Below are 144,179 nucleotides of genomic sequence, written 5' to 3'. Positions count from 1 at the left end.
TATTCCAGCTATTAGGTGGAACTGTATAAGTAATCAAGTTTGGACCAGACAATCCACTGATCAGCAGCATGGGCATCGATCTATGAAACACTGGGCATAGATCTACACAAATGGCATATGATGGCACCCGATCTCCTCTTCAGACAACCTCTTCAAACCTCCTAAGTTTGAAGTACAAACTACTTTCAAAAGTAGACACCAGTGCATGTAAAAGTAATAAAAGATACAGCAAGCTGAATTAACAATAACAAGCCACACCACCTTTTTCTTTAAAAATAACCAGCTACTATGGCAATTTGTGTCTATAGGGCTACTTTCCTTAACCCAGGGCTCAAGATAAGGGCCGTACGTTCGGATAAAAAATCTGCACGATACGGTAGGAAAAAAATCAGAAACCGTAGCAGATACGCACCACAGCAATGGTGTACGGTCTTAGAATCATTCACGGACGTATTTGTCTGAAAACGTTTTGCTTTATTGTTTACTGACCGTCAACATTAGTCTTATTCCATATCACTTCTCTGAACAAAGCGGAGGTCTGTACATTATAGACTCTAGACCAGACAATCCAGTGATCAACAGAATGAGCATCGAAACATTCCTCAAGCTTTACATGACGATGGTCTGCAAATAGTTGAGTCTGGACGATACAACCCAGTGACTGACATCGTGAGCTTCGATCTACGGAACTGGGATACGATGACAGGTCATCTAGCGACATGCTTCTAGTCTTACACCGCTTTCAGCAATATTCCGGCAATATCATAGCGGGTAGTGTGTTATCTAATACCAGTACTTATACATATTCGTTTAAATCAGTGTTAACATCGACCAGGCAATTCTTTAGTCCAGTACTCACAAGGCTACTGACCTTGAGCACAAATTCAATGTTGATGCAATACAAAGAATTCATCCTAAGCATGTACATTTTCATTACATCATACCCTGAGTTGTAATTGATTTAATTATTTATTTATTAATGTTTCTTCCTATGCGTGAAGGCACAATATGTAAACATTCGTAAATCCTAAGTACTTTCACATTTGAATTGTTGTTTGAACTTATTAATGTTCGGATAATTATACAGAAATGACGATCCGTCATGTTTGCCAGCAAAGGCGACTATGCTTATCGTAAGAGGCGACTAACGGGGTCGGGTGGTTGACACATCTCATCGGTTCCCACTTGCGCAGATCGATGCTCATGTTGTTGATCACTTGATTGTCTGGTCCAGACTCGATTATTTACAGACCGCCTCCATATAGCTGGAATATTGCGGAGTGCGGCGTAAAACTAAACTCACTCAGTCATAAATGACAGAATATATTATTCTCCGATTACTACACAGCTCAAGTTTTAGATAGGGATTACTACGCGTCGACCTTCTCCACACGATCTCGTTAGTTGCCTCTTACTGCAAGCATGGGTTGCTGAAGGTCAATTCCAACCCGGATCTTCACGGGTCTGGGTTACATTTTGGGAAAATTATCAAAGGGATGAGTTGGCACATCCCGGACCATCCTGATTACACGAGTCACTTGCGTTAAAATGAATACCCTCTATAGTCGTGGCACCATACTTTCGGAAAGAAAACACTGAGTGAGAATGGTTTTACGTCGCTTTTACAAATAATGTACCAATATGACGACGGGGGACACCAGGAATGAGCTTCACATAGTGTATTAGTCTGTTTCACAATCCCCGCAACATTTTGCTTAAGCCATCTCTGCAATGCTTAAGCCTTAAACGAAGCAAGTCTATTTCCTCATGTTCTGAAAATCTGTCTTTTGGTCCCAAAGCTACATAACTTTTCGTCCGGTCAAACCATCTCTACAATGCGAAAGCCCTAAATGAAGCAAGTCAAGATTTTATCTGACTTCCTGGACTTTGGGTTCCTTTTCAACATGAAAGGGTTAGTTTGATACTGTCCAAATTATATATATTCGAGACTGAGCGTTAGTGGGGATAAGCATATGTTTCCCGGACGATAAGAAATTGTGCATAAAAATATATCACGATGTATTTGATCACTCACCCTCGAAATCCCGTGCAAGATTACAGATACTTGTCAAAAGTTGGTAACGCGACTTCCTGCACGTGTCATGTGGGTCATGGGTCTTCAACATACTGGAGAAGCGACACCGTACACGACAACGCGAGGCTGGTTGATGGGGCTACAGACGATAATCCCATCTTTGTTATATAGTAGGGGAATTCAGCCGGAAGTCGACCATTTTGTTTTTCTCATGAAGCATGTGGGTGACCAAGTTAAACATCTGGATGACCTTTATCCGAGTTAAAAATAGATCATTGACCTAACTCAGATGAACAAAGACCTATTGGCGTCATTCTATTTTTAGTCTTTGGCCATGGCAACAGTTTAATTTTCGACTACGACTCACGTTAATATTTTCAGATATGATTCAATTACATATCCTTGGATGATTCAGTGCATTGCAGTGGGTTAATTGTGGGATATCTGCACCAGAGGAGCAAGTCATTGAACAGACTTAAAACTTACCTCGTGATTCCGATATGCACCCAATTACACGAATATTGGCACTGTTTAAAATGGGTATAGGTCCATCCATAAGGTATGCTGTCCAAAGCACCCGGTTGAAATATAAGTAGATCCAACAGCATTCATTCCAGCAGATAATGATGTTTTCACGAGTTGTAACAAGCAACTAATTCATGTGGAAAATACAGAATTTGGAACGACTGTACTCCAACAATGAATGAGTCATTTGCCCACCCTTGGAGATATGTATTTCAAATCTTCAAACATATCCACCCAGAAAAGTCATGAAAATTAAATAAAAAAACTTCTAAACAAGGCATAACATTACAATGAACAAGTAATATCAACTATATGGTAATATTGACAGCATAGGTCGTCAAAAATGTTTCTAACAGCTTGGTGAATTGTTAATCATTGGAAGTGTTGTGAACAGTAATACTGCTGTAAATGTTTATTGCATAGCATTCTATTAAAGAACAATTGCAATATTCTGTAAACTACAAGTAAAAACGTAAAGGGTACAAAGATAGAGAAAATAGAGTTTGATGAATTGGTTGCATAAACTTTAATTGAGCTTGTTCAGTCAAGGGGTGGAAATCACCTACTGACAAACCGGACAGGCAAATTTGTGTACCCAGCTGTACCAATGTCCAGTTGACTTGCCAGTTTTCATTGTCTAGTTTATTTTTTCTAAAATCAACATGAAAATCGGACGGTAGAGTGGAAAAGAATATGAGGGAAAGTGATTTTACACGTGACACTGTACCAGAGTACACAGGCACTATATTTTCCAATCCAGCTGTCATACAAAGTATTAATTTTCCTATGGTCATTAATACGAAAATGAACTCTTATTAGACACTAATTGTTTAGACAAATGTATAAATTTGCTTCTTATGATATACAGAGAAAAGAGATTTCAAAATAAAACTCATCTTAGTCATTTTATGTTTTGTTGCAACAGTGGAACAGTTGGCAGTGTGCGAGAAAGAAAAAAATATGTCGCAGAGAAATTCCAGGACCCAGATGTGAGCAGGCAGCAAGGGGAGATTCCACTTTCATTCTTCCACAGTAGAATTTGTCTGACAAAGACGTTTTGAGGTCAAAATCCTTTGCTCAAAATCGAAACAAAAAGACTTCTATGGTCAGCTGCCCACAGGCTGCATAGCGCGTACAATGTTCTAGAAGAGTCCGTGAGCAGCTGCTTACAGTTCGGTACAAACAGACGTTTGAATACAGTGTTCGTTGGAACCGGCCCTTCGAACATGAACCCCGTATATATCTACACATGCACTGGTTTTAATCGAACTATCACACTGTTGTATTATCGATGTATGCATTTCATTGCATTTTACAAGAACGCATTTTCTCGATGCTAAATCACTCGCTGTCAGCTAACCTGGACAACTACATGTGGTTTCGTTATTTCAGTTGTGGTTATGAGACTCTACTCCGTTTAGGGTACCAGGTACATTTCTGTGTGGGGTGAAAGAGTTAAGTGCGCCACCCGCAACCCCAGTTTGAAATGTATTTCTATTAGGATTATTTTATGGAGTGGGGTTTACAGGTTGAACATCTTTCATATATTTATCGACAATACCTTCATTGATACATGTCTAACATCACGATAAGTCACTGCTGTCTTGCACAGTACATACCTACTTGCCTTGTGCCAAGATGTGGTGTAAGCGTGGTATCCCGATCTGCTGAAATCAAAATTACTTTCCTCTTGTAAAAAAACGGAATGTGGTGAACATTGCACAAACACATTCATTGTATCTATTCACACGGTAGCTTTTATCCATGACAAACGTCTGCATACTGGTCTCTCTAAGTAAAATGTATATAATCCTTTGTTATTTCCGAGCCTTCCACCTGACAAAGAGATACCGCCAACTTTCTCAGCCCCAGCCCACGTGGTTTTAAAGTGCCACCTATGCGGAGAAACCACAGTTGTGTCCCTTTCTGAAATCTGCAACCCACACCCAACCCCAAAACCGCACTGGACGGAGGCGTATCCGTTACAGTCAGATTGTAAAATGAGTCGTTTCGTGAAATCAGAGACCATGTCATATCTATAATATGGTCTCTGGTGAAATGACTAAGAACCATTTCGCAAACCGCTAACCGGGTTCAGCGATCACGTGAAAGATCAGAGGCATGGGAAACTACCCACTAGCAGAGACCACATATATCTATTATATGGTCTCTGCCACTAGTTATTGCGAGCATAGGATATTTGAATAGCACACATATCCATGCAACTAGTGCTAGAGTCAAGGCGCTGGTATTTGTTTCCCTTGATCTTTGGATGTCAATCATTCTCCACGTATTATCAATCTCAACTCCCTGGGCAGTACAGAACTTCTTCTGCCCCAAGGAGCACCGAGTATTATGCGCAGGTTTTGCTGTTTAAAGTGCTTTCGATTCTGTAGATAGACAGAAACTATGTTATTGCTTACGTATTGCCGGGTTAGATGGGAAAATGTTTAGCATATTAAAAGCAATGCATTCAAATGTAAAATCCTGTGTGCGATGTGGCTCTGGTGTAACGGATTATTTTGACTGTCCATTGGGACTACGGCAAGGATGCATTGTAAGTCCGATTTTGTTCTCGTTTTATATTAACGAATTTTATTACGATGTTATGCAAAATGGCAAAAATGGTGTGCAGTTGTTTCCAGATATCATAGAACTGTTTACGCTTCTATTTGCAGACGATGTTATCTTGATATCCGAAACTATTACTGGTTTGCAAAATCAACTAAATATTCTTGAAAGTTATTCTGCAAACTGGAAACTGTCTGTTAAGTTAGACAAAACTAACACAGTCATATTTAGAAGGGGTGGTGCTGTAGCATCCAAGGAGAAATGGTTTTTCCACGGAAACCCTGTTGCTGTTGTCAATCAATATAAATATCTGGGAATAATCTTTTCCACCTTTAGGCATATCAATCATGCCTATATTAAATGAATCGTCCAAAGCCAAATGGTGGTGACTTTTTAACACATTTTCTACATGACTCAATATGACATTGGCATGAAGGTCCTCTAATGGTCGCAGTGGGACCACAATGGGGTTTTGTAAATTTTGATGGTGAACCACGACCCGACCCAAATCACCATCTCCTAAATCTCCTCTGGCTTCTCCTAACACCTCCTCAAACATGTCATGCAACCGAAAATGAAGGTCGGCTAAATTTTGACCCCTCCATTCATCCTTAAATCTCACTTTACAGACTTTCTCTACTGCTGCATGTTTTGCAAATGTGCGCTCTTTATGTAAACTACACTCATAGGGACGACTCTCATCTTCACCTTGCCCGATCTGGTCAAACATGTTATGATCCGAATCAAAGTTTGAATAGTCGTCGTATTTGATCTGTAAATCATGAGTGAAAGGACTGTCCAGCCGAGGTTGCTTAGGGGCAGGGCCAGGAATAGGCGAGCTTGACCGTTTTCTAGTAGAGGGGGTAGTAAGAATATCTGCGACATCATCTGGCATACTGGGACATTCAGCTTCCAAATTTAAATTTCGACACGGTTCTTCAAACTGTAGTGTGAATAAACGTTGCTGGGAAAATGTTTTACGTTATAATAGTTTGCAAACTGAATTAGCTGGTCGACTGTTTGAATATGGGGGAGGCACTGGTCTAAGAGTTCTTGTTCCATTTTTTTTCTGTCAAAACAAAAACGTAACAATTACGGTATGATAATTAAAACACTGTGGTGGTAAAGTGAGACAAATACGTATATCTTCAGGGAGCCTGACCTCCAATAAGCGAGGAAACATGTGGTATAAACACGAATGTGTTTTCTGACAAACCATTTCCGGATGGAGGCGCATGTACAATATGAGCTTGCCAGCCAAAAGTCGGGTCATTCTAGTCACATCACAAGTATGTTTTTAAAATAAAATATTGTCTTATCATCAGGCATTTTGAAAAAAACATTAATATGTCAGTCATGTTTTGTTTTTGTTTTTTTTGGGGTGTGTGTGTGTGTGTTTAAAGTTAGACAGTTAACTGCAATATATTGATGAATTGTATAAATGCATATCATCCATGTTATGTGCGTGAGCCCTTCAAACAAAACTAAATCAATTCTCTCTGTCATATATAAAAATGAAAAGTTTATCCCTAAAATACAAAGACTATTTAATTTTCTTGATTCAAAACACTTAACCGCCATGGCACCGGATAACCTTCTTAAAATAACGGTTCAAACATATCACCATGAAAACATACACCATGCAGGCACACATGTGTGGCTATGAATAAATCTATCAAAGAACAAAGTTCACAGACATGTGAGGCAAGCATAATGGTTTAACCACACACTCAAAGACCCAAGTACCAGGAAACTGTTACAGGACGGCGCGGAATGTTAATAACCGTATGAACAAGTTTGCATTTTTGTCAACGATCTGAGGCAATCTGCTCCGGACGTTGGAACACCCCAAACCATGAGATGATGCAATCTATGTCCTGATACCAAGGGAAATGAAATGGGGTGACCATGTGCATTTATCATGCCCTAAAATGCCTAACTGCACTGACACAGAATTACTTTGGGGGCGGGGAATGGGATTGTAGCGTTCAAATCAAGGTTAATGTATGCACGTGCCATTACCGTTATATTGGCAGAGATGGCTTCGTTTAAAAATGAAGACTAACTACTCTGGAGCGGGAATTTGCAAGTATTCTTCTTTTACATGTGACAAAAAATATTTGCAAAATTTGCCAAATAAATTGAAAACCTTAATGAGAAAATTTGATATAATTCAAATTGTGTGTGCGTGCGTGCATGTGCAACACTAGACTTACTAAGTACACTGACCCAAAAAAGAAACGCATAGCTGAAATCTCATTTTTAAAGTAGATTTTTTCGGAAAATATGGAATGGAATGACAATTAATGTAAATATTAAGTGTTTTTATAGTCAATACAACCAAAACAGACAAACAAACACAACCTCTGGTGATTATTCGCCACACCACAGCACCTTGAAAACGCTTTGTATAATCTGCACGTGGGAAAATCTGAAAGCATTATGCACGTGCAAATGCAGGATCTCAATCTTGATTATGATGGCTATAAAAGGGGACAGGTCCTGTTGCGATTCATTCTTCGAATTTCTTTCTATGCGACGCGAAAAATGCCAAGGTTAAATGAAGAAAACAGAAATAGAGCCATTGGACGTCTGGAAGCTGGGGAAAGTCAGTCATCAGTTGCCAGACGTCTGAATGTGAGGCAGAGCACGATTTCCCGTCTCTGGCAACGATACACGCAACACAACTCGACCAGAGACCGTCCAAGGAGTGGGAGACCAAGGGTGACAACTCCAGCACAAGACCGCTACATCCGGGTGCTTCATCTGCGTAATCGGGCCGTCACTGCTACGTATACCGCTGATCACGTTCCTGGGCTGCGTAGAGTCTCTCCACAAACCATCAGGAATCGCCTAAGAGAGCATGGAATTCGACCTATGCGACCTCATGCAGGACCTGTTCTGCATCCCCATCACCGTCGTGCACGTCTTCAGTGGTGCAGGAACGTTCGGGCATGGAACCTCTTGAATTGGAGGAGGATCTGGTTCGGCGATGAGTCACGTTTTCTGCTGTACAGACATGATGGAAGGATGCGTGTTTACAGACGTCGAAATGAGAGATATGCTCGACAGTGCGTTCGTGAGGTCAACAGACACGGTGGTGGAGGTGTAATGATGTGGGGAGGCATATCTATGAACGGCAGGACACAGTTGGTGCATGTGCAAGGGAATCTCAATGCTGTACGCTACCGGGATGAAATTCTGAACCGTCATGTTGTTCCTACAATTGACGCTAGAAGGGAAATTTTCCAGCACGACAATGCAAGACCGCACACAGCACGCATTACCACGGATTTCCTTGCCAACAACAACATTACAGTTCTTCCATGGCCCTCAAAATCGCCGGATTTGAACCCAATTGATCATTTATGGGACCAATTGGGTAAACGGTTACGACGTCGACAGCCGCAGCCACAGACACGTCTACAGTTGATGAATGCGTTGCGAGATGAGTGGAGAAGAATCCCACAAAGGCGGATACGACGTCTTATACAGTCAATGCCCAGGCGATGCAGAGCAGTGATTGATGCCCGTGGTGGTCACACCAGATACTGACTTTCTCACTATGCCATGGAAAATAGAGACGCTTAATACCACTGTGAATGATTGTATATGTCTTGACACACATTTGTTAATACCCGTGTGAATTATCATTGCTCAAGTTCCATTACTTTTTGTGCAATTTAAGTTAATAAATCATCTCTCATAACATTGGATTTTCACCTATGCGTTTCTTTTTTGGGCCAGTGTATTATCGGTTAGAAACATCTTCATATGTGTAATGCAGGTTTAATCCTTATTTATAGGGAAAACTTGGAGTTTGATGTCATTGCAAACGTACAGACTTGTCTGTATACTCCATAATAGTGTTCGTCACTTACACGTGTAAAATAAAATGTTCTTTTCTTTCAGATGATGATCAACGCACAGTGTGTGAGTGTATGTGTGTGTGTGTGTGTGTGTGTGTGTGTGTGTGTTTTGTTTGTAAATAAAAATAAATAAAGATGAGTTTGTAAATAGATAAAAGAAAATGGTAGCAAAAAAAAATAATGTGTGTGTTTTATGTGATTCCTAAAGTTTAAAACAGCATCCAGAGGCATACATCGCATTAGCTTACCAACTGATCAATCCAACAAGAACCATGTGACAGGATTTTCTCCAAGAGGAAGAAGGTGGTGGATTTAAGAATGTTTCTTTTTTATCATAGTTTAGTTTGTAAACATGAGTGCATCATTCTATTCGAGGCATAAAACCGATTCACTAATATATATTTAAATGCGGTATTATGACGGGCCGCCATGACAAACAATTTGTGTAAACGCGAAAGCGTTAACGGATGGGTGCGAATTAACTGCTCGTGTTTAAACCAAACAAATGTGTTCTCTGTTTTAAAACTACGACGTCTGATGGCCAGATAAGTGCCTAGGCGCGATGATAAACAACCCGCCCTCTAAGCCATGACATATTTCCTGTACACGCGACACGTTCACGGGCGCGTGCGACGTGTTTAAACCAAGCATTTGACACATGTGTTTTCTGTATTTATAAACTGAGAGATTACTCTCTTGTGGCTGGTGATTCATCGTGCCTTAATGGGCGCCCGTCCGTTCAGGAATGTGAGCGATGGTTGTGTGTGTGTAGTGTACTTGTCAAAATCGGCATGTGCACATGTCTACGTGTAGCACAGAGTGTTGATGGATTCATCAACTATTTTTCTTATTGTTATGGAAAAAAACCCTCTATATATGACCTTTTTTTTCTTGCATGTGACAAGTGTTCTTTAACTGTACCATTGGTGAAATGATATATTATTAGCAGTAGACTGCGTTTTGTTGATGGTCTTGGTTGTGTTACGTGGGTATTGGCGTATCTCTCTGGCACTTGGTGTGTGAATTAGAAAGACATGCAAAAAAACATATAAGCATATAGACCTTTTTTTGTTGTTCAACTTAAACTGTTGAGCTCAAATGGTGGTCGTGACGTCAACTTTGAAGACGCAAGTCGGCAAGTGATGCAAGGTGTTTTCATTATGGGGTTTATATAGGTAAGACATGAAACCGGATAAAACTGGTTTGTAAACCAGTAAGTATTGATACTTGCTGACTGGTCCAAAAGAATGGGGTGATGCCATGGTGTGATGTGTCATGCCGGTTCCCACGGGGCCACCACCATGGTGTTCAGTGAAAATGAGGTCACGCAGGTGTTCGATGGCGTGATGCCGGTTTCCCACGGGTGCCCTGTCATCGGATGAGTCACCAACCACGTCGGACGTTCAGACTGCTGAGGTCACGCAGGTGTTCGTTGGTGTGATGTCGGTTCCCAAGGGTGCGCGGTCATTGAACCCCTAGTCGGCCCCAGATACGTCACCCCACAGTCATTCACCGCCCGAGTCCCTCCGAACCCGTTTCCCACGGGCCTCGATGAGTCAACACCGTGGTGTTCTCCAAGGCCATTGACGACATGAGGTCACGCAGGTGTTTTCTAGTCATTGACGACATGAGGTCACGCAGGTGTTTTCTAGCCATTGACGACATGAGGTCACGCAGGTGTTTTCTAGCCATTGACGACATGAGGTCACGCAGGTGTTTTCTAAGGTCATGGTGGGGGTCACATGTTTTTGCTATTTGAGACCCTATACAACATGCATCTACGGCAGTTTTATTAATTTTATTACATGCCGATGTGATAATGATGCAAATAGTACTAGGGTTAGGTGCATCAGTTGGGAACTTTGCTTGTCCGTGGTGCAAAACCACAAAGATGAGCGCTGGAGGACCGACAATACATGGAATCACTTTCATGTAGGCTCCACCAATGCACGACATTTGTCCGATGTAAGACCTTGTCTCCCTTGTCAATAACATTTGGTATCAAACATTTGCCTTTGCTGGACATTGAAATCGGCAGGTTTGTAATACATGAGCTACATATGCAACTTCGTATCACTGATGTCCTGAGCCCCATTTCACAAAACTCTCGTAAGCCTAAGATCTCGTAACTTTTTTTTGGGTAGCTTTCCTACTTTTTATGTTTCACTATAGGAAGTACGAATGGTACGAGAAAAGTTACGAGATGTTAGGCTTAAGACAGTTTTGCGAAACAGGGTCCAGACTAGCTATTCTCGAAATGTTCCGTATCGTAATCCCACGAATTTCGTACGCCCAGTCTAACACGTTATGTGCTACGATCAATGTGACGAATTCTTAGAGCTGCGGACGTCTCGAGAATAACTGACAAGGAAAGGAATTTAAGTCAAGCTCGCAATTCAGATCAGTCCTAGACAAATGGGAAATTCTGTGGAAAGTACACCAATAAAATCACCCAGGTTATTAATGCAAACGTAGCATATATTTCACTGGCTCCTGCAGAGATTATCACATAATTTTCACATACATATTTCATGCATTATAAACGTCTTCCTAATCTGTACAATCTCAGTAGCACAGTCCACCTCTTAGTTCATCCAAGTATCAGCTGCACTCTACCTTGTTAGTGATCCAGCCAGCTAGGTTCAAGCCCAACTTTCTATACATACAACATCAGCAGATTTGGTAAGTTATGTTTCATATCCCACAGTACCACTTTCCTGTCATGTGACCATAAAAGACACGTGTACCGGGACCCCATGCTTTTAGTGTCTAAGGAGCCTCTAAATTGACAAGAGCACTCCTCTGACTGTTAGATCTTAATGGTAAACACATATACGAGATGATCCACGACCTGACAAATGACCCCAATGTGCATACTTGGGAACGCCCCCACAGAACGATCCACTTGAAACAAGAGGGAGACAGGTTGTCTGATAAATATCGAGTTCATTTTCCCCAGACGTTTCACGCATGGATTGTTATAGCACACTCGGTTTGGGAACAGGTACAACCCTAACGAATTGAATCAACACAATATACTGAGCAAATATGTTTAGGACCACCTATCCATTTCACGAAGCAAATGACATTTTCCTGTCTTTTTTTTTTAAACAAAATTGTTGAATATCTAAAATGCTTGTCAATGCCCCAATCATCTATTTGTCTTCGTCTTAACTAAAGGTTAGCGTGGAATATCAGTATCTTATGCCTGAAATTGCAGTCTTACCATTCGAAGGAATATGCGGTGTTGATTTCATGTCACGGTTAGCATATATTGCACGTGCATAATCGTCAACCTACCTGTAGCAGCCAAGTGTACTCGCCCAATTCGTTGTACCACATCTCTTGTCACAAATGCGTTTAGTGCGCAGGATCATCTAATATGTGTCTAGCAGTAGTAATGTAGCAGACAGGATGAAATTCGTGACATTATATTGCTACTGTTACATGCGATGTTCCTAAGTGTTCAAATAATGTTCAAATGTTTTCAAAGTTGTTAAACATTATATCAGATGATATTATGTCAATGCATTATATTTTATACTAAATGTACATTACAAATCGTTTCGCTTTATTTTACTTTTCCAAATCTCGTTGTACAGACTGTACTTATCCTTTCTATCAACGATTGCTATGTCTAACGGTCAACGTAAAACGTGTATTGTCTATAGGTCAACGTACTCAACATGTGTATTCGTTGTTTTCCGTCAACGAATTAGGCCTATGGAGGCGAGTTACGGGAGCTTTGTTATTCTTGCGTCTTCACAGGTCCTTCCGGGGCGGTGGGGTAGCCTAGTGGTTAAGGCGTTCGCTCGACACGCCGAAGACCCTGGTTCGATTCCCCGCATAGGTACAATGTGTGAAGCCCATTTTCTGGTGTCCCCTGGTGTTATTGCTGAAATATTGCTAAAAGCGGTGTAAAACTTAACTCACTCACTCACAGGTCCTTCGGACATGTGCAGTTGCATGCTCGGTTCGAGGTTTGGAAAAAAACCTCAGTAATGGAATTCCGATCTGTACGAGTTTATCAGGTATAGGTAAGAAAAAAGCTTTAAATGAACTGCCCCAAAAGTCTGAAGATGTCTTCCCTACTGCTACTGTGGACAAAATCATCCTTGTTCCCGGACTCGGGAACCAGGATGTGGACACCATCACTTCAATTAGGACAAGTTTCAGGGAGGCGTTCCATGATCATGTCTGTGGTGTGGAAAGGGTAACTGGGGAAACCATTTTCAACAGAGCTAAGGCATTGGCTAAACTTGATTTTGCCTGTCGCGGAAAAGGAGATGGGATGTGGCAAAGCAAATGTAACACTTTACATTCATTGCCTCGTTTATTGCACACGTCATGTATGCCCAATTTGAACCTCTGCTTCATTTCAGTTGCCAGGTCATTGAAAAGATGAATGATGAAATCAAAACATTCAAGAGAGGAAATGCAGCAAATGGGTTACAGCAACTAACTCATGATATGACAACATACGGAAGGGATTCAACTCCATGCGATAGAAGGGTGGTGGGGTAGCCAGAGTACTCGAGTTGAGGGACTGCACTTAGAGACCAAGGGATACAAAACATCGAAACGAGATGCTTTGTTGGAAATGGTAAAGAATTTGTTATTGTCGCAAACTTTGTTCAACAGTTACCCACAGCATCATTTGAAGGAATCGTTGTTTTTTAGTTACATGGGGATTGCCTTACAGGTGCTTGTTACGATTTTTTAAATGAATGTCCTTGAAATAAATGCATATTTCTTCTTATGATTCACTAAGTTTATTAGCCTATTACCGCCATATGGCTGGAATATTGCTGAGTGTGGCGTGAAACTAAACTCACTCACTCACTAGTCTACTGACTGCAACTGAACGTTGAAAATGCACCCATAAAATATATCCTTACACTGATGTCAAACTAGCAAGAGTTACTTCCCTTGATCTTTGAAGACCAGCTATTTTCACGCGTTTTCAGAAATGTACGTACCTTGTCTGAAGATGTCCACAATTCTTGAGTATGTTTTCAATGACAAAATACAAAGTCGGTCAATGGGACACAATCGCCATCCCCAGCAAACACGCACGTACGCACATGGTAGCTGACGTTTACAAAAGTGCAATCCTTATACATTGTTTTTCACAGAACTAAAGTCTGGGTTTGCGGAAGGAGTCGACACTAGTGGTAATGAGTCAGTTGGGATCATCCACTTTGTACAGCATTTCAGTCATATTGCGGAGTGTTAGTTTCCCTTGGAAGGAAAGGCCGAAGTGATACAGTTCTTTAGTGAATGTCTAGAGCACCATCACGTCAATGGCAAACCTGGAAAAATGACCATAAACATCAAGAATTCAGATTATATATCGCTCTTTTATGTCTAAAGAACACCAACAATACACGTGAAACACACTGACATGTTTTGTGAACATGAAACTGATCAGGACAAAAACAGGATTCAAAACATTGAACAGTGAACGCTTAAACAGCTGGGGCACACAACCACTTATGCGTCCCCCTTGCAGTATACTCTACACATCACCTGTTTCAGGTGTTGCGGCAGACACCATATACCGGTATATGGTCTCTGGTTGCGGGTTTACTGTATATTTTGAAAACATATGGAGGGACACAACTTATTATCCGTCTCCCTCGTAGAAAACCTGAGTACATCACCTTTATCTGCTGGCATGACGCATGTTTTGAGGGTCTTCAATAATAACAAAACACTCCAAACAGAAACTAAAGTAACATGCCGAGTGAAAGAGCTTCTCACAGATGCCAAAGAGGTAGACACAAACCGCCCATCCGTCTCACTAGTACTACATACCGGACTCGGGAACCAGGATGTGGACACCATCACTTCAATTAGGACAAGTTTCAGGGAGGCGTTCCATGATCATGTCTGTGGTGTGGAAAGGGTAACTGGGGAAACCATTTTCAACAGAGCTAAGGCATTGGCTAAACTTGATTTTGCCTGTCGCGGAAAAGGAGATGGGATGTGGCAAAGCAAATGTAACACTTTACATTCATTGCCTCGTTTATTGCACACGTCATGTATGCCCAATTTGAACCTCTGCTTCATTTCAGTTGCCAGGTCATTGAAAAGATGAATGATGAAATCAAAACATTCAAGAGAGGAAATGCAGCAAATGGGTTACAGCAACTAACTCATGATATGACAACATACGGAAGGGATTCAACTCCATGCGATAGAAGGGTGGTGGGGTAGCCAGAGTACTCGAGTTGAGGGACTGCACTTAGAGACCAAGGGATACAAAACATCGAAACGAGATGCTTTGTTGGAAATGGTAAAGAATTTGTTATTGTCGCAAACTTTGTTCAACAGTTACCCACAGCATCATTTGAAGGAATCGTTGTTTTTTAGTTACATGGGGATTGCCTTACAGGTGCTTGTTACGATTTTTTAAATGAATGTCCTTGAAATAAATGCATATTTCTTCTTATGATTCACTAAGTTTATTAGCCTATTACCGCCATATGGCTGGAATATTGCTGAGTGTGGCGTGAAACTAAACTCACTCACTCACTAGTCTACTGACTGCAACTGAACGTTGAAAATGCACCCATAAAATATATCCTTACACTGATGTCAAACTAGCAAGAGTTACTTCCCTTGATCTTTGAAGACCAGCTATTTTCACGCGTTTTCAGAAATGTACGTACCTTGTCTGAAGATGTCCACAATTCTTGAGTATGTTTTCAATGACAAAATACAAAGTCGGTCAATGGGACACAATCGCCATCCCCAGCAAACACGCACGTACGCACATGGTAGCTGACGTTTACAAAAGTGCAATCCTTATACATTGTTTTTCACAGAACTAAAGTCTGGGTTTGCGGAAGGAGTCGACACTAGTGGTAATGAGTCAGTTGGGATCATCCACTTTGTACAGCATTTCAGTCATATTGCGGAGTGTTAGTTTCCCTTGGAAGGAAAGGCCGAAGTGATACAGTTCTTTAGTGAATGTCTAGAGCACCATCACGTCAATGGCAAACCTGGAAAAATGACCATAAACATCAAGAATTCAGATTATATATCGCTCTTTTATGTCTAAAGAACACCAACAATACACGTGAAACACACTGACATGTTTTGTGAACATGAAACTGATCAGGACAAAAACAGGATTCAAAACATTGAACAGTGAACGCTTAAACAGCTGGGGCACACAACCACTTATGCGTCCCCCTTGCAGTATACTCTACACATCACCTGTTTCAGGTGTTGCGGCAGACACCATATACCGGTATATGGTCTCTGGTTGCGGGTTTACTGTATATTTTGAAAACATATGGAGGGACACAACTTATTATCCGTCTCCCTCGTAGAAAACCTGAGTACATCACCTTTATCTGCTGGCATGACGCATGTTTTGAGGGTCTTCAATAATAACAAAACACTCCAAACAGAAACTAAAGTAACATGCCGAGTGAAAGAGCTTCTCACAGATGCCAAAGAGGTAGACACAAACCGCCCATCCGTCTCACTAGTACTACATACCGGACTCGGGAACCAGGATGTGGACACCATCACTTCAATTAGGACAAGTTTCAGGGAGGCGTTCCATGATCATGTCTGTGGTGTGGAAAGGGTAACTGGGGAAACCATTTTCAACAGAGCTAAGGCATTGGCTAAACTTGATTTTGCCTGTCGCGGAAAAGGAGATGGGATGTGGCAAAGCAAATGTAACACTTTACATTCATTGCCTCGTTTATTGCACACGTCATGTATGCCCAATTTGAACCTCTGCTTCATTTCAGTTGCCAGGTCATTGAAAAGATGAATGATGAAATCAAAACATTCAAGAGAGGAAATGCAGCAAATGGGTTACAGCAACTAACTCATGATATGACAACATACGGAAGGGATTCAACTCCATGCGATAGAAGGGTGGTGGGGTAGCCAGAGTACTCGAGTTGAGGGACTGCACTTAGAGACCAAGGGATACAAAACATCGAAACGAGATGCTTTGTTGGAAATGGTAAAGAATTTGTTATTGTCGCAAACTTTGTTCAACAGTTACCCACAGCATCATTTGAAGGAATCGTTGTTTTTTAGTTACATGGGGATTGCCTTACAGTTGCTTGTTACGATTTTTTAAATGAATGTCCTTGAAATAAATGCATATTTCTTCTTATGATTCACTAAGTTTATTAGCCTATTACCGCCATATGGCTGGAATATTGCTGAGTGTGGCGTGAAACTAAACTCACTCACTCACTAGTCTACTGACTGCAACTGAACGTTGAAAATGCACCCATAAAATATATCCTTACACTGATGTCAAACTAGCAAGAGTTACTTCCCTTGATCTTTGAAGACCAGCTATTTTCACGCGTTTTCAGAAATGTACGTACCTTGTCTGAAGATGTCCACAATTCTTGAGTATGTTTTCAATGACAAAATACAAAGTCGGTCAATGGGACACAATCGCCATCCCCAGCAAACACGCACGTACGCACATGGTAGCTGACGTTTACAAAAGTGCAATCCTTATACATTGTTTTTCACAGAACTAAAGTCTGGGTTTGCGGAAGGAGTCGACACTAGTGGTAATGAGTCAGTTGGGATCATCCACTTTGTACAGCATTTCAGTCATATTGCGGAGTGTTAGTTTCCCTTGGAAGGAAAGGCCGAAGTGATACAGTTCTTTAGTGAATGTCTAGAGCACCATCACGTCAATGGCAAACCTGGAAAAATGACCATAAACATCAAGAATTCAGATTATATATCGCTCTTTTATGTCTAAAGAACACCAACAATACACGTGAAACACACTGACATGTTTTGTGAACATGAAACTGATCAGGACAAAAACAGGATTCAAAACATTGAACAGTGAACGCTTAAACAGCTGGGGCACACAACCACTTATGCGTCCCCCTTGCAGTATACTCTACACATCACCTGTTTCAGGTGTTGCGGCAGACACCATATACCGGTATATGGTCTCTGGTTGCGGGTTTACTGTATATTTTGAAAACATATGGAGGGACACAACTTATTATCCGTCTCCCTCGTAGAAAACCTGAGTACATCACCTTTATCTGCTGGCATGACGCATGTTTTGAGGGTCTTCAATAATAACAAAACACTCCAAACAGAAACTAAAGTAACATGCCGAGTGAAAGAGCTTCTCACAGATGCCAAAGAGGTAGACACAAACCGCCCATCCGTCTCACTAGTACTACATACTATTAATTTAATCTACTGTTTTAGGTGTTGCGGATATAATGCGCGTCTGGAACACATATGGAGGGTCTTCTCTCAAAATGAAGCATTTCAGTGGAAAATCAGAATCCAAAGACACATGTCAAGAGCTTCACCCAGGCGCCAAGGAGCTATTGCGGGAATGACGCATACTTTTGGAAACATATGGAAGGTCATCGGGGAGGGACGGGGCTGGCTCAGTCTTTGATACTGAGCTGAAAATGTTGAAAAGAAAAAAGAAAAAGAAAATATCCTTTAAAGTTCTTGCTTTGTGGTGTTGTCATTTACATGAACTGACCCAGTCGCTGAAATAGATGAATGAAAAATCAAAACATCTTAACCCTGCGAAACACAAGGACACTTGAGGATATTGTAAACATGATAGTAATCGGGGCATAAATGGGTGTCAAGGCAAAACATTGAACGGCTAAGAGACACATCTCATCCGCCTCCTTCGTATAAAACTCTGTCTTAGATGGAATGACGTATATTTTGAAAACAAATGAAAGAGCTTCACGAAGTGGCCAAAGTGGCAGGATCCTAATGTGTCTATCCCGCTGGCGACTGTGCGGCGAAGTGGCAGGTTGTCTGGTCCCGTTGGGAGGGGGCTCTCTATGACACACTGTACGGGATACCCCCATTGTTGGAGGTTGGAGAAAAGTCAGTGTGGGTGGAGAAAAGTCAGACATTTATCCTGTGGGGTATTGGTACTGGAGACACTCTACCAGCTGTAAGGGGAGAAAAATGAAGAAGAGGAAAACTGTACAGGGATATAAAGGGGGGTTAGCAGGGAGGAGGGGAAGGGGCTGGTTCTATCCTAGAGAGTCAGACTCTTGTTTCAGCCGGCTATATGACCCAGAATGGTGTCTATCCTCGGGGAGTATGTGGTGCAAAGTAGCAGGGATGGGGGAACACAAGGGTGGAGAAGGGAGGACGAGTGCCTCATCTGGGAGTAAGAGTTTAATAAACCAGCAGGTGCCCTGTGGACTGGCACAGTGTAAAGTATGGAATGGATTTTGGAATGGAGTTTGGATTGGAATGATGGAATGGAATTTGGAATGGAAATAAATGGAATATACTCATCTTACACTAAACAAACCAGAGTTGTGACGGCCTCCAAACCAAAACTAAACTGACAGTAAACAGTTCAGGAGACACTTTCCCTCCCGCTTACACCCCTCCAGATGGACGATAAGGCTAGTGGCACTATGCCCACTTAAAAGCCTAACATAGGAATCACATACACTATATGTAAACCATTTTAATTTTGGACATCTTGTTATTCTTATTATCTACATAACCTGGAAAGTATTATTTAAAACTTGTCATGTGCCTTCGTGCATGCGGTGGATGGGCCATGGCTGAAGAGAGAAACTGACACTCATGTCATCTAGCTCCTATCAGTGACCAGCTGTTAATAAACTGTCTCAGCATATTTGAATGAAGACTTCTTTACAAAGAGCAAATTTGTGTCACTCCAAACTCCATTCCAAATTTCATTCCATCATTCCAATCCAAATTCCATTCCAAAATCCATTCCATACTTTACACTATGCCCTGTGGACTGACATTTGATCATGGAGGATTTGGATCTGGGGGAACTGTTGAGTAAGAAAAGGTGTAGAAGGACATGAGACAATGAAGAAGAAAACTGTGTAGGCGGAGGTGCAAGGGGGTGTATGTGAAGACGAAGAGTGAGGCGAGGGAGGACTTACAGTATTACAAGTTGTTCACTTCACGAGGGGGCAGGGGCTGATGTACCCTCGATGTATAGAGATACATGTATTTTTATTTTGTTGCCATATTCTTGGCTGATACTTGTATATAGTTACTGATTGTAAAATATATTGCAACATTTTGAATGAACAAAGTATAAATGAATCTGGAGAGTTACAAATTCATCAACATCTGATAAATAAAATATACCTCAAATGGATTTTTGTTCGTCGGGTATATGGTTGGTTTCTTTCATTGTAGCTAACCGCCGCAGACATCAGTAATCCCACTTTATGGTAGTGGTCATTATATAATCAAGTCAAGACCAGACAATCTCGTGATCAACATCATGAGATCGACCTATATGCAGTTGATACACAATGACAAGTGTCAAGCAAGTCAGCGAGCCTGACCCAACAAACCCGTCAGTCGCCCCTGACTACAAGCATGGGTTGCACAAGATCAGTTGTAACTGCATGTCAGAAGAGGCGACTAAGGGGACAGCTGTGCAGACAGAAGTTACCTGGCAAAAAGATAATACTCAGTATATCAGCAAAAACAAATTTGTGGCAAATCTGAGTAACATTTCAAGTACTTGTAAAATCATGTTCCACAGAACTCTAATCCATTTATATGGGCACTCTGGTGACCACAACTGAAATATATCTAGTTTTTAAAGATGTATTTAATTCAAGTGAGAGAGAAAGTATCCCCAAATGATGACCCTCCATCAGGAAATTCACCTTAGTCACCTTCTGTTTGTACCCACTACGTTTATGTTGCCCAATAGAAATTTTCATTATTAGTATTACTGTTCCAGTATTATTAACTCAGATACAGTAGGATTAACATATCATATACATTAATTTTGTCAACTGGCATGGTTTTAAAGTATTGAATAACACTGAATTTTGAACACGTCAATATATTATTGTATTTACATGCAGGGGTTATTCAGTGTCCATATTATCTAAAACAGTACATTATGTTGGTTTCCATTCCTTGAAATGTATTTGCAATCCTGGTTCGTTTTCAAAGAAGTAGTGGTGATGTTTCATAACGTGTATATTACACTGATCTCCTGTCCTACATAGTCCAAGAGTGAGTGGGCGAGTTTTGTGTTTCGCTGCACTCAGTAATATTCCAGCTTTAAGGCGACGGTCTGTAAATAATCGAGTCTAGACCAGACAGTCCAGTGATCAACAGCATGAGCATCGATCTGCACAATTGGGAACCGATGACATGTGTCAACCAAGTTAGTGAGCCTGACCACCCGATCCCACTAGTCGCGTCTTACGACAAGCATAGTCGCTTTTATGGCAAGCATGTGTTGCTGAAAGCCTATTCTACCCCGGGACCTTCACGGGCCGCTGTGGATAGGGTCCCTGCAGTTTCGTGAGGTTTTGTTCATGATGACCCAGACTATTCTAAGGCTAAATAAAAGAGTGAAATGTTTCCCGGGCGTCGGCGCGTCACGTTTATTTGTGCACGGAACATGGGCTCCACAAATTGTACCCATGTGGGGAATTAAACCCGGGATTTCAGAGTGACGAGCGAACGCTCCAACCACAGAGCTTCCCCATCGTCCCAAAATGAAAAAAATATATTTAAAAACACACCTATGTTTCAGGATAAAATTTACCTTTGTTTTTATTGCTTGGCCATTTCTTTTCATAAGTATTACAAAGAAAAATTTAATATTGTCCCCACTTGTATGGAACGAGAATAATAGTGTAAAGTTTGTCCAAAAAAGGAAGTCAGTATATCAATATACACTGATTAGATTACTAGTATAGAAAATAAGGAAAATTTTTCGTAAACCGCTAGTGACAAACGCGCACCTATCCATTCATTACACATCATTATTTTGTTCACAACACGGCATAAACATATTTGATAAATATATTTGATGACAAATCCTTTATAAATGTGATCATGCATGTAAGTCACATTAATGCAGACGACATTGGCATGCATTACAGCTATGCCAAATGTTTATGTCACGGAATATTGCGTGATGAAACTGAATTATCTTAGAAAGGCAGCGGCCATACTTTAGACACTAGTCCATGGAAATAGTAATGTTTGACAAATATTGTATTAAGTAACAATCCTTCTACACAGGGGCGGATACAGTTTTTTGCACACTACTGAGAAAATGGGGAGGTGGGTACACACTACATTTCACCCGAGTTTCAATGGTCATTTATGATAAAATTTCAGAACAAAAGGTGTGTGTGTGCGCGGGTGTGCTGCGTGGGGTGTTACGCACCCCTGTACCCCCTCACCCCCTCTATGATAACACATTATCCCGTTACTTGAAGGCATGCGTAACTTGAGAGCGGTACTTTCTGCTCTAGGGAACAAATACCATAAGCACCGGTATTGCAGGTCATCAGACGGCTCATATGACTTACAGTTATAGTGTAAACAATGGCTGCAGCAGAAGTGAGTGGGTTGCGTTACAAAGACAAAGTCACTATTGTCACCGGAGGCTCGAAAGGAATAGGCAAAGGATGTGTTGAAGTTTTCGGTGAGTACTATCATTCCAATAATATCAACGTTGTTTTTTGTGTTTTGGAGAGTTATAAGCATCAAACACAACTGCTATGTACACCCAATTATCGAAACCAAATTGCTAACTTGGACTTTCCCCTCAGTCTTCTCATCGACCAGCAATTGCCCTGCACCTGTTGGACAGCTGACCATCAGCTGATGCATCGGTCATGTGCCTTCGCTTTGTTCAATACTTGTTTCGTGTGAGAAATTGATGGTTGCGTGACAGTGACTCAAACGCATAGTTAAGCCTTTTAACCGACGAGTGAGTGAGTGAGTGAGTGAGTGACTGACTGACCGCACCATGTGATGGCATTGGACGTTCTTTATTGATTTTAGTAAAAGATATTACATATATATCTACGTCAATTTTGTTATTTCAACTAGTTGAAACCACAAGTCAACGGATAGCCTTGCTCTGCCAGCTTATGCTGGATGCTAAGCCCATTGATGTGTAGCTTTTCATGCAGTAAAGCTTAGATGAAACCAAAAATATATACATAACTGAAACATAATTATCGTTTGTTCATGACATAATAGTATGCATTGTTGATAATTGAAAAACAAATAAACAAAATTATAACCATACAATCACAAATCAAAAGTGCAGTATTTTGTATGTGGGTTTACCAGTCTACATTTGAAATGAAGCACCTGGGATACTGAACCTGGTCAGAACGGGGGTGGGCCAACACTCAAGTGTAACCAAGACTTTCATTGACTGGTTCATTTTCCAGTCAAAAATACCTAAAAAGTAGTGTAAGACAAGAACACAACTTCAATGAAGGGAGGCTGTCAAACACACCAACATGAAATGAACATGCAGTATATATTGATCACAACTGTACAGCAAGTGAAAACATGCCGCAACTGACAAGCTCAATGCAACAACGCTTCAGCCACTCATTGCTAAGCACTGTCACAAGACATTGGAACCAATGTTGTGACCTTTCCAGATTTATGCACAAATTTGATTCCCTCACCATAACCACCTCTACAGTTACAGCATTACCACAACTACAAAGGATTTCAGCCCAGACAAAGAGGAACTATCTTTGGTCGCAGGTGAGGCTAAATAAAAAAAGTGGAACATTTCTTGGACATTTGTGCGTCACTTTTATTTGTGCGTGTAACAATTTGTGTCCTGATCATCCATTTGTCCACTAAGGAATTAGTGTCTGTAAGAACGTGTGTGACTGAAACTACAACTCATTAACATGTGCTCAACTTCCCAAACTGTATTTCTGAGAGAAAAAAATAAAAATGTGTTCCTCTCGTGTCACTTTTTTCCATAAAAATTTAAAAATAAAAGCCCTACCATCTGGTCACTTTTGATAAAAATAAGCCCGAGAAACTATTAACTTTTTTTATGCTGCCTTACCAGGCATCATGCTGAGTGATCGTCATTGTCAGCTGTAAAGTCAATAGTGTCCAGGACATTGACTGTGGCCAAGTGAACACCATTTGCAATGCGACAATGCCCCACCTCACACATCAGATTTGACGATAGGCTATTAATGAACCTCAGCATCCAAGCACTGGCCCTTAAGGTCTCCAGTTCGAAACCCCATCAAACATTTATGGGATGCTTTTGATTAACATCAGTAACAGACACAGAACTCGAGTCCAACAGTTGTCAGCAGCACTGAGTCAGTGGATGAGTGAGTGACTGAGTTTAGTTTTATGCAGCACATGGCATAGTTCCGGCTAAATGGCGTCAGTCTGTAAATAATCGAGTCCAGACAAGGATTTTCATGAGGCCAGACAATCCAGTGATCAACAGCACAATTGGGACACAATTGTGTGTTAACCACGTCAGTTAGCCTGACCACCCAATTCCCAGGGCCATTTGGTCGCCTCTTGTGGCACGTATAGCCGCCATTTGTGGGAAGCATGGGTTGCTGAAGACCTGTCCTACCATGTGTCTTTACAGGTCTCAGAAGCACGGCAGCAAGTGCAGATGAACAGTCCCATGACCATGATTTATGATTTAATTGGTTCCATAGGGCAGCAATGCCCGGCAGTTGTGGACTGTTCTAGATATTGAAAACAGATGACCTTCACCTTGACATTTGATTGTTTCTTGTGTGCTATGATGGATGTCAAATTTAATATTATCTTTTGTTTATTAATTTAATGCATAAAGTAAGTAAAGTCTGAAAATCTCTTTGGCATTTCTTCAAGCGTGCCATTATGAACTTCAGCAGTTAGTGACAGTTGACTCATGCAGGCCATACAAGGTTATGATAGAGAACTGATGACCTTCACCTTGACATTTGATTGTTTCATGTGAGCCATGATGAACTTTGGTCAGTGACAATGGCAAATATGATGTGCTGAATATTTCTTTACTGCATAAAGTATACATCTGAAAGCCACCTTGGCTGATGCTTTTGTGAAATATGGGGCAGTGGGATAACCTTGTGATTAAAGTGCTTGCTCGTCATGCTGAAGACCTGTATTTGATTCATCACATGGATACAATGAGTGAAGCCCATTTCTGATGCCCCCCTCTGTGATATTACTAGAATATTGCTAAAAGTCATGCTAACTACTGCTGGTAACAGTATCATTCAAGGTATTTCTGCCTTCTTTTGTTGCAGTGAAGAATGGATCAAAGGTTGTTTTCTGCTCCAGGGGAGGTATGCTATCAACCCATCATTCATTGTTTTCCTTTGTGTTTCGTTTTGACCTGAATAGCCTATATACAATCTTGTGTAATAGTGTCATGCTATGCAAAGATGTATGTTAAATGTCATTGGATGGTTGACTGTGAATGGGAAGGGAAAGGTGTATGTTAAGTGTTATCAACTGGATGGTTGATTGTGAATGGGAAGGGAAAGCTGTATCTTAAGTGTTATCAACTGGATGGTTGATTGTGAATGGGAAGGGAAAGCTGTATGTTAAGTGTTATCAACTGGATGGTTGATTGTGAATGGGAAGGGAAAGCTGTATGTTAAATGACATTGGATGGTTGACTGTGAAGGGAAAACTGCAGTTGTATGTGAATGATTGACTGTAAACTGATGAAAGGAAAACTGTACAGGAGTGTTGACTGCTGTTGAGTGAGAAAGCCATAGGTGGATCCAGGAATTTTGAAAAGTGGGAGGGTTAGGGGGTTCAGACCCTCTGAAACCCCCTTGGTTCCACCAAAGCAAAAAAAAAAAAAAAAAAATCTTGAATGTGGTCACAAGTAATTTTCAAAAGAGTGGGGGTTCGAGCTGACCCTGAAGAGTACTAAGTGTTTACCACAAGGGAAAATCACTAATATCTGTAACCATGGCAACATTGATAGTTATCAGCTCTTGTGGTACAAATGGCATCTGCAATGACAAACATAGCTCATTCAATCAATGTGTCATATTGGTCTGTTTGTTGTTTAACACCACACTCAGCTCTGTTCCAGCTGCATCAAGTGGTCTGTTAATAAATGAGTCATGGTGATGACTTTTCCATGTTACAGAAGGCAAGAAGACTCGTACAGCAATACATACAGGTTTATTTATAGGGAAAATGTGTATATGTAGCTAACAAATGTAGGACAGAGCAAGCTCCTATGTAGGTGATTGTGCAAGTGGATATGTACATGAGGTGATATAAGCACATAATGACAGCGGCTGTGTGTTGTTGCAACAGTGCACCTTGCTAAACTGTATCAAGCTATTGCTGGCTCGTTCAAGATGGCTGACAGTTAGTGCATACAATGCAGTGTGGCTTGACAAGCTAGGATTAACATCTTATTAGCAATGACATTTAGCTGAGTCTAAGGGATTATTAATGTGATGAACAGATGCTTATTCACTAAGTGAATACAGATTGGTAACAGTTAGTGATTGGCTTTTTTGGCTTATTTAAATACCTCCATTACCATATACAGTATATGTTGTATATATCATACACAAGTGATATGTTGTCACTATATCACACACAATACAAAACACATATAGAGTCCATTGTTTCATAGAACACATTTTGAGAGCAAGTAATTTAATCCTGCTAGAATTTTGCCACATTGAAACAATGATAAGATTGTGGACTGAATTCTTTAGATTTACACTGTTTGGAGTTTTCTTTTAGAGCAAATTTCAAATAATGTCCTTTGACTTAGAAATCCTTGTTAATCGAATGTCATTATGATTGAAGCAAATGAATGAAAAAAAAAGTGGTTCTTTGAAGAGATGCCCAGAGATTCTTTATTAAATGATTATAATCGATGTTTAACAAATGTGTAATGACCACTGGGTAATTAATGTTTATATAATTATAATCAGTGTTTAACAAACGTGTAATGGCTACTGGTTAATTAATATTTATATAATTATAATCAATGTTTAACAAACGTGTAATGGCTACGGTGTATATATATATATATATATATATATACACTGGGTGGCTGTCATTTTACAAAAATCTACCATTTGCGTATTCAGAACAATGACCCTTATGACAACCATGGGCAGATCATACATTTACAGTAGACAGTGAAGTAGCCTTGTGGTTAAAGCGTTGGCTTGTCACGCCTAGACCCAGGTTTGATTCCCCACATGGGTACAATGTGTAAAGTCCATTTCTGGTGTCTCCTGCCATCAGATATTGCTGGAATATTGCTATAACCATCTTCACTCACTCACTCATACACTTGTATGCTATGCTAAAAGGAAATGTTATCATTGTGTATTTGTATCCTTTAAGTTTCATAATTGTTATGTCACTCAACTGAAAACCAAATTCACGATGGAAAACATTTGCATTTCTGTACTTAAAACATGTGGGCAGGTGTAGTTCTTGGTTGCAATATTAAACTGATTGTTCCTATATAATAGTCAGTTTGGAAAAATAAAACTGGGTTAATAGTCAGTGTGAAAAGAAAAAACTGTCAACCCAGTAATTGTTTTGTCCATATAACTGTCTCTTTCTTTAAAATTTGTTTGCACAACTATTTCATCATCACAAGCCTTTTTGTTCAATGTATCATAAACAGCAATGTATTTCTTTTAGAAGTGATTGAAAAACTCTAGGTACCCAGGTACATATGCACTAGGAGGTTATTTTAAGTCTACGTTCACAATTCAAACTGTGTGCTTGGTATCAGTCAGATGTTGACCCTGCTTGGTCAGAGATTATGTTATCAAACTGTTGTGAATTGTTCATTGACATAACGCATTACAGGGAGATAGCCTGATTGATCACTACTAGATAATGCACTGCTGACTGTATGGCATACATGCCTGTATATCACGTTAAGAGTTCAACATCTTCTCCAGGCTACAGAATGCGATGTGAGTCAGCTGCACAGAGTTACTTCCCTTAGCTGACACATTATAGGGTGATAACCTGATTGACCACTAGTGAACAATACAAGACTAAATACATGGCATAATATACAAGTTTATCACGTTATGAGTTCAACACCTTGTCCAGACGTCAGAGTACAAAGTGAGTCTGCAGAGTTACATCCCTTGGCTAGTTGGTTCGACTGTGTCTCGTTCTTGATCCTTGGCCTGTCAGCATGCAACTTGTGTGTTTAACTGGAGTGATTTATGTTTGATTGTTCACATAAATATTGATGTACAGAGAAATCTGTCAAGGCCATAGGCTACGTTGTGTGTGAGTGAGTGAGTTAGTGAGCAAGGTTTTACGCTGTTAGGGGCAATATTCCAGCAATATCATTTGCAGGGGACACCAGAAATGGACATTTCACATTGTACCCTTGTCGGGAATCGAACTTGGGTCTTCAGCATGACAAGTGAACACATTAACCACTAGGCTACCCCAGCACCTCTCTACCATATACCACATTTATCATAAGAAAAAAATGAATAAAGTCATAATCTGCCTGATTCGGATATATATCATTAAGAAGAAGAGAAGAACACTGATAGGCCGATATCTTGGTTGTCTCGATATGATTTCTCTGTTCTGTGAAAATCTTTTATTAATCATTGTTTGAACCCTTTTAACTCGATAAGAATGTCTTGATGTTTCAGATAATTTGATCATGGTCACGACAAGCAAAATTACCCTTTTAACTTGATGTATGCACATCAAGTCAATATACTATAGTATCTGTCTGAACTGTGACTGTCTCTACATGTTTACACACATGCTGCGGAATGAGTCAAAGGTAGGGGTAGTGTAAGCTAATTAAGACTAATTGAGTGGTGATTTCACGTGTTTGTTTATCTAATTAAGATGTACTCCCAATTTCAACTTAACACTCCTGATACTGGATTATAGGATCGAATCAAAATATAGTGAGAATCTAATCAGGGGCTTCTGTCATCATGTAACTGTGACAGTGAGACTTACAGTGAGGAACCAGCCCAAATCCCCGTCCTACTTGTATAAGCAACTGACATCCTGGACATCTTGAGTAAATTTATTGAATTGAGAGATGGAGGTCAATGACATAAGGACTTCTTATGTATCAAGAGTGGTTGACCAGTATTGCATTCATGCCAGCACCAAATGTCCACCAGTTAAAACTTTCTGATTTTTTTCACTTCATTTGTGGAGGAAATCCAACTTTTGTATATTTCAAAATGGACACTATGACAAGATTACCATGTGTATTTGTGGCATTCAATCTACTGTTTTCTTTCATTTCTTTCATGTTGGTATGTGATGATATGCCAACTTGATATGTCGATATTTGGATTAAGTCGATATCTTCCCCTGGTCCTGTAAATATGGAGACAGTGGTGTTCGACTGTATTTTGAAAGCATACAAGCTTTATGGTCAATCAATCCTACTGAAAATAGACCCTTATGACAACCATTGTGTGTGCTGCTCATTTCAGATGCTAGAAGTATGTGTGTGTGCTTGCGTGCATGGGACATGTGGGGATGTATATACATGTATGAAGCATAAACACATTGATGTAGTTGTCGAATCTGAATTGAATACAATGTATATGTTTTTAATGATACTGGATAGTACTGTTTTTCTCCTTATAGTTAGGTAGTGGGAGTTAAGCTTATGGATAGAAGATTGTCATTATGTCCATGTTTGTTTAGAGTCTGAAGGGAAACAACTGGAGCAGGAGCTGAATGCCTTGGGTCCCGGAGAGGCATATTTCGTCCCTTGTGATGTGTCCAAGGAAGATGACATCAAGGTGGATACTTAGTTGTGGCAGTCCATACTCACTCATTAGTACAAAACTTTATGTAAAACTGGATATACTATACTAAAATCCAGGTTACAATTAGTCTTCAGAAAACCATGCATGTCGTATGAGACAACTTAAACAGAATTGGGTGGTCAGACTCGCTGACTTGGTTCACACATGTCATCGTATCCCTGCTGTTCTTCACTGGATGATTTAGTATTGTTGTGAATCGGAAACCAAATCCACTTTTGATTATCAGAGGACTTGTGGTGAACAATTATTGATTATAATTGAAATATATACTTTTTCTTATGTAATCACCAGTTTAAAGGATTTTTCCATATGTTTTTTCTAATAATGTCATTTATAACTAGTACTGTTGTGCAATTAAATGCACTCATGCATGAAAGACATTGGAATTGTAATTAAACTGGTTATAATTTTACCATGTGAATAGCTTTACACTTTTGAACTCATGTTTGTTAATGAATATTCATCAGTTTTAATGGTTAGTTTACCTGATTCATGTTTATTATACAAAAACAACAAAATTCCAATTAATTGAAAATCTTTTTCTTACAATCAATGTTCATTTTTAATCCTTCTTTTGATTGATTTTGGATTATTTTAATAACACCACTATTATTTACAGACTTGATTGGCTTTAAACAACAAACAAGAGCAAGGTCTGATATGAAATTAAGCTGAACCAGAAAGGTAGTAATATGTATACTTATGCACTTCTATTTCAGAACCTCATTGATAAAACTGTAGAAAAGTATGGTCGGATAGACTGTCTGATAAACAATGCTGGAAGCCGTGAGTAACAGTTGCTGTTAAAAATGGAGAAGCCAGGTAGTTAAAGATTTAACATGATGGAATACTCAGGATGCAGTCTCAGGTTTCCTATAAATATTTGAATAATAATCACAATTTTGAACACAACAATTTAGAGATATTTTATTCCTTATCCCAGATGTATTCCTATTGTATGAAAATTTCTTTTAACATTTTGAATGGTAACTGAAATCTTATTTTGTTGCATTTTGTTTGAAGTACATATTATAATGGATTAAAACTATTAAAACTATTAATCATAAACTTAGACTGAGATAAATTATGTTGTACAGCACACAGAAAATTATTCTGGAACTTTGATTTATTTTCAGATCCACCCTTCCACACAATAGATGAGTTCAGTGCTGATGACTTCCGAAGTCTGCTGAATCTTAATCTTGTCAGCTACTTTCTTACCGCAAAGGTGAGCTCCAGTACCTTTTTTATCGCCAATAGACAGAAACTGTACACTATCACTCACTCACTCACTCACTCACTCACTCACTCACTCACTCACTCACTCACTCACTCACTCACTCACTCACTCACTCACTCACTCACTCACTCACTCACTCACTCACTCACTCACTCACTCACTCACTCACTCACTCACTCACCTAGTGTCTCATTTGGCACGAAATGAACTTAATTATGTACATTTCAGTACGCTCTGCCCTACCTGCGGAAAACAGAAGGAAATATCATCAATGACTCCAGTCTTGTTGGGCAGATTGGCCAGACTGGAGCCGTCACTTACGTCGCTACAAAGGTGATGGTATATGGTTGTATCAACAAATCAAGGCCCTGTGCAATAATCAGCAGTTTTGTTGGCACACGTGAGGTAGCATGCAGACTCAGTTAAGGAGTTGAGGGAGGTTAGGGCAATATTGTTGAGGCAAAAATGGGGTGGGGATGAAATTTGGTGATGGTTTCTTTTTTTTAGAATTATGAAATTTGATAACAGGAGTGTATAAAATAAGGTCCATTCGGTCACCCGAAACATTATAGATTTCTGACGGACAATCTAAATTTACAGCTAGCCAGCCCGATGGTTCGGTAAAAATGTTTTAGATGTTCCACACATCCGAGTCAGTTCACCATGTCTTGGTGTCTAGTCTGGTTAAATCCATTTTGGGCAGCTGATGTCTGGCTGGGGTTTGGGCTTATTTCATACACTGATGTAGGGATGGGTGGATGTAGTTTAATAAAGGTTTGTTATGTTACAGATTATGAAAGTGGATAACACTGTAATAAGGATGGGTGGATATAATCTGATAATGATTGGTTATCTGTGCTTCACACTGGGTGTTCAGACGCAATGTCCAGCTGACTGCATATCACTAGGTGATATCCTGCAGCTGGTTACATCTATATGAGGTGTGTCTGACTTTGCATACCATTCATCCTGGATATCTCCAGTGTATACATTCCGATGCATCTCCACTATACCCTGGATGCATCTACGGATAATTTGATTACCTACTTTGGTTGGCTTATTATCCAGTCAGGTGTCGACACTGGGAAGTTGAGCAAACGAAACATAACTCATTTTCACTTTTTAAATCATCTAACCAATTAAAAAATGGCAATACCAGTCATGCAGAGGGACTCTGAAAGAGGTAGAAGGAGTTCTTGCATACAGTTTTTGAAAGTATCAAACGTGACAATTTGTCTGTATGATTTCCCCCCAAATCTAAGTCTCACTGTGAACAAACCTTAACAGCTGTGACTGCTATCTTTTTTGACACTGGCAAGTTCTATTGTACTAGCTGATTGAAGCTTAGCTGATTGGCTACTGTGAGAGTGCAGAGCCAGAAAAGGGAGGTAATATGTATGCCCCTTGCATAGGAGAAAACACGCCTCCAAGGTTTTGGTAGACAATGGGGGGAAACCTGGGAAGAGGTCTTTCAAGCGAAAAGTAAAACCTGTCCCTCCAAAACAAAAATCTCAAATGCGGTTATTCTGGGAAAAAAAAGGGATGACCTATTATATAGTGAGAAGCACACTTTAGGTCTATATGATATGTAGATGCATCAAGGGTATAGTGTAGATGTATTAGAACATATACCCCAGAGATATCGAAGATACATTCAGTTATAACAAGCTGCATTATTTCTGACTGGCAAAGAGTTGCGGTAGGGAAGCCTAGTGGTTAAAGTGTTGGCTTGTCATGTTGAAGACCCGAGTTCTTATTGCCCACTTGGCTACAATGTGAGAAGCCCATTCCTGGTGTCCCCCTCTCTGATATAGTTGGAATATTCACAGACAAGGAACAGTTTTCACAGTAAGATTAAGTATAGATGTATTTTTAAGGGATGAGTATTTTATGACAAGGTATGTTTGTTCCAGGGCGGGATTACCTCCATGACCAAAGCACTTGCGGTGGATGAATCCAAGTACAACGTCAGAGTCAATTCGTAAGTATAGCACTTGCATTAACTGTTTTGGTGAGCTTAGCAGAAAGAAAGATCCAACATTCTTCATTCCATGCTTTATCTATTCTCTTCCGACAGAAGTTACTCAAGTAATACATGTATTCTTCTATGTAACCTCTTTTCTAATGTGTCCCTTTCCTGGTGCGAGAGATCAGGATTTAGTTGTGCACCAGTGACATTATTTCAAACGTGATCATTTACAAAGCCACAGTAATTTCTGTATGCTTCAGGAAAACTAAAACCTATTTCCCTGTGCAATGTGCGAACATTTCTTCAGGACAGAACTCAAGTCATGTAATGGTAGATCAATGGCGTCTCCATTACCCTCACTGACAACGGACAAGCTATCCATATTAAATATCTTGTGTGTCACAGCAAAAATCATCAGCAGAGGGATATATGTGGCACCATTTTCTATTGCTAGTTTCAGTATTTCAGTCCTTCACAAATTGACAAACTTATCCCATAGCAGACTGTATATTGGATCTAAGATAATGTAACAAATGTTCTCATTGGATAGAAAGAAAGAAGATGATTTGTGTTGCCATTTTTTGCCGACAGGGGATTTTATAAGAACCAGAAGGTATGGCAGTATTAGAACAGAGGTTACGTGGGAAGATATGACTTGAGTAACCTCTGTGGGAAGAGAATATGCTTTAACATAATTTCACTGAATATCATTATTAAGAAATCAAAATGACTGGAAAATAGTAGTTCAGTTTGGGTTTGTGACAGCTTCAACAATGACTTGTGTCACAGGCATTGTTTAATTTTTATTGTTTAAAAAATAATTTACATGACTTTGGCAAGTAACTATAACAACTGTCTTTGAAAAAATTTGTGACATAAACTATGCAGGCTGAATGTGTGGGACAATCAGACTATTAAGGGACAATTAGAGGAACATGTGAACAGCTACTAAGATGGGACCTTGCACTTTGCACTGTCCAAAATGCCCTGAAAATGCAGTTTATTCATGTTGAACAAAAGTGTTATGAGAGTGAAAATCTGCTACAGTCCAACATTAATATGAATCTGTTCCTACTTCAGGATTTCCCCTGGCAATGTGTGGACCCCACTGTGGGAGAATGCTGCCAACAACGAGAAGGACACACAGGGCTGTATAAAAGGTGGTGCTGATGCACAGGTGAGTGGGGGCACACAGGGATGTATGAAGGGGTTGAAAATGCACAGGTGAAGGGGACACACATGACTGTATAAAGGGGACACACAGGGCTGTGTAAAGGGGGTTGCTGATGCACAGGTGAAGGGGACACCAGGGCTGTTGAAAGGGGGATGCAGGTGCACAGGTGAAGAATACACCACAGGGCTGTTTGAAAGGGGAGGGTGCTGATGCACAGGTGAGGAAGACACACAGGGCTGTGTAAAGAGGGTAGCTGATTCACGGGAACACAGGGATGTATAAAGCGGGGTGCTGATGCACAGGTGAGGGAGACGTATAAATGCTGTGTATTGTTTGTACTCTGGGCTTGAGGCACCTACTACCAAAATATATTGAATTGAATTGAATTGAAAGATTCTCCCTCTCAAAAGATTGTATAAGTAAAGATGACCCATATATCAGTATAAAGAGGAGTGACACCTTGTCCACATAACCAAAGAGCTTTACCTGCTGCTCAGATAGAAAAAAAGAGTTAAATGGGATATTTTCTTATCTGAAGACAAGTCCTTCCACAATCAAAAAGGGGATAATATCTAAGAATTTACTGGTTACTTGCCCTCTTTTGTTCCAGCTTCTGGGCAGGTTCGGCACTATAGAGGAATGTGGCCAGGCCTGCTTGTTTCTTGCAGCAGAGGGCACCTTCTGTACTGGCATTGATCTTAACCTGTCCGGCGGCGCTGAGCTCAACTATGGCTTCAAGAACATGAGAGAAAGAACTGGCATCTACAAATAAGAGTGTTGGGCTTCAACATAGCTTTTCTTACCACCTGTATTTCATATTACCTGCATGTATCTAGCTTTAAATCTTTCATGTTTGCATCATGTCCTTCAACTTCAGCAGCATTTGTATGGGTGTCAGGGAAGACAAGTGGTTCACACATTTGCTCGTCATGCCAAAGGATTGAGTTTGAATTCCCCACATGGGCACAGTGAGTGAAGCCCATATCGAGTGTCTCCCTTCCGTCCATCTCCCCTGTCATGATATTGATGGAATATTGCTATAGCATGTGTATATGGGCTGATTTGCATGTACACATGTTATTTGCCTTTCCATTATAGTTCACTTCAAATATTTGAATTCAAAGTGAAAAAGAAATTAAGTTTGGTTTATGTAAGTGAGAAAATATTTTTATATGTATGAGTTTAATGCATAGATTTGAATATGTTATTTTTTTATGGTTGAAATCCACAGAGCATTATGCGAAGTACAGCAAGACATGTTTGCTACAAAATTATAATCAGATCCAAAACAATTTCTCTCTTCAAGAAGATCTGACAACAACTCCACGGGTCGTGCTTTATGGAGAACTTTCTTGTTTACCAATGAGCATCAAAACGTCTATATTCTTGATTCTGATAATGTATGTTACTAGAATATATGTTATTTTTCCATGTGAAAAAGGGCGGTAGGGTAGCCTAGTGGTTCAAACTTTTGCTCATTATGCCAAAGACCCAGGTTTGTCTCAGCACATGAATACAATGTGTGAACAGGTACAATTTCTGGTGTTTCCTGCTGTGATATTGCTTGACTAATTCTAAGAGTGGCGTAAAATTAAACTCACTCACTGTATTTAAAAAGCCAGAACTAAACATCACATTCTGAATGTAGATATTAATGAAGGGCTGTGATGCTGACTCAGACTATGTTGACATTATGACACTGTGATTTCTATGCACGACCAAAGGTGAGCATGATCAGTATTTGTTTTTTTGTGTGAGTACCCTTGATAAGGGTCTTTAGTCTATCTTAACCTGACCCATCCTCCCGTATCCTTCAGAGCCCCTAGAAGATCAAATATTTATCCATTACAATTGAAGACTCAGAGACATCTGACAATGAAAACAGTTCTTCACATTTATTGTTAACTTGACACAAACCTCAGGACCTATTAAGTGATTGAATGTACTTTATAGAAACAAACTATTGTTAAATCTTTCAAGCTGTAAAGAATAATTGTCTGTTTCATTCAGGTAGTTGTCACATAGTTTAACAATTTTTAGCATTAAAGCATCCTTTTTTGTGTGTTTGTCATGAAATATCAATGGAATTGTGATACATTTTTCAGCACTATTATTTGGGTATTTTTCTAGGTTTTCTTACAGTTTCATAACCTGCTGTGTCATCAATGCAGTCATTGGGAAGTGATATATTGAGGTGGCATTGGTATTAGGCATTAGGTAATCATGTCAGAAATCTACTAACAGCTTCACTAAAATATGTGTTTAGGCTTGTATGAAGGACTAAAATGTGTTTCGTCAGGGTATCTGTCATAAACTTGGCCACTGACACCTACAAGCACAACTATTTACATCTCTTGGTTTTCACATTTTGGGGAAAAAAATGGTTGGTAGGTGAAGAAAAAGAGAACAAAACATTTTTCATGTTTGTATGGTTTAAAAAAAATCCGATATGAACTTTGTTAGCTCAGCTTTGTTAGCTCATTGGTCAATATTTGACAGAATGTTTGAATGGTGCCTTTCTCATTTGTTCTTTTTCCACCTTTTGATACTTTAGATACTGGCAAATATGGTGAGCAGTTTAGGGGGTGACATCAGTGATAAAGGCGATCATGTGTGACTTAATTTGTGTGTGCAACGTTGCCTCCCTTGTGCCTGCACAAAGTCTATGTTCATGTTTAAATCCCTGTTCTGCCTGATTATGTTCCAGGGTTTGTTGGCACCATAACTGAGCTTGTGGAATTCACAAATGTGGTTAATGCCAAGGGCTTGTACCGATTGAAACCAACTTACTCTATAATTTATGAACAACAGATTTTGTAAACTATTTCTATAAAGAATTGGCTTACCATACGTGTATTTTAGTGTTTCGGTTTGAGAAACAAGCAGTGGGGTCAAGAGGAGGATTCAGGCACTACATCTGACTGAGCATAGTTGTGTCCCTTTGATTTCACAGGAACTGATGGCAGTGGGCTTAAAATCAATATTTTTATTTATTTGGCTGATTTTTATGGTATCCCATATAACCTAAACTAAAAATTAACTGATTTCCTGTTCTGGGATATTCTAGTCACAAGACCCCATGTCTGTTTCAGTGTGAGGCTTCAAGGGAGGAGTAAATACTTTTCCCCCATTGGGATTACAGATCAATAACCAGTGCCCCATGCATGTTTCCCCTTGCGCATATCAAAACTGACCGGTAATAATCCAGGTTACAGTTGGCTTTCAGCAACCCATGCTTGTTATATGAAGTGACTAATTGGATTGGGTGGTCAGGCTTACCAACTTGGTTGATACATGTCATCATATCCAAACGTGAAACAGTGCTCATGCTGTTGATCACTGGATTGTCCAGTCTACAGACTGCCACCATATCGCAGGAATATTGAGCCTTCAGAAACCCCTGCTTGTTATGAGAGATGCTTATGTGATCGGATGTTCAGGCTCACTGACTTGGTTGACACATGTATTCATATCCTAACTGTGTAGAATAATGCTCATGCTGTTGGTAACTGGATTGTCCAGTCTACAGACTGCCACCATATCACAGGAATATTGAGCCTTCAGAAACCCCTGTGTGTTACAAGAGGTGACTAACGGGATCGGTTGGTCATGCCCACTGACTTTGTTGCTGACATGTCACAGTATCCCATTTTCCTAAATGGATGCACATGATGTCAGTCACTCGATTGTCAGGCCCTGGCTTGATTATTTACAGACTTCCATCATATAGATCATTTACTGCTGAGTGCACTATAAACAAACAAAAGAACAAAAATGTCAAACATATCAGAGATGACCCTTTGGATGGTTGCCTTGCTTGATGATTTACATTTTATGTACTGTATTCATAATATTTTTCAACCTCTTTTTTACCCAGCCAAAATGTGCCTCTCCACAATGTCATTGATGAAAAATTTCTGTACCTTCCAAGTGTGTCATCATTTGATGTTGGTAAAAACAATGATGTTATTTTATAGACTAATGCTTAGCCTCTGAATATAATTTTGATAATTTTGATAGTGCCAAGCTAACCCATAACCCATGGAGACCAGAGATTCAGAGACTAAGAACATCTATTTATACTGGGGTCATCACCAATTAGAACCTTAGGAAATCTAGACTTGCCTCATTTAAGGCTACAGCATAGCAGAGAGGGCTTGGCAGTAGGGAAAATATTGTGGTCGAGGGACTGTGAGAAAGTAATTTTAGTCATGTTATTTTTTTACCTCTGTATTAATGATTAAAATGTCTCCAGTATTGTCTAATAATATATCAACTCATGCATTTAAATATCAGGATATTCCATGCCCATATTCAAATGAAAAAGTAAATCTGTACTATTTATGGGGATATTTTTATGTATTGTTTTCAGCGGGTGTCAAAATACTTGTTGTGAACTGTGTGATCATATGATGTTTCCATGAGTCTTTCATCGTCTGTAAAATACAGTATTGCAGCCCTGGGCTTAGCATTATTTTGTTGGGTTTTGTGTTCAATTGTTGGGTTTATTATTGGAATGTTGGTTTTTGTGTTACAGTAATAGTATTGCATATGGTGTTGGAATGTTGGACTTAGGTCTACGATAACAAACAAGTATTATAGTGCTGAGTTTTAGTGTTTTGCTGCAACATAGATAGGTTTAGTATGATAGTATTATTTTTATAGTAACAAACTTGGGATTTAGCATCATAGTGCTGAGTTTAGTGTTACCTTAAAATAAATAGGTTTATCATCAGAGTGCTGAGTTTAGTTTTATAGTAACATACACGGGTTTAGTAACAAAAACTTCATTTTAGTGTTAAATTCAGTGTTACTGTGTTGGCTTTTGTGGTACTAAAACATTATCGGGTTTAGAGTCACAAGTTCTGGACAAAAAGAGATGATTAATTTAAAATTTGTCAGTCTAAACGTCTGGAAGTGATGTAAATAGATTGTTTTAGTTGATATTGTGTGTGTCACTGTGTGAAAATAGCAATATTTGTGTGCGTTAGAAAATAAATGTTTTAATTCAAACATTGACTTCAAAAGGCCTTCATCTTGATCTTATCTGTTTCTTTACTTTGTTTTAGCCGTTTTATAGTACTGGTAAATATTGCTTACAAAGTATGGAGATGCTTGTTGTTAATGCACAAGAATCTGACTCTCAACCATCATCAATGATAGGTGCAACAGGTGTGTACCAGTTCTGAAGCTAACAAGGTGTGAAAATGATCTGAAACTGAAGATCCAGGTTAGAACTGTCTGCAGCAACCCATGCATGTCACAAGAGACGACTGTTGGGATCAGGTAGTCAGACATGGTGATATGATTCGCACATCATTGTATTCCAGCTATGCTGAATGATGCACATGGTGTTGTTCACTGTATTGTCTGGTTCGATTATTTTCAGATTGTTGTCATATAGCTTAAATACTGCTGAGTTTCTCCAGAGGTCAAATTTAAGGTTTGTTGTATTTGTCTGATGTATCCACAGATTGTGCATTAGGATGGAATGCAGCAAGGGTCCCACAGATGTAATGTAAAATATATTAATTTAAAATAACACAAGAATATGTTTTAACATTTATTAAATGTACACAAATATCAAACAAGAGTTCGGTAACAATGTAAATCATTTTTGTATTTAAATATGTATGACAAATTATATAAACCTGAAGTTAAATATTTTTTTACAAGTTTTGAAAAATAGTTCATGGAGGCGATGAAAACCACATAACAACAAAATGAACAAGAAAGGAATATTTTTCTTCATTATATCTGTTGAAGTCCTCCTTCATGAATGCCCCAGTTTCCTCTGTAGCCAGCATCTACACACATCCTACTGCTGTCCATCCCCATCATCGCTGCTTCGTCTTCTATAGGGCAGTGGGATAGCTTAGGAGTAAAGTGTTCTCTCAACACCCCAAAGACCGAGGTTCGATTCCCCTCATGGGTACATACAATGTCTGAAGCCCATTCTGGTGTCTCCTGCCATGATATTGCTAGAAAATTGCAGTAAAATGACAATTGCGCACTCTTCTATACATCCCTTCTGCTTCTCCTGAACATTGTTTTTCTCTTTTTCTCCTCCTACACCACATCCTCCCCTCTCTCACATCCTCCTACACCACATCCTCTCCTCCCACTCCACCTCCTCCTACACCTCTTCCTCTCTTCCTGCACCACCTCCTCCTCTTACACCACGTCCTCGTACTCCACTTCCTCTCCTCCTGCACCACCACCTCCTCCTTCACCACCTTCTCTTGTCCTCCTACACCACCTCCTCCTCCCCCAGCTGGTAGGGTGCCTCTGAAACTATGTCCACCACTGGACAAATGTCCGCCCACAGGGCACCTGCTGGAATATTGTAATGCTCGTCCCAAATGAGGCTCTCGTCCTCGCTGTCTTCCCGCTCGCTTGCCTCCATCCATGGGGGTATCCCGTAAAGTGGGTCAATGGGAACCCCCTCCCCCCGGGTCCAGGCATCCCCTGCTACTTCCCACCATTGGCTCCCAGGGGACAGACACCACCTTGGGTCATACAGGAGGCTGGAACACGAGTCCGATTCCAGCCCCTCGGCGTCAGGGTCATGAACCTTTCCATAGCATTTGTCTTTACATTCTCTTTTTTTATTAAAATATTTCCTTCTTACAGCAGATCCTCCGTACGTTTTGATAATACATGTTATGCCTGCAACACCTGAAACAGAAGATGTATAGTACGAGGCAGGCGGATAAGGAGTTGTGTCCCATGGCTGTTTAAGGATCTGTTTTCTCCCGATCATTATGATGTCCATACAAGCCCCATGTGGCCTTGTGATTTGCTTGGGTAACGTCTATTGTTGGTTTTCCGTCCATTTCATAAAGGTAAATATAGTCATTCAGTTCAATGATGATGTTTCCAGATTTGTCAGCATCATGATGGTGCCACCAAAGAACTGCGGGACTTACGACTTTCCTCCCCGATCACGCTGACACACTGTGAAATAACTTACATGCTCTCTCAAAGCAGATTTAAACTCAACTCACTCCTCTATTGTAAAGGCAAAGACACAAGGTTATAGGTTAGAGAGTTGACGATACAGACGCTACTTACACAACAGAGCTGTGCCTCCAGTGACGACTGCCTTCGCAAATCCAGACTTCAGTTCTGTAAACAACAGAAAAGATGATATATACTAGTAGATGACACGTGCCTCCTACCCCGCCCCAATTTGATGTTCACAGCTGGGAAAATAACATTCAGGAAGGTATAACGATTACTGGTTTGTACACCAATGTCAAGCCATCAAACCTACATTTAACAAAGAGACTGAAGGGTGGGGAGGAACTGTTTTTGTTAGGACTGCACGGTATTGCAGGTATATATTGCCGGTGTGACGTTAAATATTAACTCACTCACTCATTAAAATCTACACATCCTTTCATTCGCAACAAATGTTTTCCTTCGTTATTCAATGACAAAGCATCCATGATAATGTAACCTAACATTTTGAGACTGATGTTATCGGAACCACAGCATATGTGTATATGGACTTGAAAATAGAAGAAAATAGGATTGACACACACAATTTTGTGAAGTATTACACAATATATGTATGAACATCTGTATGTATCTACTTTATGACTGCAGACCTGTGTATCTGTATGTATGAACACAACGCTCACATCGCTGTTCATGCTTTCTCTGACATAGTCACAACAAAAATGTTGACATAGCTGTCAGTGTAGAGCAACATTGACTCATATAAAGGTGTGACATTAGCAACTTACCGAGGTCGACCTTGGCGTTCCGTATCACAGATTGGGGCAAGTTGGAGAGTATGGACCTTCAAGCATATGTATTAAATGGAATTAATGAATAAAACATCAACATGATCTATGTATAGGAGGGGTATTCAAGAAGCAGTCAGTCTAACTATATTCTCGATGTTCAAAGTTTGAAAAACGACCATTTTATTTTGAAAGAATCATTAGCAAAACCGCATCCAAAATTTCACGTATGGGGGTAACGTGGTTAACACAATAGTAGTCATCTAAAAGTACAGAAAATGGAAAACGATCTGCTATTACGTACCTCTTAGATAATGGTATGTCCTCAGATAATGTCATATAAAATATGTTCAGAATAGTATTGGATGACTTCCCGTCATAACCAACATTCAAAGATTTGGATTGTCTGATTTTTATTCAGACGGGCCTCTTTTAAGGACTCGCTGATTTTAATCTTTCAAACACATCGTGAGCAGATATTGAAAGCTGGTACTGTTTACAACATACTGAGAACTGACACCAGTGTGACCATTCAGTATTTAGTTTGAACCCTTGGCATCATGTATGAATAAGTGAAAACATTACACAGAGTTTTGTCCTTATGAGTACGTCGTGTGATGGGGTGGGCAGTGTCACCAAAAGAAACTCTTTCAGTAAATGTAAAGGGGAAAGTTACTTTGACAAGCGATTGTATTTCCAGATTGCGTTTTTATGTACTTTAATGTCTAAATTTGATTCTTGCGGACCTGTACCTAGAAACACGCAACATGCTTCTTGCATATTTTGTTTTCTGAACTTTGTATTGGATATTGCAGATTTTGCGGGTGTTTTTTGGTACAAAGGTAATAAAGTCTAACCACCTGGCGACCGTGAGGCCCGAGCATAGTAAAACCAGTTGGCTTGAGGTTGACAAATGTAGAAAAAGTACAAGAAATCAGCAGCGTTTGAATCATTTTTCTAGGTGAAGCTGATTACTTTCGGACCGACCCTCGTAATTCGTTAAAGTATGTATGTAGTTCGTGCGTGCGCTTCCAAAATAACAGCAACAATGGAAGAGTCTATCCTTTTAGAAGTCAGCAAGAGAATAGATCATTCTGTAATTCAATTGTTAATTAAAGCGCACCTCAACGACAAACAATGTACAGAAACATACGTTTTAATGAATAGTGACAAATATTACTTAGCCCGTCATTATGACGACTTCTTAATCGAACCGGCACCAATTAACACAGGCTCACAATATCTTACCCTGCTTCTTGTACGATGCCTTTAACCGTGGCATTGCGTAGATTTTGCAACGTCAACGAACCACAAACTCCCTGTAGAACATCAAACAAACCCATCTCTAAAGGTTCCCAATAAAAAGATACTGTGATTGTTGAGTCACGTGACGCTGTCTGTGACGTCATAGGCAGCAACAACGGAGGCAATGACGAATTTTGCGGTCTCGCTATAGAGGGCGCTTCCAGTGCGCTTTTTTCAGTTTAGCGTTAAAAAGGGGGATTTGAACAAACTGTTTATCAAATGTCCAATTGGTTTTGACTGCAGTGGCTTTTTCGGCGTTGATGGCGACATGGATGTTAAAACCATGTATATATCGTTGTATCGGTCATTTCAGAAACGGGATAGAACTAGCGAATCATCCACACGGACTAAAAGAAACTTTAGCTTTATTCAGACAGATGAAAGCCAGAGGAATACATGCATGGCCAGACAGTAGTTGCAAACATTATATTCGCGTCTTGTGATCAGAGAGCTTTGTTGTTTTGGACATTATACAATGAGCATATGATTGACATCATCCTTCTGAAGACCTCCAAGACCCCGCCCCGGCCGTGCAAGGGATGTTACTGTGTACAGCTAATTGTGGTGCCCTAGGAGAGTGAGTGACCCGTCTATCCTTGGTCCAAGAAGAATAAAAAACTACGTTCCTCTTAAGTCTACAATGATGGGTTAAGTCTGAACTGAAATTAAGAATTATCATGGCCCATTTTGTTTGTTCATTCATTTGTTTGTGCGTTTATTTCGGCTGTACAACAACGCTGTCGAAGATTTCAGTGGTGTGCCGTTGTCCATTCAGATTTTGCCTGATAGTCACTAGATCAGGTTTACAGTCATGAGAGGCACTCCCACACCATCAAAGAAGCCCTGCCAAACGGTACTTGCCCCAGGATATATTCTTCTGCATATGCGTTTCTGCAGCGGTAAACACAAACAAAAGATTCGACATACGTCCAACCAGGATGGTCGTTTCACATCATCAGAAAGCCCACATTTCCAACATTATCTTGGAAAATGATATTGTATGATATAAACCAAATACGGGAACCATCTGTCTTGCGTGAAAAGATGTAGAACGGTTTATGCACTAGAGAAATCTTGAATTTAGATACCTATGATAGCCGCCTTGGTTTTGATAGCTTGTAGTCCAACCTCGTCTTCAACAATTACAATGGAACACAACCAGATAGCTATGCCATCAAAACACGAAATCCCATGGTGATCTGTAGTATTAATGACCACTATAAGTCTAATGGACAAAACCATATCATGTAACCTACATATCTTTTACAGCATGAAGACAAAGGTTCTGTACACTTAACATTATTTAACCTAGACAACATGCAGTAGCTGGAATATTGCTGGATGAGTTTTCAAGAACATTCCCTGTAAAACAACAATACATGACTAAACAGCATCTTTAATGGCTGAAAAACATCTGTATTACAGCAACTATGTTTGGTATAGGTTGTAACACTTTTATCAAGGATATGATAAGGCTGATTTGGAGTCAAGCAGTCCATGTGTATCTTCGAGAGCTCTGATCTCACAGCATCGCACCCTTTTAGCCCTCAAATAGCTGTAGATACATTACCATCCAACTTGTTTTCGAAACAGCTATATAGCTAGATACGCTTTACGTATGCCTAGCATAGGTCGGTTCATAATTATTGAGAATGTTTCATGGCAGTATGAACTTTAAGGTTTATTCATGAGCTCCACGCGATCTGTTACCAGTGCAAGGGAGGCAACTCATCTTACCCATCTAGACATGTCAAATTAGAGTTACCTCCTCTGAAGTTTAAGCAGACGCCATTTCCATCAGTTCATCTGACGAAAGGGTCAGAAGTAACTCCGAAACGTTGTGTCAAACAGTAAAAGTAGATTTATCTGTAAAAGATTCAGGTAATATCTAAAGTTCCACATGCCACTAAAAGCCACCAGTGTGGCTGCTGGAGAGAAAAGTAGGTTGATTTTTAGAGTTGTATGACGGAGGTATCACCGATGTCCATACACTGTCAGAAAGAGCAGACAGTCCTCTTCAGAGATGAGTGGAGCTAGAATTGAGCACAAGAAAGGGGAGAAACGCCTGCTCCAGACACGAAAGACAAACATAAGGAAAACGGCGTTTTGTGGTATCAGGACCATGAAAATTCTCATTAGAGCAACAAAATTTTCACTAATGAAAGTTCTGCCTGGGTGTATCCTAATAATGAGGATGTGGACAAAATCTGGGAACAACTTCTTTGTGCGTGTGTGGACGGTGAAATTTCACTAGTAAACGATACACAGATATTCTTGAGAACTTTCTTTTTCCAACTGCAAGAGTCTTTTATTGAAATGATTAGGTTTTGTGCAGGACAATGACCCAAAACATCTGACAAAGCACTCTAAACGTGGTTCTAAGAGAAAAATGTGAGGTCGCACAGATTACAACCAGGATCTGAATTCCATTGAGAATATTTAGCAGATGGTGAAGGAGAGTGTTAACCAAAAGGGACTGACCAAGCTTGAAGACATAAAAAGAGAGGTAGTGCGACATTGAGACAGTATCCCCAATGAAACTGTAAGTTCTCTGATGGGGAGTATGACTACCAGCATTTAACTGTGCATTAAACTGTGCATGGAAGGTAACTGGGAACTGAGAAAATATTTATTTCATGCATGCAGAAATCCACATGGTGTGTACAAGTTTTTAATGCTTAGCAATTTCAAATTTCACTCATTATTTTGCCTTTGAGTAATGTTCATGGGATTCTCAATACTTTTGAACCTAACTGTAAAGGTGGCTGGACTGTCCAGGTTAACATATTACTCAAAGTGATCATTTTGTTTTCATTTGGCATGGGAAACGGACATCAAGAATTAACACGGATGTTGCTGTGCACTGGCTATGCATGTGTTTTGTTTGTTGCTGATTCCACCAACATTACTGTAAAGGATAGACAGCTTCTTTTGTTACCTTTGAAAATGCAAAAAACAAATAACAGTATGCACGGAATCAGAATGTTTCTGATTACTTGGGGATCTTTCATAAATTAAGGCTAGGGGGCGATTATGTTTTTTATGGATAGGCATGTGTAATGTGGCTCCCCTCCCCTTGCTAAATTATATTAAATTTATGTATGTCATGTACAAAATTTACCACCCCTACCCAAGTTACTGTGAACATATTTGATGACACCTCTATCTCCATAGAACAAAATGGGTGACACCACCACCCTCATCCCCTTCCCACTAAATGTGTAGATTATGCTCAACATGTCAGTCACTGGATTGTTTGGTCAAGACTTGATTTTTGCACTGACTAGTCGAAATGGATGAAACTGCCCCGCCTTTTTAGGCCCAGATTTGTTTCGTTAATTTGACTAAGGGTTGGTCTAATTACCATAAAGGTCAGAGTCAAAATGGCCCAATTTGTTTAAAATGATTAAATATATACCATCCATATATGTCATCTTTGATATTATATTCATCATATGAAAGTTGTTAGGAAGTAATGTTTTTGACAAATGTTAAATCCGGGCACATTTGACCAAATATGCAGGAGCCTTCTGTTGGTGGGGCAGTTTGACTGGTACCCTACAGACGGTCCTCTGGCATATTGCTGAGTTTCTCAAAAGGGTAAATTACAATGTCCAAGCGTCTGACATTTTCACAGCTCAGAATAACTGTAATGATATGTACGTGGTTATCAGGGATCCTGCATTACTAGATGTAAAGCAAGTGCACCACAGATGTAATGTAAAATAATTTATTCATTCAAAAGAAAACCACATTATATTTTAACATTTAATAACTACGCACAAATATCAAATATCAGAGTTTGGTAACAAAGTAAATAGTTTTTGTATTTAAATATAAATCACAAATGATATTAACATAAAGTCAATAACATACTTTTTGTACAAATTTAAAAAATACTATACAGAGGTGATAGAAAGCAAATAGCAACAAAAACAACAATAATTGCAACAAAGGAACATTTTTCTCCATGATATCTTTTGATGTCCTCCTTTATGAATGCCCCAGTTTCCTCCCTAGTTTTCATCTACACGCCTCCTCCTGCACCCCATCCTCCCTAGTTTCCCTTCCACATCCTATTCTTCTCCAGGACGGTGGGGTAGCCTAGGGGTAACGTGTTTGCTCATCACTTTCTCTCCTCCTGCACCACTTCCTCTTACACCACTTCCTCTCTTACACCACTTCCTTTCCTCCTACACTACCTACACCACTTCCCTCCTCCTACAACAACCCCTACACCACTTCCTCCTTCTCTTACACCACCTCCTCCAACTCCGCTCCCCTCCTTCTACACCACTTCCTCCTTCACCACCTTCTCCTATCCCCCTACACCACATCCTCCTCCTCCAGCTGGTAGGGTTCTTCTGAAACCAAGTCCACCACTGGACAAATGTCCTCCCACAGGGCACCTGCTGCAATATTATATTCCTCATCGCAGCTGAGAGTCTCGTCCTCACTGTCTTCCTGCCTGCTTGCCTCCATCCATAGGGGTATCCCGTAGAGTGGGTCAATGGGAATCCCCTCCCCCCGGGACCAGGCATCTCCTGCTACTTCCAACCACTGGCTCCCAGGGGACAGACACCACTTAGGGTCATACAGCTGGCTGGAGCATGAGTCCGATTCCAGCCCCTCTGCATCAGGGTCATGTTCCTTCACTGAGCATTTGTCCGTACATTCTCTATTTTTATTAAAATATTTTCTTCTTACAACAGGTCCTCCATACGTTTTTAGAACACATGTTATGCCTGCAACACCTGAAACATAAGATGTATAGTGTATAGTACGAGGGAGGTGGATAAGGAGTTGTGTCCCTTAGCTGTTTAACTCTAAGGATCCACAAGTTCTTGTCCCGATCATTATCACCTTCGCGTACAACATGCCCCATGTGGCCTTGTGTTTCGCTTGGGTAACGCCTATTGTTGGTTGTAAATTCCTTTTTTTATACAGATAAATAGAATGTGATGCCCATCACGAAGAATGAGAAGTTATTCCTCCAGTCAAATTGCAAAATTCATAAGTTACAAGAGCTTGTAAATGATTAGGCATTGCGGGATATCTTTTATGCATTTCCCACTTGTAGTTTTTATAGTTGATGACAGTGCAGAAAGTATTACCATAATTATCATACAATTAGCTTTATATATATGAGTATATACTAGTATTATGGCAACCTCGTTTTCACGCAAGTCAGTGTTTTTGGTAAGAAATCTGCCAAAAGATTGTAACATGTTGTTTAGATCATTATTTATAACGCATTGCCATTCGTAAAATATCATAAGCTAATGCCATCACATTACGCCATTGGTTTAGAACACAGTCGTACTTTGTAAGAGTCAATGTCAACAGCGTTGCCTGTCAGAACGAGCTTGTTTACATTTTCCAGAGCTTTTCAATTGACCGTACTTTTCTTCATATTTCCTCGTTCTAAGTGTCAAATTACGCAAACTGACTATCAGATCTGGATTAATCTTACCTTGTCCTTCGACAAACTGTGACATAATCCCTGCGACACTTGTTAATTAACCTTTCAATGAATTTCCCACGAGCTCTGTGTTTCGGTGACGCCCGCCATTTTAACTTTGTGACAGCCAGTCTATGTCGCAATGGGGTTACCGCTACTTTTGACTGAGATTAGTGTTTTGCATTATAAAGTTTATATAATCTTGTGAATTACAAAGAGTAGAAACCAGAATTGTATTTGATGATATGCCAGGTCATGTTGCAAAGCCGATGTTAATCCTGACTATGGGAACTGCATGATTCCCACCGTTGTATTCATACGCGATGTTCAGCATTATTATTTATGAACATGCTTTTCATAAACATGACTTCCAGCGCCACTGTCAAATTATATTAGCAGCACTGCCATGTTGTTGATTGCCTCCTGTCATCTGTAATCTTCCTCTTTGAACTGTCCATCGTAGTTCTCAGTCGGCGTCGCTCGCTGTTATTGCGCACCCTGAGCACGCAGCAAGGACGAGGCAGGACGTAGGGAGAGACGCAATTGTTGATATTATGATATTGGAGGGCATTTAATGAATTAATTAGGAGTAATTAACTGGTGGGTAAAAACAGTTATTTTCCTACCAGATTACTTTCTGCGATAATGCTTCTTCCCCTTTATTTCAGTGGTTTCATGTTGTGAAAGTAGATTCCTCAAAAGAATAAGGACGTAACATAATATCTCGTGATTTGATTGGTCTAGAACTGACATGTGACCATTTTCTCGCACCTATAAATACGACGCGATCCAATTTGGGCCATTCTACATGTCAGTCTCAAACTAAGTGCAGATAATTCAGCCCGAAAGTTCCCCTTGTCCTTACATAATTATAACAGCTGATGCTGTAAATTGACTGCACTTTTCGAACACAGACACAAATTATTATCTTAGTAACCATCGATTTATTCAGATTACCAAATAAGCCATCACTATATCTACATAACACCAGGGATACTCTATAACTATAACTCTCTATATAGGCTCCCTGATAACACTGACTACCACTGAAACCATATGTCAAACTTTTATTGCCCAAACACTGGTCCATGCACATAAACTTTAAGCTTGAGAGGGATCTACTTAGTGAAAAGGAGCATTGTGCTGAATTACATTTATACCCATGAATAAAAAGCTATTTATTCATTGAAAAGAAGTGTTTGACTCTTCCTGAAAACCATCCTCGATATCTCCAGAGTGTACGTTCCTATAAGTCTCCACTATACCCTGGATGCATCTACGGCTATAAACATTTTGCCCGGTAAATTTATTACCTCCCTTGACTGTCCCTTTATCCAATCAGGTGTGTACGCTGGGAAGTTGAGCGAACCAATCACAACACACTTTCGCTTTTTAAATTATCTAACCGATTAAACTTGGCAACACGAACCATGCACAAATTCTCTGAAAGAGACAGAAGGAGTTCTAGCATATATTTTTTACATTTTCGGATCTATCAATGTGTCTGTATGATTTCTCCTAAGTCTGAGTCGCACTGCGAACAAACCTTCGCAGTTGCAACAGCTATCTTTATTGACACTTTCAAGTTCGGTTGTAACGGCGGCTTAGCTGATTGGCTGATTGTGAGAATGCGATCCAGCAAAGGGGGTAATAAAACTGCCGTAGATGCATCCAGGGTATAGTGGAGACTTATCGGAACGTATACCCTGGAGATATCGGGGATGCCTGAAAACAAGACTGACAAGGTTTATTGAAAGTTTGAGTCCCGGCCGCCAAAATAACCATTCAGTTCAATGATGATATTTCCAGATTTGTCAACATCATGATGGTGCTACCAAAGAACTGCATCACTTCCGACCTTCCTCCCCAGTCACACTGACACACAATGAAATAACTTATATTTACATGCTCTCTCAAAGCAGATTTAATCCCAACTGACTCACTCCTCTATTGTGAAGACACAAGGTTGTAGGTAAGAGAGTTGACGTGGTACTCCCGGTACTTGCACAGCAGAGCTGTGCCCCCAGTGACGACTGCTCTCTCAAATCAAGACTTCAGTTCTGTACAAACAATATAAAAGATGATACATACTAGTAGATGACAAGTTCCTCCTACCCTGCCCCCCATTTTTGATGTTCACAGGTGGCGAAATGACATTCAGGAAGGTATAAAGATTACTGGTTTGTACACCAATGTATGCCATCAAACCTACATTTAACAAAGAGATTGAAGGATGGGGAGGATGGATCAGTTTTTATCAGGACTGCACGGTATTACCGGTATATTTTGACGGCAATACGCTTTTCAAACGGTATGTATTGCATCTTTTCCTGAGAACCGGTGTGTTGGCCTAAGAACATTTATGAAGATTTTGTGATTATCTTTACAGTTTGAATTTAAATCTACATTCGCCACGATATTCATGCAATATTGCCGATGTGACGTTAAATATTAACTCACTACAATTTACACAGTTTCATTAGCCACAAATGTTATCCGTCGTTGTTGAATGACAAAAAGGGCACAGTGTAATGCTATAAAAAGTTTAAACAAGAAAGCGATGTGACTGGAATGTTGCCGATGTGATGTTAAATATTAACTCACTCACTCACTTAGAAAAGAAAGTAGAATCTCTAACACTGTCTCTAACACAAATGCGGACATAGCTGTGTGCAGTGTAAAGCTCATGTACAAGGTGTGACACAGACAACTTACCGAGGTCGACTTTGGTGTTCTGTACCACAGATTGGGGCAAGCTGGTGAGTATGGCCCTTAAAGCATATGGATTAAATGGAAGTGATTGAATAAAACATCTACATGATCCACGTAAAGGATGGGTGTTTAAAATGCCGTCAGCTTAACTGTATTCTGGATGTCATTTTATTTTGAAAGAATCATTGGCAAAGCTATAACCCAAATTCCACATTTGTTGGTAATGTGGTTAACGAGATATTAGTTATCACATTTTAAATTTGGAGTTTTCTAAGGTAATTGCAGAAACTGAAAAATCTGTGATTTGGTGCCTTTTAGATTATGGATAATATCATACAAATTATGTTGTCTTGTATTGAATGACTTCCCGTTATAATCAACAGTCAAAGATTTAGATTGCTTGCTAGATATTTGGACGAAGGCTTTTTTTGAAGGATACTCCCAGTTTAATCTTTCAAATCATTGTGTCCAGATATTTAAGTTGGCACTTCCTTCTAAAAGTCTGCAAGAGAATATATCTAATGTTCTGCTCTATAATCCAACTGTTAAAGTGCACCTTAAAGGTCACATGCAACGTAAAACACAACTTTGCAGATTCTGATACCTTTAGGTATGCACTTACCGAAACACTTATGAAAAGTGCCAATTCAGTCTATAAAGTTGAAAAAAAAAACGCGATAAAAAAAGCCCGCGAAATCGGAGTTCAAACGATTTCACTAGTGAAAGTGTCTCTGAGCCCGTCAAACATTATATTTGCGACTTCTGATCACTGAACTTTTTTTTAGTCATTACAGCAAAGATTATCATGATTAACAACGGGTCCAAATAATCCCGTGGGATGCAGGGTCCTGCTGACCCCCCAGGACCCCGCCCTACCCCAAGTTCCGCCATCAATGATGGGTTAAGTTTAGAATGAAATTAAGAATTGTGTTTGCCTACTAGTATTTGATTTTGCATTCATTCATTCATTCACTCATTCATTCATTCATTCATTCATTCTGTACAACAGCGCTGTCCTCGAGTTAAGTGATGTGCCGTTGTAAATTCATATTTTGTTTACAATCATGAATGGCACTCTTACACCATCAATGAACCCCTGCCAAACGGTACTTGCGCCAAGATATATCCATGTGCACACACACTGATCTGCAACGACAAACACAATGAACAAAAGACACCGACTTTCGTCAGATCAGTGGATGATCGTTTCACATCACCAGAAAACCCATATTTCCAACATTTTCTTGGAAACTGATACATGTATTGTATGATATATAGAAAGTACTGGAAACCATCTCTCTTGCGTGAAAAAGATGTAGAACGATTTATTCAGAGATGCATGGAATGTAGGTACTGATGATACCCAGCCTGCCTGGTCCAATCTTTTTCTACCTCTTCAGTCGCAATGAGACGAGGCTGATTAGCCATGGTCGCGATAAAGGCCGAACCATATCCCCATCAAATGGACTAAACCGTATCATTTCGCCTAGTTTTTAAGGGTATGAAGGCAAGCAAAGGTTTAATGTACATCTTACATAATTCCCAATATTACAGGCTTCTAATTCGTATATTCTTTTCACACGCACACACACTTCTATTTGCGTCTGGGCGAAGGGGAAATAATATGGCTCAGGGACTTGAGCAGATTGTGCGAAGCGCTAATAAAATATCGAACGTCCCACCGACGCATCAAGGGCAGGTCACTCTAATTTGTTTTCGTTTAAATGTAAACGTCAACAGGTGGTTGTGGAAATATTGAGGATGATTTTATCTCCAGGTGGGTGAACGGAAGTTGCTTCATGTGATAGCACGGATGTGAATGGATACAGTATCGCACGCACACCAGTGTATTGTCAAAGTGCAGTCAGGAGGAATTATAAACAGGTGATGTGGCGGGGCATCCGCCCTTTTCTCTTTGTAGTAAATTATTTCGTCTGAATGAAGGTATTGACTTTTTGTTGAAAATAATGCACTTGTGTTATCTAACTTATTTGAAGACAGCGGCATTCTGTGAATTCTGTGTGGACACCAGAAATACGTTTAGCTCACTGAGCCCATAATGGGTACCCTTTGTTCGTGCATCATTTAATCGTTAATGGAGCAAACTGCAAAGCTCCATGATCACAAGTTGTAAATATTTGTTCTCACTACGTTGAGGCCATGGGTGTCTTCCTTCTTGCTTCTATATGTCTGAGTAAGGCTACAGTCTCAGATTGGGTGGTCAGGACTTGGTTGACACATATCAGTTGTGAGGATAGATGCTCATGCTGTTGATCACTTGATTGTCTATTTCAAACTCCATTATTTACACCCCAATCATATAGCTGGAATATTGAGCGTAGCATTAAACAACTGCAAGAAACAAACAGCTGCAAGAAACAAACATCTATACAGAATTATTTTTAAGTATACATTGCATACACTTATAGCCACAGGCTCCAAGGACTATCATACAGATTCTAAAATAAATATACCAAATGCATCCCATTGTGCTGTGTATAATATGTGGCAAGTTATATTATAGTTTCAGGCTGAAATAAAGAGGATCTATGGTGTCCTTTATTGTGATATAATATGGATATGATTTAGGAACTGTTTTTTTCTGAAAATGTGTTCACTCCACAGCCTAGATGTTAGTCTAACAAAGCCCCCAGTCACTGACATGCCCACCTCCAGACAGTCACACATCCAGCTACTCAAGAAACACTTTCAACATCATGCACAATGCCTTCAATACTCACACAAATTCCAAAATGACATGCCCATCAATATGATGTTTAATGATGTATTCAATCATTTTCTCTCTGTTAATCATCTGTGAAGATCAGGACTGGAATTGGTCTTTAGTAACCCTTGTTTGTTGTATGTGGCGACTAACACGATCAGGTTGTCAGGCTCGTGTGGTTGACACAAGTCATTGTGTCCCAGTTCAGCAGATCAATGTTCATGATGATGATGCAGCCCAAGCATGCCACAAAAGGCGATTATGCTTGTCGTAAGAGGTGACTTATGGGATTGGATGGTCAGGCTTGCTGACTTGGTTGACACGTGTCATCAGCTCCCAGGTGCACAGATTGTCTGTCATACTGTTGATTACTGGATTGTCAGGTCCAGACTCCACTATTTACAATATGCTGCCATATAGCTGGAAAACTGATGAGTGCAGCATAAAACCAAACTCACTCACTCATGCTTTTGATCACTGGATTGTTTGGTCCAGACTTGATTATTTACAGACTGTCAGAATATTGCTGAATATTTCCTGTTTGTTTGTCTGGCCCAGACACAATTATGTAGGGATATTCTTGGCATGATACTAATTTGGGGCTCAACTGAAACAAAATTCATAAAATCTTTTCAAAATGCTAAACCCACAATAACACTGTATGATTATGGTCCTATAGTGACTGATGAAGAGGAAGTTCAGGTGATAATCACACTTGGTGTGACAGGTGTTACATTTTCTGTACCTTGATTTCAGGTGTGACAAGGAAATGATCCAGCCATCTGTTGAAATGGCAGAAATCCATTACCACAGATACATTTCGGCACAAATCAGCTGATATTAAACAAAGGACACATTTACTGAAGAAGAACACAGTGTAACATCAGCTTCCCACGAATCAATACAGTTTGCTTGTATCAGTATTTGGTGTGGGGGTATCACTGACCCATTAGTCTTGTCCGATGTCAAAACAAAGTTGGTGGCAGGAAAGTGTTATCCCACAATTTCCATCCTAAATTGTGTTTGACATTCAACAAGGCTTTGTAGCCAAACATGTAAACAATTGGCTTTGGTCAAATATATTGCCAAGTGAGGAAGAAGGGGATAGTTCCCATGTCTGAGACAATACTTTTCAAGACTGGCTTGAGGTGAGTGCAATGTCTTTGTAAAATCTGCTCCATCAAGCTCTAGTCTCGTCAGTATGTTTTTATCATGTGAATCGCAATGTTGATCATTGATCCACACTTGAAGAAGTTATTTTCAGAGCTGGAGTACTGAACACACTGGAGTCATAGCACAGACTGTTTTGTTTGATGAAAATGTTTATTTCTGTGGGTTACCTGCCTTTTTGGTGATTTTATTTAATGACCCGTTTTTTCATCATGTGATGTCTGATCTAAACATCTTCTTAAATTTCACATGCTAATGTTTCTGCTAATACCTCAGGTTGTTAGAGATATAACAGTGAATTTAATAAAAGCTATTTCTGGTCATTATCAAGGGGGAAATCAATGCATAGAGCAGCTATTGTGAAGTATCTGTCAGTGGTGACAAGTTTAAACTGTTAACTGTGTATTCAGGCTTCAGTGTCTTCACTCTTTTCCATTTTTTTACAATTAATCCAAAAATCATTTCTGAAAAATTTCTTGTCTTTGTCTTGCACATATTTGACCACAATTAAGAAAAACCATTATTCTAATCTGACTTAAATTGACAAGTCTGTGTGAATGCATTCTGTTTCAGTTGATGATGATGATGATTATGATTACAAGTTATGATAATGGTGATGATGATAGTTGTGATGATGATGATGATGATGAAGATGATAATGATGATGATGATGATGATGATGATGATGAAATTATATGATGATCAGACTAAAATGACTGATAATCAGATGATGATGATGACAATGATGATGACGATGACAACGATGGTGACGATTATGATGATGATGATGATTATGATGATGTATGTCAAGTTCACTCGAGTTCACTCAACTGTAGATACACATGACCAAGTAAACAGGAGAGTGCCAGCCACACAACCTTACATTATATTAATGATGTGGGTTGGTTTTGTACAATATGGCCAACAGCTGTTACACTTACCTGAAACAGAAATGTATATAAGTTAATTGATTTGGTGCAGATTGTCTTTTGTTCCTCTCTGAGACTTCTGTGACTGACATGTCCGATATTGGTATCATTGTTATGAGTAATGGTGGTAGTCCTAAAGGATCACTCTCATTGTGACAACTCACAATACGACTTCTTAATAAGGAAGAGATAAAACTAAAATGGTCTACTCCCATCATCATCAGTACCTTGCCAATGAATACTTCTCATCATGACCATTACTATTAGAAGTTTGTTAATGGTCACATGCAACGTAAATCACAACTTTGCAGATTCTGATACCTTTCGGTATGCACTTACCGAAACAAATCATCAAAAATGCCAATTCAACCTATAAAGTTGAAAAAAAACATGATGAAATCGGAGTTCAAACGAATCACTAAATTTCCCCCAGCACTGGGGGAAAAAGTGGTTTCAACAGCTGTACTGCACTGCGCCCATAACGCATGCATAGTGAACAGTTTCGCGGAGCTTGAAACAGTATGCATGTCCGGAGTTTGAGATTGTGAGCAGTAGTCTAATCTTGGTTGTGTACACAAACAAGTAAATAATCTACTCGTTACATAAAAAACTTTTTGATTGTGGTAAGCAGCCTCTGTCGCAGGGAATGTTCAATGTCTGGTTTATTGACACCTCAATGTCTGCTTGCCTGTCTGCTAAAGACAATATGCAATACACAGCTTCAATCACTGACCACATGCAATTTGAACTTAACACCTACCAGGCTATACGCCATAAACAAAATAAGTTGATTTATGACTCGTGCACCCGAGTCCTGTCTCTGTAATTAAGCAGGTGTGATACTTGTACACATGACATGTTTTTATGTCTGTGGGTTGCAAACAAACTATATTCATTTTTCTTGGATGACTGGATCTGACGGAAACTGGTGCAAACTCCTGCTTTTGTATTTGGACGAATGACAGTTTCCATCCACGCAGTAGTTCACCATCTCTACTGAGATGATTTTTGATTGGATCGAACGCAAATTCAGAGAACATGTATTTGACAACGATATATGAATCCATACTGAAACGACGCATCAAGTACATTAAAAGAAGTTGTTATCCATAAAGAATCTTACTTTCTTGTGACTCACCATACTTCTAGCATGCCCATCAAACAGATCATCTTTCTGTACACACATTAAGCCCTCAGCGTAACAGCAAATGAACCAGCCAATCGGAAGCCGTCGTTACACATGAGTGCACACCTACCCGCTATCACTGGGTTCGGTCTCCCGAGGGGTTCGGTCTCCCGAGGGCTTCGTTTCAAGGGAAGTAAGCCCAAGTACAAACTATTGCACTTTTGAATCGCGATTATACACTTATAATATTGTTTATTTGTTTTTTACAGGCAGTAATGTGTATTATATGTCCTGAATAAGTGATAATTGTGTTTTAATTATATTTTTGGTTGCATGTGACCGTTAACTAATTTTGATGTTTTTCATATAATTATCATCTCAATGGTTGGGTTCATATGTTTAAGTAATGTTTAAAGATCAGTGTCTAGAAAACTTGGACAGCTCTTTTATAAAAAGTTCAAAAGTTAGATACTTCGAGGAGACTTGAAAAAAAGTCTCTCTTCTTACCCAGAAATGCATGTTATCGTATTACCCTCAGTAAGTCACTGTACATGTGAGTCAGTGTGTGAGTGAGTATGGTGTCATGGAACTTAGCAATATTCCAGCAATATCATGGTGAGAGACACCAGAAATGGCTTCACACATGTACACATGTGGGACATCAAAACTGTGATGAAGGAACGTTTTAACTACTAGGCAACCCCAACGCCTCATATATGCATGTTCAAAATTTACAGTGAAATCATATCGGTGTGTCGCTGTAAGTTCAGTGATAAAGATAAACATCAGACTGAAACTGTTCTGATACTGTTTTGAACACAAATGCTTGTTTTTGATAAATGCTGGCTGTCACGTCAGGAACGGTTTTGTACAATGGGCAGTTTGGAAGTTGGAACAAGACAGACCATTGTGGCACAAGTTTTTCATGTTTCAGAGTCAGTTATTAGTAGATTACGAACAGGATGTCGGCAGACAGATAACATTGATCACAGATGTTGATCAGGGCCCCGTTTTGCAAAACTATTGTAGTGTTGTGACTGGTGTAACTCCTATACCGTGTAATAATACTGTGATACAGACTTGTGACAGTGGAAGTGATCTGATGTCAATAAATGAAATTTTGTGGTTCCAATTACACCTCATAAAAATTTAGAGTAGGTAGGTATATTTTTGTGTGTTTTATGTGAGAGTCATCAGCTGTACAGATTGAACCTACATGTCTGATGTCTACGAATTATCCCATGAATTATGGGTTTAGTGAGTGAGTTTAGTTTAATGCCACACTCAGCAATATTCAAGCTATGCGTTGGCTGACTGTACATAATCTAGTCTGGATCAGACAATCCAGTGGTCAACAGCATGAGCATCTATCAACAGAATACTGATGCGATGATATGTGTCAACAGAGTCAGCGAGCCTGAACACCTGATCCCGTTAGTTGCCTCTTTAGACAAACATGGGTTACTGAAGATCAATTCTAACCCAGATCTTTATGAGTTCCATGATATATGGACCATCACATTACTGCAACATGTTGGCATCAAAGAGTATCAGTCATGATAAATGATGTGGTGGGCAGTACAAAGTTTTGACCAATCATCTAAAACCTGATGTCCATGTTACACTGTTACTCTATTTGTCTCCGGAAAGATAAACAGTATCAGTAGTTGTAACTGGGTCTGCAACGAATACATTATGTAGCAATATGATAGGTATCACGAATATTGGTTAACAAATACGAATAATTATTCATGAATACAATATTGTAGGTAAGTGATTGATGCACAATATGAATCCCATGCTGTCAGTGTTAATTTGATGTAGTAATAAACCAGTGATCTGACATGACACTCAAATTTGCTATTCAATCGACTAATAACATGACTTGGACTACTGCAAGGCTAGTACATATATCCTTGCGTATCTCACTTTTAAAAACGATATATGGGCTCAAGTGAAACATGCTCTGTTTAAAAGTAGTAAACATTCATTCATATTTGGTTCTGGTGTGCATGAATAACGAATTGAATTCATGAAGGTCGATGGTTCGATTCACCGAATGTCCAAGTGTATTGTAACAGCCTTAGTTGTGACACATATTTATTAAATATGTTTTATGATTGACTTTAGTGTAGTTCTGATTGGGTAAGGATAGAATCAGGGGTAGAATGTGCCACGATGTCCTGCTAAATTAGAGAGTGAGGGAGTGAGTTGATGGCAAGCATGGGTTGCTGAAGGCCTATTCTACCCCGGGACCTTCACGGGTCTCCTGCTAAATTAGAGAATATGTCCAAAATGACAAAAAAATGTGTCCATGATTACCATGATTGATTAAGAAATAAAACAATAATGAAAAAATAAAACTCCCAGACCTTACATCAGCCACACTCTAACAACCACATGAGATTTTTGTGTATTGATTACCAGTATTTATCACTCCTCTTGCTCAATGGCTTTTGGATAATATTAATCCTCCCAGTTTTCAGTAGTTCCAGAAAGATGTTGAAAATTGATATAGTACACATAGCACTTATTGGGTTTTCTGTTTCCTGTGCTCATGCATTATTGAATGTATTTTCGTCCTGTAGAAATAATATAGGGCCATGATCAAGTTGATTGGTTATTCATGTCAAGGGCTTGTGATTTATTTCATGGCCTATAAACAGGGTTAAATGTAGGTGATCAATTTAGCCTTCCACATAACTGTACCTAAGATGAACATGCATTACCAGCATCCTGACATGGCGGCAGGTAGATCGCTTCGATTATTTCTTGAATTAGCAGTCTTCCACATGTATACAATGAAACGTATTTGGCCTTCGGTTAAACCTTCACAGTGCAAATATATTGACTGCACAACCAGACCCTATAAACTACCAACTGTTTTTACATTATTCTTGTTCTACAATATGGGGACAATGGGGTAGGTGAATGGTTGATGTGTTCACTCATTATACTGATGATATGGGTTTGATTCCCCACATGGGTACAGTCTGTGAAGCCATTGCTCGTGTTTCCTGGGTGATATTGCTGGAATATTGCTAAAAGTGAGGTAAAATCATACTCTCTCACTCAGTCACTACAACAGTGGTGTATATTTACAATGGTTTATGAGCTCATTACGAGATCTACACAAGCTGGTGTGTTAGAACATAACTATCAGTTAAAGTTCAATTGCAGAACATTAAAAAAAGACATTTTTCATAAACTGGAGTGTTAGAACATGTATATAAGATAAAGTGTGTTTATAGAACAGTCTTAAACACTGATATGACTTGCAGGGTCAGATTACAAAATAATCGATAGAAATAAACCAGTAAGTAAGCTGTAAAAAACATATCCCCCATACCTTATCAAACACTGGCTTAAACTATCAACAGAGACACAGGTAGGTACCATATTGTCTCTAATACACCTGGTGTCTGGTATCATTTATTGATATATGGCGTCTGTTGGAGACCTATCATTTATTGAGACCTGGTGTCTATTTGAAACTGATCATTTATTGAGATCAGATGTCTGTTTGAGACCTGTCATTTATTTAGACCTGGTGTCTTTTTGAGACCTATCATTTATTGGAGATATGGTGTCTATTTGAGACCTGTAATTTATTGAGACCTGGTGTCTATTGGAGACCAACCGTTTATGGGAGAATTGGTGTCTATTTACAACCTATCATTTATTGGAGATATGGTGTCTATTTTAGACCTATAATTTATTGGAGCCCAGGTGACTATTCTTTGATTATTTATTGGAGACCTGGAGTCTATGGGAGATGTCACATGTATCTGAGATAAGGTGTCTATTGGAGACGTATCATTTATGGGAGATAAGGTGTCTGTTTATCTATCACCTATTGTTTATTGGAGACCTTCTGTCTTTTTTATCAGTTTTACTATTAGATATTTCAGATATATTGGAGAATGGGTGGTTGTTTGAAGTCTCACATTTATTGGGTGAGGAGCAGTGTTTATTACAGGAAATATGGTATGCATGTTCCTGCATAGTGTAGTGTGTTACAGTATGGTTATCTCACTGACCTTGAAACACGAGGGGATATGCAGGTATACCAGCTGACATATCTGACAACACAGGCTCAGGCAAGATGTACATCGTTAACTGGACCTCAACTTCACAGGCTCAGGTAAGATGTACATCGTTAATACATCTGTACCTTTACTTCACAGGCTCAGGTAAGATGTACATTGTTGATACGCCTGGACCTTCACTTCACAGGCTCAGGTAAGATGAACATCATTAATACACCTGGACCTCAACTTCACAGGCTGAGGTAAGATGTACATTGTTTATACACCTGTATCTTCACTTCACAGACTGAGGCAAGATGTACATAATTAATACACCTGGACCTCAACTTCACAGGCTCAGGTAAGATGTACATCGTTAATACATCTGTACCTTTACTTCACAGGCTCAGGTAAGCCGTACATTGTTGATACGCCTGGACCTTCACTTCACAGGCTGAGGTAAGATGAACATCATTAATACACCTGGACCTCAACTTCACAGGCTGAGGTAAGATGTACATCATTGATACACCTGTATCTTCACTTCACAGGCTGAGGCAAGATGTACATAATTAATACACCTGTACCTTCACTTCACAGGCTGAGGTAAGATGAACATCATTGATACACCTGGATCTTCACTTCACAGGCTCAGGTAAGATGTACATAATTAATACACCTGTACCTTCACTTCACAGGCTGAGGTAAGATGAACATCATTGATACACCTGGACCTTCACTTCACAGGCTCAGGTAAGATGTACATAATTAATACACCTGTACCTTCACTTCACAGGCTGAGGTAAGATGAACATCATTGATACACCTGGACCTTCACTTCACAGGCTCAGGTAAGATGTACATAATTAATACACCTGGACCTTCACTTCACAGGCTCAGGTAAGATGTACATAATTAATACACCTGTACCTTCACTTCACAGGCTCAGGTAAGATGAACATCATTAATACACCTGGACCTTCACTTTTCAGGATCAAGTAAGATGAACATCACTATTATACATGTTCCCTCACTTCACATGCTGAAGCTGACCAAATTGTTACAATAGATAGAATATATTAGTTGAGACTGAGTCTTTACCTTAGGGTGTTACATGATGTATTTATCTTGAATTTGAAGGGATGTGTATGTGTGTGAGGCAAGATGAGGGTGTGTCGGTCTCTGTGTGTGCCTCAGTGGTCAGTGGTCATGAACATACATGTAAACAGATTTTGCTGTGATGTTGACAGTGTGAGTGTGTATGTTTGTATGTCTGTGTCTGGTTGTGTGTATGAGTGAGGGAGAGTCTTTGTTTGCATATGTGAGAGAGCGTGTGACTGTGGTGTTTTTTATCCAGGGGCTGTATTTATAAAAATTCTTAAAATTGTTAAGAATTCTTAAATCGATAAAATTCTTAGAATTACATTATATTAAGAATTTCTTAAGTCACATCCATAAAACCTTTTACTCTTAGAATTACACTTAAGAATTACACATATTTATAAGTCACCCTATGGTACTGCTAACTTATGAATTTTCTTAGCTTGACAACATGGCTGCTTTGATGTGACACATGAGAAATTTTAGACTAAGAAGAGATGTATTAGCAGTGTACAACAATGAAGAAGGTGTTTCATTTTAGACTGGTAACTCTGATAATAACTGTGAATAATAACTCTCATTTATGCAGAAGAAGATTTTTGTTATCAGCATTGATACAGGATAGCTGATGTAGCATTAATCAATGTCTTTTATACAGCAGCAGCTTTGAAACAATTAAATTGAAAATTGAAAAAAAAATGAGTGGTTTTACAATTGTTTGTGCTCATGCTGACACCTTCTACAACTGAAACAGTTGTGTATTCTTTTGAAAATTTGCTTAATCTTTGTGCCACACATTCCTTGATAAATCATGTGAATTTTATTTCAATATTATTTCTTATTTTAGTTGTGAAATAATTTTTAATTGATTTTCTTCTCTGCTCTTTTTTTTATCTGAGCCATTTTCTGTGGACTGTTTGACATTTCAAGAGCACAATCATTATGAAACACCTTGTGTGTGCCTGTGAAGTTGTTCAAACATGTCATTCATGAGTTCTGCCATTGTATCGCTTATCAAGTTTGTGTGCTTGTGTTATAGATCCACACGCACCTTGATGTAGTGACATGTACACAGCATAGAGAATGAAAAGTCTTTTTTTCACATTTATGGATCAGATGATTGAGTGTGGTGTTAACGTTTTCTGTGGACAGACTATGGATTTAATTCCTAGGGTGTTTGCCAAGAGGCAGTTAGCATAATGAGAGAGATACATGACTTAGGTTAATTTCTCTCCCTACTACCACTAAAAACAACCATCCTGAAAAACCAGGCACATTAACAGCAATTTAATTGATTACAACAACAACAACATGTGGCAGAGCTCTGTTTTCAATGCATTCCTATGCTCCTATTTAAAATGTAGAGAAGACTTTGTAAAGAGTAATAAACCAAAAAAGAAATCAAACATTTCTTTCTGAGAACATGGAGAGTTCCACGTGTTGCTGGGCAAACAGTGAGAGGGCAATATTGATCAGTCATTTTGGATGTTATAGGTCTGTTGGTATTGATGTATTTTCTGTATTATTACAATCCTGTACACATAGTTGTGGCTTATGGAATATAATGATCACATGAACAAACTTACTGGAACTGTCATTACAAAGTTTCAGGCTTAACAGACACTGGCACATTCACACACCTGGAGAGACACAATGACACATTCCCTCACCTGGAAAGACACAACAACACATTTACACACATGGACAGATGCAAAGACACATTTACACACATGGACAGACAGAAAGACGCATACACACACCTGGGGAAAGACAAAGACATGTTCACCCACTTGGACAGGCACAAAGACACATTTACACACATGGACAGACAGAAAGACGCATACACACACCTGGGGAAAGACAAAGACATGTTCACCCACCTGGACAGGCACAAAGACACATTTACACACATGGAGAGACAAAAACACATTCACTCACCTGGACACACACAGACACATTCACACATCACATACCTGGACAGACACAATGACTCATGGACAGACACGCTGACATACCCTGGCACAGATATTCCCACACTGAACATATGAACATGAATCAGACATTTTTTCACACAATGCATATGTTGTATCAAGTGTACAATGCATATGATAATGAACCTGCATAGGTATGTGTTGTTGTTTGTCCAGTTCCATTACATTTATTGATATACAATAACAGCACTCAAATATTCATGATGTTACACATTGCATTCAATATCATTTATTATTAACAAAAATTGTTTTTGCTATGAATTATATCAATTACATGTTTCGCCAGGAATAAAGTTAGCAAGGCATTGTGAGACATAATACCAGTGTGTCCAGGGTCCCAATCCAAAAAGTGGTCGTAACATTACGACCTTTTCGTAACTCTATACTTTATCATAGGCTTTCGAATGTTGTAGCATTGCCAGTGTTGAGTAGATCAGGACCCAGGAGAGTGAAAGTCAGTTTATTAGGAGCTGCTGACCAATAGTTCCCCCTGTGGGCTGCAGTGAGTGTATTCACTGTGCCGTTATTTAGGGATCATTCAGATTAAGAGTGAATGAGTTTACTTATAAGCAGCGCTCAGCACATCCTCAATATCTCCAGGGTATACGTTCCAATAAGTCTCCACTATTCCTTGGGTACATCTACGGGTCACCCCGATAATATGATTACCTCCCTTGGGTCGTTTTTTATCCAATCAGGTGTCTACACTGGCAAGTTGAGCGAACCAATCACAACTCACTTTCACTGTTTGAATTATCTAACCGATTAAACTTGGCAACTCAAACCATGCACAGGTTCTCAGAAGGAGGTAGGAGTTTGTGCATATATCCCCCAAAATTCCCTTGAATCTTAGTTGCACTGTGAACAAACTTTTGCGGCTGTCTTTATTGACACTGGCAAGCTCGATTGTATTGGCACCTTAGCTGATTGGCTACTGTAAGAATGCTGAGCCGGCCAATTGAGGTAATAAAATTATCGGACTGACCCGTACATGCATCCAGGGTATAGTGGAGACTTTTCGAAACATATACCCTGGAGATATCAGGGATGTGCTCAGCAGTATTCCAACTATATGGCAGTGATCTCTAAATAATTGTATCTGGGTCAGACAGTCCAGTGATTAACAATCTTGGGTTACTGAAGATCAGTTCTAACCCAGATGTTCATGAGTACATGTTAAGAGATAAAATTTATCAACAACTTTTTTTTTTATTTAAAAGTCAGAGATAAAAGTATTCAATAACTTTACATTTTCAAGTTTCAAGACATGCAGCTGGAATGAACCAGTTTATACCCACAACTGCTGCTTGTGTCATTTGCTTGGGCTGAACTCCCAGTGTTCAGGTGTGTGTTTTTGGGTAGCTTCCTCGATCACCTTCAGTCTTGAACTTTTCATTGTTTTTATTAGCAATCCAGTTTCCAGTTTCTTAAAAGCATCCAGTTAGTGTGCCAGTAACATAGTCAACATGTTGTTCAATCCCATTGTGAACGTTGTCTAGCCCATGGATGTTTGTAGGGGTGGTGGGATAGCCAAGTAGATGAAGCATTTGCTCATCATGCTGAGAACCTGAGTACTACCTGGTATTCCCCACACGGGTACAGTGTGTGAAGTACTGGTACCCCCTGCCATGATATTGCTGGAACATTGCCGACAGCAGCATAAAACCATATTCACTCACTCACTATTTCAGGAAGATTGCTAAAAGCAGCGTAAAACTAAATTCACTCAATTGATGCTTATTGGCATGCGTTCATAAATGACACCCTATACACCAAGGCAGTGATGCAATGACAGTGCTCAGCATATATGACCTGATCTGTCTTACTGCATAATGAACCACTGAGGGCACTTCTTACTTTGTGCAGAAATATAAGTGCAACTGCATACTTTACTTTGAACAAAAACTTATCCCAGAACATTATGCTTAATTAGAGTGCTGCTAATACTAAGGATAAATAAACTGGTGGCTAAATCCTCTTTAATGGGCCTTTTAAGAAAATTTGTCAGTTGTTAGCTTTGAATGGCCAAGTGTTCTTTCTATCCACGTCAGGCATCACAAAATGTTTTGTTGTTTTTTTCTTCAAGAAACCAGTCTATAATTTGTGTACAAATATTTACAAATAGCAAAGTGAAAATGTTATACCTTTCTTTTTGTAAATAGAATAAATAACTGTATGAACATATTAAAGATATTCACTGAATCATACTGAAGTCTAATCACACATGGCACTGACAAGTTGTATTGAAATAGAGTCTTGATTGAGCAGCACTATATGTTGACAAAGAATATTACATAAGGTTTAGTTTTCTTAAGTCCCCCCACAGACCAGGGATAAAACAGGCCACATAAACCCAATTGATGGATCAAGCTGTCTCACTCACTCACTCATGAACTCACTCACTCATGAACTCACTCACTCATGAACTCACTCATGAACTCACTCATGAACTCACCCATGAACTCACTCACTCACTCACTCACTCATGAACTGACTCATGAACTGACTAATGAACTGACTCATGAACTGATTCATGAACTGACTCATGAACTGACAAACAGCAAACAATGGTGATAGTGGGTAAAATTAGTCTTCAATAATCCATGCATGCTGTAAGACTCAGGCTCACTGACTTGGTTGACACATGTCATCGTATCCCAATATTGGGTAGATCGATGATTTTGATGATAATCACTCACTCACTTACTCATGGGATGTGGGAATGTAAGTCCAAATATATCTCGCATTTGACTTGATCACTCACACACTCACTCACTGTAGTTATTAATGTACATTAACGTTTCAGACAGTGAACTTTTAATAAAAAGAAATAATTAAATAATTACCACCATACATTTTTAGTATAACTTGTTAGACAATCTATTAATGAATTTATAATGACATTCCAGGAAATCAAGCCATTTCACAGTATAAGGGGTTAATAGTGTTAAGTACAGGAACGTACACCTAAATACAATGCAATTATCTCACAATGGATTGATTTAATCAAATCTCGGTGACATCAGGCAGGTTGTCAGAGCTGATTTGATGATTGAAACAGCAGTGTCAGGTTAATAGATGTCTCCGATACAGACACAAATATCTGCTGAGTTGGCTGACATGTGTCACATGCGAAATGGTTTCAGGTAAATCCAAGTGTTGATGACTGACCCAGCTCATGGCGCACACCTGAAAGTGAGACCTTGTGTGTACGAGAATTTCAATTAGCTGATTTTACGCTTTATGTTTGAACTGGATGTGACTGGGATGCCAGCAGTCGTTGTTATGCAAGCTACAGACTTTTGTTTGGGTTTGTAGATTTTCTTTGTTTATTGTAGTTTGGGGCCTTAGTGTTGGCTTTATGCCTGCTGCCATATAGCTGGAAAATTGCTGTGTGACATATTAAACAATGAACAAAAACATATCCAACCCCAGTTAAATCATTTTGTCAGTAGCTATTTGTAGATGACTTAAAAGCGTTTATTTCCAGGGTATCAGTCCAAAAGTGTGAGTTTCAAGTAGGATATCCTAAAAACTATCCATTACTTCTTCAGGAATCGGTAGGAAGCACCTATGGAATATCATAGAAGCTATAGCTATCACAGAGACGATAATGTCCTTTTTGTAACATTTTGAAAAATGGATGGCAGATTACTGTAAATCATGAAATAAATGTCTCACAAATTTAATGCGAGTGCGGGATCTTGTATAAAATGTGTTGAGAAATCAGTGCGAACTCAGAAATCTGTGTTCATGATAAAATGTGACACTCAGAATATTTGATGTTGTTAATTTTATTTTCACACTTGTTATTTGCCAAATTACCTGAATTAAGCTTGTTAAGATTATGGAAATGAGCTGGCTATGTTTTTGATTGAACTGCCATGTTTGATCATGTGATTGCTTTGCTACTACTTGTCTTATAACAACATTCGTAAGTGTAATCCGACTTCTGTTGAAATGATCCTGCGTGGTTGGAGAATGTAGCATCTGGCTGATAAGTTTGAGTGACTGTAAACACTGATTAGTGATTGTAACCAGTGATAATTACATAATTACTTTAGAACATGCAATGAGGAAGTGACCTGTATCAATGTAATGTGTTGTGTCAGCGCTTCTGCTAATGTTACATAATTTGCCAATGAATAAGTTAAATGGATATCAATTAGTGTCATGGAAATTAGGGCTCATTTGTCAGTTAATTTTATGAGAGATGTCTATATTTTCTTTCATCCTATACTGTTGTGATGTTTCGTGAGGCCACAACTTCACTGACTTTGTGTGCTGTTGATTAGGTGCCTGACTCAGAGAGTGTACTGAGTACTGAGTACTAGAATCTGTAGTTTAGTTAGGAGTACCTATGAAGAAATTGCCTGGCATGTAATGCGGGGGGAAATAGTCAATGCCTCGTCTGTCCGTCCGTCCGTCCGTCCGTCCGTCTGTAATCATTTTGTTTCCGGAGCATAACTCAAAAACCGTTCAATATTGTTTTGCAAAACTTGGTAGATATATGTGACAGACCCCAAAGTGGTGCCTTTTGCTATGTACAGGTTTTTGTGATTTATTATTTTTCTCAGTTTCCATGGAAATGTTTCGGACTTAGTCTCAAAATGGAGGAATGGGCTTCGTTTCTGGAGCAGAGCTAAAAAACTGTTCAATATTTTTCTGCAAAACTTGGTAGATATGTGTGGCAGGCCCTAAAGTGGTGCCTTTTGGTATTTACAGGTTTTTGTGATTTATTATTTTCTCAGTTTCCATGGAAATGTTTAGGACTTAGTCTCAAGATGGAGGGATTTTGAGCATAACTCAAAATCTGTTCAATATTTTGCTGCAAAACTTGATAGATATACCAAACAGAAGCAGCAATGGTGCCTTTTGCTAGTTACAGGTTTTTGTCATATCTTAGTTTCTCATTTTCCATGGAAATGATTCAGACTTTGTCTCAAAAGTGAGAGGTGTGTTTCGTTTCCGTAGCAGAATTCAAAAACTTCATAATATCTGTCAGTGTAACTTGTTAGATATGTGTGGCAGACCCCAAAGTGGTGCCTTTGGTATTTACAGATTTTTTTTATTTATTATTTTCTCAGTTTCCATGGAAACGGCTCAGACTTAGTCTCAAAATGGAGGGATGTGCTTCGTTTCCGGAGCAGAACTCAAAAACTGTTCAATATTTTTCAGCAAAACTTGGTAGATATATCAGTTGGAACCTAAAGTGGTGCCCTTTGCTACTTACAGTGTTTTGTTAATTATTTTTTCTTGGTCTCCATGGAAACGTTTCGGACTTAGTCTCAAAGGTGAGAGGTGTGTTTTGTTTCCGGAGCACAACTCTAAAACTTCTAAATATCTGTCAGTAAAACTTGGTAGATATGTGTGGCAGACCCCAGAGTGGTGCCTTTTGCTATTTACAGGATTTTGTGATTTATCATTTTCTCAGTTTCCATGGATACATTTTGGACTTAGTCTCAAAATGGAGGTATGGGCTTCGTTTCTGGAGCAGAACTCAAAAACCATTCAATATTTTTCTGCAAAACATGGTATATATATATATATCAATTGGATTCTAAAGTGGTGCCTTTTACTATTTCCAGGTTTTAGTGATTTATCATTTTCTCAGTTCCCATGGAAACGTTTTTGACTTACTCCCAAAAGTGAGAGGTGTGTATCGTTTCCAGAGCAGAACTGAAAAACTTCTTAATATCTGTCAGTGTTACTTGGTAGATATGTGTGGCAGACCCCAAAGTGGTGCCTTTTGCTATTTCCTTTTTTTTTATTTATTATTTTCTCAGTTCCATGAACATGTTGCTGACTTCGTTTCCAGAGCACAGCTCGAAAACCATTTCATATCTTTCAAAAGATCTTGGCAGATATACGTGACAGATCTTGAAATGGTGAATTTTTCTGATCACAGATATATGGCATTTACACTTTTCATGAATTCCATGGAAACAATTCAGACTTGGTCTAAAAACACAATAAATAACTGTCAGATGATTTGTCCTTTCAAATATGTAGGGGCCGGAGGGATATGTCATCTTCTGATGACTCTTGTTGGGAAAGTGAGAGTAAAAACTCACAATAGGATACTAGACAATGTCTCACAATAGGATACTAGACAATGTCTCACAATAGGATACTAGACAATGTCTCACAATAGGATACTAGACAATGTCTCACAATAGGATACTATTTGTATGATGACATGTCACAGTTCGAAATCATGTTCAGTCTCCTGGTATCAGATGGAAACGTGTATGACTCTAGGATCTGATTCTGTTGAATATAATGAATATACACTTGAAATTCATGCTTGTGTCAGTAGTTGTAACAATGCAAGTTTCAAGAGCTTGTGGTAAAAGTGGTCTGTTTCAAGTGGCAGGACTTCCCTAATTAGAGAATATGTGGCCTCCCTGTATCGGTTGCAGTAGAAAGTGAAAAGTCATGATGACACTGCTCAGTGTGAGTGAGGAAAGCATATTCTGTCTGGTGAGTAACTTATTTGGGAGTTCTGACTGTAGGCTGTCTGGCTAGGATCTGACTGTGAACTGACTGGTTAGATGTGACTGTGACCTGTCTGGTTCAATCTGGCCGTTAGCTGACTGGTTAGGTCTGACTGTTAGCTGATTGGCTAGGATCTGACTGTGAACTGAATGGCTACAACCTAGCTATGAGCTGACTTGTTACATATGATAGTTACCTGACTGGTTGGTTCTAACTGTGAGCTGACTGGTTAGTATCTGACTAGCTGGGATCTGACTGTTTAAGCTTCCTAGCAAGGTACATGCTTTGTCAACTTCAACTGGTTTGCCTTTTGCATCCAGATACATAGTGTAGTCAGTGGTATAAGTAAGTGGATGATATATTTTCTTGCCATCCCATGATCTCAATTTTCTGAGAAAGTGGATTCCAAGGTTTGTTCAGAAGATTACTGGCATGTGGATTGATTGGACAAGGTGGCTGGTGGATCATTGAGGGTGATACACTGTGTGCCATTGATCCAGCATGGAATAAATTGCAGACTGACATACTGTCACTGAAGTAAATAACCACCCCTTCTGTGACCATACTGATTTATTACAACTGATATCTGATGTTTTAGTTATTGTTTACAAATCCCCTGCAGTCTTCTAGAATTATCTGAATAACTAAGAGATTGCACTGAACGTGATCTGAGACTGAGGATCGTTGAATCACATGATTTGTTTTGCATTTCTTACTTTCATTTCAACAAAATGATTTTTATAACTTGTTGCCTTAACACTTAATGTGACATTGATACTGACATTATCTGTATCAAGAATGGATGAAGTTATTTGTATATCACAGATGAAGCTTGAATAGCTTATCGGTTTTCATTCAGTTTTTCTTATTATCTTGATGATTTCTGAATGCACCAACAAAAATTATTGCAATGCATGGTAAATAGCCACATTTATCAAAACAGCTTTCTTGTCTTTTCATATTTACATCCTTGATTATTTGTCCTTTTATATTTACATCCTTGACTTCACAAAATGTTGCATAATTCTTTGTCCTTTTATATTTACATCCTTGACCTCACAAAATGTTGCATAAAAGTTCAGGGCTCCATTTAAGCATTTTGAACTTGCACTGTTGCATTCTGAAACCTCATATTTAGACCAGCTTGCGCCCAGTGCATTTTAATAGTTTTCCTTTTCACAGAACATGGTCTTCACTCACTCAGTCATTGGTTTTGTGAAAGGTGAGCTGCAGTGATTCTGTGTAAAGTTTGAGATGTTGCTGTTTGACTGTGATTGATTCAGTGATTAGTTAAAATATCGACCTTCATGCTCAAAAAGCTGACACTTATTGATGTAGCTCAACACTGGAATTATAACCATGTCCATCTGATAATTTTACAAAATGCATGAGTGGTTACAGAGTTTTGTCGAAGGCAAGTAGATGTAGGCATGTCACTATTCCATTTTGGATCTGTGGATTTGAATCTTGGATAAGTAAGTACAGCGCAACTTCATTTCATCCTTAGGTATCTGGGGATTTTAAGTCATTCTGTTGCCATAGGTACCCATCCTCGATATCTCCAGGGTATACGTTCCGATAAGTCTCCACTATACCCTGGACACATCTATGGCTCTGCCTGATAAATTTATTACCTCCCTTGACTGTCTTTTGACCCAGTCAGGTGTCTACGCTGGGAAGTTGAGCGAACCAATCACAACTCACTTTCGTTTTTTTAATTATCTAACCGATTATACTTGTCAACAGAAACCATGCAGAGGTTCTCTGGAAGAGGTAGAAGGCGTTCTTGCATATGTTGTTTTAAAGTTTCGGACCTGTCAATTTGTTTGTATCATTTCCCTAAAATCTGGGACGCACTGCGAGCAAACCTTCGCAGTTGCAACTGCTACCTTTGTTGACACTGGCAAGCTCGGTTATAACGGTGACCTAGCTGATTGGCTACTGTGAGAAGGCGGAGCCAGCAAAGGGAGGTAATAAATTTATCAGGCAGAGCCGTAGATGCGTCCAGGGTATAGTGGAGACTTATCGGAACGTATACCCTGGAGATATCGAGGATGTAGGTACCCTGAATCATGGCTTTCTTTCAGAATCATTATCTCCATTTCTAATACTGAGACTTGTTTCTCCATAAACTAAAGGAAGGGTTAATGAAAAAGAATCTACTGTATACAGGGCGGTGGGGGTAGCCTAGTGGTTAAAGCATTCCCTGGTTTGATTCTCCAGCACTGTATAATGTGTGAAGCCCATTTCTGGTGTCCCCTGCTGTGACATTGCCAGAGTATTGCTGAAAATAGTGTGAATCTTTATCATGGATCTAATGTCAAAACTGCTGCATCATATTGTTTAGTGCCTGTGAACATCCAGATTAAAAATAACTCTAATAACCCATGTTTCTTGTCATAAAGGGTGACTATCGGGATCTGATGGTGAGGCTTGTTGACATGATTGTATTCTGATCTGGAATCGTTGCAAATATTGAGTGCTGAGGACCTAGTGGAGAATCTGCACAGGGAGACAAGCATGGGTTACCAGCATGCTGATCTGCCAAATATGCTCAACAGTGAGGTCAGCATGGGGTACCTGGTACATACCCTCTGCATCAGACTCAACGCAGGGAGACAAGCATTGGGTACTGGGACCTTTTCCCTGTGATGGAATACCCAAGAAGAGACAAGCATTGGGCACTGGGGACCTGTTGTCCATGATTGAGTACCCTGAAGGAGATAATATTGCCTACTGGAGATCTGTTGTCTGTGATAGAATACCCAGGAGGAGACAAACATTGGATACTGGGGACCTGTTGCTTGTAAAAGAATACCCAGGACGAGACAAGCATTTGGTACTGGAGGCCTCGTCTGCATGAGAATACCTAAAAGGAGACAAGCAAGAGGTTATAGGGACTCAGTCTGCATGAGAATCCCCACAAGGAGACAATCATTGGGGATACTAGTGACGTAGTCTGCATGAGAATCCCTAAAAGGAGACAAGATGTTATAGGGACTCAGTCTGCATGAGAATCCCCTCAAGGAGACAGTCATTGGGGATACTAGTGACGTAGTCTGCATGAGAATCCCTAAAAGGAGACAAGCAAGAGGTTATAGGGACTCAGTCTGCATGAGAATCCCCACAAGGAGACAATCATTGGGGATACTAGTGACATAGTCTGCATGAGAATCCCTAAAAGGAGACAAGCAAGATGTTATAGGGACTCAGTCTGCATGAGAATCCCCACAAGGAGACAATCATTGGGGATACTAGTGACGTAGTCTGCATGAGAATCCCTAAAAGGAGACAAGCAAGAGGTTATAGGGACTCAGTCTGCATAAGAATCCCCACAAGGAGACAGTCATTGGGGATACTAGTGACGTAGTCTGCATGAGAATACCTAAAAGGAGACAAGCAAGATGTTATAGGGACTCAGTCTGCATGAGAATCCCCTCAAGGAGACAATCATCAGATGTACTAGCGACCTACCTGCCCTAACATCGCCTTCTGGAGACAAGTATATTTCTAATACAGCTTATACAACTTAACATCAGCTAATTATCACTCCTTCACCATACACATGCACTAATTCTACAGACATAAAATTTAGGAGATACATTTTGCCGCATGAATGGCGGAATACACTCAAAGAGTACTTTCTAGGTGATGTTATATCTTTACATTTCAACAATGGCCTATTTCTGGATTACTGCTAGGTATGTTCAGAAGGATATACAAAAATGTTTTGAAGGTTTCATGGATGGTTAGCTTGTAGGCCCTGAGGTAGGTGGTATTCTTCTTGTGACTAAACCCCTTACTGATCCATACAAGCAGGCTTTCAGCCACAACACCCTTTCAATGAGGTGCCCCCAGCAATGATATGTTCTGCCACAAGGCTGAGGCATATGTAGTACTGGACACACAGGTTATGGCAGGAGAGGTGACAGTCCTTATGTGGAGGTAAAGTTGTTGTTTCTTCAGCATGTATAAATTTGTCAAGACTGTTAGTATTTGGTATTGAGTTGACAAGAAGTCGTTTATGCCTTCTGTAATGATTAGGGATATCAGAACTGGACTGTGTACTAACTATAAATAAATATTTGATGTTTGTATGAAACAAAACTTAGTGACAAAGTTGAGAAAATTAGTGAAGGTTAGTAAAACCTTTGTGCAACAGTTGCAGCCATGATAGACAATTAGCAGTGTTCACGAATAGTGTCTGACCCTCTGACAAATCTGGCAGATTTGGCAATGGTCAGACTGAAGTCCCCAACCTGCTGGCCCCAGTGTCTGACTGAATATATCACAATGACTTTGTCTGAAGTTGTTATTTGTGGCATGTGACATTTGTTCACTGTTTATAAATTTATGTGTATAATGTTTGTCATTATATAATGTTAATAATTTCAATGACAATTTTGAGAAATGTTAAATCTGAAATGTTTGTTTAACTTTATTCTTTATCTGAAACTTACAGGACCCAAAGTCCTGTTACTTTGAAACACCATTCATAAACACTGAATTAGTGTAAGTAATAAAAGTATAATATTTACAAATATATTTCAGCAAGAATAAATGTAATATCCAAACGATGACTAGATCAGTTCTGAAGTTCAAGACTGACAGTAGGGCTGAGGCAATCTAGACTTGCTTTGTCATTCTAGACTTGAGTAGGACCCTTTCTTCAATATATGATCGAGGTCTTTGATACAATCAAAAGCTACTGACTAACAGTTTCCTGCTAAGTTTAGAGAGAAGGCAGAAATATAGATATCAACTTGTCTATTATGAGGAGCACAAAATTGTGGAGTATATCCTTGAATATGCATTTACCTCCTGATGAAAGAGTAAGTACATACATAAACATATTTATTTAATAATTCTTTCAGCATAGTTACCTTAATAAAAATATGCAAGAACATTTGTAGAAATTATGTGTGCGTGTGTGGGTGCCATGCCATTCTCTCCTCAAAATGCAGGGCGACAGGATAGTCTACTGGTCATGGCATTTGCTCGTCACGCTGAAGACCCAGGTTTGATTCCTCTCATGGGCACAAAGTGTGAAGCCTGTTTGTGATGTCCCCCAGAAATATCTTAACAATCATGTGTATCTGTCTTGGATTTGCTGGAAAATTGCTAAATGTGTCGTAAAACCAAGCTCACTCACACCTCAAAATGCTGTGTCTGCATCTATTGTTGTAAACTGTTAGACAACTCCAGTACAAGGTTTGCAAAACAGGGGGTACTGAGTCATGCTCTGTTATGTAATGCAGCTTGGTATATGCTGGGATATCATCTCAGTGAGTGTATGGTGGATCTCATCAGTGTAATGTGTGTATGGCTGATGTGGTCTTTGAATGACAAGATAAATGATCATTCCCTTCAGGATAGATTGACTTTGTATTTGACATTTGTTCTTATGACACTGTTGAGGATGATTTTAAGTGATGGGTTTTCCTCTGACAATCAAAAAGAGAGATTCAGTGAACTCCATAATAAATTGAAAGGGGATAATAATCTCGGATTGTATGTTTTTAGTTATTGTGACATCATCATAATATTTGAATCCTGAGAACAATTTCAGAATCATAATGCATTATTTTTTAATGTAGAAAAAAAATATGTTTCTGCTGGTAGAAATGATTGTTTTCAAGATATTGTTATATCATGACTGATGATTAGCCATTTTGTGATTGTCTGGTTAATGAATTTTAAAAAAAATATTTGCTTGTTTGGGAGGTTAAAAAAAACGAAAAAAACCCCCTGACTACAGAGATGTTATTTGGACATTTGAGTATAATGATCATACATGCAGTGTGCCGTATGCCAGCTGAACAGCCTGTGGCATTAAGTGCAGTCTCGCTGTTCCACAGGTAAAAATGAATATGGGTGACTAATCAGCTCAGAGAAAATATGTGTAGCTTTATATAGTTAATGGTAGGGTGTGGATCAGGAGAGATCTTACACCCACTTACAAGAACTGGGAACAGGGTTGCACTGTGAAAGCTCAAACTTGAAATGTACTAATTTCTGAGATATGATTTTCTTTTGCAAAATATAAAATAGTTTCAGGGAATATTTTGAAAGTGTAATTTGCTATTTTACTTCTTTTCGTTTTTACTTTCTTTGCTTTCTGTCAGGTCTGAGGCATACAATGGCAAAAAAATATGTGAAAACAATTTTATTTTTGACACGTTTCTATGCATTTCGGGTTGGCAGAATCTGTACGTCAAGTAGTAGAATATATGCCACAGGAACCTGTCTTCATTCGGAAGATGTCTCCAAGATATTGTTAGTTCACAATTTAAACTCAAGAGCTTGAAAGGACAATTCTGTGAGACTTTTGTTGAGATTGGGTATCATTACAGCACTATGGGTAATCACGTGAAACATATAGCGATGGTGACAAACCCATTTGGCAAACCAGTTTCTAATCCAACAGTTATTATTGTTATGTTCCCGGTATGTCTGTGAGGTGTTAGTTTGGATTAAGTTCACCTGCAGTGGCAGACAGAAGCTTGTGAATTGTTATCTAAATAAGCATTATCCTGTATGGTATTTTTGAGTGGAACTTGTCCTGCTACATGCTTGTCATTCTGTGGGATTAAGTGTGAAACAGGTTGCTGGTGCCTTGTTTGTGAAGTCTAGTGCAGATAAAACCTCAGTACCCATACATGTCTTTGGGGTCTGGGACAGAGCAGACCCCTTTATTACTGGCAAACAATGATAAGTTGGACTGGTGCAGAGAATATGTGCAATATTCCTACTATATGTTGGCAGTCTGTAAATAATGAAGTCTTCACCAGACAACCGTATGAACATCCGTCTGCTTATATGGGATACGATGACATGTGTAAACCAAGTCAGTGAGTTTGGCCACCTGATCCTATATATCGCATTTTATGCCGATTGATTACTGAAGAACAGTTCTATCCCTGATCTTCACAGGTTGATACCAGGGCAGAATAAATCTTCCAGGTTCTCAGTGTTTATCTTCCACATTAGAATACTTCCCCTTTACTGTTGCCTCCGACAATAGGCTTTGGTTGCTGGAGAACAGTTGTGCCTTTTCTTGAACAGGATTTACATATGACTCGAGTATGATATGATTTTATCTTCAGCCCAGTTGATGTTTGTGTTATTTATTTCTGATAGTTGCCTCCCTTACCTTGCCATTACATGTAGTCTTTGAATATATCTTCGAATATGAAATGATATGATTTATCTGGACATTCTGATTGGCTAGCATTTCAAACACTGGTCATTTGTAAATTTAACTGTCAAGTCATCATGCTTTTCATTGTAAGCCGGACCTTGCTCCCTTACAAGCAATCAGAAACCACTATTTTTAGACTCGGGTTTTCCAAAACTGCTAATTTATATTTGACAACTCCTCAATGTCCTTTTGAAAGCGTAATCTTTTTGGAAGAGAAATAAATTTGATAGAGGTAATTAGAAAATAGATTTCATTTTTTGCTTACACGATAACCAGCAGCCTTTTAATTTACTGGATATCAAGTTTTGTAGAGGTCAAAGTCCAGTATATACCATGTAACAGAAACACTGTATCTTTGTCTCAGTCTAAAGTTGTGATTTTCTTGTGATGAGTTGCTTCCCTTAACCTTGCCAGGGTGTTGTGATCGTGGTTTCAAGTCACTCTTGTAGTGTTCCAAGGCCTATTAGCACCCATCCATGTCAGTTCTTTTCTTACTCTCGAGTGATGAGCTTTGATTCAGCTGAAATGATGTCTTAGTGTTGATACCAACAAGTACAACAGAGAAGTTTCCTTGCAGAAATGGATGAGAAATCTGATAACATTGTAAATGACGAAAACACACAGTTTGGATGCCTTTCATTGTACCATGCCTTTGTTATTCAAGGATGTCACAAGATTTATGGCTGAAAATAATTCAAGTACATAAGTTCAGACTCATTGTGCATCAGACTGTCTACTAACATAGACTTGTTAAGTCATTGTCGATCTCTGGGCCATAAATGTTGTTACTTCAGCAACAGTTGTCATTTTTCCCCTGGGGCAGGATAATTGAGGAGCTCCTGAATGGGTTTCAGTCTTGCCTGTGGGGAGTTACACTTGGTTACCTGTGAGGGTTTAGCTGCAGGATGTGCCAAGAATGTACGATAACATGGGTACAGGTGTCCAGGAAGTACAGGTATGTGTGTTACCTGTCAGGTGGGGTTCAGGTAGCTGGATTGTTGGTACTGTGGTGTGTTGTGCCATGTTTGTGTTATTTTGTGCTGTGTCTAGTTGTGTTTGTGTTGATCCTGCTGGGATCATGATGTCTTGTGTCATGTTTATGTGATATTGTGCTGTGTCATATTGATGTCATGTGTTAGAGTCGTGTGTTTGTGACATGTTTCTGTCGTATTGGTGTCATGCAGCTAGTTGCTATGTTGTTTACATTGTATGGTGAGTGAGTGATGGTGGAAAATACACGGGACAGTTTGGGAGATAATATTAGAGGATGAAGGATAATGTTGGGAGATAGAGTGATGAATTTAAGTTTCGAGGGTAATATTGGAGAATGCATGATAATATTTTGCGAGATAGAGTGATGAACTTTAGTTTCGAGGGTAATATTGGAGAATGCAGGATAATGTGGGGGGTTTGAGTTATGTTTTAATTAAGAAGATAATATTGGAGGGAAAAAGGATAACATTGGATGGCAGGAGTAAACTTTAGTTTACAGGATAATATTTGAGGATGGAAAATAATATTTGATGAAGGAGGGTTTAAATTTGAGTTGAAAGGATGATATTCGAGGATATGGGATAATATTTGGGTATGGAGCATGATACAGGGAAGCCATGTTAATCCGGATGGATGGGTTTCTCAGCAAATTCATCCCGATTGCAAATAGTCCGGACTACTGAATCAATCGCTTATATGATGTATATCAAGCACAATGGTGAATTATAGTCATAGCAAAAAGTCTTTCATGGTTGTTTATGTTCTTTTAACCATCCTCATTGTATTCATTACATCAATAATTTTACCGAGTGACATCTCTCTGTCAAAGTACTTTAACCAATTTAATCCAGCTCATTTGTCATCCTCGCCTTTAGATTGTGGTGATATATCATGTAGACTTCTGTCAGGAGCTTTTAATGTCTGAATGGAGTTGTTGGATGTAGGGGATAATATTTTGGAATGGAATAAAACTGGAAGATGAGATGATATAGGAATAAAAAGAAATTATTCGAGAATGTGAAAATTTGTAATGATATTTGGAAAAAAATACTGTGAGCTTGGATATTATTTAAAGATGGAGATAATCTTTGAAGATTGGATAATGGGGGATAGGTGATGGATTGCAGGTATACATGGAAGTTTGGCATCCAAACTCTGAAACAAATATATTCAACCAAGCCTTTGTAATTGGTGAGTTTGGGAAACCCAACCCAAAAAGTGCTGCTGGGATATACACCTCTGTCATACATCCCCTGGAAACAAACCACTTTAGGGATCTCAAAATCTTGTTGTTTGAAAACATAACCAGTATTCCAAGATATGAAGACGTCCAGGAGAAATGAATATCCACTAAAAGCTGAATATTCATGTGAAATATACATTTGTTATGTGGAAAGTGACAGTCCTTTAGTAGCAGACGGCCAGATGTTGTCTAGGTAGTATGCAGCTATGTATTGATCCCAGTGTTTGTATGATATTATTGGTGATTGTGTGGGCTAGTGGCAGAACATAAATACATCACAATATGTTTCTGATCACTGTTGAGATATACCGTCTACTGTCTTACCACGCATTCTGTGATGTGGAACCAGCTTTTGTGAAAGTTTACTTGTGTTTGTGGTAGGTACAATGTTGTATTCAGATTTAAGCTTACATGTCTTTATGATTCTGTCTGAGTGTTCAAAATTAGTGATTGAGTATTTTTTGGGATGAACTGTCTGCTTGTACAGTGGAAGATCAAGGAATCAAAACCTGAACAATTTCCTACAAAAAGATGTTGAAAGATAGTTGGAGTTATATATTTAGGCTCACATATCTTGGTGTTTAGCCATGTGGCCTAAGTGTTCAAACTTAGTGATTTTGTGTTCTCTGATTGCCTATGTAGTTATATAAATGTCTGCTTGTTTGGTGAGGATCAGTGATTCGAACAATTGCATATCAGAAGATGTTGAAAGATTCTCTTTGTTGTGAACCTGCATTGAGGGATGAAACAAGGACAGTTTGTCCTAAAGTCTCACTCACTCACTCACCCACTCTCACTCACTCACTCACTCACTCACTCACTCACTCACTCACTCACTCACTCACTCAAATCCCTATCCAAAATCCATCCATCCACCCACTCACGTGGGATTGGGTTGTCAGACTCGCTGACTTGGTTGATACAGTGTCATCGTATCACAGTTGCATAGATCAATGCCAATATCACTGGATTGTCTGGTCAAGACTTGACTATTTACAGACCTCCTTCAAATAGCTAGAATATTGATGAGTGTGGAAACAAAGTACTGATTAAACAAGTAAGACTGACTCAGCATCACTCTCAAACTATCACTCACTCTACGTGATAAGAGTGGTAAATGTAATATCAATCCACTGCTGTGGCAAACAATGTTACATGTTACATGCAATTTCTCTCACAGCAGAAGATTTTTAAATAAAATCCATCAAATGATTCAATGGTTGTGCCACAACAGCAACATTTTATTATAAATCTCTTGATTTACTTTTCAGATGACCTGTCAGTGACAGAGCCGATGTGATTGCCACTCAGTCTTCAGCAACAGTGCAATACATGACTACCTAACACCACTTTCATTCCAAATGGACTAGTCTTCCTGTTCTTGCCAAAGAGTCTATTTTATTGGGAACATTTACAAGTGATATTATTCATGTTTTGTGATGCAACATTTATGTGTTAAAAGTTCTGTACTTTATTGATTGTGATATTAAGTGGACACTTCCATTATCTGCAGAGGGGTGTTCTGAGACAACAGGTGTTGGATATTATAATGAATCACGATTGGTGCTTTATAGGAATGTAATGCATGCACATCTAGCGCAGTTCTGCAACGAGCTATCCATCATTATCACCCCAAGCAACAGTTTTGATAGCTGCAAACTGTTCACCTATTCCATCCAGCTTGACAGCTTTCAGTAGATTTGGAAGTATTGGCAAACCAAAGGGTAAACAGTTTGTTTATTTAAAGGCTAAACAGTTTCTTTATTTAGATGTCATAATTCCAGCTGTGTAGATTTTATGATTTTCTCTTATTATAGCTAACATTGAGGGTAAAAGGTTATTAATGCATGCTCTATGAAACTGTCCTGTCAGATTCTCTGTCAGATGCTTAGGATATAGGTCTTTACCTTATATGGGTAAAAATCTCCTAATTTGGTTTTTCAAGGAATACATTTTATGTGATATAAGAAGAGTGTCATATCAATTTCTGCTAACTGGGAATTATCGCTTTACTTCAAATTCATAAGGGTGAACCAGTTTGTATTGAAAAGTATCAAATCGTCATTCGTTTATTTTCGACATGGAACAACAGATAAGTGAGGAAATGACGGAACCAGATCAAGATGAGATTCATGAGATTATGGTGCAGAAGGCCACAGAACTGTTCAAAGTGTGTGATAAGGAGGAAAATGGTGTTATTTCTAAACGGGATATGCAGCGCCTGCGGAGTGAGCTCCCCTTGTCTCCTGAAATGTTGGAGGAGGTATTTGATTCCCTGGATGTCGATGGAAATGGATTTCTTACTCTTCAGGAATTTATTGATGGATTTGGTAAGTAAATGCATTTTGTGATACTCAAGTAATTTTACAGTAATGTTTATGCTTGTGCATAGTTATGTCCCTTGGATGATGCCAAGATCCTTGGATCATGTATTTGGCCAAATTATGATCCTGTCTGCACCATCCATCACAGATGTTGCCAAAGTGGAAAATACAACAGAAGTTGTCTCAGTTTGGGGCCAACCTTCCACATTTAACTTCTCTGATATGATACAACTGAAATTGTTTAAATGTAGCTGAAATCATTTTCAATCTTCTGCTCATCTCTGATAGCCACTGGAACAAAGATTTGGTACGTAAATTCGTTAATTGTTAGCTCACTTGACTGATGTTGTCTGTAGTAGAGTCTAATCTGTCAGCCATTGTCTGTCTGATTGTCTGCCAAATGTTAACTTATTCAACTGATTACCCCAGCGAAAGAAAAGTCTCTGAAATCAATCTGGTCATCAGTATACATGTCATCGTATCCCAGTAGTGTAGATCGATGCTCATGCTGTTGATAACTGGATTGTCTGGTCGAGACTCGATTCTCTACAGACTGTTGCCATGCAGCTGTAATACTGCTGAGTGCGGCACAAAAAATAAACTTACTCTCTCCTTATGGTTCAGGTGAACTTCAGAGCCTTGTGGTTCTTCTTTTATGATCTTTTTGTATTTAATATTGTGCACATTTACTTCCCTTAGGCATGCTAGGATGCTATGAACATGATAAATGTGAGTTGAATCTCACTTTTGCCTGATTTGGTAACATTAAATTACCAGAAGACTATACTGATTTGAAATGAGAAGTATACTTCAAGGTTGATGTATACAGAAAACTTTCATATGTTCATGACAAATATGTTTCATTCTTACTGCATATAAATATTTCATTTGCTGCTTCAGTATTTGTTTTGGTTTGTTAAAATCATTTCTGTTGCTGAGTTTTTCTGTTGTCATATATCATTTGTATGCCACAGCTTCATCACATTTCTGTAATTGATGATGGGCAACCAGATAGCCAGGTTGTTTAAGTGATGACTTTTCATGGTGAATACCTGGGTTCGGTTTACCACACTAGTACAAAGTGTCATGCTCATGTTTCTGGTGACAGTGTTGTGATATTGCTAGAATATCTATCAGCCTATCATCAGCCTAATATCAACCTAAAACCTCTCTTGCCCACTCTCTCTCCCTCCATCTCAGTTTCTTTTTCCCTCGCTCCCTCCCTCCCTCTCTCTTTCTTTCTCCCTCTCTTTTTGGGCCCCCTTTCTTTCACTCCTTGCTTTCCCCTTCTCTTTCCCTCTTTCTCCATTTCTTCCTCCCTCACTTTCCCTCCCTTCTTTTCTCTGTCTTTTTCCATCCATCCCTCTCTGACTTTCTCTCCATTGCTCTTTCTCTCACCCACCCACGAATGAATTCAGTGATTCACGTCAATGTTAATGTTAAAATTGATTTTATAATCAGATCTATTACACTGATACAATGTCAGGGTAGATGTGCCTCTGCATTTGGTTACGTATAGGATAAAGCATGACCCATAAGGCTGTTTTCTCGAGGGAAATTCCCGAGGACTGTGCGTCATGGGTCATGCTTTATCCAACTTAAAACTGACTGAAGGTATACTTCAGATATTATTTCAATGTTTGGTACTCACTGATGAAAATCAACTGGGATGAGATAGGCAGCCGACGCCTCGCCATGCATGTGCAGTGCACTTGGTCTGCACGCACTGTCTGTGCTCTGCATGTGCGCTGCTGGCACTAACCGTCTTGTGAGGAACACACGGTTCATACTGAGAAACAATGTAATTCTTCACAGCAATCCTTCATATCCTAGTGGATAAAAACGCCAAGCTAGTAAACAAAGAGGGTTTGAAACTGGGTGTCGATACCGAAATTGTCAATGATGTCTTATTTTACAACCATATTCAGAGATGGCAAGACAAAGCCATATCAATCTTCAAAACAAGTAATTATTCAAAATTCGGTGGCAGAGGGACAATATTAAAGTAATGCCACTTCATTGACGGGCATCGGGATATGATAAGAAATATTACCTCGCAAGAACAAGAGAGTGATGTCACCAGAGGTTTATAAATCAGGTGAGCATTTTGTTTAGTCATCAGTGAGTGATGCTGTTGCATAAAGGCTTCTAGACAAATTTATCTGATATAGTTTAGAATACCTGACTGCAGAAACATTTGAGATATTTTAGACATGTGGATTCTGAGCATCATGGCTTTCACAGCTGGAAGGGTCATGTAGTGTTTAGTATGCATTTATGCTCTATGGCATTTTCCTGTGGCTGAAATCAAAGTTTCAGGATCAAGTCAATGAATTGAAGAAGCCAAATCATTTGTTCAAATGTACTGGGATGAAAAAAAGCCCAAACTTTATTTTGGTTGGGTGGTCGTGTTTCACACTGACATAAGTTGTCTTCAAACCTTGACCTTCAATTGGAGTAAAAGATCTGATTATAAGGAAATTTGAACCCTCTAGGGTTACTTTTGACACTTTTTCCAGTCCCTTCATTTGAACTTTCAAGCTTATAAGCATTGTACCAAACAAAAACCTTGGACTTTACTTGAAAAATGTAAAATGAGGACTGCCTGAGGACTGACTTCATAACCCTGCAGCCTTATAGCTGGAGTATTGCTGAGTATGGCGTAAAACTGAAGTCACTCATTTACAGACCATGTCCAAGTAAAGGCTGATGCCAACTGGCCAATTTTCAGCAACATTCCAGCGGCAGACGTCAGTTTTAGTGCAGTATCAGCAGTAGGACCTTTTCTGCTTGCTGGACTCAAAAGTCCAGCTGTCCATTGAATCATCCATAATATGTGTCTGTGATTGACAGAAAGAATAAGGGTGAAAATGGATAAAGTGTCTGTCAAGCGTGAACCATCAAATCCGTCAGAAAGGAATGCTCACAGTTTTCGGCGTAAAAAATTACAGTCCATGCATCGTATGTATAATCAGTAGATGCAGCAGGCTTTTGCTGATACATGAAGGCTGTATTTGTGTCTGCTGATTGTCTGAGCGCTGTATTCATGTAGCCTGCCTTTGTTTCTGCTGTTTGTCTTGGTACTGTATCCATGTAGTCTGCTGTTTGTCTGAGTGCTGTATCCATGTAGTCTGCTGTTTGTCTGAGTGCTGTATGCATGTAGTCTGCCTGCATGATTGCTGTTTTCCTGACCGCTGTAATTCACGGTGAACCCTGTAATTGGGTATTGTCAAAGCATATCTTGTGTTAGCTAACTTTATAACTGAAAATGTACTAACTGTGAGACTGTAGTATTGTTCAAAGCATACATTGTGTTGGCTATATTTGAGAACAGTGAACCCAGTAATTGTGTACTATCAAAGCATACCTTATATTATCTATTTTTGAGGCTGTACTAATTATCAAAGCAGCGTTTGCTAAAGCCGAAGCTGTAATTGCACAACTTGCTTATTAATGATAACTGCTTTACATCTGAAGAGAACAGCACAGGTATTCTTTGGTGAAGCTTGTCAGTGCCTATGAATGATACATTCTTTACAACTGAAGCTTGTCAGTGCTTATGAATGATACGTGCTTTACATCTGAAGCTTGTCAGTTCTTATGCATATGCCTGTGAAGATGTACATCTCTCTCATCGGACATCTCTCTGCTGTTGTTTGCTGACCACTTATAATGTTGTGCTTAGTGCTCATTGTTTAGGTAGGACATATTTGATTGTATTGTTGATCAGGTAATGCTTATAACTTGCATACTTTGCTTTTCAAATCACATTTATTGCACATTTGCTTTTTCTGCTTTTTCTAGTATTGTTTCAATTTTTCAATGTTAAATTCATTTTCATTATGTTTATGTTGCTTTTATTCATACAAAAACATGCAGGCACTCACATACTTACACACATACATGCACTCACATACACACATGCATGTACTCACATAAACACATGCATGCACTCACATACACACATTCATGCACTCACATACTTAAACACATACATGCACTCACATGCACTCACATGCATGCACTCTCATGCACTCATGCATTCACTCACATACTTACATACATGCATGCACTCACATACTTAAATACATATATGTATATTCATTATATGTGTTTGTGTGATGTGACATAACTAGAGTTGTAACGATTTACACATATCTCAATTCGATTCGATTTTCGATACTGGACCCTCAATTTTTTATTTTCGATTCAGTTCTTCAAAGTGAGTCACCTTTTTAAGTGTGAAATCAATCTCCACTTGGTGATGTCTACTAACTATAATGCTCACTGGATAAATAGCCCATCTCCAACCAATCACATTTCGCGATATTCCAGCGCTAATTACTGGTCCAGTTGGATTATAAACTACGTTGTCACTGTGTGGAAAAAATGGAAATAGGTATTCCAATTGCCAATTGAAATAATGATAATGGTTGTTGAAAATCGAAACTAGGGTTGCAGCCCTATGTACGTTAATGTGGTAAAAGAGACAGTACCACACTAGTACTTCCTTCATGGCAGTTCTACGTGAGAAAAGGTCTCTAGCACGTTATTCTGGCTATTAAAGGTACATGCCACTTATCACTGTCTGTTTGTTGCAAATAACCTCTTGCACCCTCTATGTGAAATGTATAAGTTTTATAATAGATTAAAAAAATCTGTCCACATATTGAAATACATTTTCATTTTGCAGTTGATGTTTGCATTAGCTGCAGAAGCTATGACTCAGTATCATGCACGATTTGTTTCACTCATTAAACCAAATTACACAATATTGATTTTCTGTTATGTTAACCACAGACATACACAATGTACTCTTTATGTAAAACTCCATGTTTGAAAATTGATCAGAATTGACATTTTAGTTGTAATAGTGTTTCATCATTGTATTGGTGTCATGAATTGTAAAATTTCAGCTGATCATTATTTTGTGTTCTGATTATTAACTGTTCTACGAGGTAAGAACAAACTTTACGGATGAACAACTTCATTATTTGGATGTTGCAATGTTTCGATACATATTCTTGTATCGTTGTATCATACTTGCTTGCCATTGGTACAAGAATCTTTATTGAAACATTGCAACATCTGATTAAAGAAGTTCTTCATCCTTGAAGTTTGTCCTTATCTGATTCACCAATTTCTAAACATGCCTCTCAAAGAAGTAGTTCTATGAAGGAGGACATGAGTTATGACAGTGATGATGTTTTATGTACTAGACATGTTGTTTATATTCCCTGGATAAAAGACTTAAAGAGTGTATTGTGTGTCAAGCTGCTATATTGAGACAGATCGACAGTCACAAATGTCTCCCAGTGTGACAAACAAGTCAGCTTCAACTGCCATGTTCCTAAGATTATAATCATGCTCATTCTGGGCCAGCTTTTGATTTCAATAACCCCTCAATCTGTATAACAATAATCTTTTTATATATGTTAATGGATAGCAGTTCATATCTTTTTTCGCAACGGGAGCTGAGCTGTGAGACAGAGTGTTAGAATTCCAGATCAGGGAAGTTTTGGTACTTTTTGTAATTTTTTTTTTCCATTTAAGTTTGGGTGATCATAATTTGTGACTGATCTCAATTACAATGGATCTTAGCTCTCATTGTCAACCATTAGCTGTTGGAACAAGACTTTATTATTGCAGGCTGGTGTAGAGCTGATTATTGAATGTTTTGTTGGTCTCATGCTGCCCTCAGCATGTCAAGGGGTGTTAGCGTAACCTAGTGGTTAATGCGTTTGCTCATCACGCTGAAGACCCAGGTTTGATTCCCTACATGGGTGCAATGTGTGAAGCCCATTCCTGATGTCCCCAGGAGGGATACAGCTGGAATATTGCGAAAAGTGGCGTAGAACTAAAATTCACTCACTCACTCAGTCTATCAGTAATGAAATCTTGACCTGACAATCCAATGACTGATATAATGAGCATCAATTTATCCATGATTCCCCGCAGGTTTTGTGTTTATGTATGTCAGCTGTAAATAGTTATATATCCTGATGTGGTTGACCCCTGTCCTGTTACTACTTCCTGGTGTGGTTACTGAAGATTGCATCTAACTGTTGCTACTTCTCCGCTGTTCCAGGCAGTTTTCTGGGGATGAAACCGACAGGGACGTCGTCGATGGAGGAGGAGGAAGGGGATGAGCGGGTTTACGAGGACAAAGACGATGGCACCAATTCTGTGGAGGTGGAGAAACACTTCCAGGAGATGATGTCCAATGTTGGTGCCAAAAGATATTTCCATGAGTAAGTTTAGAGTAATATTGATTTCTGTGCCACTGGGATGTTCAACAAAGTTCCGAGATTTCACTATAACACCTGGATGTTTACTGTGTCAAGCAAGGTGTATCACTTATATCAAGATGTTCATTTCACATGTATTCAGAATGGCAGCTGGGGTGAATCTCACACACCAGGGTGTACACAGAGTGTTCGAAATAGTTACTGGCCTGCTAGCCCATGGCTAGTAAAAGATCAGTCAGACCGGTATATCTCCACAGTCACTGGTGTGACTGGTTAGTGAAATTTCAAGGGGTCATTTTGTAAATATATCACTCTCTCGGACTTGAGATATGATGCTCTTTTAAATCATGCAAGATTATGGCCTGAGAAAAATTCTCATCATGTTAGCAGTTTAATGATAAAACCCATGTCAACATTTGAATTTCTGGCTTGTGAATTATTTTGTGGGCAAGTAGCTTTGAGGCATAGCTAGCCCAGCAAGCAAGAAAAGTTTGGAAAGTATTGTGTACACCTGTATGTGCCGTCGTCAGTACAAAGCTATCATAACTTCTCTAAGCCGATATGTTTACCTGTTGTTAATAAAGAACACCTTTATCAAGGTGTATTTGCAACATACACATGATAATTTCTGTTAGACTGGATCTATTATATAGTTAGACCAGAATTTTCATGTGATTTTAGTAACCACAGACATGGTCATGTTGTATTTACAGTGAATCATAATTTCTCTTAGACCAATATGTTTACCAGTTTTCAGTAAACACCCACCTTATGTACGATATAATCATGATAATTTCCTAAAAACATGTTTAGTGTTGTTTCTCAGTGCTGTCAATGGATCTGAATTACCTACAATATATCTATACCTCAAAGTATTAGAGAATGCCAATTTTTGTCATTCATTTTCATTGATCTGGCAACATCTGGGGTGGTGCTGGTTGCCACGGTCACAGCTGACTGCTATCTCATGCATTCACTGAGCCGGACTGGTCATTATAATCCCCTTGGCCAATGTCCACATAGCATCCTTGTAAGTGGGACAGGCACAGAGTAGTACCGTGTTGATCATGTTTGTCTTTGGAGCTCAACTTAAAGACCATAAAAAACATGTGACTTTTTTTATAACTCTATGGATAGCAACTTATCATTTTTTAAGTTACATCCAAGTTACAACCAGGTTATATGTTTCTGGGTTTTTTTGTCACCATCTTCTTGAATGTCTGAGTTAATTATTCTTGCTGAAACTTTGTCTTATTTTGCTGTAAACTGGAATGCTGTCATTAAGAGGTCAAGATATTGTTATTTTTTTCTGTTCAATTTCCTTGCCAACTTATTAGACCAGACTCAAAGGAGGATGGGTTTATTTCAGCACATTAACTAATTAACATTCATGAATTTTGTCCTACTGGTAAACACATATAAGATGATCCACGACCTGACAAATGACCCCAATTTGTATACTTGGGAACGCCCCACAGAACGATCCACTTGAAACAAGAGGGAGACAGGCTGTGTGATAAATATAGAGAAGTTCATTTTCCCCCATGCGTTTCATGCATGAATTGTTATAGCACACTTGATTTGGGAACAGGTACAATCCCAACGAATTGAATCAACACAATATACTGAGTCAATATGTTTAGGACCACCGATCCATTTCACGAAGCAAATGACATTTTCCAGGGTTTTTATTAACAAAATTGTTGAATATCTAAAATGCTTGTCAATGCCCCAGTCATCTATTTGTCTTCGTCTTAACTAAAGGTTAGCGTGGAATATCAGTATCTTATGCCTGAAATTGCAGTCTTACCATTCGAAGGAATATGCGGTGTTGATTTCATGTCACAGTTAGTATGTATTGTGCGTGCATAAGTGTACTCGCCCAATTCGTTGTACTGCCTCTCTTGTCACAAATGCGTTTAGTGTGCAGGATAATCTAATATGTGTCTAGCAGTAGTCCTGACTCAAGCCTATTATTCTTGTTTCCTTCTGTGCGAATAACAGTGGAACACTGGAATACCTTTTGTAGTTCCCTTTGAAGAAGATGTAAATGTACACTCACCCATGATCGAGTTGCTTCCCTTCCGTACTTTCTTGCCAGAATATCGGTTTTTACTCAAATTATCAAATTTTTCTGATCAAACATGTATCAATATAGCCAAAAGTGAGTGATTTTGAGTCACTGTTGGCAATATTCCTGCAACATCACAGTGGGATATGACAGAAATGGACTTCATGTGGGGATTTGAATCTGGGTCTTTGGGAAGCTACCCGATGTAGCCACGAACTGGTGTCTGTTACTATGTAGGATGCTAGAGTGCAGTGCATTTACTGGTAAACACAGCTCCAAGTAATCATCATATATAGTAAATACACAATGTCAAAACCAGACAGTGATCAGTCCCAGTTGTCTGTTTAAACAGATTCCGCATAGAAATACATCTCGTCTGTAAGGGTACAAAATGGCAAGGGTACCTGTTGGATGGGACCCATGAAGATCTGTGTTGAACTTGGTGATGCTGTACAAAGCGATCTTAGTTCTAAGGTGACTAGAACTCCCATACCTTAACATAGACGGAATGTAATCTTAGTGCTAAGGTTGTTTTTGTTGAACAGCACTCTTGTCTTCAGTAATCAATGGTGAATGATCAGACATACATATGCCATTGAGTCCCAGTTGCTTAGATTGATGCTCATGCTAATGATCTCTGGATTGTCTGGTCAAGATTTAGTATTTACAGACTGCTGCCATATAGCTGGAATATTTCTGAGTATGGTGAACAAACAAACAAACAAACAAACAAACAAACAAACAAACAAACCTTTTGGGTGTGAGAGGGGTCTTTGTCTTTCATTGTCTTTGAGAACATGTTCAAGGCACCAGGGTTTTAGACATGACAGAACATTACACAAGAGGGGATATGAATATGTTTCTTATCTGTCCCTAGGGCCTCTGATTAGTCTTAGTTCTTGGGCCTTATATAACTGAAACCTTCATCTGTATTGTGATTTGGACCTAGTGGTTAAAGCTTTCCTTCGTCACACCCAAGACCCGGGGTCAATTCCCCACATGTGTACAATGTTTGAAGCCCATTTCTGGGCTTGATTATATCAAGTGTAAAACAAATAGATTAAATATAAGATGTTTAAGTTTGATAACTGAAGTACCCATGGCAAATAAAAACTTTGTTTCTGTAAAATTCAAACAAGTCACATTGTTAATTACCCAGCAATGAATGTGGGTTTCAGTGTATACCACTGTTTTAGTGTTGTTATAGACTTAATGGCTGTTGAGCATTAATGGCTATCAATGAACTGCTAGTAAGATACAGGTTACGTTGAAGTGCATGTAGGATGTACGTTGCCAGTCTCCACAAACATAACTGTATATCAAAGTGGAACTAGGTCATGTAGACAGCTGTAGGTAACATGACTTGCCATGTACAATGTGACTTTATTATGCTGTGTGAGGGCCTGTGAGTGAAAGAACTGTGCCTGAGCTGAGCATATGGGTCACATGTATGATAGAGGTCCTGCTGGATCAATATGCACTTAAATGTCTAGATGTCAGCATATGTATTGAGGGGATTGATGGGAGGGGGAAATGTTATTCAAGGCATATTGTCTCTATTGTATGTTCTGTTGTTGTTATTTTTAATTAAAGTGCTCATATAAATTAGCCAGGTGCTCTATTGCTTTCAGTAGCCCGAACATAATGTATGGATTAGTTAACAAAAGGCTGAGGCAAACCTCTCAGACTTGGTCAGTGTCCTTGTGCCGGGGAAGGTGTAGCCTATTAGACCTTGGGTGCCTTTAGTTAACCTTGGGTGCCTTAGTTGACACTGGATGCCTTAGTTGACCCCAGGGAGATCCTAGAGGTCAGAGATCCTTGTGGGCAGAATTACTATAAGCAGAGCTCCTATAGTGGGTGGAGATCCTTGTGGGCAGAAATCCTAGTCAGCAAAATTCATAGTGGGCAGAGATCCTAGTGGGCAGAGATCCTAATGGTACATCTACAGTATTAGTCCCTAATGGTACAGCTACAGTATCAATGGCTAATGTACAGCTACAGTATCAATGGCTAATGGTACGGCTACAGTGTCAATGGCTACAGTATCAATGGCTAATTGTACAGCTACAGTATCAATGGCTAATGGTACAGCTACAGTGTCAATGGCTAATGGTACAGCTACAGTATCAATGTCTAATGGTACAGCTACAGTATTAGTCCCTAATGGCACGATTACAATATAACTGACTGATGGCATGCCTACAGTATCAATGGTTAATGGCACAATTACAGTATTTATCCCTAATGGCATGATTACAGTATTAGTCCCTAGTGGCATGATTACAGCATAATTGGCTGATGGCATGCCTACAATATCAATGGTTAATGGCACAATTACAGTATTAGTCCCTAATGGCATGATTACAGCATAATTGGCTGATGGCATGCCTACAGTATCAATGGTTAATGGCACAATTACAGTATTAGTCCCTAATGGCATGATTACAGTATAATTGGCTGATGGCATGCCTACAGTATCAATGGTTAATATGGCACAGCTACAACTCTGCCATCTGTGTTCTATTCCTGGGTGTACACGTCTGGTAACTCAAAAGTCATGGTAGTGGAGAAGACCGAACTTTTTCTTGTTTAATCTGATATCTTTATATATTAGCTGAAACCATTATCTGAATGTACAAATGTAATGCCGTAGTGTTTTACAAGGATAAACATGACAAATTACACATAAGGAATTTCAATATGTTCACATTCTGTTTTCTGTGTGTAACAGCTTTGTCCCATAAATCATAGAACAAACTCAATATGAGGAACTGAATGTATTGATATTTTAGCCTCTATTGAAAAAGGAAAAAGTGAAACCCATTAATCAACCAGTCAAAGAGCTCACATGGTAAACTTCCCTCTCTCAAATCCTGGGTAGAATAGATCTTCAGCAGTGCATGCTTGTTATAAGACACGTTTTACAGGATCAGGTGATCAGGCTAGATGTCTGTGTCGCAACATGACTCTGTATCAGTTGTAAAGCTTATGATGTTAATCACTAGATTGCCAGGTCCAGATTCCATCATCTTGCTGGACTAAACATCAAACACAAAAATGTATGTTAAGCTAGAATCAGTAGCAAGGACTTGATCAAGAAACTCAAAACTTTGTTGATTTTCATTTAGGAAGCTAATTGTTTGATAGATTGTATAAACATGTTCTGAATTGATTCTGTCAGCTTTAGTAATTTACGACTAATTAATCAATCCTTTTGGGCAGGTAACACTGACATGATCGCTTCACAAAATCAGTCATGTGGAACTCTATTTATCGTTTTGGCAAGCTGACGATCAATGCAGGATATATATATATATATCTGTGTCTTTCTGAGTGCAAGATAAACTGTTGATTACATATGTTACACAATATCAGGGACACAGTTGTGCTGGGATGAGCTGTATTGATTATCATTCAGGTATGAAATCAGCATAGCATTTCATGGGGATGTTGTGATGGTCACAGATGGAAATATTATAAATATGCCATCATTTATTAAATTACCTATTACATAAATTTTGGCTTGAGATTATTTGACTTGAAGATTAAAGAAAATCAGGGCAAGTGGATAATTAGTCAGGACAAGTTAGTTTCTTAAAGTCTTTTGCCCTGTGGCAAGTGCCTTTAAAAATGTTTGAACCCCAGTGTTTTCAAGAAATATGATTTGTAATTTGCATGGAAAAAGTCAGAGAGGGACTAAAGCTTCAGACTAAAGCCATCATAACTCCTTGTAGTGTGCAGTGTCTGAAATAGTTTCCATAGTTTACTAGCCAGTTGGGCTAGCTATGTCTGAAAGTTCCACAAAATAATTCTCTGGCCTGAAATTTGAATGTAGACATGCGTTTCATCATTAAGCTGCTAATGCATGTCTGATGAAGACTTTTGTTACGCCATACACTTGCATGATTTAAAAATGTATTACACAAGTCAAAGAGAGAGTGATATATTTAAAAAAAAATGACCCCATGAAAATTCACTAGCCATTCGGGCCATTGACAGTGGAGATTTATTGGCCCGAGTGAAGTTTTACTAGACAAAGGCTAATGGGCCAGTGGCCATTTTGCACACTGGTGGTGTGGCATCAAAAATGTTTTTTGTTGCATACTAAAACTGAAGTTGAAACTCAATGCTTTCTGATGTGTTAAAAATAAGCACTTATTTTTGAAAAGGTGCAGGTGAAATTGCATGTGTTGTTTACATGAAATGTAAGGTTTTATTTCAGGCCAATGTTTTCATAAAAGGTTTCATGGTATTTACATGATATAAAAAGTTCTTGTCATTTATTCCACAAAACGTCTGTTTTTCTTGAATATGCACTGACATTTTTCTTGCCCTCATTCTCATTGTTAAGTAACTGTATTGACAAAACAACCACTCTTTAATGAGATGTTTCAGATTCAGATACATGTATTGTCTTGCTTTTGTGCATTTTTTTCAGTCATATGCAAAACCGTGTCTTATGGAAATCAAATTTGTTAGACTTCACACCAAATATATGGTCTTCGTGTGGTGTTAGTATGCCTTATTCAAATGAGACAGACCATGTCAAACATTGAAGGTCATTTAGTGAATCCAGCCTGTGGCATATTCAAATGAGACAGGTCATGTGAAATGTTCAAGGTCATTGTGTGAATCCAGCTCATGACATATTCAAATGAAACAGGTCATGTCAACCTGTCAAGGCTGTAGAGTTCACAACTATAATATACTGTTGGTTACAGCCAGAGATCAGTCTCTAGCTACAGGTTTTGAGGGTAAATAATGGTTAATATGTGTTAATAATATCTATTGCCCTATTTCATTGCCTATATGAGCAGTAGTTGGGCAGTCACTAAGGAATGAGGTAGCTCGGTGGTCTTGCTAAAGAGCTTTGTTTGATGTCTTATATGGGTGCAATACATGAAGCCAAATTCTGGTGTCTCCTGCCATGATAATGCTGAAATACCACTAAAGTGATTTGAATGTTTACTGAATCCACTTGTACTGCTGCTGACCTACTTAGTCCCATGGAGTTTTTGTGTTTGACCAATCATAATTTTGAGTTTATTTTCATCACCAGTGACGAAACAATCAAGGCATTATGGGTAAAGCTTCGTGCAGATGAGCCGGAACTTCTGGGGGATTTTGAGGACTTCCTGATTCGAGTAACAAACAACATCAAACAGTCCCAGAACGACTTTGACAGTCTGGAAGCAGCTCTCCGCTGGTATGTATAATATCAGGTCCACTGAAACATGGCTTGTATAGTTTGGAACAAACACAACAACAGCAATAGCTGCACATGCACACATTAACATTAGACCCTTGTTGTCTTCCAAAATGCGAGAGACCTGTGAAGATCCGGAGTAGATTAGGTCTTCAGCAACCCATGCTTGCCACATGCTTGTCGTAAGAGGCGACTAACGGAATCAGCTGATCAGGCAGCTCACATGGTTGACACATGTCATCGGTTCCCAACTGCACTTGATCAGTGGATTGTCTGGTCGAGACTTGATTATTTACAGATCACCACCATATACTAGTAGCTTGAATATTGCTGAGTGTGGCGTAAAAATAAACTCACTCACTCTCTCTTAAATGCCAAGTGGTCATCTGTAAGAGGACCATTTAGTCTGTCGTTCAGACCCTAAAGCAAACATATTCAAGAACAGCAAGTCTACGAAATGTGGCAAGTCTAGATTTCATTCTGAAAATGAACAAAGTCTTATGGCTCCTCTTTGTTTTATTTCATTATTTTACTTTGAGCTTTTTTTCTGTGAAATATGTTCATTTCAGAGTCTAGTTGTTAGTCTAGGGGACCGTTGTGGTTAAAGAAGTTTCTAGCTGAATCAGTTATGATGTTGTTTGCACGTTGAGATACCATACACAAGATATGTCTTACAATCAGACTTGAAAAGAACCCATGATGGTAAATGGATCCAGAGTAATTATGATCGAATGAAGTATAGTAATTATGGATTGTCTCCTGGAGCTTGAGGTAGAAGTATTTGGACACTGAGTTATCATTACGATGGACAGGTAAACAAACAGTAGCCCTTAATCCTAGGAACAGTCGATGGCAGACACAGCCAAAGGGGGTGACCAGTTAAGGCTATAAATGCCATATACAGTAAGTAATGAAAGTGACAAAGTGGAACAGGATGCTGACAACACACAAGTGCCCACTGGGCAAGTGACTTTAAGAAAGTGACTAATTGACTAATTCTAAAGGTACTGAAATCCAAGTTTGTTTGCAATTTCAAACCATGAGTGGAAATTATCTCGTAGCCCATGGACAAGTAAGATACCATTATTTGATTGCCCGAATTTTAAATTGACTAGGCATCAGGTGATGGGATTTTTGAACCCCAGTGTTTGTCCCTCATTATATGTATCCAAGGTAAACGTGAGCATTATTGTTTTCTATTCTCATCAGTTTCAGCATGTATTCCATGTAACACTTCCACTAGCAAGTTTGTTAACAGGGCTTTCACTACTCTGAACAGAGATTTTATAGTTGACCACTTGTGTTTTGGGAAGTTGTCAGGGTTGAAGAAGGGAGACAACTCCTCGTGGCTTGTACATCTCTCAGTTGTGTTTTGGGAAGTTGTCAGGGTTGAAGAAGGGAGACAACTCCTCGTGGCTTGTACATCTCTCAGTTGTTAGTGCTGTATTACTGGAGCTGTATCTGTCCATGATTTGTTACTTACATTTGGTTCACTCTGGTAATCCTTGTGCTTGGTGAAATATTATTTGAACCAGGAAATTGAGATATTTGTTCTCCTTAAAAATAATTATAGAAGCGTAATATTTCATTCCTGATTTCTTCTCTTACAAACCACCCTAGTTCTCGAACACCTTAACATGGCATGCTGTACAGTGTCACTAACTGATCTCTTCTCTAATGAAACACTCTAGTTAAGGTCTGTTCATAATTTATGGCTGTGGGATATGGGGGTGATGAATTTTATGGAGTTGTATATACAATATGTGAACGACCCCACTTAAATTAATGTACAAAGTAAGTGACCTGACACCTCCCCCCCCACTACCTTCCCCCTGCTTGCCAGGTAAAAAATCAGTGAACCTTCTCAAGGACATATGTACAAAATTGATGACTCCTCCAAACAAAATAGGTGACCCCACCTTAAAATCATCACCATGCCCAGCTAGCCATATATTATGAACGGTCGCTTACAATGGCCACTGAGTATGAATTGTTCGTACCCTGCTGAGTTTCTGTAGAAATTCCAAAGTAACAATTCCCTGTCCTACTATGCCTGTTTCTTTGGGAGAATTCTTGGAAACAAGTGAAGATCTAATTTTGAGTTTTCTTCAATTGATATTTCATGTAAGAAGCAATATTAATACTTGCCGACCTAGTTGAGAGTTGTGTAGGTCATTGCTCATCATGTCACTTATTGGATTTTCTGATACAGACTCTCTTTCGTTTATGCTGTCATATAGCTGGAATATTGCTGCAATCAGGGCTGTGATTCTTGGGGTGTCTTTTGATTCAAGCAGCTTCACTGTTTTAGTGTCGTATTTATTATATATTCTTAATGTTGAGCACTCTACATTCCAACATCATGTCATACGGATTTGTTATTATTCTGTTTACGATGATAGGTAATTAGAAGATGTATTAGGCTGGTGATCTACCAGATGAACCATCTAGATACAGGATAAGGATCAAGTTATTGCTCTGCTTAACTATGAGATTAGTTATGTACAGAAACATGTTCCTGTGAAAGAAAGAAAATACATGCTGAAAGAAAATAGATTGCCATCTCATTAGTATTGACATGTGACATTGATGTTAAGACAGGTGTCACTGTTACGGCATAAAACAACATTCATGGATGGTCTGTGCTCTCACTTAACACATTATACCTATAACGTACTACTAATAACATTTAACTTTATGAATTTACATTGCTGGCGTGAGTGAGTTAAATTTTAGCAATTTTTAGCAATATACCAGCGATATCATTGTGGGGACACCAGAAATGGGCCTCACACATTGTACCCATGTGAGAATTGAACCCAGATCTTCTCCTTGATATACCAATGCTTTAACCAATAGGCTTCCCCACCTCCTGTTTTTTATGAATATATGTCACATGACCCGTGGGGTGGCACAGGTTTATCCTTCATAAAAAGACTTTTGGCTGCAATTCCACATAGAAGTCCATTTCGTTTGTGACCATAATTGGTCCATTGCTAAAAGCGGTATTTATCTGCACTTGCACACCACTGTATATTAAGAGATGGTTTAATAATACACAAGTCTTGGTAAGACTCGAGTTCCAGGCATCGGGAATTAGCCTCATAGTTAAAGTGTTCGCTTGTTGCGCTAAAGACCCAAGTTCTACTCCCCTCATGGGTACAATGTGTGAAGCCAATTTATAGTATCCCCCACCCCCCATGATATTGATGGAATGTTGCTAAAAGTTGTGAATTATTTATATTATTCAGAAGTATATCTAAATATGAAAGTAAATAAGTTATGACTGATGTATGGCTGGAATGAATTAGATATCTTCTAAAAATGTAAAATATTGTCATTTTGGTGACTAAGATTTAGTCTATGTTTGAGGATGATTTCTGTTTATTATTTCTCTCTGATGCATTGAAAGGGAGCGTCACACAAAGATACAGCTGTCATGCAGGCTTGAATATTTATTGCAGTATCCCTATCACCATGACAACCTTTCAGAGTGCACACTCAAGTCTCTTTGAGTGACCCAGATAACAACCCACTTGGGCCTTCCCCTTTTGCTTTATCACATCTGTTGTCTTAATGTATATGCTGAGGTTAAGTGGAGTTCCTCCAGCGTGGCTGCTCAACTACCTGCCCCTCCCTTCTTTCAACCATGATGTGAGTCAAGACTGGTGACCTCGTCAGGTCAATGTGTGGGGAGAAAACTACTAGCATTGCAACAAATCTCTTTTCAGATGTAAAAATATTTTGACATTTTTTTCATATTTGGACTTTGCAGTTTAAAGTTAAAGAATTGTTAAATCTTTGAAAGAAAATTTGACTTTTGATATGTCAGATACATGAGTGTGGGTTGTCAGGTCAATATGTTTAGGGGAAGATACTAAGCATTGCAACAAATCTCTTTTCAGAAATAATTAATTTTTGGGACATGGTTGCTTAATGTTAAAAAAATTTTAAATGTTAAAAAGAGATGATGTTTGCCTGTCTTCATGTGTTTGATATTTGAACAGTGGGTTGTCTGTCCCTGACAAAAAGACAGCATGACATGGCTGATTCGTGAAAAATACACCACACATTAGTGGGTGGGTTTCAGAGTCGTTAGTTGCTCAAGATGCCATGCTAAGATGCAGTTTTGTTGGGTTATGTCCTTAAGCTTTCCTGAAACTGTGGTTAAGATGTCAGGGGCATGTTTCCCATAGAGATCTAAGCACAACGACAGTCATAACTCATGTTTAAGTATGGGAAATGGTAGTCGTATCTGCAGTCCAACAGGAAATATTTGAGGCTATTTGTAGAGCCTGCAGCAAGTCTAGGTAGTGTCACTGTCTCATTGTGGTGACACGGGAGGTGAAAAACTCCACTGCTTGCCTCATTGTAACCTCGTCTCTCAAGGGACCTGGCACTTCTCACCTGTATCAGCTCATCAACAGGTAAGCCTTTTCATCAGCCAGGTAACCTGATTACATAAGCCCAAGCAATGATGTAAATAACAGTGTGTTTTGTATCTCATCTTTCAGTGCAAAGTCAGTTGATGGTCTGTTATTGAATTCACCAGAGCACAGGGTTATTTGATAGAAAAGGATATGCACCATATTTAAATATTTTTTTGTAGGCCAGTGTTGTCTTGGATACATTCGATGGGAGACAGAAGTTTTAGGGTGAACTTTAGATGTGTGTGTCAGAGAGGAAGTGACAGATCGTGTCAGGCTGTAATCATGTATAATATAATATTCAGGATGTGGAGAATCTGTCAGTTTAGATGGCCCCAGGGAATAGTTTGAAAACTGGATACCAAGGAAAAGATAGTACAAGTTATCAGACACAGATAAGAAGAAAACTAGTTAATTTACCATTCATGAATATTTCAAATATTAATACATAGAAAATATAGGCTATGATATAGTTTTCAAAATTTAGAAGTTTTTATTATTTGTGAATCTTGGTATGAATCTCTTGGTATGAATCTCTGTGAATATGTGTCTCATGTTCAGAAAATACAAGAGAGTTCTCTTTTAGACATCAAATAGATTAACATGCACAGATTGTGACAAGTGTTAAAAGTATTTATTTTTTTTAAAAAAGTTCTAATTTAAGACCCATTTTGGATTCATAAATCACATAAAAGTTTAAACACTGAAACAAAATATTTCCTTATTATGATATTATTGCCACAGTCTGCACTCTGCACAAACTTCTTTGTCTAATATTATAACTTGTGTTAGTTTAATTTTCAGCTGAGAACAGATTTCTTTGGAAAAAGATGCAGACACAAATGAATAGCCAAGGACCAAAAATGTCTCTGAATGCATGAGTTAAACAAAACAAGCCTTCGCTAGTCAGTGTTGTAGTTACTAGGTAGAACAGGCACCTGTGTGAGAAGATGCAGTCAACATATTTCTTCATCAAGGATGTGTTGATGGCTGTTCAAGACTCTTTCACATGCTGTTTCCATCCCGTCAGGTAATCATGAAGCTAGGTAATACTGACATGTGATAACATGTGCAGCAACCAGGTCTTAGGTTATTTGTTTATATTTTTGGGTTTACAGATGTTTTTCTCACCAATTTGATCTAGCTTGGAAAGGTCAAGGTTAAAGGATAGGTGATGAGGCTAATGTCCCAAACCTCCACTAAAAGATCTGTATTTCTATTTGTCAGTTGTACTAGAGATGGTTGCCATATTTTTTTATTTCCATTCATCTTGTCCAGTATGGCTATTTATTTGTTTCATACTGTATCCTATTCATTACTGTCAAATGTATATCTTTAGGAATGCATGGGTTAGTCTGAAGGACATTTGTGGAGCTTATTTTGGAGGTGTAGCTACTTTTGGGTTTGGCATTGGGTTGTCCTGTTATGATTCACGTTGGGTTGTCCTTGTGTATTCAATGAAGCAAACCATAATCCCTTCAAGTATTCAATTCGCTGTTCATGATCACAACAGTCAAATATATTTATGGATATGTTGAATTTTTTTTGTTTGTTGAGTAGAAGACAACTGTAACATCCAGATTTGCAATGAACATTTTTGTTTTATGAGATACTGAAACAACGTGGCATCTACTATTTCCATACAGGTATGACTTGTGTAATTCAGTAAGGATTTGTTCATATTCTCTTTCTGATCAGGGTCAGTGACATGAAGCGTTTGCTCGTCACTCTGAAGACCTACGTTCGATTCCCCACATAGGTACATTGTCTGAAGCCTGTTTATGCTATCCCTTGCAGTGATATTGCTGGAGTATTGCTAAAAGGGACATAAAATTATACTCCTTCATCCCAGCCAACCCACTCACTTTCCAATACCTAATCATGCTGAGAAGACACAGTCTGTCATAACAGTACAGTCAAATATGATAACTGTTTATTCAGGATCAGGATAGCGTGTGAAAGACCATGTGTCAATAGCTAGTCATGATGATAAGACACAGTCTGTGACATAAACAGTACAATCAAATATGGTATAGTCACTCGTGAAGACCAATGTACGATTCCCCACATTTTTACCATGTGTGAAGCCTGTTTATGGTATCCTTTGCAGTGATATTGCCGGAATATTGCTAAAAGCGGCATAAAACTAAACTCCCTCATCCCAGCCAACCCACTCACTTTCCTGGAATACCTAATCATGCTGAGGAGACACAGTCTGTCATAACAGGACAGTCAAATATGGTAACTGTGAACACAGGATCAGGATAGCGTGTGAAAGGTCATGTGAAACATTTCCCTCCAAATGTCACACATTGTCTGTAAGTTTGCCATTGTAGCCAGCATCAACTTAGGTGGAGGTAAGCAGAAATGTTAGATTGTAAGTCCTGATGTGAGACATTGTTTGTGGAATAGCTGCTTGTGGATGTGCAGTGGGCCTTGTAATGTGAATACAAACTAGTCCTGATGTCAACTTCCATCTGTATTAGCTGGTTCATGAGATATAGCAGTGGGGGCGAGTAGGTGCATACCTTAGAGGATAGACAGTTGGCTGGCAAGTATTAAACATCCATAGGTTCTTTTGTGGAAGGAGTGTTGCAAAAATAATTTTAGTACTGTTTCTCATAGGATGTGTAAAACCTTTTCACTAGTTTGTGCTATTTCTGGATAATGGTCCAGCTGAATCATGAGTTTGGAAATCCCAAATTATGTTGAAAATATAAACTTCTTTATTTCTCCTGTCAGATTCAAACTTTAATAAATATCGTAGTTTTCATATTCAGAGTTAAATTTGGAAAAATGGCAAGTTAATGTTTTTGTTGTGAAGTTTACTGTGGAAGCTTACTGAACCAGTACTCATTGGGACTGAAGGAATAATCTGGTTTAGTCAAGGTGCTGGATTGTAGAGCTTATGGCAAATGTACAAGCCATGGATGGAGCTGAGATTGTATGCCAGATGCCGCTTTTGACAGCTCCTACTGTATATGATTAAAGGATTATTCATCTTGTGACACCTATATCATTTGGCCAAGGCATATTATACTTTGCAAATTAGATGATATGATTTTATTCAGGGACAATGATAAGTGTTGTTACAGATGATTAAAGAATGTTGTTGATACTAACATGAGCATCTGACTAGTATTGTGGCCACCTGACCTAATAATATAACAGCCTGACTTAGTAGAATGGCAACCTGACTTAGTAGAATGACAGCATGACTTAGTAGAATGACAACCTTACATAGTAGTATGACAACCTGACATAGTAACATAACAACCTGACTTGGCAATATAACAACCAGGCATAGTAGTATGACAACCTGACCTGGTAATATGACAACCTGACTTAGTATTGTGACAACCTGATTTGGTAGTATGACAACCTGACATAGCAATATGACAACCTGACATGGTAATATAACAACCTGGCATAGTAGTATGACAACCTGACCTGGTAATATGACAACCTGACTTAGTATTGTGACAACCTGATTTGGTAATATGACAACCTGACATAGTAGTATGACAACCTGACATAGCAATATGACAACCTGACATGGTAATATAACAACCTGGCATAGTAGTATGACAACCTGACCTGGTAATATAACAACCTGTCTTGGCAATATGACAACCTGACATTGTAGTATGACAACCTGACATAGCAATATGACAACCTGACAAAGTAATATGACAACCTGGCTTGGCAATATGACAACCTGACATTGTAGTATGGCAGCCTGACATAGTAGTATAATAGCCTGACTTAGTCATACAACAGAATTTGCACAACCTGAATATCAAGCAGAACAGCCTATCTTACTGCTACGACAGCGTACCAGACTCTCTAGTCTGACCACCTGAATCTAGACCCATCAAAGCAACCCTCATCCAGTTCTCCCTGAGGCTGAATATCTGTTAAGACAAGTTCAGTTGCATTTTATGCACTGGATCCTGAATTAATGACCATGGACGTTCCATATGTGAAACCAGCAATAGACAGTGTATTAGCCTAGTTTACCAAGCCCAGTATTGACATAGCGGGCTCTGTGATATGTGCACAGTGGAGCACAACCATGTCGTGAATCACATGCCAGGACACCTCTGTCAGAGATAAGCTCCATATTTCCTGTGTTTTGACCCTCAACTTTGCTGTGGGGGTTTGATAGAAGGCAATGTTGAGATGATTAAGGCTTGGTATTTAGTGTAGTATTGGTAAGTAGACAGATGCTGGCTCGTGTAATCATGTCAGCAGGTTGGCCCTGCTTCAGGGGTGAAGTTATGCTGTCTGTAATATGATATGTTTATTTGAGTTGATATACAGATGGAATTGGTTTGGCCTGGTTCACAGGCTGTAACTCTTTTATAATGTAAAACACTGTGGCTGTCCTGTTAACTTAAAATTCTATCTTTTTCAGTCTTGAAATTCATTAATTTGTTATTTTTTAAAATCATGTGCCATTGGAAATATGTTATGTACAAACAGGAGCACTAGACAAGAAATAGGAACTCATGCAGTGAAACAGGAACACCAGAGCGGAGTTAGGAACATTAGAGCGGAGATAGGGACATAGGAGTGGAAATAATTACACTGCAGTGGAAACAGGAACATTAGAGTGAAAGTAAATACTAGACGGGAAATAATTTGGAATATTACAGTGGAAATTATAAGGAACACTATGGTGGAGATAGGAACACTAAAATGGAAATAGGAACACCAGGGTGGAGATAGGGCCACTAGGGTGGAGATAGGAACATTAGAGTGGAATCCTAGAGTGGAAATAGTGACACTAGAATGGAGATAAAAAGATTAGAGTGGAGGTAGGAACAGTAGAGCGGAAAAAGAAGCACATTAGAGTGGAGATAGGAATACTAGAGTGGAAATGGGAACATTAGAGCTAAGATACGAGCGGAATTAGGAACATTACAGTGGAATACTAAAGTGGAGATAGGAAAACTGGAGTTAGTGAGTTTAGTTTTATGCCGAACTCAGTAGGAACACTAGAGTGAAAATAGGGACATCTGAGTGGAAATTGGTAAAGTTTCTGTAGCCACCAATATTCCTCTGCAAGTACAAATGTGAAAGAAGAGAACAAATCATATATATACTGCAGTCATTGCGATCCCTGTAGACTTAGTAGAGATGTCACAGATTGAATACATGTTTCTTCTCTCCCCTGTGTGAAATGAACATTAGATGATGTCAAACACTTACTTTGTTAGTAACAATAGTGATTATCTCTGTCTAGTGAACTGTTCACACCTAGAGATTATAACATGATATTGTTGAGGCATTATTCCAGCTATATGGTGGCAGTGTGGAAATAACAGCATGAGTATTGATCTACACAAATGGGAGACGATGACATGTTTCGATAAGTCAGTAAGTCTGACAACCTGATCCCATTGGTCACCTGTTACTTCAAGTAGAGTTACAGAAGGGTAACTCTAACCAGCATCTTCAGGGGTAGAATGATATGGAACTGATTTTATTAGACATTTGTGTAGATTGTTTACCCACTTTGCTACCTCTTCTTCTAGGCAAACCTGTCATTTTGTCAGCAATATTTTGAATCCCCTTGTATCTAGTTTGGTTATGCCAGCTAAGATGTTGCCCTTATACACGGGCTGGTTCATAGTAATACATGTAATTGATTTATAGAGTACCAATGGGCTGCAGCAGAGAATGCTCTTGATCCCAAGGCAGTTTTGATGTGAGGTTGTGTAAGCAGTAGGGTGGTTGACGAGCAGGGCAATCAACTTGGGACATGGAGATGAATGAGACTTTAGAGATATTGAGAAAACTTGTTTCCACAGATGCAGCTGTGAGTAAGAAGTTTGCATTGAATTCTGCTTGATACAGGTAGCCAGGATCAAGGGTACATCAACCCCAGCTTAAGATGTCTTACTAATTCTTGAATTTTGTTTCAGCAAAACTACTGCTCATGATGAAGAGGTGAGAAAGCTGTATGAAGAAATGGAGACCCAGATAAAGCAGGAGAGAGACAGAATACTGAAAGAGGTATGTGTTAGGGGCTCTCACCAAGCACTTGTAATCAGTTCTCAGTCAATTGTTCAGAATTTTTAGAGGTCCGACCGTCGCTAAATGTAATCTTGTGTCCATGTTATAGTGGATGCCTTGACAGATAAAGGCTGGTGTAATAATCTGGCCATGTTATGACAAAAGACCTTAAATCTTGTGCTTGTTGTCACCCTTCCTGGTGCTTGGCATTATGGGAATGAAACTTGAACTTGCTGTCTCACAAAGTATCCAGTTTTAACTGTAAAGCTGGTCTATGTCTAGATTGGTGCAAACTCTATGTGTTAGAATGTATCTACTGCAACCCATGATTGCCATAAGAGGCGACTGACAGGATCGGGTGGTCAGGCTTGCTGACTTGGTCGACACATGTCACTGTATCCCAGTTGCGTATATTGATGCTCATGCTGTTGATTATTGGATTGTGCCTTTCTTTAGATATGTTCAGCCAGGTTTGGAAACATTTGGTCACCTGGTTGTCTATTTGGTGACCTATTGTGTTGCCTGGTTACCTGATGTGACGACTTAGTGACATGACCTAGTGACCTCACATGGTGACCTATTGACCTGACACAATGACCAAGGAACCAGACATCGTGACCTGACACAATGACCAAGCAACAACACATCGTGACCTGACACAATGACAAAGCAACCAGATATTGTGACTTGTCACAATGATCCCGTGACCTCACAAGGTGACCTATTAACCCTGTATGGTGACCAGTCACTGTCCTTACAGGAGAAAGCCAAGGAGAAGCAGCTTCGTGACGAGATGGAGCGTGAGATTTGGGAGAAAGACCGACAGCTGCAAGAGTTGCTGCAGAAACACCAGGAGGTAGGCTGCCTGTGTCATCTGTCTAACACTAAAAAATTTATCAAAGATTAGGGTGACCTGTAGATAGTTTTATGGAAATTTATTCTAGGTTGTCCATCCTGAGCTAATACTTATTCTCAGTATTATTCATTGCACTCCTTCACTGAGTGTAACAAACAATAGCAGGAGGTTGCAAGTTTCCATAGACTGCCATCCTGAGATTCCCTTGTACATTAATCAGTGCTAAATCAACTGACCCACTAGAGCGACTATGTAGGCTATTCTTTTCTGAAAGTATTCATCATGCTGAAAACGTGAGTTTGAGTCCACACATAGACACAATGTGGGAATCCCATTTCTTTGTCTTCCCCACCATGATATTGCTGCAATATTGCTAGAAGTGGCATAAAACCATGCCCACTCACTCACTTACTATCAAAGCTTACAGTAAGTATTTTGCCATCAGAGTACAGACTATTCATGCTTGATGAACAGTTTCTTTTGCGTGTCTTAGATGGAATCCCAGCTGGAGATTCTCAATGCAACAGAAGCAGAGACAAAGCAGGAAAATGAAAAACTGATGAATGTGAGTATGCTCCTAGAACTGAAATCAGTTCGATCTGAAAATGACAAGGTTTTAAACACTGTGATTAACCATGTGTATGTATGGTCTGTCCAAACAGGTGTTTTAATCCTGAGGATGTTATTGTAATTGATACCTCTTATTGACCATTTGGTTAAATCCAATCAGAGATGTGTTATTGTTAACGAAACCTCTTACTGACCGATCAGTAGTATCCAGAGGCATTCCATTATGATTGTAACGTCCTGTTGACCTGTCAGTCACATCCAATCAGAGGTCCCTTCACGATATGGCTGAAGTATTGCCGATGTGACATTAAATATCAACTCACTCCAATGAGAGGCATGTTATGATTTGAAACTTCTTACTGACCAATAAAATATAAAGTCAGTGTAAGGAGTTCTTGATTATTTCATCCTTTCTAGTATGTTGCACACTACGATACATTTGTAACAACTATTGTATTTGGGATTACTTTTTCTCAAAGCACAAATTCTAGTACTTTGTTTTGGGTGAGTCCCATCCAAAGTTTGATGGCTGACTGTTTGCTGGCGATTAGGTGCCTGACTCTGATTGTGTGGGTTCAATTCGCAGATGGCACTCAACCCAGCAACCATCCTAGAATCTGTACATTGCTAAGAAAGTGTAATCCCAAATATAACGTATGTTACATCTGACCACTTTCTAAATCACATTGTGTGATCACAGAGGGAGAGCCATGCTAGTTAGCACTTATCAGCAGGGTACACAATATTCACAGTCTAGACTACCAGTTTGCCGACTTCAGTTTTTGTGGAAGCCTGTATGCCTGAGTGGGTTAGACGGCTGGCTTTGTGTGCTGGCGATTCGATGCTTGACTCTGATTGTGTGGGTTCGATTCCAGATGTGACTTAACCCAGCAAACATCCTAGAATCTGTACATTGCTAAGAAAGTGTAATCACAAATATGATATGTTAATCGACCACTTTCTAAATGGCATTGTGTATTCATTGTTGTGCATGTGGTGTTGTCCAGGAAAAAGAGAGGTTAGAGGAGCTGCTTATAACCTCCCAGGAAAACTTGGAGGAATCCAAGACTTACATCAACCAGCTACGGGAGAAGGACAAGCATCACACCAAGGAGAGAGCTAGGTATGTCCAGTGCCCGACTGACAGCTTCCTCTGTTGTCAAATAGTACTATATACATAGTAAACCGATCTTTGTAGATACTTTTCTAAGTCTGTAATCAGTCAATTATCAAGTTTCACATTAGACTCCATTTCGGGTGGTGGGGCAGCTTCAAGAGTTTGTTCGTCATGCCAAAATACGTGGGTTTGATGCCCCACATTGGTACAATGTGTGAAGCCAGTTTTGGGTGTCTCCTGTCGTGATATTGCTAGAATATTGCTAAAAGTGGTGTGACACCATACTCACTCACTCTTTAATGAGTGAAGTTTCTGTTTTGATGAAAGCGATAAGTGTTAATGGCCTCAATGAGTCTTGAGTGGGTATTATGAGGGTAGGGTCTTGATCCACAGTGTGTTCATACCCTCACCAACTATCTAAGTCTATAGATATTCACTGGACTATGAATGTCATAGTGCTCAGATGATACATATTTGTTCAGAATTGTACAGTTGTCATTAGTCACAATGTAAGTGATCGCCAGCTATAGATAACCAGCTGCTTATCAAGGGATGCACTTGACTTTAGTTTTCTGCAAATCAGTTTGACAGTGAATCACTGATGATTGACTGATGAGAGCTTGAAGATTTTCTTGATTTTCATTTAGAGTTGACTTTAATATTTTTAATATTACCTTTCTCCTTTCCCCTTCTTTGTCCTCATCAAGTTTAATTTCCAGTGTTGGTAATCTGAGGTTTTGATTTATTTTGAAGGCTGAGGTTCTGGTACATTTGAAAACTTTTCTTTGTGTTGGTATTGGATGGTGAATTGATTGGGATTTTCATCATCTTGCCATCCTTGTTGTATATTTGGTGAAAGGGGAAATCGCTTACCTGTAACAATATACATTTGTGTATACCTGACGCAATACCTTTGCTGAAATTAGGATAAGGTTAAACATTTCATACCTTTCTTTCTCTGAAAGAATTTCAGGATTTGAACTAAGGGAACACAGGGGAGGTAATCCTCGTGTGCTCAAGGGGAGACTACTCCTGGGAAATGAGGAGCCTCTTTCTGATAGCAGGAGGTGATTTTTCTTGTGGTTAAAGCTGCAGTAGGCACAGTGATGTAGCAATTAGAAAGTGTAGAACTAACTAACATTGCATAATATATGCCATTTAATGCATAATAGTGTTATCAGTGAAACCATGGCGGTTGGGTAGCCTAGTAGCTAAAGTGTTCACTCATGACACAGGCCTGGTTTGATTCCTCACATGGTATTATTACGGGAAGCTCAATTCTGCTGTCTACTGCCATGATATTGCTGGAATATTGCTGAAAGATAAAACCATATACTCACTAATTTGGGGAATATATATAAAGATTTCTGAAAGTGATCTTGACCTTGGATCATGAAATGGGTGAGTGAGTTTGGTTTTACGCTGCACTACTTAATATACCAGCTATATGGTGGCAGTCAGTAAATAATCAAGTCTTGACCAGACAATCCGGTGATCAATAGCATGAGCATCGATCTGCACACTTGGGAATTGATGACATGTGTCAACCAAGTCAGCGAGCCTGACCATCCGATCTCATTAGTCACCCCTTACGAGAAGCATTGTCACCTTTATTGGCAAGCATGGGTTGCTGAAGACCTATTCCACCCCAGACCTTCCATCCTCGATATCTCCAGGGTATACGTTCCGATAAGTCTCCACTATACCCTGGACGCATCTACGGCTCTGCCCGATAAATTTATTACCTCCCTTGGCTGTCTTTTGATCCAGTCAGGTGTCTACGCTGGGAAGTTGAGCGAACCAATCACAACTCACTTTCGTTTTTTTAATTATCTAACCGATTATACTTGGCAACAGAAACAACGCAGAGGTTCTCTGGAAGAGTTAGAAGGCGTTCTTGCATATGTTGTTTTAAAGTTTCCAACCTGTCAATTTATTTGTATGATTTCCCTAACATCTGGGACGCACTGTGGGCAAACCTTCGCAGTTGCGATCGCTACCTTTGTTGACACTGGCAAGCTCAGTTATAACGGCGGCCTAGCTGATTGGCTACTGTGAGAAGGCGGAGCCAGCAAAGGGAGGTAATAAATTTATCGATATCGAGGATGCAGACCTTCATGGGTCTCATGAAATCAGTAAACCTGGAATTGTGGGCTGTATTTGTTAAAGAACTCAACAAATATGCAGGTCTGCTAGTCAAATTTAGTCACTTGCAATTCATCTTGCCCAGCTGTTAAGGTGAAATAGCCAATTTCTTTTAGCCAAACAGAAACAAATTATCATTGAAAGGAAACAACTCTCCAACTTTGAAGGGTTTTGAAATAGGAAGAGTCTTTTCTACATGATTCAGAATTTGCTCAACTGGTTAGAGTTTAGCACTATTTTTGTTGTTGGCAAAAGATCATTTTTCTCTTTTCCAAAGCCCATTTTGCTGAGATATTGATGCTAATTGGTATCTGGTAATTAGGCAGGATGATTAAAACAATGGCTAGAACATTGAAAGTTTGGGGCAGTGGGGTAGCCCTGTGTTCAAAGCATTCTCTCGTCATGCCAAAGACTTGGGTTTGATTCCCCTCAAGGGTACAATGTTTGAAGCCATTTCTGGTTTACCACATTGTAATATTGCTGGAATATTGCTAGAAGCTGCATCAGAGCAGACGTATTCACTCACTGTCTCACAGAGTTGGGGTACTGTTTCCTTTAAAATTGTCTTTTCTCATAAAGGGATGCCATTCTTGTTTACAGTCTGATTACTTCAAAACTGTAAGCACAGTCAATATTGCCTAATCAACACAATTTGTGTCAAAAATACATAACCTTGCTTCCTCATTGTAACCCCACCATGTGCTTAAGTCTTCTTTTATGCTTGTCATTGACAAAAGACTAATGTCAACAGATGTGTTAAACTCAGAGAAATAGAGCCATTGTTGGGTAGTGGTACTTCTTTGAATTTAATAATCCATCCATTCAGAAATCATTAACATTTAGCAGCCTGCTTAACATAACCAAGTGTGAGCCATTCACTGTATTTATGCCTGTGCAGTAGTCACATAAATGGCTTTGATTTGCATGATATTACCATGTGTGTAGTGGACGGAGAGACAGCATAATCTTAGGATTGTGTAGTATATTACGTCAGTATTAGCAGTCTGTATCCCTGCTTCACAGTTGCTATACTTGCTCACTTCAAACATTTGCTGGTATAATTAATTTTTTTTTGTGTGTTGTGAATTAGATGTGATTGAGATATTCACTAGCCCTAGAATTTAATGAGATTTTATCATGTAAGAAGAAACAACTTTGATTTATGACAGTAATTGCAGAAATATGACATTATTTGATCCCTTTGAAACGTTTGTTTATAAAAAAGTCTGTAAAAAAAACATGGTAAGTAAATTTACATATTTGCAGGTCAGATTCCATGTACAAAACAGACAGGGTTTGTATTCCAGTAAATTACACCAGATGTTTGCTGCATTGTGATTGGTGAAGTATTTGTTTGATAACTAACCATGTTGGCTGTTTCAGAGCTGCAATGAGGATGACTGAGGGCATCGCCTTGGAGAGAGAGAGTCTTGTGAAGCAGCTCGATTTGCTCAGGTAGGTTTACCATGGAGGGATGTAGTCAAGTAGTGAAAGTGTTTGCTTGCTATGAACTGAATTTTCTACATGAGTAGAGTGTGTGAAGTCAGTTCTTGGTGTTACCTGTCATATAATCAATTATACTGTTTAACTCATTTTTTAAACAAGTGAGAAGACAACGGTTCCAGTATCATTGAATCAGGCAGTGTAGCTCAGTTAAGGTGGTGGAGTAGCCTAGTGCGCCTCGTCACTCTGATATGGGTTGATGTTTTGGGCTTTATTTTCATATATATATATGATATATATGATATATATATATACATGAGGACAACATGGTACTACCAGTTTACCACAATATGCTTTTCAAGCGATAGGTATTGTAATATTTTGGTATATTGGACAAAGAACATACATGAAGTATTTGTGATTATCTTATCGTATGGTTTGAATTGAAATGTTTTCTTTCGTTTTTCAATGACAGAATTGGGTACCGTGAAACTATAACCTGATGAAAAGAAAATAGAATTTTGAGAGTGCTGTTATCAGAACCATAACATATATTTGTAGGGATTTACAATGAAGAACATTGGATTGACATGTACAATTAGTGTCACCTAGTTCCCAATATCTAGCAATACGTATTGTAATGCGGGTACCTGAATCACAGTGTATTTCAATGTGATTTATATGCCAATACACAGCCAAAATAAACATGAATTCATTCCTTACTTTCCAGGGATATGAATCGAAAGTTGAGAGATGATAAAGACGAAGCTGAGGCCGCAGAATCAAGGCGGGTATTGTGTTTTCGCTTTGCTTCTTCTGCTTTGTCTGTCCATGTGTTAATCATTAGGGTTTCCTAACAACTATGTGTGTTTGGAGAGTAATTTTCTTTTTTTTTGTAACATTTTTTATTCACTTTACTTGGTTACAGGATATACGAGTAGAATAGAATGTAACAAATTGCATAATAAAAAGGTGGACAGTACGATATATTTCGTCCTTGAAATATCTGGATTAAACAGTACAGCTGATACACAGATGATACAACGAATGCAAGAGGCTCGTTTCTAGTTACATTACTGTAGCAGTAACATTCCATTTTCTGTAGAAGTGTTTCATGTTGACGTTTTTCTTAACAATAAATTTGTGTTTGGAGAATAATTAACAGTGATGCATATGGCATGGTTGTAAATTACTTGCGAATGTTTATTTTTACGAAAATGTTAGAACGTGGAATACACATGTAAAATAGATATGGCTTATGGCATGTATGTTTTTAAGTAAAAATTTTCAAATAAATATGCAACAGTATAACTCTGCGTGCGTGCGTGCATACGTGCGTGTGTTTTCAAAGCAGTGTAGCTTTAGAATAGTTCTCTGTACTATTTCCCTGCAACTAACTATGGCAACTTCGATGAATGGGTGTTGTATAGTTGTGGCATGTACATTGCAAGTATGCCTTTGTAATAGCTACATTTAGAAGACATTTACATGCATGAATTAATGTAGTTAATCAGCATTAAGAACATCCAAGGACAATGTTGTAACATTTTCATCTTTTGATTTGGTAACACTTGGAGTGGATTTTTCAGTAATAATCGGTTCAATTTTAATTACCTTTTCATTAACATGGAAATGAGTTACTAAATTATGGGTAGGGATTTTGCAATATGATGCAGATATATCAGAGCTAAGTTTAAGGAGAATGTTACAACACTATCATTGGAACATGGAGGGGAGATAACTCTCAGAGGGGAGGTAACTCTGGCAGTGGTCATTGTACTAACTAAATCTGTGCCTATGAACTGCACATGCCTCCATGTTCTCCTTGTCAGGATCCATCCCCAAATGCGCTAGACCGAGAACTGTCTGAGCAGGTATATCTTGTCATGTGCATGTGCCCCATAGCCGGGCGCTGGAGGCACCTCTATGTTGTTGGCTGGTGTTTACACTTTTGTTGTCCACGTTAATCCCACATTGAGTTTCATTTTGTTGTTGAATGTTGTGAAGAGTCACAGACCCAACAATGGTTACTAAAAGTGGATTTTGTAGTTTCATGCATAATACACAAAGAATGCAATTAAGGGAAAATCTAGATTGGTGGATTCATGGTTAGGTTTCAGATCGTATCATTTAGATTACAACTTGAAAAGCACATCAAAATAAAAAAAAGTCAATTTTTCAAATAAAATAGGGGTAGAGATATCAGGTACATTGTTAGGATTATGAATAATTTCATCAAAATATGTATTGTTTTGTTATGAAAATGCCCTAAAAATTGATGAAATTTGTAATTTTGCCATATGACATATTTTTTTTAAAAGGTATTTCATAAAATTTTGACTTAATGATGACATATGTGTCAGGTATACGTTTATGCTTATTTTTTTCAAAATGGAAACTAAAAGAAGGTATGTTATCTAAGAGTTGAGGGGCAGTGTGTTATTTTTGTATCGTTCTATTTGGGGTGTTTTTTCTCTAGAAGTCTCAGATTTTATGCATTAGTTTGCTCTTGCTTTTATTGCAGACTTCAGTCTTTTTCTGTATATATTTTTGTGCAATATTCATTAACAACAAACCTGATATTTTTCCTTTCGCAGAAACATTTTTTATTTCTTTACACAAATATCTTATCTTTTCTTTTTGAAAATAATTTTTGTCAGCAATTTAATATGAATAGTATGAGTAACCATTTGTCTGGATGCAAGGACGAAGAGAATTATGTACCTTTTTAGGGCTTTAGCATTTGTATTTTCAAACTATAGTTCATAATATTTTGTAGGAACAGTGTGTGATCATATCTGTTTGTACAAGTTAGTTGAGGTTGACAAAACAAGCATGTCTTGCTTTATAGAGTTTCTAGAGAAATATTCCATGTGACAGTTGCCAAAATTCAAAGAAAAACTTTAAGGTTGAGGTTGGTTTAGATTTCCCCAAATGCAATAAAAATGCTACATGGAAAATATTATATAGAAACACATAAAAAAAATCTGTGAAAAAATATTTACTTTAAGACCTGTAACCTATTTGTCTTCCTGATCGGTCAGAAAAACAGTAATTTAAGGCAACATAGCCTTCAGTAAAATCTTTGTACATTTAACAATCCATTTTTGTTGGCACATGTGATGAATTAACATGGTCATGTGACCTGGTGGTGGGATTCTGTTTTCTTTGCAACTTACCATTTCAGCTTTGGCTGTTGTTGGAACTGACGGTTTTTGCATGATGCTGACATGGGCTGTTCTCGGCCGGTCAAAGGGATAGGTGTTACTGCATCCTTGATTGTCCAGTCTAATATATCTCTGTTTTGTTACGATTACTGGACCCTTGCCCTGACCCTTTCTAATGCTGAAACATGCAAGTGAAATTGTAATGCATTTGATATGAGGCTGCAGATTGCAAATATCAGTTTGTACGTTGTCTTAGGAAGACAAGAATGTTTCAGGCTTCCCTCAACCAACTTAAATTCCTGCAAACAGAAAGATTCATTTTGAACATTCATCATATTCTAGTGAAGTAATCAGAGCTAAAACAGATAAGGCCACCTTTTTGAATTTAGATCTGTGTGGAACTCTAATTTGCATGAGGCATTTTGAGTCAACAATAAGAAAGATGGAGTTAGTGCCATCACCAACAGAACTATGGCAACCGGGATCAGGGTTGGGTGTGCAAGTGTACTTCTCAAATAAAGTTAAGGACACCGATTCTATGATACGTTTCAACTGCAATGGCATGGAACAAATATTGTGTTCTTCAACTTCTGTGAGTAGCAGAACAGTAGTATGATAACAGAACAGAGATATGATATGCTGGACATCAAGGATGGTGTTTCCTCGTACTAACTGTACATGGGCTTGATCAGGCTAACATGGTTTAAATTTCTTTCTTAATAAAATTGATGATCCACATCATCAGTTAGTAGTGTTCTAATCATTTATTGAAAGTAGCGCTAGTGGAAGAGTAGACCTTGTGATCCAGGCAATAGTCAGTTGTAAACAGTTTTCTGTCAGTTGTATACCATGAGAACTGTGTAGAACCCTGCATGTTCCATATTTCATGAGTTGAATTCAGCATAAGGTGTCCTTTTGGGATATTTGGTCATTATCAAATGTCAATGGTTTCATGAAGTACTTGGGAGGTGTAGATACTTGTTTGAGGTGCTGGATTTTGTAGCCCCCGATAAGTGGCCCTGTAATTCTGGGTTCAAATGCTTGATTTGTGTCCATATTTGTCAGCAGCTTATGTTAAAATGGACCCCATGAAGATCCATGTTTAAATGGGCCTTCAGTAACCCATGCTTGGCATAAGAGGGATCGGGTGGTCAGACTCGCTGACTTGGTTGACACATGCAATCGGTTCAGAATTGTACGGATTGATGCTCATGCTGTCGATCACTGGATTGTCTGGTTCAGACTTGATTATTTACAGACTGCAGCCATATAGCTGGAATATTGCTGAGTGTAGTGTTAAACTGAACTCACGGATTCATGTTAATCTATCATACGGACCCTGAAACTAATAAAGCCCATGCAAGTTTAGAATGTGCGGCAAGTAAGATTACATCAGTTTCAGGTTACACAATGTGTGTGCATGTTCAACCAGCATGGTGTAGGTCTAAGATATACATCAATTTGGTCTTTCATCCCACATCAGCTTGACATGTCTTGCCTTGCCTTGCACTCGCCCATTATGTCTTCTGAAGGAGTGTCCTCCACCGTGATATTGCTGGAATATTGCTGAAATCGGCATAAAACTAAACTCTCTTACTCTGAAGGAGTAGCTTTGTAGAATGTTCAAGATACCATCCTCAGATGCCAGTATTGTGAAGAAAATAAAAGTAAGAAATGGCATATCATTAAAATATCCCATTTAGACACATTTAGGCCAAGATGATGTCCTGAAATTATATACATTAATTATCTCTTCTAAGACAGGCATGGCACTTGTCATGGAGTTGATTAATGGTGATGGGTCTGGATGTTTTTGTCTGTATTGTAGAACATGCAGTTATTTAATGATGATTTGTGACAATTTCAGTGAATAATTAGGTTGTTTAGCATAGGTGACTTGCTTTAGCAAGGCTTCTGTACTGAAATTGATATTGTGAACATTTAGGCACTTTCAGCGATTGAGGCACTCCCGGACCGCAGTGAAACCATCAGCCTCAGTGACCCAAGTGAAACCGAGCCGGCAAGGAAGAAACTCACAAAGCAGGGCTCCGTCCTCTCTAACTACTTCCCCGGGTCTACAGACAGAAGTGGGTGAGTAGCGTCCCCTTATGTATGGTTGCAGGTAACATTGCCTTGTGAGGTGCTTCAGCTTGTGATTGGTGGCATCTTTGAGTAGCCCCACCTGGTGAGTTGTGTTACTGAGTAGCATCCTGCTTTTAGATCCTCTCCTAGTAAGAAATACTGTGTGGTCCCCCCCTTGTGAGGATCCCAACTGTGATTGGTTTCATCCTTTGAGTAGCCCCACCTGGTGAGTTGTGTTACTGAGTAGCATCCTGCTTTTAGATCCTCTCCTAGTAAGAAATACTGTGTGGTCCCCCCCTTGTGAGGATCCCAACTGTGATTGGTTTCATCCTTTGAGTAGCCCCACCTGATGAGTTGTGTTACTGAGTAGCATCCTGCTTTTAGATCCTCTCCTAGTAAGAAATACTGTGTGGTCCCCCCCTTGTGAGGAACCCAACTGTGATTGGTTTCATCCTTTGAGTAGCCCCACCTGGTGAGTTGTGTTACTGAGTAGCATCCTGCTTTTAGATCCTCTCCTAGTAAGAAATACTGTGTGGTCCCCCCCTTGTGAGGATCCCAACTGTGATTGGTTTCATCCTTTGAGTAGCCCCACCTGGTGAGTTGTGTTACTGAGTAGCATCCTGCTTTTAGATCCTCTCCTAGTAAGAAATACTGTGTGGTCCCCTCCTTGTGAGGAACCCAACTGTGATTGGTTTCATCCTTTGAGTAGCCCCACCTGGTGAGTTGTGTTACTGAGTAGCATCCTGCTTTTAGATCCTCTCCTAGTAAGAAATACTGTGTGGTCCCCTCCTTGTGAGGATCCCAACTGTGATTGGTTTCATCCTTTGAGTAGCCCCACCTGGTGAGTTGTGTTACTGAGTAGCATCCTGCTTTTAGATCCTCTCCTAGTAAGAAATACTGTGTGGTCCCCTCCTTGTGGGGAACCCAACTGTGATTGGTGGCATCTTTGAGTAGCCCCACCTGATGAGTTGTGTTACTGAGTAGCATCCTGCTTTTAGATCCTCTCCTAGTAAGAAATACTGTGTGGTCCCCCCCTTGTGAGGATCCCAACTGTGATTGGTTTCATCCTTTGAGTAGCCCCACCTGGTGAGTTGTGTTACTGAGTAGCATCCTGCTTTTAGATCCTCTCCTAGTAAGAAATACTGTGTGGTCCCCCCCTTGTGAGGATCCCAACTGTGATTGGTTTCATCCTTTGAGTAGCCCCACCTGGTGAGTTGTGTTACTGAGTAGCATCCTGCTTTTAGATCCTCTCCTAGTAAGAAATACTGTGTGGTTCCCCCTTGTGGGGATCCCAACTGTGATTGGTTTCATCCTTTGAGTAGCCCCACCTGGTGAGTTGTGTTACTGAGTAGCATCCTGCTTTTAGATCCTCTCCTAGTAAGAAATACTGTGTGGTCCCCCCCCTTGTGAGGATCCCAACTGTGATTGGTTTCATCCTTTGAGTAGCCCCACCTGATGAGTTGTGTTACTGAGTAGCATCCTGCTTTTAGATCCTCTCCTAGTAAGAAATACTGTGTGGTCCCCCCCTTGTGAGGATCCCAACTGTGATTGGTTTCATCCTTTGAGTAGCCCCACCTGGTGAGTTGTGTTACTGAGTAGCATCCTGCTTTTAGATCCTCTCCTAGTAAGAAATACTGTGTGGTCCCCCCCTTGTGAGGATCCCAACTGTGATTGGTTTCATCCTTTGAGTAGCCCCACCTGGTGAGTTGTGTTACTGAGTAGCATCCTGCTTTTAGATCCTCTCCTAGTAAGAAATACTGTGTGGTCCCCCCCTTGTGAGGATCCCAACTGTGATTGGTTTCATCCTTTGAGTAGCCCCACCTGGTGAGTTGTGTTACTGAGTAGCATCCTGCTTTTAGATCCTCTCCTAGTAAGAAATACTGTGTGGTCCCCTCCTTGTGAGGATCCCAACTGTGATTGGTTTCATCCTTTGAGTAGCCCCACCTGGTGAGTTGTGTTACTGAGTAGCATCCTGCTTTTAGATCCTCTCCTAGTAAGAAATACTGTGTGGTCCCCCCCTTGTGAGGATCCCAACTGTGATTGGTTTCATCCTTTGAGTAGCCCCACCTGATGAGTTGTGTTACTGAGTAGCATCCTGCTTTTAGATCCTCTCCTAGTAAGAAATACTGTGTGGTCCCCCCCCTTGTGGGGATCCCAACTGTGATTGGTTTCATCCTTTGAGTAGCCCCACCTGGTGAGTTGTGTTACTGAGTAGCATCCTGCTTTTAGATCCTCTCCTAGTAAGAAATACTGTGTGGTCCCCCCCTTGTGAGGATCCCAACTGTGATTGGTTTCATCCTTTGAGTAGCCCCACCTGATGAGTTGTGTTACTGAGTAGCATCCTGCTTTTAGATCCTCTCCTAGTAAGAAATACTGTGTGGTCCCCCCCTTGTGGGGATCCCAACTGTGATTGGTTTCATCCTTTGAGTAGCCCCACCTGATGAGTTGTGTTACTGAGTAGCATCCTGCTTTTAGATCCTCTCCTAGTAAGAAATACTGTGTGGTCCCCCCCCTTGTGAGGAACCCAACTGTGATTGGTTTCATCCTTTGAGTAGCCCCACCTGATGAGTTGTGTTACTGAGTAGCATCCTGGTTTTAGATCCTCTCCTAGTAAGAAATACTGTGTGGTCCCCTCCTTGTGAGGATCCCAACTGTGATTGGTTTCATCCTTTGAGTAGCCCCACCTGATGAGTTGTGTTACTGAGTAGCATCCTGCTTTTAGATCCTCTCCTAGTAAGAAATACTGTGTGGTCCCCTCCTTGTGAGGATCCCAACTGTGATTGGTTTCATCCTTTGAGTAGCCCCACCTGGTGAGTTGTGTTACTGAGTAGCATCCTGCTTTTAGATCCTCTCCTAGTAAGAAATACTGTGTGGTCCCCTCCTTGTGAGGATCCCAACTGTGATTGGTGGCATCTTTGAGTAGCCCCACCTGGTGAGTTGTGTTACTGAGTAGCATCCTGCTTTTAGATCCTCTCCTAGTAAGAAATACTGTGTGGTCCCCTCCTTGTGAGGATCCCAACTGTGATTGGTGGCATCTTTGAGTAGCCCCACCTGGTGAGTTGTGTTACTGAGTAGCATCCTGCTTTTAGATCCTCTCCTAGTAAGAAATACTGTGTGGTCCCCTCCTTGTGAGGATCCCAACTGTGATTGGTTTCATCCTTTGAGTAGCCCCACCTGGTGAGTTGTGTTACTGAGTAGCATCCTGCTTTTAGATCCTCTCCTAGTAAGAAATACTGTGTGGTCCCCTCCTTGTGAGGATCCCAACTGTGATTGGTGGCATCTTTGAGTAGCCCCACCTGGTGAGTTGTGTTACTGAGTAGCATCCTGCTTTTAGATCCTCTCCTAGTAAGAAATACTGTGTGGTCCCCTCCTTGTGAGGATCCCAACTGTGATTGGTGGCATCTTTGAGTAGCCCCACCTGGTGAGTTGTGTTACTGAGTAGCATCCTGCTTTTAGATCCTCTCCTAGTAAGAAATACTGTGTGGTCCCCCCCTTGTGGGGAACCCAACTGTGATTGGTTTCATCCTTTGAGTAGCCCCACCTGGTGAGTTGTGTTACTGAGTAGCATCCTGCTTTTAGATCCTCTCCTAGTAAGAAATACTGTGTGGTCCCCTCCTTGTGGGGAACCCAACTGTGATTGGTGGCATCTTTGAGTAGCCCCACCTGGTGAGTTGTGTTACTGAGTAGCATCCTGCTTTTAGATCCTCTCCTAGTAAGAAATACTGTGTGGTCCCCCCTTGTGGGGAACCCAACTGTGATTGGTGGCATCTTTGAGTAGCCCCACCTGGTGAGTTGTGTTGCTGAGTAGCATCCTGCTTTTAGATCCTCTCCTAGTAAGAAATACTGTGTGGTCCCCCCCTTGTGGGGAACCCAACTGTGATTGGTTTCATCCTTTGAGTAGCCCCACCTGGTGAGTTGTGTTACTGAGTAGCATCCTGCTTTTAGATCCTCTCCTAGTAAGAAATACTGTGTGGTCCCCTCCTTGTGAGGATCCCAACTGTGATTGGTGGCATCTTTGAGTAGCCCCACCTGGTGAGTTGTGTTACTGAGTAGCATCCTGCTTTTAGATCCTCTCCTAGTAAGAAATACTGTGTGGTCCCCTCCTTGTGAGGATCCCAACTGTGATTGGTGGCATCTTTGAGTAGCCCCACCTGGTGAGTTGTGTTACTGAGTAGCATCCTGCTTTTAGATCCTCTCCTAGTAAGAAATACTGTGTGGTCCCCCCCTTGTGGGGAACCCAACTGTGATTGGTTTCATCCTTTGAGTAGCCCCACCTGGTGAGTTGTGTTACTGAGTAGCATCCTGCTTTTAGATCCTCTCCTAGTAAGAAATACTGTGTGGTCCCCCCCTTGTGGGGAACCCAACTGTGATTGGTGGCATCTTTGAGTAGCCCCACCTGGTGAGTTGTGTTACTGAGTAGCATCCTGCTTTTAGATCCTCTCCTAGTAAGAAATACTGTGTGGTCCCCCCCTTGTGAGGATCCCAACTGTGATTGGTTTCATCCTTTGAGTAGCCCCACCTGGTGAGTTGTGTTACTGAGTAGCATCCTGCTTTTAGATCCTCTCCTAGTAAGAAATACTGTGTGGTCCCCCCCTTGTGGGGATCCCAACTGTGATTGGTTTCATCCTTTGAGTAGCCCCACCTGGTGAGTTGTGTTACTGAGTAGCATCCTGCTTTTAGATCCTCTCCTAGTAAGAAATACTGTGTGGTCCCCCCCTTGTGAGGATCCCAACTGTGATTGGTGGCATCTTTGAGTAGCCCCACCTGGTGAGTTGTGTTACTGAGTAGCATCCTGCTTTTAGATCCTCTCCTAGTAAGAAATACTGTGTGGTCCCCCCCTTGTGAGGATCCCAACTGTGATTGGTGGCATCTTTGAGTAGCCCCACCTGGTGAGTTGTGTTACTGAGTAGCATCCTGCTTTTAGATCCTCTCCTAGTAAGAAATACTGTGTGGTCCCCTCCTTGTGGGGATCCCAACTGTGATTGGTTTCATCCTTTGAGTAGCCCCACCTGATGAGTTGTGTTACTGAGTAGCATCCTGCTTTTAGATCCTCTCCTAGTAAGAAATACTGTGTGGTCCCCCCCTTGTGAGGATCCCAACTGTGATTGGTGGCATCTTTGAGTAGCCCCACCTGGTGAGTTGTGTTACTGAGTAGCATCCTGCTTTTAGATCCTCTCCTAGTAAGAAATACTGTGTGGTCCCCCCCTTGTGAGGATCCCAACTGTGATTGGTGGCATCTTTGAGTAGCCCCACCTGGTGAGTCGTGTTACTGAGTAGCATCCTGCTTTTAGATCCTCTCCTAGTAAGAAATACTGTGTGGTCCCCCCCTTGTGAGGATCCCAACTGTGATTGGTTTCATCCTTTGAGTAGCCCCACCTGGTGAGTTGTGTTACTGAGTAGCATCCTGCTTTTAGATCCTCTCCTAGTAAGAAATACTGTGTGGTCCCCCCTTTGTGAGGATCCCAACTGTGATTGGTTTCATCCTTTGAGTAGCCCCACCTGATGAGTTGTGTTACTGAGTAGCATCCTGCTTTTAGATCCTCTCCTAGTAAGAAATACTGTGTGGTCCCCCCTTGTGAGGATCCCAACTGTGATTGGTGGCATCTTTGAGTAGCCCCACCTGGTGAGTTGTGTTACTGAGTAGCATCCTGCTTTTAGATCCTCTCCTAGTAAGAAATACTGTGTGGTCCCCCCCTTGTGAGGATCCCAACTGTGATTGGTGGCATCTATGAGTAGAACCACATAGTGCTGCCAGTGCCACCTGGTAGCAAACTCGCAAAGCAGAGGCCCATCTTTTCTCACATACTTACCAGGGCATCATTGCAGTGCCAGTAAAACTAAAGGTGAACTTGGACTCCCACAGACTATTGAGTATCTTCCTCTTGTTGAATGTGCCATGTATTGAGCAACGTCAGTTTACTGTATTGACTTGCTACACTGATCACGCGAGAGTCGTATAAGCAAGGTGTGTGCAGCATACAGAATCAATTTCATTATCATGCACTGCACATGCACTAGCCTACTCTTTCAGATTTCCCTTTCACCAACCAAATGCGTTTGCTCACCGTCTACTCACCGTCTACTCCTTGTAAACGTGTTCTCACAGCGGCAGTCAAACTTATCCTTGTTTGCCAGTCTCACACAGCAGGTGTCCCTTATCTGTAAACTGGACAATCCAGTCTTGAAATATCACTGTCCAGACTACTGAAGTTTGCAATTTACACCTATTTGCAATGTTCCAGGCCCAATGCGTCATTTTCCAAGGATGTAGATGGCCATCTAGCAGACATTGAGGATGATGTTGAGTGTGATGACGACGACTTCATCAATGGTCATTCATTATTATCATCATCTAATATCAGCTCTGTAAATGGATCTTTGAGTGAGGAAATGTATCGTTCTCAAGGACATGCTGGTTCAGTGTATGTGGAATCTGGATACAATATGAAACAGCCCAGTGGCAGGGATGTGTACTCAAGCGATACAGAGACTGAAGTGGCAGCAAGAGGACATAACTCTAGGTGATCTTTTCTTGCTATGAGGAACCCAATTCTGTTGGCTCCTATAAAGCACTATCTTGTGTCTTTGATATGCTCATTCAGAGATTAAAATGACTGCGGAGGAGTATTTGTGCAATTTGTGCTACTACTGAGTGCGTAGATGTTTTTGTCAAGTTTTGTGTCATGAATTCATCATAACACTGATGGAGTTTGTCTTTGAATTAAGTGTATACAGTATTTATGATATTTTTGCAGAATATTCATCATGAAATGTTTATATTTTTGCAACTCGCTATGGCTTCCAGGTTAGGAAGTGGGAATTCTGATTTATTTGTGGGTGGTATGCGTGGACAGCCTGTGGGAGCTACAGCAACGTCAACAGCAGAGAATGGTGGAGGGGGATTTCAGCCGGTGAGAAAACTTTACATCTGTTGTCCTAGGTAGTTGACATATTATGTTTGGTGTCATGTGTATTCAGTTACAGATCAGATGGTTCAGACTCATGGTTGACACATGCCATTGTATCCTTTTGCATTGATCGATGCTCATGCTGTTGATCCCTGGATTGTCTTGTCCAGACTCAGTTATGTACTGACTGCTGCCATATAGCTAAGTGTGTCGTTAAACAAAGAAACAAACAAGAGGGTCACCAGGTTTTCGGAAATCTTCCTTGATTGCTTGTCTCAGAGAATTCATATCTATGCTGACAATACCAATGTATAGGGAAAAGTATGATAAAATGATCATATCTTGATACAAATACATTGTTATCCGACACCTTTTAAGATATATAGGGACATAGCATTAATCACAATGCTTTTAGTCTGTCATCTGTTTTCCCTTTCTCACAAGAAGAAATTCTAGACTATTGAATATGTTTTTGTTGAAACTTGTTGTTCAGTGGTTTCAGAGGTGAAATGGCACCAGAACATATTGTGTAAGTAGCTGTGATGCATTAATGGTGATGTGTAGAATCCGCGCTCAAAGTATTTACCAGTAATGTTCCGTTCTGTGTTGCAGGCAGAGCCGACTGGACCTGAAAGGATATTCAAGGTCGTGTTTGTTGGGGACTCAGGAGTGGGCAAGAGCAGCTTTATATATCAGTTCTGTCACAGTAGTTTCAAGCAGACGTTCAGTGCCACTATTGGTAGGTTTTACCACCACAGTTTCAAGCAGACGTTCAGTGCCACTAATGGCAGGTTTTACCACCACAGTTTCAAGCAGACGTTCAGTGCCACTATTGGTAGGTTTTACCATCACAGTTTCAAACTGTCAGCTGTTTCAAGCAAGTGACACTGTGTGGTAGATTCAGTCAAATTAACTTTAAACAGGAATTTAATGCCAGTATTGGTGGGTCCTGTGCCTCATCCTTCCACATCCTGAACACTGCACTACAGCAAAGGGGAACACGGGTGAAGTCAACATGCACATCTAGAATCAGTGTGGCCTAGGATCAAAGAATGCATTACTTTCCTGATCATGTATTGTGTAGGCTAAAAATGTCTGCTTATTACATGGGAACAAACTTCATTAATGATTGGTGTTTTGTCTATTCCCAGGTGTGGACTTCCAGATCAAGACAATGATGAGTGAGGGGAAGCTGATAGCCCTGCAGCTATGGGACACTGCAGGACAAGAAAGGTAGTAGTCATGTCATGATGTGTATTTCTACTGACTTTCGAAAGATGAAGAAAACCCTGCTAGTGTAGTCTGTTTCACATTTCCACCTCAAGGACAACCTGCATCCTTTTTTAGCTGACTTGAAGGAGGTAGAATGTGACAGATAGATTGAGGATAGTAATATGAATGAATCATGTGATCCATAATGTGTTTTTGAGTAGAATGTGAATGAAAACTTCTTCAAGCTCCTATGCTTCTTTTCTCTGGTCTGTTGCAGGTTCCGGAGCATCACCAAGCAATACTTCCGGAAGGCAGATGGCGTTATTGTCATGTATGATGTCACATCCGAGAACTCCTTCATCAACATCAGGAACTGGATGAACAGTGTCAAGGTATTTTTAATGCTGTAATCCCACCATTCAATGGCATCTTGAAGCCTAATTCTACCATGAATCAAAAAAACACTGATTCTGATTGGTTCTTCTGAAAAATATCAGACAGCTTCAATTCTGAATTGATGCTCATCAGATTTCAAGGGCACTTAAGTGTGCATTAACAAATCTCATTGGGAGAACTATTTCTGTCTGGCCTCAATGATGGCCATCACACCAACAACGCCATGGATTTTGATGTGGGAGTTTGGAATTTTCCACATAGGCAATTTAAAAGTTTTTAATTGAAAATGCGTCTCATTTCACTGAGCTTCACTGTGCACATAGATACAGCACTTCAGCATTACTTCAGCTTGACCACCAACATGACTAATATCAACACAACAGATGTGATGGAACTGTTGATAAAAAAATTATTAAAACTTAAAAAAATGGAGTTTTATGATTTTCCTTCACATTTATCAAGGAACTTCACCATCATATTACCTCCTTTTATAAAAACATTCAAACACAATTGGTATCCACATCCCCCAGATGTAAACAATACAGTGGAAAGCTGGTAAGTAAACTTTCAAGGGACTCGTCAAAATTGTTTACTTATCAGGTTTTTTACTTATCCAATATCTGCAAATGACAGAGTAACTGACAAGATTTGTAAGTAATATAACATGTTTTATTGCACCGGACTACTCACTGATACTCCCAAGCTACATATAATAATGAACAACTCATCAGGGCTGGCCTCCAGTTGTCAGTGTATTGTAAACTGCTTACACCAGAGCAAGCTGTCAGTGGGATGTTTATTTACCTGGTGACTGACACATGTCCCTCATGTCGGATTATGTGGTGATCGCTGATATAGTTATCAGGTCTCGTTTGGTCAGTAATTTACTTCCAGGGACCATGTAAAAACGTTTACTTAAGCGGTATTGTTTACTTATCCAATTTTAGTTAGCAGGACTCAAATAGTGATGATTAATGAAGAAGTTTGCTGGGACCAGAGAATAGTGTTTACTTATCTGATATGTTTAGTTAAGCGTTTTTTACTTAGGCGGTTTCCACTGTATTTAACATATAAATCAGAATGCCTTGCAAAAATACACCCTTATCTATACAAAGTGTGCAGCAAAATGTCAGTAACGGGTTACCTACCTGGAAACTGGTATATTTGTATATAATAGTCAGGGGAAACACCAATTTTATACCACTCACACTCCATCATGTCCTGTTTCATCGTTCACCAATACATGTAAAATATTGAGGTTTGCTCGGTGCCATCTTCCCCGCATGGCTTCCATTGTTATGTCTGTACACTTTGAAAAAAAAGCTTGGCCACAGTCCCGTCCCAAATTTACTCAATGTTCCAACGAATCCCAAGTTTGTCAGATTTACACAAACTTTGACAAAGCAGCAATGTCACTCTTTTGTCGCATTCTGGGATGGAGGCTAGTACATGGTAGCATGATTGACACGTGCCAAACATAAAAATTAACAGGTGAGTTACAGAATGTAGGTCGATCAGAAAAGAACACATTTTTCTACTCTGTGGGTTCAGAATGAAATTCAGTTCCAGATGAAATTTAGACAGTATCAGTTCTGCATAACATTCATCAAATTTGCCAACACAGTATGTTTATCTCCTAATTCTGGTGCCCCCCCACTGTGATGTTGCTGGATTATTGCTGAAAGTGGCATAAAAACTCACTCACTCACTCACCCACCCACCCACTCACTCACTCACTCACTCACTCTGTAACATGTAACAGATACAGTTTAGGTAAAAGACACAAATATTGTCGTCCATTACTGATTAATAGACCTATTCTCCTTGCTGCAAAACACTGAGTACTCACACCCGTTTGTTTGTTGAAATCTGTATGCAAACTCTATATGAATAAGAAGACATAATGTCAATGCCATAAAGGGAGATAACTCTGCTATATCATTAGAAATGTCCTCCTAACTACCATAAACCTTGTTTTTGTGTTCAATTCTGTTTGCAAGCTCTGTATGTATAACAAGACCTGACAATGCCATAAAGTGGGATAACTCTGTATATCATGTTACAGGAAGGAGTGGACGAGGATGTAGTCATAGCGGTTGTGGGTAACAAGATGGATCTCACTGAAAATGACAACAAACGTGTCATCAAGACCAAGGATGGCATTAAGTTTGCAGACGTAAGTTTAAATTGTGATTTTGTATCTGTTGTTAAAATATTCTTATACCTATGATTGCTGTCTAGCTAAGACGGAGGCCAACCCATCTCAGAATACTGTACTATATGCTGATATTTGTTTCATTAGGATTAATGAGTGATTGAGTTCGGTTTTACTCGCCTTTTAGCAATGTTCCAGCAATATCCCCTTGGGAAAGGACTTCACAAACTGTGCCCATGTCTGTAGCATGACAAGCAAGTGCTCCAACTGCTTGGATTCTTCATCGCCTTAGGAGGATTCATTTATGACTAAACTGTTTTTTTGTTCTATCATTCTTTCATCTTGACCCACCTACTTTCACCTATTCATCTTTAAGGAGACTGGTCAAAGCAGTCCATTTTATGATTCTAACTGTACCATCAGCCTTTGTTTACAAATCACTATGACATGTTTGCGATTGAAGCTAACACAAGTGGTAAGTGCAACATAGACCAAAGTAAGGGGGCGGTGGGGTAGCCAAGTGGTTAAAACATTCACTCATCACACCAAAGACCTGGGTTCAATTTCCCACATGACCTATTTCTGGTGTCCCCCTTCATGATATTACTGGATTATTGCTAAAAATCATTCTCACTCATTCACCAAGGTAAAAGTAAATCCATGCATGTAGTTTTTTTTAAAAAACTTGTTTTGCAAGATATTTGTTTTGTATTTCAGGAGCATGGTGCTCTGTTCTATGAGAGTAGTGCTAAGCTGGGAAGTGGAGTCAATGAAACCATGGAGGCACTGGCATGGTTAGTATGCTGTTTTGGATATAAAAGTATTGTGTCAGTTTTGTAAGTAAAACGGCACATGCTTTTGTGAATGAGAGCACATTTGCAATGTTTCAGTGTAGATAATTAGACACAACTTTAGAACAGTGTCCCAGCTATTTTGTACTTGACATGCTGACTGGGTCATTCACTTGTACATACATCTCCTTAAGAATCATCAGCACCCTCTAGCCATAAATTACATAATGGTCCCTTGGATTGTGTGTTGTAAGGGACCGTTCATAAGGAGGCTATGAGGGTAGGAGGGTAGATGATAATTTTATGGGGTCATCCATTTTTTTCTCTGTGCGTGCAGGCGTGAGAGAGATCAATGTTATACACTTGTTCTGGGAGCTGGGACATTGATTATGTACAAGACAAACAGGGGGGTCACTTACTTCGTATATTAATTTGGAGAATTGTACATGCAACTCCATAAAAAGCATCATCACCCACCCTAGCCATAAATTCTGAACGGTCCCTAAATATTCACTGTGTCATCTGGTTGTTGCTTCAGCATGCTGCGGGAGAAAGAAGATAGGTCTATTGAAAATGCCTTGAAGCTGGAAGGAGGGTCACTTAAGAAGAAAGGATGCTGTTCGCGATAGAAGACAATGTATAAAGGCTGGGATGGGCGATACAGAGGGGAGATAACTGATATTATTACTGGAGGGGAGATAATTGATATTACTAGAGGGGAAGATAACTGAGGCTGAACTGAGGCTGTTTTTGCTACTAGAGTGGAGATAACTGATGTGATAGAGGTAGGGGGGTGGTTTTTACTGACTGACATCTGCAGGAGAGAATGAAAGTGATTTTCACAGGAAAATGCTTTCTGATTTATTTAGATGGATGATAAGTGAATTTTAAATTCAGTCAATAATTGACTGACAGGATATGATATGTAATAGTAGGGGAGATAACTGTGGCTTCCTACGAGGGGAATAGCTGATATTACAGAAAGGTATAACAGATTGTTACTGGATATATATGTGATTATTATATGAAGGGTTTAACTGTGCTGAAGGGAACAAGTTTAATGATCCATAATCTAAAGTGAAAAAGTAGCTGATGTTATATGAGGGGAGGCAAGTTTTGCCTTGTTATGCTAATGGAAGAGTTTCAGAGAAATGAACATGGAAAGGTCACTTTCGAAGATCAGGCCAACAATAATGGCAGCAATAATATATGTCTGTTGATCTCTTTTAAACTGAACTCAGACACGGATTACTGGTTCGCAGTTAATCCATCTCATGAACACTGGTGTTAGTCAAAGAGCAATTTCATCCTTACATTGATGACAATGCATCTCTCACCTGGAGTCTTTCATCCTTGTGTCTCATCTCATAGGCTACGTTCCATGATGGACTGTTAGGAAACAACTGAAACAACGTGGACTGAACAGTTCTTGTAGGGCATAAGTAGTTGTCATGGGAAAGATGAAATGTTGGATAAGGGATACCATGGCAAGATTCTGAGCTAATTCCTGTGGACACAGTCTTGAAGGAGATGGTGATTTGCATGAGGCAATAGCTGCCTCTGCCCAGTCACCCATCACCTCCAAATCCAGGAATGTTCCTCCATCACCTCTCGATCTCATAGCAGGCCCTCAATCACCTCCAGATATCCAGGTCAGGTCTTCAATCTCCTCCAGATCCCGGTCTGTTCCTCCATCACCTCTAGATCTCAGGGCAGGTCCTCAATCTCCTCCAGACCCAGGACAGGTCCTCAGTCATCTCTAGATCCCAGGGCTGGTCCCCAATCTCTTCAAGACACAGAACAATTCCTGTCATCTCCAGATCCCAGGACAGGTCTTCAATCTCCTCTGATCCAGGACTGTTCCTATATCACCTCAAGATCTCAGGGCAGGTCCTCAATTTCCTCCACATCCAGGACTGTTCCTCAATCACTTCTAGATCTCATAGCAGGTGCTCAAACTCCTCCAGATCCAAGACTGTTCCTCCATTACCTCTAGATCCTTGGCAGGTCCTCAATCTCCTCCAGATCCAGGACTGTTCCTCAGTCTCTTCTAGATCCACTCCTCTTCCTCATTCTCCTTCAGGGCCGTTACCAAGTCAGTGCCAGATCTAGGACTCTCACCCAACTTTCTGTCCAGTATGCATTGACCTCATTTGCAGACTATATGTGTTAATTTATGGACAGCTGTGTGCCCAAAGACAGCAATACTGTTTGACTCCCACAAAACTCGCATAAGTTAATTTCCTCTCCAAATCTTACAGGATGTGTTGACTTTACATCCCACATGTGTACTGATGCTGTCCTCTCATCACAGGAGACCACCATTACTGCTGATGTTCATTCTCCGCTGGCAATATTTTTCAAATTGTATCCAGATTTCACAGGTTAGAAAGAATTTCAAAGATATAGAATTAGAAATCCATTCTTGAGTTTCACTGTGTACAGTTAATTTATTTTGTAACAATACATTTGTCAGTGAAATTACTGGATGTGCAATAACATGTATGTTTTATCAATTGTACATACAACCCTGTTTATCTGAATGATACATGCCATTTAGTCCTAAAACATTTAAAATTCATACAGGTCAATTGTTTTTTGCACCAGGCCATGATGTTTTAGTTGATGTCTTTGTTGCATTGTTTTGTCAGTTTAATGTATCGTCCCAGAGCAAGGAGACATGCAACTGAGACAAAATGTTGAAATATGAAACAAATATGTGCACATATCAACCACATGGCCTTACACTGTTGTTTTACTGACTGTTTGTACATATCATCCACAATGTTTCATCTGCACAGACATATTTCAGTGCCTTTTGAACATTACTGGCTCACATGATGTTCTGAAGACTTTGTTGAGTTTTGAGATGTTTTACCGTATTTTATTCGAAGCCATTTTGGTGAAGGAATAAACATATATGAAAACATGCTTATTTGTTCATTTTCTCTTATTGATTCTTAATCCAAATGTTCAATGAGTGAATGTTGGTTATTTTTGTGAGTATATTCTATCAGTGGGTGAGTGAATTGGTTTCATGCTGCTTTTAGCAGTATTCCAGCAATATCATGGTGGGTACACCAGAGATGTGCTTCACACATTGTACTCCTGTGAAACTGAACCTGGGTCTTGGTGTGAAACGCTTATACTTTAACCACTAGGCTACCCCACTACCAGTCATAATGTGAAAACCAAGTGATGAGTTAGTGGTGGCACTGGAAACTGAGGAACAGAATCAAGGTAACTATTCGATTCAAATTCATGATAACCGATCGCCCTGAAAAGCCAAAGTTGATGGTTTATGTCTCGCATGTTCGTGTTCAAAGATAATGTTAGTATATCTAGGACACTGGTGCACCAGTTGTCATAGGTTAGGCAGTGAGCTGTTCACAGATTCGTCCAACGGGCATACCAGCATACCATGATGGCAGCTTGGAGGTGAAACACATGAAGATCTAGGTTAGACTTCAGTAAGCCATGCTTGTCATAAGGAGCAACGAAAGGGATTGGCTGAGTGTGGCGTAAAAATTAACTCAATCACTCGTGTCCACAACATTGTGTCAGTATATCACGGGTGAACCAGTCATCTTAGGTACTTAGACCTTCATCCATTAGGGATTCTAGCATCTATGATGGCTACATGCAGGTCATCAAATCTGGATTAGGCTACGTTAATACACTGAGGTAGAGATGATAGGTGTCATATATTCAAGTATGTTAACAGCCCACAGTATTACTACTTATTACCCTTAAGATAAATTTTGTTGAATTCTGATTGGTCAATGGTCGAAGAACGTAGGAGGATATGCCAGGGTGTACAAACCACATACCCTGTCAAATGTGTCATGTGACATCACACGGGTTGTATGAATATGACCTTAGATAGAATGTGATTACTTTGAAATTTTAGAGTTGTCGTGTACAATTATGAGTATAAACAGAGCAATAAAATTGTTGCCATGTTTCTGTATTTCACTTGTCTAACAAAATATATTTGATCATTTTTATGATAAACTAAGCCATCCTGAGTTATCTACCTTTATGACTGTTCAGGAAATATCATGGCAGTGCGTTCTGAGTCTCATTCTGCTGAAGGTTGAATGTTGTTTAATGATAAGCTAAATGGAAAGATCTTAAGCGAAATAATTTCATCACACGTTTTGAAAGGGTGAACACGATTGTAAGACTTGTGTAAATTCCTTATTTCCTTTTGCTGTGCCTCAAGGATCTTACAGTACCCCATATCCTACATCTACAGAATAAATAATAATATTCCACCTACATGGTGGCTGTCTGTAAATAATGGAGTCTTTACCAGAAAATGCAGTGATCAACAGCATGAGCACCACATCAATGTACTCAACTGGGACACAGTGACATGTGTCCACCAACAAGCCAGACCACCAGATCTAGATATACGCCTTTTCACCAAGCATGGGTGATTGAAGAGCAGACCCATGAAGATGCGGGATAGAATAAGTCTTCAGCAACCCTTGCTTGCCACAAATGGCGACTTACGGGATTGGGTGGTCAGGTTTGCTGACTTGGTTGACATGTCATCAGTTCCCAATTGCACTCATCCATGCTCATGCTGTTGATCACAGGATCGTCTGGTCCAGACTCGATTATTTTCAGGATTACAGCTGGAATGTTGCTGAGTGCGGTGTAAAACTAAACTCACTCACATAATCACTGAGGAGTAATTCTAATCCGATTTTCACATGTCTACAAAAATGGGGACAAGTTCTAACCAGGAATCCTCAAATTTTTATGGGTACACTGACAAAAAAGACTGAGTGAGTGTAGTCTTACACTGCTTTCAGCAATAGTCCAGCAAGATTGTGGCAAGGGACACCATGAAGTCCCATGGGGAACTGAACTCGGGTCTTTGGCGTAACGAATGAAGGCTTTGATCACTAGGCTACCCTACCTGTCCGACATAAAAGAAAACAGATATTATATTTTGTTGAAACTTTATTCAATGAAAACATAATGAATAAAATGGACATCCAGATGGTTTAAAATCTACAACATCGTGCAGAAGTCACAATTGTTGAATCTGTGTACAAATATTATAATGTGCAAAAATATAGAAAGTGAAAATGTCAGATTATTTAACGATATGTAAAAGAGAAGGCTGAATATAGAAATGGTATTAAATCATGGATAATAATTTTTTTTAAATACATTGAGACACTGATGGTTCAATAGCACAAATTATCCATAAATTCTGAAAAGTTAATTCTTGTAAAATATTGTTATAGAACATTTTGAAATCACATCCTTCACTTTGGTTTAAAATATCATAAATAATACATCTTAAATAAAATTGGTCTTGCCTAACAAAGAATATCTTACCATTGGACATAATGAAATGTAAAAATATGCATTTGGTCTATCAGCATGTCCAAGCTAATTTTTGACATATAAATTTTGGCTTTTAAAAAATATCTTGATTTTTTTAGCAGCATCGTACCTGTGACATGGTGTTCTTCATAAAAAATCTGTTTAAAGTATCAAGCAGTTTGATTAAAAAACAAAGAGAATATATTTTATACATCTATTTTGATTATAATGAATGTTTTGGTTTGAGCAAATAGTGACCATAAAATTGTATAAAATAGTCGTTTGGTTTAAGTATTCCTTTAGCAAATAACAGCCATTTTGATATTGTTGCTATGGTTCCCACCAAATGATGTACACCATGTACAGATGATGATCAACATTCAGAAATGAACTCTTGCAATGGTGTTTATCTGTTACAAGGCAAATGTGTTTTGATGTCTGTTATGAAAGATAGAAAAATAGATAAGGCAAAGATCGTAGGCTGCAGAAAGGTAATGCCCTTCTGCAAAAGGAACATGTTCTTGTAAAGACATAATGGCACATTTGGAATAAATCTGAGATATGTTCTCCATCAGAGGTGATGATGATGTATGTGAATCAGTGTGCTGTCATCCAGGTAATCCCACAATGCTTTGGACAAAATGAAGACGTGGGTTTGCTAGGTTGGAACCAATGACATCTCTCATGCAATACTGTTTTTAAAGCATTCCACTGTTGAAATTCAAAATTCTTGAACAAATTTGGGTGTCAGTCATGTGAACGTTGAACTTCACCAGTTCAGTGATTCTAATGAGAAGATGTTTATAATGCAGGAGGGACAAGCAGCATAAAAGCCCACTTGATTTTCTGCACATTCTTTTTAAATTAATGAAATAATTCTTAAAATGAGACTTCATTCAATATACAGTCTGTTTAATTCATATTATTACAATTCCATTTTTATAATTATTATGTGAAATCAACATGTGAAACAACCACCTTACAAAGAACAATACTAATGATAACAACAAACACTACTTTAAGTATTTCTTTCTGACACATGGAGAATTTGCCAAGGACTTGGTAGGATAATCCCCTTTTTGGCCCAGAGGCTTGGAGACGCTGCTGAGAGGGCCAAGTCGTTAGAAACTGTTACAGTGAGTGAGTGAGTGAATCTGGTTTTATGTCGTCTTTAGAAATATTCCTGCAATATCATGGTGGATGACACCAGAAATGTGCTTCACACATTGTACCATTATCTTCAGTGTCATAAGCGAAGAAATTGTTTAAGTCTATGAGAGTGACTAAAATAACAGTTTTCTGATAAGACAACATGATCAAGTCTGTGACCAAACTGATTTCACAGTCATGTAGGGTGACAGATATGCTTTCACATTTTTGTTCACGGAAGAAGCTGGTTAGATTTGGTCTTCAGCCATGCATGGACGTTCACATGCTTGCGTTATAGAAAACAGGCTTGATGATGCATGTGAGAAGGAGTGACAATTTTGATAACAAAGTCATCTGAAACTTAATACTCTGACATTATCAGTGGACCAATCAGTGTTCTTATCCATCCTCATCCTTTATATATTAAGATTTGAGAGAAATTGGTTAAGTGCATGGAACAATAATATCTCTGTTAAATCATTGTTTTCATGTGTGAGGAAACAGTACAGTGGTGCAGGTTTTTGACACTGAAAAGCCAAAGAATGGTGCAAACACAGCAATGATCATAAACATGGCAAATCTTGGATAAAAAGCAATGGCCATAAGGGAGACAACTCTGCACAGCAACACATCTTGATGTGGGAGTATAATGGCTTATGCAGCTTGCACCATTATTCACCAAGGTGCACTAAAACATTTCAAACAACATTAGAATAAAATAATATTAAAGTGACAAAACAGCAGTTCCCTTCCAAACATTATGAATTCTGATGGAAACATGAAACATTCACGTTTCCATCAATCCATTTTGCAGTCTAAGTAAACTTAGCCTCAGTACTTTTCGTTACACTCCACTACTAAATCTAACAAAACCTTATGGGAGGTTGTGTCAGGTAACCTTTGAGATTGACCAATCAGAACACAGCTAACCAAATCTCACATACCTTTTGAACTTTTTATCTCGAAAAGGTTCCGAATGCTATTTAGCGTACGATCACTGCTGGGTGATGCACATGGTGCACTTTACAACCATGACAATGGTGAGTAAACAGATGCTGAAAACAGGGTTTTTGGCAATATTCAAGGATGTCATCTTGCCCAAATAGTAGCTACTGGTAATCATGCAAACAGAAATCACAAAGAGTATATACTGCAGGTCAAATTGTGGAAATATCTGTGTCAGTGACCTAAATATTTTGTAAGTCCATCCGATCCCTAAGTAGCCGTAGTCTGATTGGAAAAAACTATTAACCGTCTCGCTGTTGATTGGACGGTCATAGGTCGCTCAAAGGTTACCTGACGTGACCTTCTACTAAGGTTTGTTAGACTCCGTGGTGGAGTGTAACGAATAACACTGAGACTAAGTTTACTTAGACTGTCCATTTTGGATCTTGGACGAATATTCCAGTTACCATCACACTCTTGTGCAATCTTGCTGAAACAATTAGTTAAAAATCAAACCATTTTGGAACCTTGTGGAAAATCTTCCATAAAGTAACTTCAAGAGGTGAGCAAAGGCACGACAAACATGACAACAATGTTCCAATACTGTAACAAGTAAGTCTCGATATGAGAAACCGATAAATATATATCTTAACCATAAACTTCTGCAAATGCAAACTTCTGACTACAGATATAAATGCAGGTATATAATGTAAAAATCAACACACATCAGACAATCAACAAGGAAAACCCTACTTGCCATCCCTTCTTTTTCTCTATTAGAACTTCAGAGCAATGTATTGACGAGTTTCTTCTTCAGCATTCTCAAAATCAACAATTATTGAAGCATGCCAGATATGAAATCACTAACATCAGTCAAACTTTGTTTACAAATCTACTCTTTCATAGAACCACATGCTCTTGGTTGAAAGAACTCAAACTTAAATGCTCAAGAAATTTCGAAAGAAATCAAGAAATAATTGAAAAAAATGTTTTGTTTTCAAATGTCGATGTTACTTTTTTCCTTCAGTAAATGAGATAGCAGACATTTTTAAAAATTCTATTTTACAGGCACTCAGATTTGGAGGCAATCATATTTTTGCTGAGAAAGTATGGTAAAAGGCAAAAAAGAACACATCATTCCGCCCCCAAAAATAAGAAAAAGAAAAGAATCCTTAGAAAAAGAAAACAACTACCAACTCTGAATGCAGATCACATGACCTGAATGAGTAGATAAGTTATAAACATTTTAGTTATGTCAGGGTGTGCCAGCTTGACCTGTGAGAAATATCCCAAAATGATCAGTACAGGATGTAACGTGTACACAAGACAGTCTTCCATTACGTGTTCAAGTGACTACCTAAGAGGGTAGTCACTTGTGTATCTGATCACAGGCAGAGAAATTCTGCATGTCACACTGCATGTTGATACAGGTTGTAGATACTTACCACAGGCATGGTGCTGACAAGCATTGAAAAATAATCAAAGCAAACAAGAATTTGAATCCACAATCACTGCTTCCTATCAGGCCTAAGGGAGGCAACTCTGCAATGAACTATGGCGCCAAGGACAACAGGGCCACTCTTCACCTTTGAATAATGGGATATTTGGGACCTTTGAAAAGTGGATACAGAAATACTGGTGAAGACACCATGATATCTCACTTGCCACATCTCGAAATGTTTTATATTGATTTACCATGGCACAAACCTATTACGTGTTAGTGGTAATTGACATCATCTCGAACTGGGAGTTACCTCGCCTAGCATGTATCGATTTGCCATTAAAAAATCTGATCTGAGTCTTGAACACACGTTTCGTACCAGTGTAAGTTTACCATGTGCAAGAGGACACACGTAACAAACCTGTTTTCACCCAGATCTTAAGCATGTTAATTATCATTAAACTGTACTACATCTGACTAGAAAAACACTTCAGAGCATTGACACACAAAGAGGCTTAATATAACAACTTATTTAGCAGCAGTATGATTCAAGCTTCAACTTTCAGTCAAAAGTTTTGAGGGTGCCCCAAAGTCTACAACTAAAGTTAAAATGTATATTATACCATGAGGGAATATTTCAAGATAGATATTATTCATGAATAGTAATGCTTTAGTTTGGAAAACATTCATTCAACCAATTGCATGAAATGAGTAAAATAAAAAGGCTTCAATTACATTATTTTCACTAAAGACAATGACAAAATACCTAACAAATACCTACCTTGAAAATTTTGGACAAAATAAGGCTTTCTTTACCAAGTTACTTGTCAAAGAAACTGTGCTTATATTTCTAAAATCTCCATTAAACTGAAACAATGAAATGTTACTTGTTAAGTCACTAACTCATTTATATCCCTCATAAATTCATAAAGGTACAACTTCAAAAGAAACTGAAACTATGCCTAGTGGTGTAAATAAAAATTCAGGTTTTTCCAGGATATATCATCCTGGTACATCACATTTGGTCAACTCAACCCCTCCTCCTCCTGACGCCTCAAACACATTACCTTGGTTACTCTCTAATATTGCCACAAATCTTTGCTTAAGAGATCTATGTTCAGTGTGAGAACAATGCATAAAAGATATTGGAATCTGAATATCATAAAGTAGGTATATAGAAATGGCCTGATTGTGGTCAGTATCAACTGCCGCAGGACTGCAGCTTGTCCTGCAGCTGACCAGTCTGATACAGCGCCTTTGTCTCAGAGCAGCCTCCGATACACTCCCCGTTGACAAACACTCTTGGCACCTGCAGAAGAAGTATGTTCTGTCAGCGTTGTAGATAAAAGGGCAGGGCAGGGCAGGGCAGGGCAACATCATAAGCAGTTCTCCAGCATTGTTTTTCATAAACCAGACATATATATCATTGCACATGATAATCATAAAACTCTTGTTTAAAGTAATCAGGATATATACATCAATTTTGTACACAAGAATAGATATTGACAAGAATTTGAACATTTGGAAGACAGGTCATTCACTGAATTTGTTGTTAATACATCTTATACTAGCTGGAACAAGTGAGTGGCGAACCCTGTTTGTTCTGAAAGTCAGCATACGCAGCCTGCATCCAGAAGGAAATGATAAATACATGGAATTTGAAAAGAGTATGTCAGTAGGATCACTTAAAACTTTGTTTCCCGTTTTCGAAATTTTATCAGCTGTTGAACTATGCTTGTAAAAATGTTAATTAATTTTAATAAGCAAAATACAATAATCAATTAATGGGATCATGAAGGAAAACTTTGTTTGCCATCTTTGAAATGTGCTGCTCATAACAGCTGTTGATACTTTCAATAGCAAGCCCAATAATTTTTGATGCAGTGTTTATGATTTTTGAATACCCAGAGCCTTTAAGAATGTGGCCAAATGTACACATGCTATACTTGGGACTACTTTGGGTGTAGACAAAGTATATCATCTAAACAACCAGTTATTGTGGTGGCTGAGCAGGCCATCATGAGTCCAGAGAATATGTGAATGAACTGAATAGAATAAATCTCTACCAACCGTTCTAGCCTTGGTCAAGTATTGCAGTATATCCTGTAGCTCCTGTCCATCATGGCGGATATCCAGTTCCACACACTGAAAAGGCACATTCATATTCTTGAAAATATTTTTTACTTCTTTGCAGTATGGGCAGTAAGTCTTGGAGAAAACCATCACACAGTTTTCTGTGATGAGCCCCGCAACCTCCCTGGCCTCCTTCGAATTCATGTAAGGGGGAGGGTCCGACTTGGAGTGGGACCCACCCATTGTGCCAGACGATTATCAGCTGGGGGACTATGCTTGTAAAACTGTAAATGAGAAAATACAATAAATAATTGCTGAGGTCATGAAGGAAAATGCTCAAACATGTCAAATACAACATAGGATTGATCTATGAAACAGGTTTCTTTGTTATTTGATGTCCCTCTCAACAACATTCCAGCTACATGACAGTGTTTCGTAAATAATCAAGTCTGGACCAGACAATCAAATCTTTGACATGAGCATTGATCCACACAAATGGGGAAATAATGACTTTCATCAAACTGAGTCAGTGAGTCTGGCCACCCATTCTCATGCCTTGTTTTAGCATGTTTAGGGAGGGAATCCCCTTCATGTCACCTGATTCAAAATGGCTCTGCTCATATGCGAGCACTCGACTGAGATGTTTGATAGCTTGCAAAAATATCTATTTTGGAATATTTTGATAATGAAAATAGGGCAGACACGTAGCTACAAAGAAGCCATTCATATAAGTTGTTCGTATGCAGCAACCATAATCATGATAATGACTGGGTGCACAAAAGTGCGACAAAGGATTTCGATCATTGCGGCCTATAGAGGTGTCATATTTTCATTTACTTTGAGTATGTTAACAGAAATACACACAGTTGAAATTTAGGATTCACAGTAGGGCATGGATCATTAGATGGGCTACCAGGATACTCAGGACAGGTTTGTAATGAGTTGGACCTCGGTACCCATCTCAGTTAGTCAATACCTGGACCCACTATGATCATGTGACTATTAGATTAAACAATGCAATATGTTGTTCTTCCATCATTAAAAGGTTGCATTGTTTTTGAGGATTTAGACGTAACTTCCAGTCCCCTTTCTTGAATATATTACATGGTTAAGGGTTTGAAAAACTCGAAATCTTTGCCTCTGAGCTGAAGAATATCTAGCCATTTCATACAAATTTGAGGTCATGAGTTAACATAACAGGTATCCGGGTAGGGTGGGGTAATAGGGGATCAGATACCCAGGTAGAAACGTTTGACCCAACGCAGTCTTGTTTCACAGTAGATTGTTCTCTGCAACTTCAAATAGATGCAAATGAATGACGACAACCCGGTCGATATAAGCTCTCCAACAATGTATCAACTCAGATGCACCCAAAATGAATATTTATCAGAACATTTAACACTCCTTAACGTTTAAGTCTATAGTAATATCCCCAAACATGTAAGCTTAACGGTCCCATGGCGTCATTTTCAGCGCTAAAGGTCCTAAACTTATTATTAATTAATGAGCATATATCGAAAGACCTAATCATGATAAAATTATTCATTATGTCATCGGAACTAACCTTCTAGTGAACGTGCGCAAGGGAACGCCTTGGCGATGATATTTGAGCTTTGCCTAATCAGTATCTGAACGCAGAAACGTAAACAACTGCGCATAAATACCCCGAAAGAATGCAAATATCGAAGATCGATGTCTGCTCGAGTCGGAAGTAAGGGCAGGTTACTCTATTATTTTAACAAGGGAAATAACTGAGCTTCTGCTCAATAAAATCCGGAAAAATAAATGTGAAAAATACTATTACCCTACCGACTATTTTCTATCCAATAGTTATTATCGAGAACAAACCTTACGTGAAAATGCGATTGATCCTTTACTCATTTTTCGCTCTGTGATTTTTTAGCATTTTATCCACACGTTGTAGTTTCAAATATATACGTGATCGATTCTCACCCATGTACAGTCATCATCCGCAACCAAAGCAGAATTCGTGGATATGGCCGGGAAACTGAATAACGAGATTCCATTAATAACAGGAAATCGTGGGTTTATATTGACCTAGTGGTTTTTATAAGTTAGTAAGTTAAAATGGAAAAGGTCAAGTCACTAACTGACGATGGAAGAAATGGGAAACGTCAGGAACATGTACTAGTTTCAGAGATAAATCAAACTTAGATGAGCAATTTAAGACTTATGGATGTGAACTTCGGAGCGTATGCTTGTTCTTTCACCAGTTGAATGATCGGCCTCTGACTGGCCAATGTCGTTGACGGGGTAGGTGGGCCAATATAATAATTAATATGTTTGTAACAGGGAATAAATCACCATACCCCCAAAAGTGTAAATGAAGGGGCGTTAACAAACCTTAATTTGGAATATGAACGTTTGAAAACTGGCATGAGATGAAATAATAAGCAATAGCTGAAGTTAAGTAGGAAAGTGGAAAAATAATGCGTTCTTTGTCAGCTAAATATAGTAAGAGTTGCAACTTATTTGATGGGTTTATTAACTGTAATAGCTGTAATGTTTTCTTATTGAGAAGGAAATGTATTATTTTAAAATGCCTGTAAACAAAATTTTCTTTTCTAACCATGGCAAACCCCAATAAAGTCGAGTACTTCACATCACAGAAAGGAGGGCACCATATACTACTAGATGGCAACAGATACAGACTCAACAACCGACGACAGACCTGTGTACACTGGAAGTGTTTTTCATGGGGGCTGCCTTGGTAAGTGCATCACAGTCGGAAAGTTTGTTCGAAATCAGTCCCCACACAACCATTCACAGGAGGATAAAGGTGCTCTGAAGATTGCCAGTGCTCTGCGTCGATGGTACAGACTGAGACAACGCCAGTGCCGACTATCTACGACGGACAGATTTCAAGACTCAATCGAGATGAAGCAGCGCCAGTCAAGTCCTTCTGCTCAGTGAAGAGCTGACTGAACAAGCAGAAACGAAAGATTCAGACTGTGATAACCGTGGCTGCTACCTTTACTTCACACAGGTTCTCTGGAGGAAGGTTCAGACTCTCGGCTTCAGCGAAGCCTTACAGCATTATTCTGAAGTCAGCACTCGGCTGCAAAGAACAGCAGCACTTCCCCTCCTTCGAGTGACTATGGTTCAAGACATGGATATGGATCGAGATCATGAACGACGCCCCTGCCATTCCAACGAAGGATGCCTTCCACGACTACGTCACCAGCATCTGGGCGCATGACCATGCCAAGTTCCGAGTCGGAATATGGAACCACAACGAGACGCAAGGCCCGAGGACGAACAACCATCTCGAGGGTTGGCATTCCCACCTCAACAAAACTGCGCAAAGGGCTCACCCTAACATTTTCGCTTTTGTTAAAGTGCTGCAGAAGTTGGAGAAAACTGAGAGAAACCAGTTGCTGCTGGTGTCGCACGGCGCCCGTCCCCTACCCCGTAAGAGAATCTATACAGAGACTGACAAGAGACTTACTATATAATGTAATTTTGTGGGAAGAAATGAAAGTGATATGATTAAACCTTATAAAAAGTCTGTGTTTTATCCCCTGTAGGCATTAGTGCACAATGAAGTGGGACTTACCACTTCAGTGAAAGGGTAGAGGCAGTATAATTTGTGACTACTGGTGCGTAAAATTGTTTATTTAAGACTGTAGCTATTTGTCCCTGTAGGCATTAGTAGACGCCACCAGACAGACTGGTGTGTGTGTGTGTGTGTGTGTGTGTGTGTGTGTGTGTGAGAGAGAGAGAGAGAGAGAGAGAGAGAGAAAGTAATGGCAAAGGAAGCTTCTGAGACAGTAACCAGTAGCCAGTAGCCAGTAGCCAGAAATTATCCGGTG

At 39.4% G+C, this 144,179-nt stretch overlaps 4 protein-coding genes across 12 annotated transcripts; 3 read left to right on the top strand and 1 right to left on the bottom strand.

The window, feature by feature from the left end:
• The first annotated feature begins 22,353 nt into the window (after positions 1-22,353).
• Positions 22,354-39,046, top strand: LOC137261993 (17-beta-hydroxysteroid dehydrogenase 14-like). Its single transcript, XM_067799796.1, has 9 exons — positions 22,354-22,471; positions 25,098-25,136; positions 29,512-29,609; positions 30,356-30,422; positions 30,773-30,864; positions 31,105-31,209; positions 32,790-32,857; positions 33,926-34,022; positions 34,630-39,046. Exons 1-9 carry the CDS (start codon positions 22,372-22,374, stop codon positions 34,789-34,791), a joined length of 828 nt encoding a protein of 275 aa, XP_067655897.1. The 5' UTR covers positions 22,354-22,371; the 3' UTR covers positions 34,792-39,046.
• A 13,904-nt stretch (positions 39,047-52,950) lies between these two features.
• On the top strand, positions 52,951-132,319 carry LOC137262268 (EF-hand calcium-binding domain-containing protein 4B-like). 9 transcript variants are annotated; one of them, XM_067800075.1, is made up of 24 exons: positions 53,018-53,132; positions 54,730-55,121; positions 81,525-81,977; positions 82,346-82,583; positions 85,431-85,538; positions 88,666-88,828; positions 95,956-96,102; positions 106,460-106,550; positions 107,311-107,406; positions 107,900-107,971; positions 108,984-109,099; positions 110,059-110,160; positions 112,622-112,693; positions 113,412-113,472; positions 114,514-114,555; positions 117,794-117,939; positions 124,173-124,451; positions 124,736-124,841; positions 125,451-125,577; positions 125,990-126,071; positions 126,328-126,442; positions 128,512-128,622; positions 129,319-129,395; positions 129,931-132,319. In XM_067800075.1, exons 4-24 carry the CDS (start codon positions 82,358-82,360, stop codon positions 130,019-130,021), a joined length of 2,430 nt encoding a protein of 809 aa, XP_067656176.1. In that variant the 5' UTR covers positions 53,018-53,132; positions 54,730-55,121; positions 81,525-81,977; positions 82,346-82,357; the 3' UTR covers positions 130,022-132,319. The 9 variants fall into 9 exon arrangements, with proteins under 9 accessions (XP_067656180.1, XP_067656182.1, XP_067656176.1 ...); XM_067800079.1 differs by lacking the exon at positions 85,431-85,538 and having other exon boundaries at positions 52,951-53,132; XM_067800081.1 differs by lacking the exons at positions 85,431-85,538; positions 110,059-110,160 and having other exon boundaries at positions 52,951-53,132.
• On the top strand, positions 103,757-104,251 carry LOC137262271 (Kruppel-like factor 18). The gene is given in 1 exon segment (XM_067800084.1): positions 103,757-104,251. A coding segment is annotated over 1 exon segment (495 nt).
• A 2,034-nt stretch (positions 132,320-134,353) lies between the features above and the next one.
• LOC137261750 (uncharacterized) lies at positions 134,354-142,088 on the bottom strand. Its single transcript, XM_067799535.1, has 3 exons — positions 141,911-142,088; positions 140,344-140,630; positions 134,354-139,582 (listed from the first exon to the last, which is right to left on the bottom strand). Exons 2-3 carry the CDS (start codon positions 140,587-140,589, stop codon positions 139,475-139,477), a joined length of 354 nt encoding a protein of 117 aa, XP_067655636.1. The 5' UTR covers positions 140,590-140,630; positions 141,911-142,088; the 3' UTR covers positions 134,354-139,474.
• Between the last annotated feature and the right edge of the window lie 2,091 nt (positions 142,089-144,179).

The sequence above is a fragment of the Haliotis asinina genome, chromosome 14, assembly GCF_037392515.1.
Source record: "Haliotis asinina isolate JCU_RB_2024 chromosome 14, JCU_Hal_asi_v2, whole genome shotgun sequence".
NCBI classification, from domain to species: Eukaryota; Metazoa; Mollusca; class Gastropoda; order Lepetellida; family Haliotidae; genus Haliotis; species Haliotis asinina.
This window is presented reverse-complemented; position numbering and strand designations above follow the sequence as displayed.

Excerpts from the sequence above, each read along its gene's own strand:
- LOC137261993 (XM_067799796.1), top strand. The coding sequence starts at position 22,372 with ATGGCTGCAGCAGAAGTGAGTGGGTTGCGTTACAAAGACAAAGTCACT. Across the intron at positions 22,472-25,097 it reads AGGATGTGTTGAAGTTTTCG|TGAAGAATGGATCAAAGGTT; the intron begins GTGAGTACTATC and ends CTTTTGTTGCAG. Across the intron at positions 30,423-30,772 it reads GATAAACAATGCTGGAAGCC|ATCCACCCTTCCACACAATA; the intron begins GTGAGTAACAGT and ends ATTTATTTTCAG.
- LOC137262268 (XM_067800074.1), top strand. The coding sequence starts at position 82,334 with ATGGAACAACAGATAAGTGAGGAAATGACGGAACCAGATCAAGATGAG. Across the intron at positions 109,100-110,058 it reads CACACCAAGGAGAGAGCTAG|AATTTCAGGATTTGAACTAA; the intron begins GTATGTCCAGTG and ends TTTCTCTGAAAG. Across the intron at positions 113,473-114,513 it reads AGGCCGCAGAATCAAGGCGG|GATCCATCCCCAAATGCGCT; the intron begins GTATTGTGTTTT and ends TCTCCTTGTCAG.
- LOC137261750 (XM_067799535.1), bottom strand. The coding sequence starts at position 140,589 with ATGGGTGGGTCCCACTCCAAGTCGGACCCTCCCCCTTACATGAATTCG. Across the intron at positions 139,583-140,343 it reads ACTTGACCAAGGCTAGAACG|GTGCCAAGAGTGTTTGTCAA; the intron begins GTTGGTAGAGAT and ends CTTCTTCTGCAG.